At 41.8% G+C, this 129,909-nt stretch overlaps 4 protein-coding genes and 1 long non-coding RNA gene across 7 annotated transcripts; 1 reads left to right on the plus strand and 4 right to left on the minus strand.

Annotated features, from left to right (window-relative positions):
• The first annotated feature begins 14,702 nt into the window (after nucleotides 1–14,702).
• Nucleotides 14,703–69,153, plus strand: LOC308391200 (myosin phosphatase Rho interacting protein). 3 transcript variants are annotated; one of them, XR_013970572.1, is made up of 25 exons: nucleotides 14,704–15,565; nucleotides 17,756–17,833; nucleotides 20,556–20,621; nucleotides 40,710–40,861; nucleotides 42,523–42,607; nucleotides 48,021–48,246; nucleotides 48,504–49,026; nucleotides 50,170–50,305; nucleotides 51,818–51,934; nucleotides 52,846–52,902; nucleotides 52,994–53,062; nucleotides 53,169–53,258; nucleotides 54,933–55,042; nucleotides 57,488–58,223; nucleotides 59,111–59,227; nucleotides 59,978–63,679; nucleotides 65,500–65,647; nucleotides 65,737–65,842; nucleotides 66,054–66,213; nucleotides 66,300–66,407; nucleotides 66,489–66,575; nucleotides 66,645–66,807; nucleotides 67,217–67,302; nucleotides 67,420–67,502; nucleotides 68,809–69,153. XR_013970572.1 is itself a non-coding variant. In XM_080873696.1 (24 exons), the coding sequence occupies exons 1-24, from the start codon at nucleotides 15,446–15,448 to the stop codon at nucleotides 68,878–68,880; spliced, it is 7,314 nt and encodes a 2,437-aa protein (XP_080729822.1). In that variant the 5' UTR covers nucleotides 14,703–15,445; the 3' UTR covers nucleotides 68,881–69,153. The 3 variants fall into 3 exon arrangements, 2 of the variants coding, with proteins under 2 accessions (XP_080729822.1, XP_080729823.1); XM_080873696.1 differs by lacking the exon at nucleotides 67,420–67,502 and having other exon boundaries at nucleotides 14,703–15,565; XM_080873697.1 differs by lacking the exon at nucleotides 67,420–67,502 and having other exon boundaries at nucleotides 48,504–48,675.
• A 5,207-nt stretch (nucleotides 69,154–74,360) lies between these two features.
• On the minus strand, nucleotides 74,361–79,673 carry prr35 (proline rich 35). Its single transcript, XM_080873199.1, has 4 exons — nucleotides 79,579–79,673; nucleotides 79,037–79,083; nucleotides 75,540–77,101; nucleotides 74,361–75,439 (listed from the first exon to the last, which is right to left on the minus strand). Exons 3-4 carry the CDS (start codon nucleotides 76,931–76,933, stop codon nucleotides 74,626–74,628), a joined length of 2,208 nt encoding a protein of 735 aa, XP_080729325.1. The 5' UTR covers nucleotides 76,934–77,101; nucleotides 79,037–79,083; nucleotides 79,579–79,673; the 3' UTR covers nucleotides 74,361–74,625.
• Nucleotides 79,674–98,818: 19,145 nt separating this feature from the next.
• Nucleotides 98,819–102,085, minus strand: LOC308391139 (C-reactive protein-like; the record flags this gene model as incomplete). Its single annotated transcript, XM_080873608.1, has 4 exons — nucleotides 98,819–99,429; nucleotides 101,087–101,162; nucleotides 101,690–101,814; nucleotides 102,082–102,085. 4 exons carry the CDS (start codon nucleotides 102,083–102,085, stop codon nucleotides 98,819–98,821), a joined length of 816 nt encoding a protein of 271 aa, XP_080729734.1.
• Nucleotides 102,086–102,507: 422 nt separating this feature from the next.
• stub1 (STIP1 homology and U-Box containing protein 1) lies at nucleotides 102,508–109,654 on the minus strand. Its single transcript, XM_080872844.1, has 8 exons — nucleotides 109,497–109,654; nucleotides 108,526–108,741; nucleotides 108,180–108,378; nucleotides 106,841–107,006; nucleotides 106,659–106,734; nucleotides 106,467–106,523; nucleotides 105,337–105,453; nucleotides 102,508–104,300 (listed from the first exon to the last, which is right to left on the minus strand). Exons 2-8 carry the CDS (start codon nucleotides 108,637–108,639, stop codon nucleotides 104,175–104,177), a joined length of 855 nt encoding a protein of 284 aa, XP_080728970.1. The 5' UTR covers nucleotides 108,640–108,741; nucleotides 109,497–109,654; the 3' UTR covers nucleotides 102,508–104,174.
• A 3,966-nt stretch (nucleotides 109,655–113,620) lies between these two features.
• Nucleotides 113,621–115,959, minus strand: LOC308390795. Its single transcript, XR_013970498.1, has 3 exons — nucleotides 115,830–115,959; nucleotides 115,451–115,487; nucleotides 113,621–114,026 (listed from the first exon to the last, which is right to left on the minus strand). It is a non-coding gene; the product is annotated as an uncharacterized lncRNA (long non-coding RNA).
• Nucleotides 115,960–129,909: the final 13,950 nt, after the last annotated feature.

Raw genomic sequence — 129,909 nt, forward strand, 5'->3', positions numbered from 1 at the left:
GATGCCACAGTTCTTTCTCCTCTTCTTTCTCTTACTCTGTCATCCTCTTCCAAGCCTCTAACCCTAGCCTTTCCATCTAGTGGGACTTTCTAATTTGTTTTTCCCCACAATAAATTTAGCTTGTATATTGCTGTAAACATTTTTCTTTTTTAAATTCACCTTAAATTCAGCATGGCTTTGATTTGATATTGCATTTTACATTCTGCAAAATGCACTGATTTGAAATCAACAGCTTTTTCGAGAGTTATTGGGTGACATCCTTTAAGGTGCAAACTTGTCGTTAATCTCCGGGGACCTGGCATATGTGGACATCACATTTTGGGTTGTCTAGGCCACAATACTAAATTTTACTCTACAAGGGCCTGATATCCACTTACGAGGACATTATACTGCCACTGTTCTATCGAAATTTAAAACTAATATCCTCTTATGTGGATCTCATTTTTCTCAGAACCAAAAATCAGGTTAAAAAAAATTTCAGGTAATTCTTTGTTTTTACATTTATCAGGTCCCAATCAGCCCAAATAGAAAAGAGAAATTAAAAGTGCATGCAATGAAAGAGTTCAGGTCTTAGGAGGTTAATCACAATCTTAGCTCTTTCCTGTACTTTTTTACCATTTCTTCTCTACCTTGATTTTTCTGCTTTAAAGGCATTTTATTAATAATTTAATAGGGAAAGTTTTTGCAATACTGTCGATTTATAGCTGACCAAGACATTAACATGCTGTAGATTTATAGTTAGAAAGTCGTGGTTATATATTTTTAAATTACATTGAAATGCAATGGATTTATAATGTTAGAGGAAATTATATTGAAATACTGTGGGGCTGTAGTTCAAAATTTTGGATTAGTTCACTCTAAAATTTTATTGAAATATCGTGAATTTATAGTTGTAAATGTATCGATTTATGATAGACTGGGAAAATATATTGATACGCTGTCGATTTACGTTTGAAAAAATGTGAATTTATGGTTGGAAATTATATTGAAACGCTGTGGATTTATGGCAGACCAATTCCATCCTCTCAGGTAAGTGTTGTCATTTTGTCACTCCCAGTTGTGTCTATTATAATGGAGTGCAGATTAATTAAAGCTCAGTTGTTTCAAGGCTGTTCATTTGACTGTCAATTATCTCTAACAAATGTGTTTCACTCAGCTAATGCCAATGCCTTGGTTGAGGTATTCCACTGACCTCATCTGTGACACATGCAGATCAGGTTGCACATTTAATTTGCTGAACCACTGAGGTCGGTGACTGTTCATTTTTAAATCTGTTTGCAGAAACACTGGTTGTAGGAACCTCAGTTGCTTCACTTGTGGGTGAAATAAATGAGGTAAATGGTGCAAGACCGATATTAAGGATGTGTCTGGTGACAAAAACTACTCCTTGGCCCACAGAGTCACGGTCCGCGGATGCAGACTCTGTGGAGGTGAGGTGTGGATTCAAAAGTAGACTCGTGGAACAGAAATTGGTTTTAGCAGAAAGCGAGCTGTTTAATAAGGGCTGGTAGAAAAAATACAAAAAAAGGGCAATGGCTGAACTAAACAAAAACCTAAACTGGGGTAAACTAAGATTAAATATGAAAACACCCCGAACATGAATTTGATTGTGAACGAGAAACCTGGACTTAAGATACATGAACTCATGAAACATAAGACACGGAAAACAGACAATGAACAAAAGGAGACAGGACTTAAATACACAGAAGGGTAACGAGGGAAGTGGAAGAAGACAATACATGACTAAGACACAAAAAGGACGAGGGAGACTTAAACACAAGGGAAACGACACACTGCAGACATGACATAGACAACATAGTGAGGGAAACAAACATGGGAGGAACCTAAACCGATAAGAACTAAACAGAGAAACCGATAAGTGAAAACAGAACTAACAGAATCCTAAACTACTTTTATAAAATTATATAACTTAGAGCATAATACAAAAAGGCACAAAACTCAAAATGCTGGGTCAAAGTGACCCAGAACCATGACACACATACACAACTGGAGCTATAACAAAAAGGAATGAAGAGCTGAAAGATTTGTGTTAACTCTGGTAGCAATAGTTTCTTCTTCGTTTCTTTGAAGACCTCCTTGGACAACATTTTGTTCACTCTCTTCAGATCCATTTAGGGTGTGAGACTGTTCAGGTTCAAAGCAGTTTACAGAAACACTGGTTGTAGGAACCTTGGCTGTTTCACTGGTGGGGAACCGTTCAGTTCCCTGCTGACTTTCAGTTGTCAAATTGAATTTGTGAATACGTTCTTGTTCCCTTGTTGTGCTCGAGGTTGAGCAAGTACTCCCAGCTTGGTGTATTATACTGCTCTTGTTTCTGCAAACCTTTCTGAAGCGATACTAGCTAGAATAGGTTGTTTATTAGTTTCACTCAACCTATAGAGTTCTCTTGGTTGAGGTCTTTCACAGACCTCATCTCTGGAATCATCTGCATCAGACTTTTAGTATCCAAAAAAATTGCACTAATGAAAACCTGTCCATTCTCTCTCTTGCTTCCCCTGCTCTTCTTTCCTCCATTTCCCTCTGCAATCTGATATCCCCCCCTAATCAAATCTAACAATTCATCTCCCCTGTCCTCCTTTCTCTTTTGGCTTCTTTGCTCCAGCTGGCCCTCACCCTCATCTTCCTGCTCTTCTTGAACTTGCTCTTGGAACTGCCGAACTGGGCATTTGAGTGTCCTCCTGGATGGAGGCAATTAGGACTGGAGGCCTGGTAGAAAGCCGTCCTAACTCCTCATCCATAAGGGGCAAACCAGGGCAGTGTAGCACCTGACGTCGGACACATGCAATTCTAAAGGCAGAGGAAATCAAAATTGGCAGTTTACAAAAACAGCAACAGCACAGTTTCACACAAATACACTATAGTACATTTTTTTGTATGTTCAGCAAATAGTTTATATAATCACCACTATTACTTTTTTACATTTAAATTAGAAAATAAAAAATCTGAAGTACTCATTCACTTGTAATGATCCGTTGTGACACACACTAGATGATCCTCACGCAGTCCCCATGACTCGAGAGCTTCCCCAAGGCCTCTGGCTATCATTTCTCCTGTGTGGTCATCAGGAAAATAGCCTGTCTGTAAACATCAGCTGAAGAGTGTCCAGTCTCGAATGAAATGCACCGTCCTGCTCATATAGGGGTGCATTGTGTGCCTTGTCCACATATCCATTGTTGCAGCGTAGTATGCAAAGTTGTGGACTTCCTCCTCTACTTTGGCCCAACACTCGTAATATAAACGAGGCAACTCGTGTGTTTTCGGATGGGCATTGTGTACTTGGAGTCGAGTATTTTTACTAATGCACGAAACCCGTTTCTCAACAGTGTAAAAAGGGATCATATCTTTGCAGATATAAGTTGCAATGGCGGCTGTTATCTCCTTCCATTTTCGTGAGTCTTTGTTATGTGGCGTGCCACGGCACTCTTCTGCATAACAGATTACAAACTGCACACTGTTGCTGTACCTCCACGCCACAGTGGCTGAGTTTTGGGCTCCAGTGAAAAGGTTTTCGTTGTCTCGGCAGAGTTTAATAAACTCCTCCGTCTGCTCCTTGTTACCTAAAATATATAAGAGGCCATTGGAGTAAATTTTGTTTACTACCATCTAACACAACATGGTTACTCAGCAAGCATCCTGTACGTTTTCTGGTTGATGTTTGTACAGCATTTAATATTCAGCTGTGTGAAAACTAATATACAACTTTTATGTTTAAAAAGGAGCGGGACCCTGCATCTACGTAAGTTACATAAGTTTAACGAATGCTAAGAGTTTAACTTAACATTTATAATAATAATAATAATAATAATTAAATGTCACATTTTTATCGCTAAGTCAAAAATACCCTACATTTAAAAATGAATGTTTCCTCTGCCGCTGTCGCTGTCATTTTCACTTTTAGTCTTTGGAATCTGAGCGTCCATCTTTTACATTTTTAAGATAAGTTTTAGCAATTTAATTTCCCATCTTTGTTTTTCCAGCTTCCATCTTTGTAATTTCAGTTTCTGTCTTTGTCTTCTATATATCACCTTATGGAGGTAAACACAGACGACACGGAGCTCTTAGTTCTCACTCCTGCTTTATTCCTCTCTTCACATCAACTGAACACATCGCGCCACAAAACACAGCAACACGCTTCCTCAAAACTGGGTGTGAGAAGCCCTCTAGTGGTCCACCACAACCTCTTCCAATACTCTCTGGAATTCCATTAAATCTCTCCTCTCATTTTCTGTTTCAATATTTGCATTTTTCAGTATTTGCCTCCAGAATTCAGCTTGCAGGTGTGTGATTTCAGTTGCTTTTTGTTTTTCTTGTGGCTTTTCAGTCACTTTCAGTGCCAACTGCATTTTATTCTTCTCTCCCATTGCTCTCTAGACCACCGTCATTTTCATCTTTGCCTTTTTCTGCCAAGAGAACTGATTTTATACATATTTGGATGCATAATGATTAAAACTAATTAAATGAATGAACAATTGAACATATTCTTTAAAAAAATACTTAAGATTGAATGAAATTGTAACAATTCTTATTCTTTATTATTCTTTTGTCAGTGGTATTCTTAAATGTCAGTTTGCATATGTAATATTAGACTTGTTATTAGGCTATTTACATCACTCTTTATGCCTTTTTAGAGCCCGTTAGTAAGTCAGAGTCCCGTCAGCGGGGCTTCCGAATTCGGGGTTATCACTTGGGTCATGAAGACTTCAAATATTTAGTGCTTTGCTAATTTAAAAAAATACTTCTTACTTGTTTCCTATTAGAAAGGCATCTTAAACTTCTATGCTGCTATATCTCTCTGGTGAAGCTAGTCTGCCGGAGTTAACGGAGATGATGGGACTCTTTCATTCATGCCTGAGCATGGACTTTTGTCTATAGCCATAAATAGGCAAGAAGTTTCAAGGCAACAGTGTTTATTCAGTTTATCACCCAGATGTTCAGCATAGACTCACAAGTCTACAACATGTCTCAGAGAAAACAGCACAAAAGAAAGAAAGTTTGCGCCAGCTCTCCTAGCTGGGGTGATCAGCCAAATAACCCAGATCATGTTTTATCAATCTGAACAAGTTGTGAAGAAATGGATTAAACAAACAGAGGAGAAGAGAATTCAACTAGAGGACACATGCAGAGAGATGGAAGCCTAAAATAAACACAAACAAACAGGACATGACAGTTAGGGAATGATCTTTAGTCAAGCATGGCAGTTATTATAAACTTGACTACAGAATAGAATAGAATAGCCTTTATTGTCATTGTACAGAGTACAACGAAATTGGAGTGCCACTCACTTGGTGCAAGATTCAATAATAAATATAAATGTAAAATATAAAAAGTACAATAAAACAATCGCAAGTATTCAAACAATAGTAAGTAAGATATATACAGGATAGCAGCATTAATATAATGACAGTATGAATAGCAGCATAATACAATGGCAGTGACGTATGGTATAGCTAAGCAGGTTCAATTGTTTTTGTGCTTATTTACTACGGTGATAGCTCTGGGAAAGAAGCTATCCCTGAATCTGTTTGTCCTGGTTTTATGTGACCTGTACCGTCGGCCTGACGGTAATAGTTCAAACAGTTGGTTGCTGGGGTGAGAGTGGTCCTTGATGATATTGCCAGCTCTGCTGAGGTACCGAGAGTTTACAATGACCTCCAGGCTGGGCAGAGAGCAGCCAGTGATCTTCTGGGCTGTGTTGATGACCCTCTGCAGTACTTTCCTGTCTGCAGCTGAGCACCCTGCATACCATGTTGTTATGCCGTACGTTAGGATGCTCTCTATGGTGGCTCTGTAAAATGTCACCAGCAGCCTCTCCTCCAGGTTGTTCCTCCTGAGCACTCTCAGAAAGTGGAGACGTTGCTGGGCCTTTTTAACCACCGCCGTGGTATTTGCAGTCCAGGAGAGGTCATCAGATATCTGCACGCCCAGAAACCTCATGGAGTGTACCCTCTTCACACAGCTCCCGTGAATGTAAAGTGGGGCCGGGTCTGCTCTGCCCTTCCTGAAGTCCAAGATAAGTTCTTTAGTTTTCGTGGTGTTCAGTTGGAGGTTGTTAACTGAACACCACTCAGTCAGTCTGTTGACCTCATCCTCTGTAGTCCGACTCATCCCCCCTTGAGATGAGTCCAACCACTGTGGTGTCATCCGCGAACTTTATGGTGGTGTTTGAGAGATGGGTAGGGGAGCAGTCGGATGTGTAGAGCGTAAACAGGAGGGGACTCAAAACACATCCTTGTGGAGACCCGGTGCTGAGTGTGATGGTGCTGGACAGGTGGGGGCCGAGTCTGACAGCCTGTGGTCTATTTGTCAGGAAGTCCTTGATCCAGAGGCAGATGGGGGTGGAGAGTCCCAGGTGAGACAGTTTCTGGACCAGGATCTCCGGGATGATATGATTGAATGCTGAGCTGAAGTCCAGAAAGAGCATTCTCACATAGCTTCCTCGGTGCTCCAGGTGACTCAGCGCAGTGTGGAGCGCTATGGTGATAGCGTCCTCGGTGGAACGATTTGTCCTGTAGGCAAATTGGTGGGGGTCCAGAGTGGGAGGCAGACCGGCCCTGATGTGCTGACAGACCAGTCTCTCAAAGCACTTCATCACTACAGACGTAAGTGCAACAGGCCTGTAGTCATTTGGGCTGACCACAGCTGACTTCTTGGCGATGGGGATGATGGTGGAGGTTTTGAGGCAGGGCGGGACGGTGTTTGATGACAAGGAAAGGTTGAAGATTTTAGTGAAGACTCTGGTCAGTTCGTCAGCACACGCTCTGAGAACCTTTTCATGTATTCCATCAGGACCTGCCGCCTTCCTGGGATTCACTGACCTTAGAACACACCTCACTTGATGCTCCCTGAGTGTTAGTGTGCCAGTGCTGGGGGCGGGTGGAAGTGGTGTGACAGCTGAGGGCCTGGTCGTCTCAAAGCGGGCGAAGAAACGGTTTAGATCCTCAGCCAGCGAGGCATCAGTCCTAGACGTCGCCTGGTTATTGCTTCTGTAGTTGGTAATGTGATTGATCCCCTGCCACATTTTTCTGGGGTCGTTGTCAGCAAAGTGATCTTCAATCCTCCTCCTATAGGCAGCCTTAGCTTTCCTGATGGTGACGGAAAATAAGAAAAACGATGCTCAGTTACAAGAAATGTACAGCTGCAAGAAATGCAATCAATAAATGAGGAGATAAACTGGAAGCTCCAAGACACAAAAAAAATCAGGTTTGCAAGTAATGCTTATGAACCACTGAAGTTCTGTGTCCAGCCGTCGACGGCTCCCATGCCGCCACTTGGAGGCTCAGGAGAGCCTTCCAAGCCGCCTGCTCCATTAGAGGTCCTCATGCCAGCTGGTCCTGCCAAGCTGCCTGAGGAACTTCGCCTGGGCTGCCGCTGTTGGACGTGCAGCCGGCCTCCAGAACGGCTTTTCCTTCGTTGCTGGACGCAGTTGTCTGCCAGGCCTGCCTGTCCGCGCTGCTGGTGCTGCAGCCATCCACCAGACCTGCTTTGCCTTCACCTGCACTACCACGGTCTTCCACATGGCCAGCCTCAGGACCTGCTTTGTCTCCGTCACTGCCACTGGACACGCAGTTATCCGCCAGACCTGCCTCGCCTGCGCTGCTGGTGTTCCAGCCGACCGCTAGACTTGCCTCGTCTGCGCCACTGGTGCAGTCTTCCACACGGTCAGCCTTCAGATCTGCTTCTCTTTCACCACTCGACTATTTTCAATTCAACTCAATTCAATTTAATTTTTATAGCACCAAATCACAACAACAGTCGCCTCAAGGCGCTTTATATTGTAAGGTAGACCCTACAATAATACATACAGAGAAAAAACCCAACAATCATATGACCCCCTATGAGCAAGCACTTTGGCGACAGTGGGAAGGAAAAACTCCCTTTTAACAGGAGGATTCAGGGTCACTTGATCCAGCCCTAACTATATGCTTTAGCAAAAAGGAAAGTTTTAAGCCTAATCTTAAAAGTAGAGATAGTGTCTGTCTCCCAAATCCAAACTGGAAGCTTGTTCGATAGAAGAAGGGCCTGAAAACTGAAGGCTCTGCCTTCCATTCTACTTTTAAATACTCTGGGCACAACAAGTAAGCCTGCAGTGCGAGAGTGAAGTGCTCTAATGAGGTGATATGGTACTATAAGGTCATTAAGATAAGATGGGGCCTGATTATTTAAAATCTTGTTAGGGTTTTGTTTTCCTTGAAATCCATTTAACCATTATTTTAACCATTAAAGCAGGAATAATGAAATCTTCTAAAAGTTTATAGTTCAAATTCAAACATCAGTTTCAGTCAATTAAGCTCAAAATCATTGTTTGCAACTCAGATTTACAAAACGAATTAGTCTAGAATTCAAATTCTGGAGTCATACAATAAAGAACCAGTATTTCCCACACAGATTTTAAGGTTTATGATATAATTAATAACCAAACTTGACAAAGTATGGTGATGTCTGAATTTCTGAATCTCTTACACTTCACTAACACAAATGCAGTGTTTACCTGTACGGAGACTGACAACAACTTCATTTTACTCAACATTTACATTCAGCAATAACTTCCTTGTCAAATGCTTATGCTCATCAGATTAAATAGGCTTGTTAAAAGACATTATATTTAGTTCTTAATGTCAGATTTAGCTAATTAGATTCATTTAAAAAAGATATAGCAGACAAGTTCATATTTTATTGATGAAAACTTTGACAGAGGAGCAACAAATAATTAAAGAAAGGAATGTCAGGACATATCATTTCTAGTGTTTTTACAGCCGAGTCTTTTGCATGTTATGATGTTTTGGTGATTAAAACAAGAAAACTGAAGTGAAGGAAAGCAATGACTCTCTATCTGACCCTGACTATGACCTGAGCAGCACTCTCGTCTCTGCAGTTTAATGAGGTAGACGTGGAGACAGAGTTCTTGAAGAAGTCAGACGCCTCCTGTGATGTTGCTTGTCTCATGTACGACATCAGTGACCCCCATTTATTCAACTATTGTGCCAGCATATACAAGGTCAGTTACAGGACCATTTGAAGGATAAAGTGTCAATTTCTATTCATTTTTAATTTTGAGATCAGTTCTACTTTTACTGTGTGTTTTGCTGCTGTTTACCCACAGTTACCCTATCTGATAATCCAGCACAGCTCACTTTGCAGCCTCTCCAAGTCTTTACCGTTCGTATATGTAATTACAGAAAGATAAGTTTGGAGAGCTGAAGATTGCAGAGGTTAGACGGTCCAACATATTAAATAGACTTGAGACAGACATCCTTCCAGCATCATTATCAGTTTTTTAATATTTGTTTGACTAAAGAAAGATTCAGTCACAATTACTCTGCAGTTACTAAGCAACATGTAAACATGTTCTATGCTGTTGCATGCTGGGGGAGCAGGCTGAGGGTCGCAGATGCCAACAGACTCAATAAACTAATCCATAAGGCCAGCAATGTTGTGGGGATGGAGCTGGACTCCCTCAAGGTGGTGTCGGAGAGGCGGATGCTGTCCAAGATAAAGACAATGTTGGATAACACCTCCCACCCACTCCATGACATGCTGGTCAGTCACAGGAGCTCGTTCAGTGAGAGACTGAGATTACCGAAAAGCACCACTGAACGACACAGGAAATCTTTCCTGCCTGTGGCCATCTCCCTGTACAACGCATCCACTTAACACACTGTTTGCTGCTACAACTACACATGTTTCTTTTTCAGCTATTTATTTATGAGTGACTTATGTATGTATGTATGTATATATATGTATATATTGTACTATTCTTAGTTAGTGTATTGTCTGTCTTGTCTTAATGTTGGTTTATAATGGAGCACTGTAACAAAAAATAATTTCCCCCAGGGATCAATAAAGTATTCTGATTCTGATTCTGAAACATAAACTGTGATTTCATTTTCTTGTATTCGGACCCACTGGCTGTAATTAGTTGACAACCCCATAGTTATGTGTTATCTGAATTACATTAGAACACCCTTTTATATAAATTTACTCTCCCTCAACTCAGCTTTTCAGTGTTTGAATTTTTTCTATTTTTTTATTTAGCAACATTACATGGAAAGCAACATCTCATGTGTGCTGGTCGCCTCCAAGGTGGACCTTCCTGAAGGTCTTCAGGCTGGGGAAGACCCCAGCAGAGTTCTGTTATAAGCACAGACTGCCTTTCTCCATGCTGTCCCTTGACTCCACCAGCAAGAACATCTACACCAGGGTTGCCTGGGCAGCCATGTACCCATATGTTTCAGTTATTTCTACTTATATGTCACACGTTTCCCCCTCAAAGCAAAGGTAAGACCCTTGCTTCTGTGCCACCTTCTTTTAATGCTTCCCTACTCCACTGCAATTTGTATTTCTTATTAACCCATATTATTTAGTGGCTGAAATACACAATCATGACCAATGAACCTTTTGGAACTAGCACACATGGAGAGTTTGGCACTGAGATGTGGTTCACTTTATTCTTTAGACTTCTTCAAATTAGTACTGAAATTCTGCCTGTTTTAATTCATTTGTGTAAAATGGCTGTGATTGATTAGATAAATAAATATTTCAGGGTCTCTTTGCAACTTCACACACAACTTCCTGTGCTGCTGTGGTTATTTATAGAACTGTTGTGCCTTTGGGTGAAGTTTATTGTGCGCGGATGAGATATGACAAACTCTGATCAATCATCATGGGCCTGTGTTTTTGATGCTGAAGATTACAAACTAACAAAAACCTGCAGAGCTTTGAATTTGGCCTGTAGAATAGCTGTGGGGAGAACGATGAAGTGCACCAGAGAGAACTAAAGAAAGCACAGTGAGCACATGCAAACTCGTGACATTGCTTCACAGTGCACATTGTGAAGTCTTTGTTAAACATAAAATCTTTTGAATGACACTCTATTATCATTTGTACTTCACAACGACATGGAATTTAACTGCATGTAGAAAATGATTTTTGCATTTTTTTTGCAAAGTGTTGTTTCTGAAATGTTACCTGAAATTGAAGATATTTTTTCCATTTCAAGCAAGAAGCTAGTGTTAGGTCGTTTAATACTAGCTGTTTAAACACTGTGAATAAAAGAGGAATAGCTTGACAGTCACCTTCCAGAGACATACATTTATACTAATCTAATGTTTCCACTGTGCAGTAGTTAAAAATGAAGTATCTGCTAACACTGCTTTCTTTTCTGAAGCAGATGAAAGCTTCAACATGTATAGAAGGGCCCCAATTTATAAACAGCCATATATAGTATTACAGCTTGATATAAATAATCCTTAAAGCATTGGAAATGGCATTTAAATCTCAGTTGTGTCGATCTAAAGAATGCATTTGTATCTCTTTATATTAAGCTAAACAAACAACTTTTTAGCAACTCCTTAAGATCTTGATAAAACCTTACTTCAGATTAAATCAAATCAGATTAACTGGTTTTCCATTACAATTAAGTACCACCTAATATAGTAATGCAACTGTGCGTCCCTTGACCTAATTAGTATGCAACACGAACGCTATCTACAACAAAGGTGGGCGCTGAGGCGACGATATACCTCCTGCTCATTCTCTGGGTTTTTGTCAGACTCGGGGACCACTGTGTTGTTTTTTTTCGCTTATTGCCAGGTTTTAAAAATGGCAGTTTTGATTTTCGTGAAGGAGACGCTCTCATGACTCACTAATGCCACTGACCAGCTAATTGGTGGCGTGACGTCACATTTTAGTACCAGCTCAGATCGCTTTGGAACACGAACAGGTACTATTTTAGTACCTGGTACCAGGTACTATGACCTAATGGTAATAACTTAACGGTAATAGTGCCCGGCCGTGCCCAAAAACCTAAGGCCTGGCCACTAGGCAATCCCCCTTGGGAACCCTTCCAAGGCCTGGCTCCAGGGCGGTGCTTCAGTAACCCTATCCCAGAGAAAGTGAATTGTTCCCTAGATTTTTCACTCATACGGGTTTTTGAATCACTCTTTGACTGGCTCCTCACCCAAGACCAGGGACCCATTATGCTTCTTTCCAACTCTATATTTTTATTCTTGGAGTCCTCTAGAGTAGCTATTCATGATTCACGCCTTAAAATAATTTTCTTTTCCCTCTCCTTTAAGATAACTCTTTTCTGATTGTCTGATGTCCTCACAAATAGATCTGTATGCCTGAGATGACCATATTAATATGCGCTCCAAGTGACATCATACAGTGCCAAGAGTTGAAAAAACTGTCAGAAACAGTGTTTTTGTCCGCTGCTGTGTTTTCAAACATTTGTGAAAGAATGAGTTCACTGAATTTGAACCTTGCACAGGATGCAACTGTTACAGAAAGCCAGTTTGTAAAAAGTCTTCCCTCCTATATATTCAGTGATCAGCTGTAAGTGGTATTATATCAAAATGGAACCTCAGCAAGTTAGTCATTAAGTCAGGCTTGTCACTTAATGACCAAGTGGCAAGACACATAAAATGACACAGCTGGGTCGCTGAATGCTGAGCCACATAATCTGTAAAAGTCATCAACACTGCTGACTCAGTAACTGCAGAGGTCCAAACCTTCTCTGGCATTACCATCACAACAAAGCAGTTTCTGTAGGTGTAATGTGTACCGGTAGGTAGCCCAGTACTTTTGTTCATATGACAGAAAATAAAGAAGTGAGGAAATAATTAAAGAAAGTTTCCTTTAATTGCAGTAGTAGCTTTGAGTACCTTTAGAGGGTTAGGAACATCAAAAGCAGGCAAAAAAATGGGACACACAAGCAAAGTGTGTCCAGATCACTAAAATAATCAGATGGGGGGCATCCTTCAGAATTTGGGTGCGTGAGGGTCACGTACTTGCTACACAAGATAAAAAGTAACATTATTGGTGGGTTGTTTTGCTTGCCTTCTTATAAATTTAGTGTTTAGAGACTGACCGCCAACCACTTGCGAGAGATAGCTTCCCCCCCCTCCCTAAGCCTGTTTCGGTGGTTTCTTCTTGTTAAAAGGGAGTTTTTCCTTCCCACTGTCACCAAAGTGCTTGCTTGTAGATTGCCATCTGGTTGTTGGGGGTTTCTGATTTTTTTTCCTGTATTATTGTAGGGTCTTTACCTTATATAAAGTGCAATGCAGTAACTGTTGTTATGACTTGGTGCTACATACACACATGAAATGGTCAAGTAGTCAGCAATGTTCATGTCAACCTTTGTGGATCAGTAACACTACTCTTTCTGGATAACAGTCCCAGGATTTCAAATTCTTCACTAAATACTGGATTCATTTTCAAAATAAAATGATGTCATGGTTTTATGACTCATGGGATGCATATTTTTTTTGTTTTCTAGTTACTCAGAAGCATGTTTCAGTTTAAAATGGAGAACATATTTAAAAAATGTATTTCAGTCATTTACTGTAATGACCTAAATGAATAATTACACATATTTTTGCTTTAAATTTCTCCCAGACTTAGCTGTTATATTACCCCACTATATGTGCTCACTTGGCGTTACAATCCCACCACCTCAAGCTGCATAATCGAAATCAAACACTTCTTACAAGCACTGGTTTGTATTAACTAACACTAATTTCTTTCTTTCTCCAAGTTACAAACAACAACAAAAAACATAAAATCGTGCCTCAAAACACAGCATGATGCAATAACTCACATATTTTGTGCCCTGAGTTCACAGTTTTTCCCAATCTGGAGCATCAGCCTGGAATCTGAAAAACATGCTGCACTTCGCTTTCAAGTGCACTTCAAAGAACCTGACGGTGATGACAGACATTCGTGCTTTGGTTTTCTCTTCTCTGCAGAAATATCTGCACAGTTACTATTCTTTCTTTTGTGTGCAAATAACAAACCCATGCCTGTCCTCCTGTTCAGAATGCACTAAGTCATCTTAAATAAATGGCAGCCAGGAGGAACACAAGCAGATCGCAACCCAGGTCCATCATTTTCCACACTCTCTACATATCCTTTAATATATACGTTTCTAAAAATCCCCGTCAGGCCATTTGAAATTCAAGACCAACAGATGGTGCTCTGGAGTCTTAAGATTGCCGTCTATGTTTAAAATAAGAACACCTGCCAGACTTTAACTTGCATTTGTGCTGTAGATTTTAGATTTTTTTTCCTTGATGATGTACGTTTTAAAACACCATAAAGTAGCATTAGCATCAGCCTGAAAGTTGCATTATTACCGCTTGCTGTGCAGCCCACTACACTATATAAGCCACACTTATTAAAAGAATGTATATAATAAAAAAAAAAATTGTAATACACATTCAGGCTTTGCTCCTGTACACCTTTTATAGATTCTTTTCACGTGCAGTTTCCATAACTATTAGTGCATGATGTGTGCTGTGTCCTTTTTTGGCCTGCTGCCATTTATTTTATTAGTAATTCATTAGGAAGCCATTTCTGTGTATACCTTTAGACTTTTCTTTCATATGTAAAAACCAAACCGTATTCCACAAGCTGAATTTAAAAAAATTAATGTTTTTTCATTAGTACAATAATGGAATAATATTGACGTGGATTCACCCTACACAGCAAAATATGAGCACAGGCAATTTCAACAACATCAGAGTTTTTGTACGGAAGTTAAGTGGGCCTTTAAATACCACCTAGCATGAGGGAAAATATTAGCACTTCGGAAGATTTTCTATTGGTCCACGAAAGAAACGGCCTGGATTTTGGGCGTGTCCATCTATTCCGATTGGACGAAGGCGTTGTCTCTCAGCCCCACTCTCTCCCGTTCACCTCTCCACCGACTGAATGTCCGGCCCGAACGAGGATTTGCACGAAAACATCAACCGCAGACTGCGTATCAGTACCAGAGGGGGAGCAGCTCTACGACGAACAGGACCCGACGCTATTCATCCAGCGGCATGACAACCACGTCGATGGCTTTTCCGAAGTTTGATAACGTTCCGGTGGCCCTGAAGCGAGAAAAAGATTTAACGGCAATGACCGCGCTATCACTTGTTTGATAGAAAGACAGAGAGGGGGGCCGAAGTGGACTCCCTCCCCCTCAGTGAAGAGCCGTTCCGCCCGATGGAGACTGTGACGGGACCTCTGCAGCGAGCGAGAGGCCCGGAGCGTCACCTGTGAGACGTCGACACCTCGCCGGAGGACGTAATTAAGAGAGACACGCGAACATCTGTCCGCACTTTCGACGACTTTATTTGACAAGTTCTGCCCAACCCTGCACGCTAAAACTAAAGTTAGCAGCTCAGCTTTAGCTGCAGGAGGCGACCCCGCGCGCAAGATGACCAATATAGATATCACTTAACGAGGGGTTACGCACTGCCTCAGGTAACCTCGGGACAGGTGAACTGCGCACTGTTAAATAGCTTTGTTCTAGAAAGCGTACATCAGCAACTCGCGTCAGTCTTTGCTGTGAGAACTGATTTTTTCCCCCCTCAAACACGGACTTTTAAAATAAGTCTTCTTTTTTTTTTCTCATCGAGTGTCGCTCCCTCAATCAACCATGTCACTCAAAGACAATCCCTGTCGGAAATTTCAAGCCAACATTTTCAACAAAAGTAAATGCCAGAACTGCTTTAAGCCCAGAGAGTCGCATCTGCTCAACGACGAAGACTTAAACCAGGTAAACAAACGCTCCAGCAACTTTCCATTGCGTTTCACTCTTACTATGTGCCGTTTAATGGGAGTGCAAATCCTGTTGCTGTCTTTTCTGTTTGATGTGCTCATTTCAAACGACTTGTCGTGTGCTAATAGACCACGAAGTGCAAAGGTTGGGTTAATTGGACATAATTAGTTTCCAGCCCAAGGGCGCATATTGACCCTAATTCATGCACACGCAGGCTTCCACCCAGCTCCATGCCCTGCAGCACAGGAGCAACGCTATCAGCTGCTTTTACAGGAGCTGTAATTATTTCAGATTATGTTGTCTCCTTTGATCATTTAACTGTAGTTTGAACCATACTATTGCTTAAATTAAGAAACTGTAAAGTTTACTTTAACATGGACTAATATTGGGCGAGGCTGACTTATTATTATTATTATTATTATTATTATTTTTAACATTATTATTATTTTAGTGGAGATATTTCACTGTTTACATTGTCCCCAGCAGGGAGTCTTATGTTGTGAAGGTGGTATGGTGTCATGCTGAACTTTGTTGACCCACATTGTGATCATTCCTCTTGGGATTCTTGTTTAATGGGAAAGATCAAGGCTCATTCTCAGGTCTGTGAGACACATTGTCTACTATCATTGTCCTCCACGATGTTGGTACAGAAATTGGCTTACGTTTGTTGGCCTCACATGGCTATTAAAGATTATTAGATTGTCTGTTGCTGGAGGTTTGAAGTCCTGTAGTCCATATATTAAGTCTTTACACAGACACACGCACAGAAAAAATATGGAAAAGCGGAGCATCTATTTTCAACCAGAACTGTCATTCTGACCTCCCATCTCTCCAATTTCACTTGCCTTAAAGGCCCAGGCTATTGAAGCAATATTAAAATCCTTTATGATGACATGGAATAAGAGGTTGTGAGGTGGGGGGCATTGCGAAATGAAGACACAGGAACACGCTCAGATGAGTACATTTAACCGCTGAACCATTAGAGGCTAAAAAGTGACCTAGATTCATCACGCTTATTTCTCAGTCTCAGGGGGGACTTGCCATTGCTGTCAAGTCTTATAAGGACAGATGAGATGTTTTTCTAAACTGTTTTTTTTTTTCTCCCTACGGGCATTAAAACAACAATACACAACAACAGTGTCCCACTCTCTTATTCTTTCAGTTGCCTTCATCTTGCATTTTTTTCCCCCTCCATTTTTAGTGTCTGAATGTTTCTCTTGCAAGTCTGTTCAAACTCTTGACGGTCCAAGGTTATAATTTGGACTTGTGCTTGGAAATTAATGTTATGTCATTTTGTTTACACAGTCACTCAGCTGGAAAATGTGCTGTGCTGCATGTAATCAAAGCAAAAGAGGATTTTATGGTGGATTATGCTCGGCCGTACATAGGGTGAAGTTATGACTGTAATCAAAACCTCAGATTGAAAGACATGGAAGTGCCAGACAGCTGGATATGTCAAGCTCTTTTGACTCAGATTGGTTGGCTACTGTTTCATAGGCTGGGGGACGAAGCACATGTGCATTTATGTAAGACGCTTAATTTGATAAGCTCTTTAGGCACAGGTAAGATCTTAATGTAAACATCAAGTTCAGCAAGGTCTCCTGCACGCAGTATGCATGCAGTGGTTATGCAGGGCTTCTTGGCTCGGCAGACAAGTGCTGACTACTAGCGTGGCTACAGTTCAAGCATGTACCAGAACAACTTAAACACTGCCAGGCCAACTTGCGTCTCTCAGTACATGTTTGAATTGCAAATCTGTAGCCACAAAAGCTCGGCACTAATTTCTTCTGCTTCTCATCCACTGCTTTTTTTTTTTTTTTTTTTTTTTCCCCCCTCCTAACTTCTGCCTCTTGCTTCCCCCACCACCCACCAGTCCACCCACTTAGAGGATCAGAAGAAAAACTGTGTGTGTGTGTTAGCCTTTCCTTTTTCTTTTTTTTTCAGGGCAGCATGGTGCTCTGGAATAAAGCCAAGTGGCGAGTGTAGCCTAAAGTCAAGGCAGCTAATGTCTATTATAACACTTTCACGGAGTTTAACACATGTTTGTGAGTGTGTGCGTGTGTTTTTAAATAGGTCATAGTATGTGGTCTCAACTTGCAGGATCAACTTCTGTGTCCCATAATTAGACAGTTATTTATTATGCTAATGATTGCTTCCAACACTGTCATTGTGTTTTCCACTCACCAGGCAAAACCTATATATGCAGGATGGCTGCTTCTGGCACCGGAGGGAACAAATTTTGACAATCCCTTACACAGATCTCGGGTAAGTGGTTTCATAAGTGTTTAGCTTTGCTGGTGGTGAGATTGCTTGTGTTTAGAAGAGAGCATTATGTTGTGACTTCACCTCTTCTTGACTTTCTTTTGGAAGTTTTGGCAGAAATTCATGGCAAGAAACTGGCGCTCTTTATAAGAGAAGAGGTCCATTTAACCCCCCTGTGTTTAGCTTCTGCTCGTCTGAATGGTTGATTGGTGTAGTGGTTTTGATTTTTTGTTAAACTGCTTTGAGGAAAAATGAGCAGCCTGTTTGGTTTTGAGCTGACAGATGACGTTATGGCATGGCGAGGCATCCGCTGTCTGCCCGTCTGTCCACTGTTGGCAAGAAATGCTGCTCCTCTTACAGTGTTGGTCACCTAATAGGTTTTCACCCGAGGTGTGAGAAGCTTAGGGGAAACTTGTCATCCTAGTGTACTGATTTTAGTGACACTTGCACACAGTGATCATCTAACAGGTCTTTGCCCAAGTTATGCTCAAGGTCAAGTCAAATTTGGATACTGATGAAAAGTTTTGTTGAGGACCAAGGGAAAAAAAGTGTGAAATCTATGTCCAGTAACACGTATCTATGGATTAAAGGTTGTGCCTTTTTTCACAAACTGCTGTGAGACTGTATTGGAGCCTTTCTGGAGCTTCTTGATGTGCTTGCGTGGTTTCTGTTCAGGTACGCCGCCTTCCTCCCACAGTCCAGACATGATTGTTGGGTAATTGGTGATTCTAAATTGCCCAAAGGAGGGATTGAGAGTGCAGATGGCTGTCTAGTTACCAGGGTGTACCCCGACCATCATCCACTGGCGGAAATCCCAGCATAGCCATTATCCATTTTTCTTGTCTGTGATGATTTTTGTTTTGGTTCTAAGCTTACAGTTGTAGACCCCCCACCCCATTTAGCTAGGCAAAGCTATGTTGTTTACCACCAAAGTTCTAAGCTAAGTTTGTTTTACCAGCTCAGAGTGCTAGTGTGGCTACTCCTCCCTTTAATTTCCTTTATCCATTCTGGCACTCATTTGATAAACAAGAGCTCTTGTTGTTGTGGCTTCAGTGGCTACTTCATGAAATCAGCAGATTCTTATGGGAATCTCGGTCCTCTGTCAGTGAAGCCTCATTGTTAGGAAATAATGAGCCTAATATTGACTTCATTTAATAACTCTTACCACTGCAGTATCGTGTAATCGGAGCCGTCGTTTATCAGCTGCCAGATTATATGCTGTGGTGGTGCATCCCAAAAAAGAGGACTGCGGAGAATGTGGGGGAGGAGAAGAAAGGTCTCAGTTCTCACAGCCTCGCTGATGGCTTCCATATGAGTTTTGGGAAAAGCACCTCTGGATCTACTATCAACAGTCTGCCGCTGCTTTGACATCATCAGTGATGCGTTCTGCCTATTCTCCCAGTCAGCGTTTCACTGCGGGGGTATAATTGCTGGCTTGTACGTAGTGCTGACGTGAGCACATTTGTCAGGTTTACACTGAAACAAATAACAGAGAAACAGAAAACCGCTGATGTCTCAGGTGAGTCACGTTTTAGGGTCACTTTAGTTTAACAGGTTGTGGAGGGGTCTGGCTCTGTTTTGTGACAGTGAGGCTGGAATTCTATAATCAGCCTCTGTAGCCTGTAATATATCGTGTTTGGTTTTTTGTTTGGTTTGGTTTGGTTTGGTTTATTTTAAAAAGCATCTGTGGACTGCAATGTCCCTTTAACATTGCCTGTGAGGCTTCTCGGCCCCCCTATTGAGACCTTCCAGTGGCCTTTTAGGTTAGAGAGCAGCTCTCAATATTTCATGCACCAGGCCCTGTTAGAATAGGAGCCCAGGAAATTTAACACTGAGACTAAGCGGTACATTAAGATATGAGGGCAGTGGAAGAGAACTGATCAAGACAATGAGGATGAATATCAGTGGAAATTGTATTATTGTAACTGACAGGATTCCCATTCAAACCAAGACTTACCCCCCCCCCCCCCCCTCTCAGCTAACCTGGTACATAATGATACTGCGCTTCACAGTTGCATGCCTTTCCATATATATCCTACAGTTTAATCAGCAGTGTAATCTCGTCTTCTCTTATGAACGTCTGTATCCACTTAGCTCTTGTTGTGATAACACCTGCACTTTATATATGAAGGCCTTCTTTCCTCAAATTGTTTTCCTTTTCTTTACAACTATCTGAAATCTTAATGACCGAATGCAGCTGATGCATGCTGATAAAAATGTTGTCCAGCTTGTCACAGCTTGAAAGCCTTGTGATGTCCCGTAAGAGGAAAGTGTGCCAGCATTACTTGCTTACTGCTGTATAGCAACTGTTTCCAAAAACTTGATTGCACTTCCGTGTACGTGTGTGTGTGTGTGTGTGTGTGTGTGTGTGTGTGTGTGCACGCGCGCGTGCGTGCGGTCTTTATACCCCAAGGTGTGTGTTCAAGCTTTTCACTGGAGTTTCTAGATCCAGCAAAATAATCTCAGGCTTTAGAAATTTATTGGCCTTCCACAAGTCTGTGTTTGACTCTCATGCCCAGAGTTATAAAATGTGTAATGATTGATATGATAAATACTGGCACAACTTCTTGTGAGGCTTCTTTTTTTAAATTTTTTTTTATTATATATATATATATATATATATATATATATATATATATAAAATGACTATGGTTTGATATCTTTTGTGTGATCATGTCCGTAATGACAGATTTGTTTGTTGTTGTTTTTTTTTGTCTTGTTACAGAAATGGCAGAGGAGGTTCTTTATCCTCTACGAGCACGGCTTACTTCGCTATGCTCTGGATGAAATGGTGAGCTTCCTTCCTGTCAGCTGATGATTATTTTGTTGCCTGTTTTGTTCATATTCTGAAGCTTGTCTGTGACCGTTAATAGCTGGTGGCACAGTCTAAACAACCAAAGCATGGTTCAAACAAACAGCAGCATACTGTTCAGTGTATCTGTGTTATAATGCACCATGATCTGCTCATTTACACAGCCTTGTTCACCTCATTGCTGCTACTATGACATTGAAAATTTGCAGCATATAAATAAAAGGGAAGTTTTTTCCCCTCTCTTTGACTTCTGAAAACAAACAACTCCATCAGCAGTTTGACGCATAAGGGGAACAGACGTTAAAACTTTCACTTCTTTCTTTTTCCTGCTTCACATCAAAGGACTGCTCTCTTTTCACTTGAGTTAAACCAGAGGCTTTGGCTACTATTTAATAATTTACAGTGGCAATTGTTACTGTAATAAAGTTGTATTTATTGTAAGATGATAATAAAGTGTGATCATTTTTTTCATTGTTAGTTGCAAGTTTAGTTTATCTGACAAGAAATGCTAGTTACATGATTTCTGTGCAAAATTAGTTGTTTTAAAACCAAAGAAAAACTTTGATGCAAGTGCTGAAAATGTGAGATTGATGAGGCAGCCTACACATGGTTAGCACTAGTCCTTTGTTCCATACAACCACGTATTTAGTGAACGTGCTAAACACTAAGCCTGCTTATACAGTAGTGTGAAAAGGAATGAGCGTGTGGTGTTGACATTCAAAGTTATGTACCTAGCTTTGTGTGTTTATTTAGGTGGTTACTACACTGTGCACTTGATGTGCAGGTGTCCCGTGGTTACTTCCTGTTCTTAAAGGAAAGACTGGAAAAACCACTTATTGACTGACATATTAAATCACCGAGTTATATTTAGTCAGTAGACTAAAATCTATGTAGTAATTATAAAATTAGTATGTAGACTTTCTGTCTGAGCTTGAGTTTTGTAGTCGACTTGGTTCAGGAATCTAGTTTGTCGGTTTTATTGGCACTGTAAGATGTAGGCATGCTGAATATTGATTGACCCAAGCAGTGTTCAACAGCCTTTTTTAAGCGTAGGATGTGTTTTGAAATGAGGTGAAAGCAGAAGTAGATGAAACGGTATTTGTTTTATTGACTTTGACCCTTTCACATTGTGGTATTTTAGTAGAAAAGCTAGTGTGAGGTTTGATGTAATAAAGGGAACAGGTGCTGGGGTGCAGTGTGGCATTCTTTTTTTTTTTTTCTCCTCATATTAAGTCCTTTTACAGTTATTGCATTCTCACAGTTGAAGTCTTGCAGACACATGACAATTGCTAGCTTAATGCTGGGTTGTAGGTTGACTGGCATTGACGGACTGGTTTTCCTTGAAAGTAAGAGTTGCACCAATTTAAAAAAACAAAAAAACATTTGGCTAAAGCGAAGCTTCTTCTCACACTTTTTCAAGTTTAACTACCACTCAGCTAGTAGTTAGCAAGTATTTGCAGACAAACGTGAAAAACTGCAGGCAATCTGCTAGCAGCCAAAGGAATCACTAGAAGATTTGTGCACACATTTTTACCCAGCCACCAACCCTCAGGAACTACTATACTATTCCGCCCCCCCCCCCCCCCCCCCCCTTCTAGGTACAGCGATATATCATGTACAATATAGTTGACAACTCTTGAGATACATGCACACGACAGCATGTGAGCAACATTAAATTATGTCTATTTCCACTGTTTTTACTGGAATAAAATAAAACCACTGGCTAACAAAATCTGTCTGAACATAGCTTTTAAATCCTGCAGTGGCCCTAATGTGCTCTTCATATTGAGGCTCGTTTGTGAGGCACTGAATGGAGGAGGAGGATGACATGGAAAGAAACATAGATGATGAGGAAGAGACAAGTGAAGTGGCGGATGTCCTCCCTCCGTTCAGTGTTCTCTCTGGATGTCACTCTTTGTGTTTTCATCCCTCTTCTGAGTGGAGGATCAAAAGTATAGGGACAATAAGGGTCTGGAGCTTGAAATATCAAGTGCCACTAAATATAGAGCCTCGCTTGTCACACGAGGCTAATTAGAATAATTGTTTTCAGTTGAATAAAGAGCTGCACAAACTTGGCTAAATGGTGTACATATCTGACATTGTTATTAGGCTGTTTTCAATTCGATTAGTATTGAGATTAGAAAAAATTAAATATTTGGCATGGAACACATCAAGGAGCCACAATAATCATTACTTTCCAAAGATTAGATTGTATTTATAGCAGTAGTAAGGGCGTTGCATCCATCCATTTGCAAATGTGCATGTGTGATAGGAGGCGAACCTACATTTAAACATATTAATCATTTACATACTTTATGACAACAGATAACAAATTGGTATTCTGCTTTGTTTCCAGTCAGGTCTTCATTCACATGCTCAGAGCAGCTGAATGATATCAGGACTGCTTGAACAGATCAGAAAGCTAGTATGGTAACAAAACACAGGGTAAGTTGGGACTAGCTGTTTAACAGTGACTGAATTTTCAAAATACACTCAACAAAAATATAAACGCAACACCTTTGTTTTTGCTCCCATTCCCCATGGGATGGACGTAGAGACCTAAAATTCATTCCAGATACACAATATAACCATCCCTCCCAAACAGTGGTCACAAATCAGTCCAAATGTGTGGTAGTGGGCACATCTGCTATATTGAGATAATCCATCCCACCTCACAGGTGTGCCACATCAGGATGCTGATCTGACATCATGAGTAGTGCACAGGTGTACCTCAGACTGCCCACAACAAAAGGCCACCCTGGAATGTGCAGTTTTGTCTCACAGCAAAATGCCACAGATGCCACAAGCAATGAGGGAGCGTGCAATTGGCATGCTGACAGCAGGAATGTCAACCAGATCTGTCGCCCGTGCATTGAATGTTCATTTCTCAACCATAAGCCGTCTCCACAGGCGTTTCAGAGAATATGGCAGCACATCCAACCGGCCTCACAACCGCAGACCTCGTGTAACCACACCAGCCCAGGACCTCCACATCCAGCAGGTTCACCTCCAAGATCGTCTGAGACCAGCCACCCAGACAGCTGCTGGAACAATTGGTTTGCACAACCAAACAATTTCTGCACAAACTGTCAGAAACCGTCTCAGGGACGCTCAACTGCATGCCCGTCGTCCTCATCGGGGTCTTGACCTGACTCCAGCTCGTCGCCGTAACAGACTTGTGTGGGCAAATGCTCACATTCGATGGCGTCTGGCACGTTGGAGAGGTGTGCGCTTCACGGATGAATCATGGTTCACATTGTTCAGGGCAGATGGCAGCTGAGAATGTCCCAGTTCTTGCATGGCCAGCATACTCACCGGACATGTCACCCATTGAGCATGTTCGGGATGTGCTTGACCGGCGTATACGACAGCGTGTACCAGTTCCCACGAATATCCAACAACCTCGCACAGCCATTGAAGTGGAGTGGACCAACATTCCACAGGCCACAATTGACAATCTGATAGACTCCATGCGACGATGTGTTGCACTGCATGAGGCAAATGGTGGTCACACCAGATACTGACCGGTTCTGGGTCCCCAGACCCCCAATAGTGCAAAAAACTGCACATTCCAGGGTGGCCTTTTGTTGTGGGCAGTCTGAGGTACACCTGTGCACTACTCATGATGTCAGATCAGCATCCTGATGTGGCACACCTGTGAGGTGGGATGGATTATCTCAATATAGCAGATGTGCCCACTACCACACATTTGGACTGATTTGTGACCACTGTTTGGGAGGGATGGTTATATTGTGTATCTGGAATGAATTTTAGGTCTCTACGTCCATCCCATGGGGAATGGGAGCAGTAACAAAGGTGTTGCGTTTATATTTTTGTTGAGTGTAAGAGCTAGAGGATGTCCATAAATGTTAAAGAGGGGGAAAAATGGTAAAATATGTCGCAAAATATTCTTGATTTATTGTAGTCTGTATGGCAAACATTGGTCAACATTAAGATCAGATGAACTAAATTGATTTTTAAAGTTTGCCAGCTTTCGCCAGTATAACGTTCCTCTAAACCACATCAAAACCCAATTTTGGGAGCACTCGTTATGATTGTAAATGAGGAGGTTCCCCTCTGTTTTGCTCTTAGCCTGGTTTTTTTTTTTTATGGCTCTTCTGTCTTGGCTTAACCAAACCCAGATGGGTTGAGGTTCCAACCTGCAGGATGTGGCATGGCTCTGTGGGAAAGGAATGGACTAGCAAAAACCTGGGAGGGAGCACAGTACTTGAAGTCATTGATTTGGGGTTGCCCACCTACAGTGAACAGCTAACATGACACACCACTGCCACGATTTTCTGCTAAGAGCAGCAGTGGCTCTGGAGAGCTGTTATGTGCACAAGACAAGTGGTAAAGAGAGGGGTAAAATGTAGCTGCAGTAAAAACGATAAAGAGAACTGTGATAAAGAGAACTGTTTACTGTTGCTGTTTGAGTGTGAATAGCTGAAAATGTGCCACTAGTTCACAGAATACGTGTTGTTTTATTTGGTATTTGCAAATATGGAGAGAAGACATAATTATTTAGCAAGCTCACTTGCAGTTCAGTCCCCAGTATTTGCTGAATGCACCAGCTGGATTGTTCTAAAAGCAGACTAACACAGTTTTGTCCAGGCAGCGTTGCTGAGGCAACACGATTTGTCCCTTTTGTCCACCGGCAGTTTACCATGGTATTTGATGCATGGGGCAGATTCTCAGTTTTGTTGAGAGCTCTAGAGGTCTCTGACCTGACTGATATAGGACAGAACAGACTGGAAGCAAAGCACGGATTTGAGCGCTGAAGTTGTCTCTAGGCTCTGTCGAGCAAGCCTTTCTGCTGTGGCTGTGGACAAAAACATCAGATACAGCATCAGAACAAATGTGCAAGGCTGAATTGAAGAGTGTGTGTGTGTGTGTGTGTGTGTGTGTGTGAAAGAGGGTACTAGAGAGCAGAGGACACGTCTGGAACAGGTGTTGCAAGTTCTGAGTAAGCTCTTTATTAAAGTGTTCCTTGTTTGCAGAGAACAGATGCAGAAGGTGGGTTTTACGATAAGTTTGAGTTAAACATAAAAACAAATAAGACAAATTACATAATTGTGTGTTGAAGTTGTCCAAGTGTGGTGAGAGAAACAGCCTCTCACACCAGATCCATTATCACGTCAGAGTGAGGGCAGGTATGTAGATGAGAAAAACTGTCAGGAAAGCTGCTTTAATGACAGCGAGAGTCAGAAAGATCAACACCCATACTCTAATAACCTTCACTGTGCAGTCAAATGCCCTACACATCACCTCGCACCCAGTGAACGTCCTTTGACCGATAGATAACCTATTCTAACTGAAACATGCTCTTCATTATGTGATCTAAACTTTCCTCTTTGGGAATTTATCACTCTTGTGTTGTGGTGTCTGAGGTCACACTGAATCATCAGGCTTGTGCATTGCTAATCTCTTATTAACGTTGAGGGTGGTTTGTGTGCAGTATTTCTTCATTGTATTTCGAGACCTTTGCGGGAACACAGTGCAGGTTGTGTTATCACGCTGTTCGCTTAATGTATTTTATCCCAGGCTGAACAAGCACAGTATACCTGCGAATGAAGTGAGGCTCCCTATTGAGTTGCAGTACACAAAAGACCCTTTCAGATACACTTGGATTGCGTTTGCCTTTAGACTGTATTGACTGCAGTCTGTATTGCAGCCGTATTCAACGAGAACATGATGTTCTCATGATGTTTTAGCTGTTTAAGTCATTCACATTTCATCTTGGCTCGATTAATTTGCTGTGTTTACTGGAATTCAAATAGTGGACTTCTGCCCCATAGCTTTGTCCAAGAACTGAGAGGTTGTTTTTTTTTTTTTCTTTTTTCTTTTTTCTTTTAGACAAACTTCCTTCCATTTCCCACACATTTGTGCATTCTTTTAACTTGAGATACGCACAGGTCCGGCTGCATCTCTGCTTAATCTCTGACATGAACCCATAGAGCCCCGGCCTGTATTTGCCTTCAAGCCTTGTAAAACCTTTTCACATGCTGAAACATGCGTAAATTCTCTCTTTTTTTGCACCTGAGAAACATGAATCTAAACGTTTCGCAGTGAGTGTCTGTTTGGGGTGAGAGCTCGGGGATGGATGAGTGGGCACGGCTTTTGAGCTGTGTTTCTTGCCTCCAGGCCACTCTATGTGGGGGAATAAGTAGAGTTTTACCACCCCACCCCATCAAATTAGGAATACTTAGAGGTGCTCTAGTCTTCCACTCACAGCAAGCGATGAGAAAATGAGTGGAGAAAGAAGTGTGAACCACATGAAGTACATTTGTTTGCGTTATAGCACAAAGGGACAAGAATAAACGTTCGTTGCAGCTCTGGTGGATAGAAGTGGTATAATCTCTCCATATTAGAGCACTGAATATGGTTTCTGGGTTAGGCATATGTTGGTTTTGTAGAGATATGGTGCGTGAGAGTCTTATTTAACCCCTGCCCTTCCTTCCCCATGGTTCCAGTAGGAACTGATCTGCTGGAATGTAAACAGTAATGGATTACAGTTGGGTCACTATACCCAGTGCACAAAGCCACAAAACCATGGGAAGAGCAATTCATACAGCTTGTAATAATCAGGATCTGCAGCACTGTAACTGACATTCAGCTGAATAGCAACCCCCAGTCATAAAGCTTTCACCCAGTGTGGTACATTTATAACAAGAATTCCCTTGTTTTTGTTTCTGTGTGCAGAAATGGGGACTTTGTGGGGATTTTTTCTTTTTTGTCCCTGTTGTGTCCTAGTTAAATTCCCAATTTTGCACTGAAGATCTTATCATTGCTCTGACTTGTTGGCTGATAAAGTTTCACTACAGTAAGAGGGCCAACTTCGGTAAGCATTGTTGCTCTGGCACAACCAACCAAAAATGACAACACAGGCCTGCCTGATTTGAAATTTCATAGCTTGATGATGGAATTGGATGAGTATATGCTAAAGTCATTAAAACACAAACAACAGGCTCAACAGCTAGCTTACAATAAAAACAGTCACACAGGTCTGAAGGCTGGTTGGTGGTCGCATAGCAACCACCAGTCATTAAGGTACAATTTTTGTTCTCGCGACTGGTTGGCTGTGCGTGAAACTGATTCCTAAGGCCCCAGACACACAGGTTTGGAGTCCTGTAAGTGATGCTAGGTTTCAGTACACCTGGGAAGTGGTGAGTGTTTGCAAACTTCCATGCAAATGCTGGGAGACAAAGTTTTTAGTGCAGCACTGTCTTTGTGAATGATTTCGCCTGACGATAGCCAGCATGATGAAGTAAGGTCATGCTTCAGGCCAGCTCACAAGCACAAAGTGCTATGTGAATAAGTGTGTTAATGAGAGCATGGGGTTTTTAAATAACACACCACTCCTGTGCTCTGGTTCAAAGTACTGTTTTTCCATGAAAACATTGTTCTGTAGAAGCATCATCATCCTAAGACAACAGTGATTTGTCATTTGTAGCTTTATGACCTAAGACACAACTTTTTTTTTTTTCTGTTGATGTCTCTTATTGACTAAACAAGCGTGATGCATGTCAGCCTCTCTCTCTTGCTCTCGCTCTCTAAGATCCAGTTAGTTTCAGCTCATTAAAGGCAGTTAATCCAAGTGAACACACACATACACTCGAGTACCACATCTAGTTGATGTGGATAGAGTATTTCTTTCTTGAATATCTCTATGTACCTATTGGCCACTTCAGTAGGTCCACCTTGCCTCGATCAGGCTGAACCATCTTTTTTGGGCCTTCAGAAATGCCTTCATACCTCACAGCATAGATTCAGCAATATGCTGGCTTTGATATATGTTTGTAGCTCACTCGTTCTCTCCACCTTTGTCTCTCTGTCCATGGGAGATAATCGCAGAAGTGTTGTGTGTGAAAATATGTTTTTGTCATTTGAAGACAATGGGTCCTATTGTTTAAAATCTTTTTGTCACTTCTTCACTTCACAACTCTGAAATGCTTCTATGAACATCGAGTGAAAACAGTGGTGATTAAGGCATGACTCACAACAGAAGACTGTCAGTAACCACACTGGTTTCTTTAGGGAGGCTTTAATCTATGACCCAGTCTTCCAACCTCGTAGAACACCTGACTCGCTTGCTTATTCCAGCCTGTGTTGTGATTGCTCAGTGTGTTCAGTAAAGATACGAAAAGATGCATGAGCACTCTCCAACTAAGTGCTGACATGCAAGTTTGCTATTACCAAGAGAGTATGACTCAACTAAACTAAACACGGTGAAGGGTCTTAGGAAAGATGGGCTAGGCTGCATATTCAGTTAATATATTACCAGTCTTGCTCTGTGTTATGCTTTTGGCCTGAATTTCTCCATCTGTATTCTTATCTTTGCTCCTTAGTTTTTGTCTCTGTCTTAGTGACCACATTGTTCTGGATATGGCGGATATAAATACTCTGAGACATTTCCTTTTCTTCAGTCAGCAGTATCCTGTAACTGGCTCAGGACCAAGTCTGTCCTCTAAATATTAAACTCGTGGGCTTAGCCTATCTGTGAGCTGCTATCAGTTACTTTTATTTGTGTTTAGTTGTTTCATTGACTAATATTAGTTGTTTTCTCTTAAATATAAAATGTAATTTAAAGTTTTATATTTTCATATCTTCTCACTAGCTTCCCTTTGTTCATAGTGATTGTGTGTTCCACAGCCAGATGGTTTAATATGCCTGCAAATAATGGCGCTGAAATTACTGTAGCGACAAAAGATGGACTTACAATTATGCCAAAATATATGTCACTCACATCCCCTTCACAATTGCTAGAGGGGTAGGTTATGTGTAAGCTATTATGTAAAGTAGCAAACACATACTTTTATCTTTGCAAATTCTGAAGTGAAACACTTTTTGTTTTTTTGGTTTTTTTTTAAAGACACTTTGCTGTTGTAGTTGTGAACACATTTTGTGCCACTGTGTCCATATTGGTACTGGTAACCTTAGTGCATCGCATGGTATTCACGGTTAAATGCCTTTGTGTGAGAATAGATTATAATAATTAAGGTTATGCAGGGTGTTGGACTACTGTTTGTTATTTCATGGACTGTGTGGGATTTTGGGCATCAACAGCAATGATGGTGTTCGAATACTGATTTAGAACCTCGCTTACCATGGCAGCGACCTGAACTTCGAGTTCAGGGCATACCATAGTGATTATATTGGCGTTCTGTGTGTGTGTGTGTGTGTGTGTGTGTGTGTGTGTGTGTGTGTGTGTGTGTGTGTGTGTGTGTGTGTGTGTGTGTGTGTGTGTGTGTGTGTGTGTGTGTGTGTGTGTGTGTGTGTGTGTGTGTGTGTGTGTGTGTGTGTGTGTGTGTGTGTGTGTGTGAGACTGTTGACAGGATCATTAAAAGTGTGCCAGGTCTCCATTTTGTGTTTATGTGGGACTTTAGCTGACTGTGACTTTGCACTTTCTTTCTTGTGTCATATTTCTCTTGGCGAATGTGAAGGAGGTTTAGTTGAATTCTGGTTGACTGTGGACGAGTACTGTGCCGTGGTGAAAAGTTTTCAGAATATCCTTTTACCATCCTTCGTTTCAACCCTCCCTCAGTCACTCTCTTGTACTTTTTAATGATTTCCAGCCATTCATTAACCAGAAAAAGGCTTATTCCTGGAGGATTTGGCTAAACAAGAACTTCACTTATACATTACTCAGTCCAATTTACTTTCCCGTCCTTTTACCGCTCACTTATCCTGCCACTGTCTTGTATCTCTCTCTTCCATTCCAGCTCTGTCTGGCAAATAAACTGTTTGTGCTGGGGGAGAGCAACCACCAGTATTGTGTAACTTCTTTTCCCCCCCTAAACCCCTCCCTGCTCTATAAAGCCAAACGGGGCCTGGCAGACTGCTCGCTCAGTTTGTTCTAAACACCAGACCAGGACACTGACAAAAGATTTCATTTAAAGTATCAGGGTGAGAGGTTAGCTAGCTCCAAGACGGGTGCTAATAAAACAGTGGGAAGGTCTGCATGTTCAGTGGTGGTGGCGCAGGGACACTGGCAGGCAAAGTGAAAGTAAAAAACATACATTTAAAACCAAACCAAAAAATGCTTCCCAATATATTTAGATTACTTTTTTTGGGCTAGATACATTTTGGACACACGTTTTAAAATAAACCTCCTGTAACTGTAATTTTTGATTTGGTTAGCACCTCAGTTGGAAGTTCAGTTGTAGGCTAGCCTTAGATTTGAAGCCATTGCCTTGGGATAGCCTGTAGTGGCCACAGCTGCAGTTGAATGTCTTTCAGAGACATGACAGGTGCAGCTGTATTAGGTGACCTTTGACCTTTTGCCTCAACATGGTGACCCAGCAATCCTGTCACCTGTTAATGTCAGGGCTTTGCAGCAAAGGTATCTTTAAAAAGTGCAGCCTCAGAGCTGCGTCTGGTCACTGCTTACAATTACAGGATAAGAATAGGATTCATATGTGATGGTGCACACTTTCAGCTTCAAGTATGTTTGATATACAGGTGAAAATGTCTCCCAGTAGAAGTTTTTACTTATGTGGGCCTCTTTTAATGAGTAGCTCAAGCTTATAAAACCTACATTACGTGGAGTTGAAGATTTTGGCTTGCTGCTAATTGTTGTTGGGTGAGCGACTCTCTCTTTAATAACCTGCTCCAGCTTCCTCAGGAGCTGGCCCAAAATTCCCTTTTCCAACAGCCGTGTTCTGGCTTGCTTCCAGCGATTGCACCCTCAGTGTGGTCCTCTCTCTTCTGTGCTTTCTCTCAGCTTTAAGGCAACAAGCACATACCTTCTTTGTAACTTTAGCTATCAAAAATGACTCATGGATGCAATTTTTAAAAAGTTCTTGTAATACAGTACTTATAGCTTTGTGGAAAAAACATGTTGCCTTCATCATCAGTGAGCAGTTTTTTTTTTGTTTGTTTGTTTGTTTGTTTGTTTGTTTGTTTTTTTTAATTTTTTTTTTTAAATTATGGCTGACTGTTTTGGCCTGTCACAATGACCAGATGGTGCTTTAGTTTTAATGGTGTCTGGTCCTAGAACGCATAAAGAAATCTGGAAAGTTTTGTTACCTGATGAATCCTCGCTTCGTTGCTTGAAATTGTTGTCACTGCTGTTTTGATTACGCTGCTTTTCATCCTTGTAGGGGAAAAAAGCTAGCTCCACAGTTGATGTATTAACTTAATTAAGTGAAGAAACATTTTCCTGTGCCGCCTCCATTTTCCCTTCCATTCCTTTTGGCTTGATGGGCAAATTCTGCCTCGACTGGACTGAAGAATTATTTGGTATCTCCCTGCATGTCTTCTGTAATTTCTTCATAGAGCTGACTAAGGTGCAGAAACTAGCTGTTTAATTGAGTTATTTGTATTTATGAACCTTTTCTGTGACTATAGAAGTTTTTATTATAGACTGCAACAGCATCAGAAGACCAAGCATAGAACGGGTACCTTTTCACTTTGGCCTACTTTCCAAAGTGCTGTGTCAGTGCACTGAATGGCGTGCAGCAGCATTTCAGACAGTTGTGTTTGGAGGCAACTTGTAATCTTATAACAAGTGCTGTGTTTTTGCATTGGAGCCAAAAGCTGACCACAGAACTGTGGCTTTAGGGTTTACTGTGCTAGAAGTTAGTGATTAAGATCATTAACATTTAAGACTAACAATGGATAATAGCAGTGTTGCAAAACAGTCTTAATGCGCTGGGCTTCCAGCATTCATTTGGGAGAGTAGCTGTTGGAATGAATTTAGGCTGGTGGACTGCTTGATGAATGTGTTTTAGGATCTAACTGCGGCACTGATGTGACATGCATTTGTGCATTCAGCTCCCAGCCACCCAAGATTTTACATAAGGTCAGTTTCCTGTCTCTGTGATCCACTTTGCTGACAGGAGCATGTGGCACAACAAAAAAAGCTTCTTTACAGTCTTTGCATTCTTTGTTTGTCATCCTATTACTCAGACAAACAGAGGTATCTTTTAGATGATTTTGTCTCAATGTCAGTGGGAGTATGCAAAAGGTGCAAAGTCAAATTTAATAAAATTTGGTGGAGATTTTGTTATAAAGTTGGATCACTTTCATTGAAGGTATGACATGAGACAGTGGACTTGGCAGAGAAAGCCCTTCTCGGTTAGAGATTGGTATCGTAGAAACCAATGCAGTCCCTTCACACATAGGGTAATTATTTGGCACCGTCTCTACAACCTCAAGTGAAGGGTATAAACTGAACAGATAAGCAGTGAGTAGACATAACAGGCTCCATTCATAAGTCAGGAGAAGGAGTGAAGACGGCAAGGAGCAGATGAGAAATTATTAAATAATGATTTTTGACACTGAGATGATTCAGAGAAGAAAGGGGCAGCTTTCACAAAGATTATTGGGATAAGTGCATATGAGAGCATGAGGGTGGGAATGGATGTTTGTATCTGTGTGTGCCTGTATGTCTGTGTCTATATGTCAGGTTGGGTGTCAGGCGCCACCTCTCTGGGGACATCTCAGGCCCTCCAAGGTTTGGAGGCCTATCTCCCCCTACCACCACTTCCCCTGCCAGTGGCGGACCCCCTCAGACATCGGTGCGTTGGTGGTTCTTTGTGTCCGGGGATGGGCGTCCAGGTACACACCGGCTCACTCCTTGGCGGCCGCTTATCGGGGCCTGGAGCCTGGGGCTCGCTCGGGCCACTTCGGAGGTGGGGTGCCCCCGGCCTCTCGGCCTGGGGCTCGGTCACTCAGGCGCAGCTGGCTGCCGGCGGAGCTCACGGGCGCGTCACTGCAACTCCCCCTGGCTTCTGCTCCGCGGCTGCTGAGTGAGCCCTCATCTGGGACTCTCCTCAGCTCTTTCCGGGACAGTGGCGCAGCTGCCCCTCTGTTGGTCTTCCTTGGTCTCTTGTGTTCTGGGGGCCTCTGGATGTCTGGAGTTTTGATCTCCTCCATACCTGCTTCACGCCCTGGAGGACGGGGCTGTGGCCCCCCCACACCCTCTAGCAGATTATTACATGAAGGAACCTTTTAAAAAAAAAACAACAACAAGCGCGTCCATGCTCACAGGTGTACACACGGGTGATCACACCCACAAACTACACCCTTTTTGGCTCCTACCTCAAAGCACACTGTGTTCTGTTGATCTTATGTGCTGCACAATAATGTTTAACATTTAGTATTTACTGTCATATTCCCATATATCATTGTGATGTTGTTTATTCTATTACTCTTGTTCTCTTCTGCTTGCTTTCTTTTTTCTTTCTCAGCAGGTGATCCAGGTGATTGATATATGCATTTTTTTTTTCTCTGCCCGTTCTGTTGGTTTTTGTCTTTTGCCCTTCTCCCCCGTCCCTCTTCTCAGCTGTTTCTCTTTCCCTCTTTCTTTCTCCCCTTCTTTCCCCCAGTCAAGTCTGTCCCGTATTCAGTAAGTGAAAATAAAATAAACAATAAAAGGTGAATCAAATGGACCATTACGGCAAGGCTGGGATGGTCAGTTTGGTAAAGTAAATCCGTTGGGCATCTTTCTTTGCCTTTAGACAACAATTCTGATGGCAAAAGAGCCAAACGGGACAGGCCAAAAAAAAAAAAAAAAAAAAAAAAAGAGATTATTGGGAGAAAAAGAAAAGGTGTTATCTGTGGGTAAACACACACACACCCTAACAACAACTTTTTAGATCTTACAGCCAAGGCAACATGACACAACTCGACTGTAGCACCTGTTTCTGCTGCCAGCCCATCAACTCTGTCACCACTTCAACATAGGCTGACAGATTTCTCACACTCTACATAATAAAAAGCAGCAAAAGGCAGTCATTATTACAGGCGTCACACCAACAGCTCCTGGCTGAGTGATACTGCGTTACCGTAAATGCCTTGTTTGACTTTTGTGTGACTACATGTGTTTTTATTATTCTATTGTTGGCTTGCCACCATAACGGGCAGCCGGAGATCAGGTTCACATAGTTGTAGTTTACTGCACTTGATTGACCGATTGCAATCATAGCCTGCATTTGAAGAGAATCCTGCTGTACTAAGCAGCGGCAAAAAAAGAAAGGTCTTCATCATCACTTACTCACCCTCATCTTCCTCCGCCTCTGCATTCGTCGGCTGCTGGCCTCCTAACACAGCATTAAACCACCCACATTCTCTCACCACTCTCCATAAGAAGAGAAGCGCTGCTGCCACCCACAACCCTCTCTGAAATATCTTCTACAAATATGTGTGAAATGTGTGCTGTGGTTTTTCCTTTGCTCTTGTTCATTTTTTTTTTCACATAATATTGTGTGTTAGCGCTGTGTTCTTCCAGCCTCCGCTGTAGCTCTGTTGCTTCGTTACCGTCTGAAAGTCCAGAATGCATACCAGTGGGATGAGGTGTATCTGAGAATGCCTGACAGGACTGCACTTTATAACACATGGTTTATTTTGATTATTGTTATTGTTTTAATCCATCTATATGTTTAGCTGGAGTACAGACCTATAGTGGATATAGTAGTGTTACAGAGGGGGCTGTTACTGTGCCTGCTGAAAGCAGTCTTAATACGGAGGTAAAATGACCTAACCGAGAGGCTGTTGGACTTGATGATTGTAGTGTTGCCTGTGACACATCTCTCAACTCTATTTCCTAGCCTGATCACAATGTATATCTGTTGTTGTATGATGATTATGTGCTTGGGAAGGAGGTGGTTTGATGGTCCTCTGCAGCACAGCTAAAGGTGACTCCCATCCATATAGCACCTGAGGATATTTCCCTGCAGCTGGTTGTTGGCTCGATTACTGGTATCAAAAAATGTGTGTTTGCTCCTGTTGTTCTCAGTTGCTATGGAAAAATTTATCGCATAATTGCTGTTATTTGTAGCAAGCAGAGGATGGACCCTGAAGAGACCTGATTTCAAGCTTTTGCACGTGAATCAGGATGAAACGGCGCCAGTTCATCGGCTTTTCTTTTGGCTCCAGTGTCTGAAATGATCAAACTAGAATAGCTTTGGATGCAGAATAAAGAAGCCTGCTGGTACATGTCTAAAGACGAGTAATGTAACTCAAGAAGTGAAGTCATAGCATTTGAATTTGTCACCACACAGGATGGCAGACAGAGTGGCACCTAGTAACCAATAACAGATGTTTCTAATTAACGGACAGGTGTTCGTAGCTAACCTTGGCAGCATATTTAGTTGCAATTATGCTGATTGTGAGAACTTGACTGAATGTATTGGAAAATGTATTGCAACTTGTGACTCACACAGTATAATGCAATTTACCTCACAATCTTCGTGAGTCATTTTCAAACGGCCTCTCGCTTTCCACGAACAGAAACGAGTCAATCGAACCCAAAAATGTTGATGGCAGAGGACGAGAATTTGCTTCGCAATGGAAAAAAAGAAAGCGGACCATCAGTGAGCTGCCAAAAGAAGCAAATATTTCTCCCACTGTGTCATAAGGGAGAATGGGCTGTTTTGCTTAGCTGCAGAATTGCAGTGAGCAAAGGAAGCCCAGGCACAAAGATATGTATGGAACTCACTGATTACCATTATATAAACAGATGTGGTTTCTAATGAATACCACCATATTGCCACACAGCATCTGAGCAGAATAGTGCATCCTGGCTGCGATATTGTCAGTGGTTTTAATGATTAGCACCCCCTGTTCTTTCCGACTGTACAACTTGAAATAGTTGCTGTTGTCTTTAATTGTTTTCCTCAATAACCTCACTTGCTGTTTTTGACTGCGTAAGCACTTTCACGCTGATGAAGTTATCTACAGTTACTTGGATGCTGTACTAGTATTGCTCACAAAGTCAGTTGTGGAAATCTGCACATATCTCACACTCCCAAATTAACTGGGCACAAAGGGAGGACCACCAACCAATTTTCAGCCATTAGTAGGAGGATGTGTCATTGGCACTTTCTTCAGTGCCAGCTAACAGACGATTATTTTGAGGTATTGATTGTGTTGTAGAATTATTTAGTGCTCCGGCATATAACGGTAGAAGTTTCATATTATCTTTGCTTGGAGGCTTGGCAAGTTTCAAATGTTCACACAAATGGTGCAGTCATTTCCAATAAGTGGACAACTTGCCATGTTTGAAGTTCACATCCTGCATAAATAAGCTTAAATGTTAGGTTATCAGAACAAATTGTTCCTTGGATACTAATCAGTACTCAACATTACTGTTGTGTTGAATATTAATTATCATCACTACTGATATGAACAGAGCTGTCTTCACACAACCCCTCCAGCCACTAGCAGCTGAACACACGAGCAGTGTTTGAACAATAAGAAAACTGAACAGAATATTTTGAGGAATTTCAAGATTTCAGTAGACCATTCTGTGAAAGTGCTAAATCGCTTTGATAACCTGGCCAACAAACATGTTAGCCTTTTAACTATTAGTGATTATCCAATAGGCACAAACCCAGCCTCAGGGGCTCCCAAGCTTATGTGCTATCTTGTGAGCTAGTGCTAGTCCAAAGCCTGCATAAATAGGAAGGTTGCATAAGGAATTACATCCTGTGTAAAGTCATCCGGCTGTGGTCACCCCTTGGGATATTAGGGAGCAGCTGAAAACATATATGTAAAGTGTATATCGCCCTACAGTTACACTTTGTAGGTATTTCTTTGCCTCTTTTTTTTTTTTTTTTTTTTTTTTTTTTTTGTGCTACATCCGAAATCTTGAAATAGTATTGTCTGATATTATAGTTGTAATTTTTTGCCCCCATGGTATCTTCAATGGTATTTTCCTGGGTATCTGTATCGAGTTTGAAATTCTAGTATCCAACCTAACACATGCACATATTATACTACATGAAAATGTACTACCTGAAGTATCCAAAGTAAAAAAATGCTTCTGTCTCTTGCTTTTGCATGACATGAGCAGTTTAAGAAGGGAGTCTATTTTCATAACCTGTTAATTTTAAAAATTGAGCCAAACCTGAATTGCCTGTGAGTAAAACAAAATCCTAAAATTGGGAAATTAACTGAATTAAATGAATCATACATTTTCCAGTACAGTAGCCTTGCATGTATCTAATCCCACAGTTTACAGTGTTTATAAATGATGCGACTGCATAGTTTTCATGTAAAGATTGTTATGACAGCTTAAAATTTTTACCTGCAGCTGCTGATTCAGTATTCACATGCTAGACTGGAGAAATTGGATCTCTCCCTGATTTGTCCAGCCTCCCTTTGGGACTCTGTTCAACGACTCCCATGGAGTATTTCCACTATTGTCTAAGAAACCTCAGAGACAAGAATAAGTTTATGCTGGCTTCATAATTTTCATGCTGTGACCACAAAAGGACATTTGTTTGGGCCTCTTGTCTCCCGGTCATTTCCTTATTGAGGGTTAACGGGAGGAGTTGCTCTGTGGACTGTTGCGACTGACAATCCTACATTATGTGAACTAGTGCTGATTCACAAAGGATTCATTGTGAAGAGCGGTGGCCCTGGGAGAGTGGAATGGGTCTAGGTTAGGTGACAGAGGTGTGGGTCTAGGGGCTAGAGGCACTATGGCTGGACCAAAGTGGGGGAGTGTATGGTGCTCAGCTGACACAGTGCTGGAGCTGGGAGGGGGCACATGTGTGAGAGGAACCCCGTGCTGGTCGCCACACAGCTCCAGCAAACATTTACTGTACTCCTACTGCGCTGCCTCCTACTACAGTCAAAGCACTGAAATCCCTCTCAGAGGTGAGCTGCTCTATGAAAATAGGTTCCTAATCGAAGCTGCTGTCAGTCTGATTTATTTTCTGTGTTTATGAGAATCCAATGCAGTGCTTATTAAACCAGGGCCTTAAGCTGCTTGTACAACTGTTCCCAGAATCAGACATTTTTTGCCGTTTATCCTCTTCTGACTCCAGCTCAAGGACAAGCCCACATGTGTGGTGTACTCTAGATTTGTTTACACAGACAGATGGCCGAGCAGTCCAAAGTCAAAGTCCACAAAAGCCCTTTTTATTTTATTTTTTTTCCTGCTGCACTGCTGTTCTGCTTGACCACTAGCTCAAGACCTTAATCTCCCTCCTCTCACCCTCTACTGGTCCTCCTCTCTGTCTTTTAAATCTTCAACGTCTCTGTGAGGGTGAGACCAGGGCTTTCAGGTCAAGCTGACTCCAGCCTCTCTGGCTAGCCACTATGGACCAGGACTCAGTCCTTGCCCAGCTGTCCCAAGGGTTGTTTACATGGCTCTGTGTCAAGTCCGGCTGTTGCCCTGGCCTCTCTACTGTCAAAAGCCCTTCGGTTACAGGCCATTTTAAAGTTGTTGAACCAAAACAATGTCCAATCGCCATTTTTATTGCATGCATACACCGCATAGATGTTAGTCTTGTTAGACTAACCTACTGTCCTCCTGCTCCTATTTTTCAGTGCCAAAATTTTGACTCTTACAAAATAGAAAGTGGTAAAAAAGTGACAATTAATAGCAACAAAGTAAACGGGGCCTCTCATCTTCCCTCAGGGTGGCGTTACCACAACTGTGGATTTCTCTGTCCACATTAGAGGCCATAAATGGGCCTCAATTGCTCTCTTACTGATAGGTTACAGTTAAGCTGCACTATTTGGGTCCTTGATTCAGATCTATTGGATCACTACGTGGCCTTTTAATTTTCTCTCCCTTTCCAGCTCTCTCGTAATGAGTGCAGATTTGCTGAGGGCTGTAATTTATCATCTTTGGTCTGCTACGTTAAAGCTTGCGGATCCCTGCATGTGGGGTTGTTTTAGTGAAGCTAGAGCAGTTGATAGAATTTTAGTGTAAACTTTGTCAGTTTGCTGTATTTTGTTTTGCTAGAATGCTGTTTGTTTTATTGTATTATAAATCCCTTTACATTAGTATGCTTTGTCTGTCCTTTTTAATCCCTTATTTAAAAAAAAAAAAAGAGAGAACTTTTGCATTTGTTGTTCAGTTGACTTGAAATTAAAGTTCATGGGGCTCCACCAAGACCATTTAAGCTCAATAAATGTATGATATTTCTAAAGCCAGCGAGCAAAACGATTTAATAATCGTGATCTGTTTTTTCCAGAAAAGAAAATTGTAGATATTTTTGTCCTAAGCTAGTAGAACAGATTAGATACGCAGTGCTCACTTACTTGATTGAACAAATTTAAATCCCTCAGTCAACATAGGATAGGATTATTCTAGCTTTTTTTTTTTTTTTTTTTTTTTTTTTTTTTCAGGGCTCGTGGAAGTCATTTGGAGGTCAGACTGAATTAAAGTCAGGTGTCAGAGCTTTGTAATATTTCTGGTTGCTTTTGTGCAGTTGTTTGCCTTCTTTACTGTCTTCATAAGAAAGCAACTGCACAAGTCTTTTTACTCCTTGGTGCTCTTAGAAAGCCATGATTTTTACAACACTGTAGATGAGTAATGCAGTGCCATTGACTGGTATAACTAGATTATATGATCTTAGTCTGTATTCATTGTAAATAAGCCGTGGTGCATTTAAAAAGCTGTTGTGTACTTACACAAACTTCCATTGAAACCCTAAGTCATTGTACACAAAGTGGTATTATTCAGAAAGTCCTGTGGTCATGGTATTTATTGCTGACAGATGGCATCCGTGTCAGTCTGCATAGCTGTGTTTGCAGATCGCGGCGAGGCATCAGACAGCGAACCACGTAATGAACCTATGAACTTGTACTGTAACAGGCACTTCTTTCACAGGGCCATTCATGCGGTTTTAGTGCAGTCAGTTGAGTTCATTTGAGAAATTTGTCATTCATTTTTATCTTATTTTTGGGTACATGTGCTTATTTAACTTATCCTACAAATAAAATTGCACCTTCACTAAAAATGTAATACAGGCTTGATTATTGACTTCATAACAGTTTCATGCTGATAACATCAAAGCTGCAAAGAACTGCAGTTTTTCCTCTTGTAAAATCATGTTTTTCCTAGAGCAGTGCTGCATATGTAAGGCAATTATGGAATTAACGCAATTTAAATGCTTCGACGCATATCTCAAATCACAAAATACTGAAAGTGAGCCGTGACAAGAACATTTGCGTTTGCACAGACTGTTATATCAGTGTGCGGCATGGCAAGCTTGGCATGAAATTTCATGCTGGGGCGGATTGTGTGAGAAGGCAGACCATGTGGAGGGATTTGCAAGCACGTCTGTTAACCTTCCCACTTACCACTTTCTCCCTGTGCCTCTTCAGCCCAGCACGCTTCCCCAGGGTACAATCAATATGAACCAGTGTTCTGACGTCATCGACGGCGAGTCCAGGACAGGTCAGAAGAACTCGCTGTGCATCCTGACCCCTGAGAAGGAGTACTTCATACGGGCCGAGTGTAAAGAAATCATCAATGGGTAAGACGTAAAAACCTGCTATCATAGTACTCATAATCATCTACTATATTAGGATTCGCAAATGCACATCCTGCCATTATTTGGATACATATATAGAAAGAAATGACTTCAGGTGGGCAGTGTGGTTTGTGTTGCTCTGTCTTCTGGGTTGCATGGACAGTGGTGACAGAAATAAAGTGGTATGGCTGTGTGTAGCTGCTGTGGCAGCCAAACTGCTCTGCCCCCTGCTGTCTCCTTTGTGCTGTGCTCTTCAGATAGTTGTAATTTACGCTGCAGTGACAGTGCACATTCTTGAACTGTTGGCTCTGCCTGCTTTTCTAACCCTCTCCCTGTCTTAACAAAGTCTTCTACAGCAGGACCTAGATTACAGTACTAAAATGTAATCTTCATACTTCAGGCTTCATTTGAGCCTGCAGTTTAAAGCGTGTTTCTGCACTGCGCTCTCCCTGGCCGGCTGATGCACATTATAGCTATTCTTAGGGAACTGTGACTCACAGCACCCACTCCTCATCATGCTACCTGCTCTGTCGCTATTCACCTCCCACTCTCCTATCATCATCTGGCATGCATGTGTTTGTTCTAGGCCATCACAGAACCATATTAGCTTTTCAAGTTTGTCATTTCCTGACAGTGGAATTTATTTTTCACTATGTTATTCTCCTCTAAGATGTCTTTTGACTTTTATTAGAGTTTGAACACAGTGCCATGTGTTGGTGTTCTGTCCTAAAAATGTTGATCACTAGATTTGCTAACCCTGTCCGTGTCAGCACTTCATTCAGATGATGTAAGGATCTAGATTCGCTGTTACCTGTATAAATATTTCTGGTGTTAAAGCACCGTGGTTTACCATATCCAACAAAATGCATTATCCCCATCTTTTTAACTAAAGCATAACTTCAAAAGAATGAATATGCAAACAGAAATTAAGATCTGTTATGTTCTATGATTTTTGTTCTCTACCATTTTCTTATTTTCTGTCATAAATATGCTCTTAGTTTTTGGTGGATTCTCAGATTAAACATGGACACAGAATCACAAAATGAAGTAAGCATATGTATGTGCCACCCCAAAAGCTCAGACTTCAGATACTCCTAAATGCTTTGACACAGCCAGGGTTTCTTTCTAGTTTTACCTGTATTTACTGTCAGAGTAGATCTTGCTAATGTGGTCATCTCGGACACAGCTCAGGCTATGAGCTCAGACGCCCCACTCACCTGCTGTGTAAACCTTCTGTTTGTGAGAGGCAGCCAAACTGAACAAAGTAGTTCCAAAGAGAGGGAGGCCTTAAAGGGAAGCTGCTTGTTTCAGGCAGAGGATGAAATAGGAGGCTAAACAAACGCTCAGTATGATGCATATTAGAATTCAATGAGATGTACTTTGAACTGTGAATTTGTAAAAGCTACTTTACTAGAGTCCAAGACTACAAATATGGAGCTGGAATAGGCTACCTTTTAAGAAATGAAACTGTGCTGACTTTGCTGCTTTAGCCTTTAGTGTTGTAAATGTGTTATTAACATATCGCTTTGTCGGGGCATGCTTCGTAGTTTATTCTTTGCTGCAGAAAACTTTGTCCCTTTGTATATGAATCCATTAAGCATGCAGAGTTTATGCAGTCAGAATTTAAGACTAGAAGAGCACTTACACTGTTTCATTATTTGCAGGTGGCAGGAGGCTCTGACTGTGTACCCCAGGACAAACAAACAGAACCAGAAGAAAAAACGCAAAGTCGATCCACCCACTCACCAGGTAATGAACTTATTCTTTCTTTGCCCAGTGAACAACAGCCAAATTTAAATTGTTATATTATATGTCATGAAGTGTATAGTTTTCTTTTCTTTTTTCAGTTTAATATTGGTGGTTTAAAACAAATCAAAAGCTTGGGACTTGCATGTATAAATGTCAAAGAACATTTATGTTGTATTCTTTCAACGTGTTTTGTATGAGGGAGAACTATGTTTAATAACTCACAATGAAGCATCTTTATGTTTCTGTGCTTATGACAGCTCTGACAACAGGATTTATGTGCTTGAGTTCATGTGGCTGTCCACAGCCCCAGTCAACCCCACATTCATGAATGGGTTTTCTCTTAGATGTCTGGGGGGAAATATGAACTCACAAATGAGCTGATTAATTAAAGCTCAGAGGTGGTTTTTGACTGTAGCGCAATGATTATGACACAGTTTTACCCAAATATGTGCAGTAATAGGATTAAATGATGACGGGATCACAGGCTGTATTCAGGAGGTTTGTCTGTGTCGACATAGAGCTGCAGCTTGACCCTTATGTTTTAGATATTATGAACATTATAAATTATCCACATGTGGCAATTGCTTCATTCCTTGTCAACAACAAAGAGAGCATATATTTAAGGATGACCTCTGCCATGGAAATATGCAGAACGGATGCCTCTCATTCCTCTCCAACTACAACAGCTTTTTTCCCCCCTTTGAGAGGGAGACGGATGTAGTTTTTCTGCCAGTGACATGCTCAACAGTTTAAACCGCCTATATTTACATTCCTGTGTCACATGATATGTCAGTTTCGATAGACAACACGCCTCACACTTGTCTAATTTAACTCCAGCTATCAGTGAAGCACACATCGTGTTACATATTGTTTCTTGGGTGTTGTAAATCGCATGTGGTATTGTTTTCCACAATTAATACCTGCTTTATGCTTCCAGCAGTGCATAATTGCATAGATATGGAACAGTATCACAAGGTTGGCAGGCAGCAAACATTAGTCAGCTATCAAAATATTCCTGAACAAACAGTGAAGGGAAATGTTGACAACTGCATGTGTGCTGTAACAACATTCAGCAGCAACTTTGATCCTGTTGCACATGAATTTGCTGGTGCGCTCAGTTTCATTGTCATGTCCAGCAGCTGCCATCACACCTGTCAGGCTTTTTCAGTCCGTGTGGTGATTAAGCATTTGGTGCTTATCAAAGCATTCCCATTCAGGACTTATCGAGGATTTAAATCCTTAAATATTTGTGGCAACCCAATAAAGGTTTTGTCATTTCACACTGAGCTCCTGAACTCTTAACAAGATGCATGTTTAAGTCTGTGAGCCGGAAAAGGTGCACTTTGGGTTTTGAACTCCAGTAGTCCTGCCTATTAAACAATCTTTGCAGAGTACATTTAACGGTCTAAAAAGGGTCAAGGTCACTAATGTGTCTTTCAAGCCTGTCTTGCAACGCCTTTCAGAACCACCATGGGAGCAAAAAGCAGTTTTTGCGTCAGAGCAAGTTTTGTATTCCCTGGCAGGTAGGAATAAAAGAATAATGGTCCAGAGTGAAGATGAAATATAAGAGTATGATATAATAAAATTGCACAGACCACCCACCATGGCATACCAGTTTGTGCCCCCCGCCCCCCTCCTGTGTGAGGCCTGGCCAAGTTTGTGGTGCATACAAACAAACGTACAAACTGAACTTCATTGTCTGGTTCCTCTAATGACGGCGCCCCGAATCAGACTGTGACCTTGCTCGGCTTATGCAGACTGGCTCATTTACAGAGAGAGCGGCGACACAGACATGACCTTGACTGTGTCTCGCTGTGACCACCAGTTACGTCTGTTTTCATTGGTCTTGTTTCTTTTCTTTGCTGCGTACAGTAACTGTTCGTGTAGGTAACCAAACCTGAAGCTCCTCTTCTGTTCACATATAATTTCCTCTGAAAGGTTATTCTTGGATTGCTATTCATTTTTGTTCTTTACTTGTTCATTTTGTTGGTAAAATCCACAATTAATTGGTTATTTAATATTATGGTACCTATAGAGTTAAACACTATAGGGAGGCATGGAGTCAGGCCTACAGCTCTAAATCTACATTGTAAACACTTCACTGGCGAATGTGATCAAATTTATATTGTGCCAATGTGACAAATAATTGGGCTACAGCAGTTCTAGTGACTCAATGGTGAAATGCATATCAGCCTATAAAACATTCAAGGAAGAATAAGAAATATGGAGAATGGCAGAATTCAAATTTTTAAAAATGAACCGTTACTGTCGCCTAAAGCAGACCCTCAGTTGTCATGCCATATCCTGACCAGCAGTTGTATTCTATTGTGAATCATGAAGAACTTCTTGTTTTATATTTGTATTAAATATATGTGGGAAAATGAATAAAACCAATAAATATAATTAAATAAGAAAGTAAATTGGGGGATTAATGCAAAGGTAAATAAAGAAGAAAAGGCAAGAAAAGTCAATTCATGTAATATTTTAAAGCCAGTCACTCTTACAGCAATTTATAATAGTTCTGGTGTGTTTAATGGTATGTAACCAACCAATGAGCTAATGTGGTGGGGAGGTATGCATCTGTCCATCCGTCCAGTTTCCAGGAATCACTCCTCCTCGACTATTGGTCACTTTTTAGCGAAACAAAATTAATTTGTCTTTACGTATGACTGTTGTGAACTGTAGTACAGAAAACAAACTTACCGCTCTCTTTCTGTACTTCACACATTACAATAAACTGTGAATTCTGATGGAGCCGATGAGCTACTAAGGCTACGTTCACACTGCAGGTCTTAATGCTCAATTCCGATTATTATTATTTATTTTTTTTGTCTGCTTATTCACACTACAAATAAAATGCGACAGAAAACGTGCTCTAGTGTGAACGCTCAAAGCGGCCCGCACGCGCAAAAGAAGACGTCACACACAACGCGCTCTGTTTAGACCCAGAACAAACAGTATTGTTTGACTGATGGCCCTTAATATAAAGACTTCAGACTTTACGTTTCCCAATTTTTGCTTTAAGTTATTTTGCTATTTACATAATAATGTAAATAACCTAATAATTACCTTTTATTGCTGTTTTTAGAGGAGCGGTGCTTCAAAGGATAGTTGCAGATTTCTGTCAGAATCTGCAGATTATACAGTACAAATAAAATGTTCACGTTTCTCCAACGTTGTCTTCCCAACAGTTTCACTGACATCTACACTGGATGGCCAGGAAGCGTTCACGATGTCTTCTCGGGCGCTTCTCTGGCGCTGATAATTGGCGTCTGTCTTGTGTCGGTGACGTAAAAGACGGATTTAATGCGACATGACCGTTCAAACAGCAGTCGCTTTCTAAAACATCGGATATGTATCGCATTCAGTACCACATACGAAAGTGACCCAGATCAGATTTGAAAATATCGGATTTGTGCCGTTCACACTGTCATACCATGATCGGATATGGGTCGCATAGGGTCAAAAGAATCGGATTTGATGCGCTTTCGCCTGCAGTGTGAACGTAGCCTATGTGACTGATCTGGTTAGTTCATCCAGCCAAAGGACTGATGAGCTCTCACCATCCATTCACAAGACTCTACTCCTCTTACAATGTTGGTGAGAATTTAATTGGTCTGAATCCAAGGTCTTATTGCTCAAGGTCATGTTTGTCGTTTTAATTAGATTTTAATTCAGTAACAATACAGGGGATGTTTTGTACAGTAATTTTGGTGGGCTAATCAGCTTCTACATCATTGACCTTATGGTTATTGATTCAGTCTTTTATTTATTTATTTTTGGCAGTTTACCATTAACAAGGAGCAGTTTGCTTCATGGTCATTTTACAAGCACAATGCGCATGTTTATGGTTTTTAAATAGCTGTGATAACCCTTTAAGATAGCACAAACATCTGCAGTCATATTTCATTGGGTCCAAACATATCTGATGTGTGCCTGTGGGCTTCACTTTTAAATACCGCTGTAGTGGTCAAGGCCACCGCATAATTAGGCTCGGTAATATGTGAGCATGGTCATGCTTTCGCTGCTTGTTTGCTGGCAGGTCCTATCAGTATCTCTTAGGTTATTCGAGTGGATAAATACCCAGCGTTATGTCGAGGCTTGAATTTTCCACACCGCACTGTGTCAGCTCCATACTTCCACCTGAAAGCTCCCCTCCCACTTGTGCATACTTTACTGGAGACATACCTGTGCACAGTCGTATTTGTCTTGTGGGTAGCGCCCTTTAAGACAAGTACATTGAGTACAAAAAAATGATGTCATGTGACGCGTGTGTGTCATTGTAACTGAAAGTTGTCTGCATTTTTAGTTCTTCTCCAGTAAAGCCCTTGACATCTCGTAGTCATGTTTTGTTTTGTATTTATTTTTTTGTTTTGTTTTTGTTTTTTGACTTTAAATAGAAGTCGCAATAAAAAGAGCGGTCCATGAAAATGTTATGTATTGATCATAATGAGCACTAAATAGTAAGCATTAACATCAAGGGTATTCTGTGATTGGCAGGGTGGAGTAACTCCAAGACAGTGTTTTTCCACTGAGGACATGAATGGGCACCCAGTGAGTTCAGCTTGGCCAAACTTCTTATCCTGCTTCACCTTCAAAAAACCCCTAAATTTTAAAACTCGCGTCGCTCTGTCCCTCTAAATTAATTTCAGCATATTTTCAATCACTCCAGGTGAAGGGGGAATGAAACGGACATGCTTTTAGCCTACCTTTGCGATGCCTAAAGAGCAATTCTTTGCACAGCATCAGCATGTTTGTGGTGATTTGAATAGGCTGGATGAAAGTGGGCTGTTTGAGGGTCGCTTTCTTTAAAAATCTTCCTCTTTCTTGTTATCTCAGTGATTTTGTGCATCTTCTGATCACTGATTTGGTGAAATCAGATCTTTGAACAGCTTTAATTTTGTTTGCATTTGTTAATCAAATCAAGACGTTCTCGGCACTTTTAGCCAAGGAAATCTGTTCCGACATCATCCACCTCTGCACACTGTCCTCGTGGGGTGTTTTAGTTTGCTCTCGCTATTCCTCATAAGTACGTGTGTTTGTCTAGCTGTCAGTCCCTTTCTCCATTTTACTGTTCCAGCTTCACTCTTCCAGTAATTTACTAGAAATAAAACTTTTTTTTTATTGCCTTAATGTTTGATTCATATAAAAAAACAAAGCAAAACATCTTAAAGAGGACAATGATTTATCTCTACAAATGCTTACTAATGTGATCAGAACATGGAGTACAATAATCAGGATTTGAGTAACATACATATTCCAATATTTGATTTCTCATTACATTTACATCATAAATGTTCTTTAATCTCTTTCCTCCTCATATTCCTTTGTCCTGTAGTCTTTCTGTGACCTTACCTGCCAATATATCCTTTCCTCTCCCCACCCACTCCTTCCAACCCCAACCATTACACAGGAGCCCGGCCCAGCTAAGGTAACAGTGACCAGCAGCAGCAGCAGGGGCAGCATCCCATGCCTGCCCAGCAGTATTGCCAGCGCTGAGCGGGTGCCAATGAGCCGCGCCACTCTGTGGCAGGAAGAGCCCCGCTGGAGCAGGGCCACCATCCCCTGCAGCCGCAGTGCCTCCTGTCTCAGCCAGCTGGGCCACAGTCAGCCAGACTCCAGTATCACTACTCAAGATGGTGAGAACTTTAACAAAACTCTATGAAACTCACAGCAACTGTATTTACAAGGATAGAAAAATAATCTAAATTGAATATGACACGATTGAGCATAAACGTTTGTGCTTTTAATCACGTTCTTCTATAAACAAACTGAATTTGCAGTGCAGCTGGGGAAAAACCCCCAACTTTCCCAGCAGTAAAATGACAGGAATGTTTTTTTTTTTTTTGGTCTCATAAAGTCTGCAGTGAGCTGGGCTTTTTTTTTTCTCCCCCAGATGGTGGCACTGTGAGCAGTGGACGTAAGGTACGAGTTGAGAGTGGGTACTTCTCCCTGGAGAAGACCAAGTCGGAGCCTTCTCCACAGTCTGCACATCACTCACAGCCACCCCAGCATCTGCCCCTCTCCTCTTCAGCATCTTCCTCCTCTTTAGGAGCTCCCAGTTCCAGGTACAACTCTGAATCAGAACCCCAGACTTCCCCTCATCAACCCTCCCAAGACCCTCTCCCCTCTCCAGGTTCACTTGTCTCCCCAAGCTACTCCACCATCAGCTCTTCTCAGAGCTCTCTGGACTCTGATCCCAGTGGAGCTACATCCACTTGGGAGGGGCACAATGGTGGCGGGGGCGGCCGAGTCGGCTGTTCCGGCAGGGAGTACGCAGCACTGGCAGATGTGCCCCGGGCCCGCAGACTGAGCTACCGAGAAGCTTTCCGCTCAGAGAAGAAGCGCCAAGACCTGAGGGCGCGGACACGGAGCCCCGGGAGAGAGGAGGTGGCTCGGCTGTTTGGGGAGGAGCGCAGGTGAGGATGACAGTTCAGAGCCGTTTTAAGTTTCCCGCTCTTCCTCGTGATAGACCCAATCAGTGCTGAACAAACACCATAACAAATAAGGCAGATGAACTTGTAGTAATGATGGCAACATGATTAATAGTCATTAATGAGACACCGATTGTTAGCTAGAATAGAGCATGCTCAGTGTTTATGTGAAGTTCATCCATTGCTGAGGATACCCCACACAGTATTATAGCACCACCCTGTGGCTGCTCTCTCCAAGCATCTGTTGCTGTTGCTGCCTACCCTAGCTTATCAGTGGTTTGCCATTAATGATTACAGGGATTTAAATGCATGTGATGTTTTGGTTTTGTACTGCTCTCTACCTCTTTTGCTCTCGGCTACCTTGCTAGTTTTTGTTGTTTCAATCTTTTCCAGGGGCTTCTGAACAGAGCTTCTCAGAGCTAATGCTCAACCAACCCTTCCACCCTGCCCCAATGCTGTTCCCTGCTGGTCACCGCTGACTCCTGCTTTCTATCATTTCATCCCTGCACTGCCTCGGAGCACACACATGCATAATAAATACTTAATTTCCTGTACATACCATGCATACAACATACTGACAGGTTGGGTTATAGATACGGTTTTGTTTTCTCCAACTTCAATCACTACTTATTTTTCAAATACATATACATTAACAAGTGCAGTGCCTTAAGGTAATGCTGACTGTTGCTGCTTCTCTTTGCAATTTGTTTAATCCTCCATTCCATTCATTTTCCATCTCTCCTAAATTTGATCTACCGGTAATTATATAACACCATTTTTTATTTTTTATTTTTTCCTAGAAATGCCTCTGGGTGGTTCTATTTGGTAGTATTTGTTATTTTGCATATATTTATGTTGTATTTTCTGTGGAGAAGACTTTGTGTGTTTCTAAAATGATGATTTATTTGTGCTTACTGTAAACCAAAGCCTCTTCTTTCCTTTAACTCATGGATTTTGACTTTGATTTGTTCATGTTTGGTGTCTTTTTTATGCTCTCTGTGACACGACCATGATGTGCCATACCATTATTTTTTCTGTATTGTTTAAAAAAAAAAGCAAAAAATTGTTTTTGCTGTTTTTTCTTTTTTTCAAACTTGAATTTTTGAATGTGATTTTTGTGTCTCCTAGGCGATCTCAAATCATTGAGCGGTTCGAGGATGGTCAGCATGTTGAGCGCATGGAGACAAACGGCTCTGATCCTTCTAACTCCGTGCTGATCCAGAGACAGGGACGCAGCGAGAGACGTTATTTGGCTAATAAACATGTATGCTCTCCTCTGATTAATCCTGAGTAAATCAAACCAGAAAGGTCATGCAATATTTACGGCGGCCCTGAGAGGTCAAACACACTCCAGCTTTAGAAAACACCAGCAAGTAGAAAAACACTGGAAAAGCCCCCCAAAAACCCAAAACAAAAGAAATGAAAAAAAAAGACCACAAAAGCTCTCTCACACTCTCACACACACACACACACACACACACACACACACACACACACACACACACACACACACACACACACACACACACACACACCCTAAAAAAAAAAAAATAACAGAAGTGTTTTGGGAGACAATAGCGTGACAGAATAGCTGCGGAAGTGACAAGCTAACCTTCCAGCTGACCCAATCCTTAATCTTGAGAAAAAGTGATGCATTTCGTCAAAACCTTTATTTAAAAAAAAACATAACCCAAATTGCTAATGTTACCCAGTCATATGCAAAGGCTAATGTATGACCCACCTGGCACTGGGACACAAACCACAGTAAGAGCAGTAAATTTAGGTCTGATAAATGAGTAATATCACAAACTAACCACCTCCTATTACCAGCTTTGTCACTTGTGCATATAACTAAATAAATATGTAACAAATCAAATCAAATCACTTTTATTGTCACATCACATGTGCAGGCACACTGGCACAGCACATGCGAGTGAAATTCTTGTGTGCGAGCCCCACAAGCAACAGAGATGTGCAAACACAACAACACAAACGAGCAAAATACAAGAATGGCCAACCTGAAACTAATAAATATATGTACAATATATAATAGTGTATGCATTCCTGGATGTGTATACTAAATATTATCCTGTGTGTGTGTGTGTGTGTGTGTGTGTGTACATTTTTACAAATTAAATAGTAAAAATAAATAAATAAAATAAAATATATAAAAATATACAGAGTTGAATATGTGCAAAACAAGTGGCATTTATATACAGTGTGGAGTGCATAGTGTTGAAGTTCCAGTAGTGAAGCTGAGGTGTCTATGACGTGTTCAGCAGTCTGATGGCCTGATGGAAGAAGCTGTCTCTCAGTCTGCTGGTACGGGACCGGATGCTGCAGAACCTCCTTCCTGATGGAAGCAGTCTGAATAGTTTATGGCTGGGGTGACTGAAGTCCTTGATGATCCTTCCTGTAGATGTCTTGGAGGGAGGGAAGCTCACCTCCAATTATCCGTTCAGAGCACCGCACTACTCGCTGGAGAGCTTTGCAGTTGTATATAGTTGTAACTATATATATGTTACAATTTCAAACTGAGTAATTTCAAACTGAATTTCTGTAACTACAGCAGCTCATCTGCAGTATCGTCATGGCTCATCTGGAGCCCCAGCCCACACTTTGGGAATCACGGATGGATTTGTGTGCTTTTGCTGTGTTTTTTCTGTTTGTTGGTGTTTTCTTAAGTTGCATTGCATTTATTCTCTCAGGGCAAGTGTACATACTCTAGAATTAAAATGAACTTCTTGTAATTTTTTATACATTTTTTTATTTGTAGGAGATGTCACTAGATTCAGCAAAGGACCGTTCAGTTCCTGATGTATCCAGTTCCACTTTGGCCAACTTAAGAAGGGCCAAATCATTGGACCGCAGAGCAACTGAGTCCTCGATGACTGTGAGTGTTGAGAGTGCTGCCAAACTGTAAAGCATGATATGTGAAAAAAAAAAATATAGAAATGTATATTTTTAGGAGATTTGTCAGAGAAAATATTTTCCCACTCCTAAAGGTGTCTCTGTTCAGCAGAGCATCAAGCTTGACTTTTTTTGTTTTCTTTATATCTTTGCACACAAGTTGCACAAATTGCCACACGTGCAGTTGTTAGACTTGATCTCTTCAGTTTTCAGCTACAAAATTAAAGCGTTCAAGTTACTTAAGCTTGCAGTGGTATCATCTTGAGCGCTGACTCCTACCAGTCTGATCTGCGGTCACTTCAGGGAGGGTAGCAGGGGTGATCCCACTCGGTGTGTGACTTGTCTTTCTAGCCAAGCTGCAGCTGCCCAAACCCACCCCCCTCCACTCACTCAAACACACACTCACGTACACAGCACTGCCGCCACTGCTACTGGCGATTATAAATAGCCTCCACAGAAGCAGTTGCGTGTGTGTCCCTGAGACAGAGGGAGAGAAAGAGATTGTCAACATATGAACTGAAGGCAGTTAGCCATCATAATGACTCTGTGCCAGACTGTGACACCACACCTGATGAAGCTCAACAAAAACAAGGTATTGTTGAGTTAGCGGTGGCCAGGTTTTGGAGGAACAACTTACTTTAGGGTCTATAAACAGCCTTGAGTTTGTGTTTCACGGGAAAGTCTTGCTCCCGCCAGTCAGTCTCTGTAGCTGGAGCCGCTTATTCTTTTTTGAGCTGAGGTGTGGATATGAATGTAAATAAACATAATTATATTGTTATTGCCATGTGATATCCAGTTAAAGGTGTCGTCATGTTTATTCATTTTTAATTTCTTTTCATTGATTAAATGATATTCATTACTTAATGATCCATTTCTGATCTGTCTTAATTGCAGCCCGATCTGCTGAACTTTAAAAAAGGATGGATGACAAAGCTATATGAAGATGGAGTGGTAATTTGCTTTCAGTATTATCTGCTTCTCTGCAATATTGAATAAATAACTTGTACATGTACATTGTTAATGGGGTTTTTTGGCATTTCAGTGGAAGAAGCACTGGTTTGTCCTGACAGATCAGACTTTGAGGTACTATAAGGATTCAATAGCTGAGGAGGTAAGGCTTGTTATTCACTTAATAAAAAAAATAGTTTTAAACTTGATGAAAAATGACATATTTGTACTTATCGTTGGGTTTTTGTTTTTGTTTTCTTCCCCCTCAGGCTTCAGAAATGGACGGTGAGATTGACCTTTCTACGTGCTACGATGTCAAAGAGTTTCCCGTTCAAAGGAATTACGGTTTCCAAATCCTGGTGAGTGTCGAATCTTCGTGTCAGTGTTTATCCCACGTCATTAATCATCAGTAAAGAAGAAGCTTATTGTCCACGCGGTTTAGATCCGGTGTCTCCTGCCAGTCTATAAACAGCTTTAGACACCATGCGGTGCAACTTTTGGGTATCAGGTTTTGTCATTTCTCTTCCTGAAACAATTCTTTGTTTGTCATGAAGGATGTCACTTGACTTGTCATCTCTCTGTGAAAGGCTGACATCATAGCGGACTAAATCTGCCACAGGCGTTGCCAGCCCTGCCGGTGTTCTTGAACCAATGTGGCTTCCATCTGCACAATTAAAAGCCCCGTCCTTGTGAATAATGTCTCATTAGCACTGACTCAAATACGAGTCTATGTGCAGTAGCGTGGACCCTCCTTTAAATGGTGCAGTGCTTTATTCATATAATCTTTTGGGCGTTAAACATTTGTAGTGCTTGTTGTTGTTGGCGAAATGCTTAGTGGAGGTGTATAGTTGGTTGGGGTAGAGTGGTGCCAGTGGGGCTTTTGTTCCTGCTGCATGATTTAAGCTCGCCGCTCTAAAGCTGTATCTGAACAGCAGCTACAAGGTCATTTCTTTTGTTTGCATTTGCTTGAAGTAGCTTCCACAGTAAGTTTCTGGAGGAAGTCGGAAATAGATTGCTCAAGAGGATTGTGCATTCTTTGGCTGAAAACATCATTGATCTGGTGTTGTGTGCACCGCAGGTTAAGGTAGATGGAGCTATGGTCAGTAGTGTTTTTGATTTCAAATCTCACTACTTCACATCATCAGGAGTTTTATTCATAATGTTTTGTAGACGTTCCTTAGCTTCCACTAGAGGTCTCTGTAAATGGGGTTAGTGCTTATAGAGTGCTGCTGTTTCTGTTGTTAGATGAAGGAGGCAAGTCTCATCACAGCGTGTAATTATAGAGGTTTAGATCTAGGTAGCACCTAAATGGATGTCTTGTTTGGTATAAGATTTAATATAACGAGTAATTAGTTACATTTTTATGATCAATTAAAATATGTTTTCATTATGTGGATTGTATGTCCTATGTGTATCCTACCTTCAGTTCATCTGCAGTTTTGTCTTTGCTACTTCAGAAAAAATGCGCATTGCATTTAGTGTAGCAGGTTTGTCTTTGCCTCCACCCTCTCCCAACATCCCCAGCCACCAGTTTCCATAGTTCATAAAAGTAACTCACAATGAACTCACATTTATTACAAAACAACAGCCAGAGAACAGCTTTTGCATTTGTGGCAAAAAGGGGCAGCTGTCATTACTGTAGAGTTCTAACTATACGTTAAGTCGAATGTGTTGCACATTCAGCACAAAGCACCTCTGTTACTTGTTTTATCAGTGCAGATGGTGTTAAAAGCTATGGCTAAATGACTAAAGCCAGGACAATGTCGTAGTTTGACAGCATGAGGTGTTAGTTTTGTTTGAAGTAACTTTCCTGTCAAGAAAAACAGAAGTGAGGCTGAGAATCTACTCCTGTCAAAAGTGTTTCTCTGACACTTTTGAAGTGGACATAAGCATCTGTTAAATTGAAAAAATGAGTAATGAAATAAAAAGTGGTTAACAGCAGTTAACTTTTATTAAAAGTACTTTTAGAGCATAATTCTTTGAAATGTGTGGCTTCTGAGTGAGTCAGTTAAATGCTCTGCCTCTGTTTTCAGTGTAAAGAAGGAGCGTGCACCCTGTCAGCGATGACCTCTGGAATCCGTCGTAACTGGATTCAGGCGATCATGAAGAACGTGCGACCCACTATCGCCCCCGATGTCACCCGGTAATACCCACTGAGGATTAACCCTCACCACTGGCAGATATAACAGCTGCTTTTTTTGTTTTATTTATCTGAATTCCTATTTCCTCCTCACCTTCTGTTTCCTTCTTTTTCTTCCTCTTCAACCTGTATTTTCAACCTGCTTTCCAGGAAAAACATCCCTCTGAAACTATCGGTTCTGAAGCCCAGGTTGGAGTGCTTGTGTGTAAAATATCTCCCCCACCCCCCCAATGTTGATGTTCTTGCTCAGCAATGTCAGCCCCACCGTTTTTGTCATCCAACCATGTGTCATGTGATTATTGAGTAATGTCTCCCAGTTAGTTGTGCTTCTGTAGAGACCCACACTGCAATCACATCTACATACTTGAATAATCTGCCCAACACCACAGGCCAGTGTCAGTCATGCCTGTAATGTGATGGTCCACTAACTGTTGGAAATGGTGCCACAACAACACCAAAAGCTCAAAATAACTAAGCTTTGGGCTGAGTATAAATGTCCACCTCAAAACAAGAGCTCTGTAACTACGTAAGCATTTATTTTTGTACTTTTCATAGCAAAGCTGGAGATTATCTTTCACATATCAAATGCTGAAGTTGCACATATGACATGTTATATGTTCTTGAGCTCTTTCCCTCCTTGAGGACGCCACACAACACGGTTAAAAAGGATTGTTCCATCAGGTCACCCTGCCCTTTAAAGCAGTGCACATTAGTGAGCAGTTTACTGCACATATTCATATTAAGCCACTGTTAAAGAGCTAAAGGCAGGAACCCGTCATCAGGCTTACATCAGATCAAGTTGCTTTTAGCCCCACTGTGTGTCTTTATAAATGTTTTTGGTGTTTAATGCTTTGACATGCATTTTATTGTTTAAAATGGGGTATCTGCTGGTCTTTAAAGTTAAAGCAACTTCCTTTGTCACTAACAAGACCTAATAATTTTTCACAAAGAAAACCAGACTATTGTTAGTTGGCATTTCTGCTTTCATTTTTGCTAATCGGATGTCAGTAAATGTTGCAAACCAACAGACTCAGTATTTACTGCATTCCCTCTTCTGTTACTCTTTATTTTATTCACTTATCTAGCCGATGGACTGATTGGCTTATGCCATGACAAGGTGTCAGTTATCCCTCTATCCAGAATTCACAAGAATAGCTGCTACTTTTAAAATATTGGTCAGATTTTAGTCTAAATCACGCACATGATCACCTGCTGAGATTTACCCAAACTTTGCTCAAAGTCAGGATTATATTTGTCATTTTACAAACTGTAGTCAATAAACTTTGGTGCTACCACATCGCTGACTTTCTGGTTTAGTTTTTTCCTGTTAAAATTATTTATGACACAATGAATTTACAATTGAGGTTAGTTTAACAGAAACTGGATTGTTGTGGCTTTTAGTCCACGACTCATTTCAGTTGTGGTTATATAGCACCAAAACACAACAACAGTTGCCTCAAGGTGCTTTATATTTTAGGGTAAAGACACTACAATAATACAGAGAAAACCCCACAACTAGACAAACTCCTATGAGTAAGCACTTGGCAACAGCAGGAAGGAAAAACTCACTTTTAACAGGAAGAAACCTACAGCAGAAATGGGGTCAGTCAATGTAATTGGGTTTAGGGTGTTTTAACACCTGCTGTGTCCATTTAAATTGAACTCAGGTGTGAATACAGTAGTCTCGGGTGCAGACCAAAACAACTGCAAAAAGACCCAGTTGGAGGAGGTGGTCTCGGTACGATTCCAAACAAACTCCAGATCAGTTCATTTATGGTGTGAACGTGTTCCCACCCCGATCCAAGCCAACTACAAGGTGTACGTTACAAGGTTGAGCTAACAAAACAATGTCCCGTACCAACGTATGCTAATGCAGGAAGGTACTGTAGATGTGCGAAGGTCTGTACGGGCTAACGTAAATTCTCAGTTTTCTGACACAGGACCTCTTTTGTGTATTTAGTTTTGTTGTTCCTGCCCCAGATACATTTGGCCAGTGAGCAGACTGAACATTCTCACGACGTTTGTAGTGACACATTTTGGTTTGCTTAGAGTTCACTTAGATTTTTTTTTTTTCTGCGTGAAAACAAACCCAGTGTTTCATGTGGAAAAGCTACACGTTTACAAATTCAGATCACAGTAAAAGAACCATAGGTGGGAAGACGCCCTCAGACTTGGATTTAGATCAAATTTTTAAACATGTTTTTATATTTTTGGTGGTTTGTTTGTGAATCGGGTAGTTAAATGTCACGGTTTACCTCATTGGGCCCTGCAGAAACCCTGGAATGCACAGTTAATCGAAGCTAGAAAACCTGAAATCTTATGTTGTTGTTTCGTCCAGCAAAGCTTTATGTAACAGCAGCTTGAGCAAATTCGAATGCAGAAGTTCATCCAGTTATCTTTGAATTGACTTTATATATGTTTTGTTTTTTTGTGCTTTGGTTTGTTCAGATCACTCCCTGATGAGAAGATAAAATCTCAGGTGATGTTGGACCCTGATCCAAGCCATAATCCAGAAATCCCTAAGTCTGATGGGCAGAGGCAGCCATCTGGTAACAATGCCTCTGCCCCTGCCTCTGAGCCACGCAAAAGCAGAGTTCGTGAGCGCAGACGAGAGGGCCGCTCAAAAACTTTCGACTGGACTGAGTTCAAAATGGAACGGAAGGAAAAGCCCGTAAAAGAACAAGCAGACACAGTTGACCTCAGCTCATCGTTCTCCACAACCTCCTCCTACTGTTCTGCCTCCTCTTCTCCCTCCTCCTTGGCGTCATCTCCGGTCTCTTCTTCCTCCCTCCAAACCTCATCTGCATCAGCTGCTCACCCACCTTCAATTACAGAAGAAGCAGAAAAGGAGAACGTTAATGGGGGAACTAGCAGTACAGCTCGCACACCAAATACTGTTACTGTAACGGTGATTTCAACGCTAAATGCTACATCACCAGTACAGCAACCAACACCTGGAATCCAAGAGCAAGGAAAGATGGAAGTGGATCACCCTGCTGCCATTAGTCCAGCCAGTGAAGACAAAGACAGCAGAAGCTCAGATGTTCAGGATGAGATTGAGCAGCGATGGCATCAAGTGGAGACAACACCATTAAGGGAAGAGAAGCAAGTACCGATCACCACTGCCTTAGGAAACTCTGAGAGACTGCCAGCGCATGAGCTTGCTGCTCTGCTAGACAAAGAGGTGAGCGTAACCAGCGTGGGTTATATCATTAAGATTTCTCCTCACCCTGAACCTGTTTTTTCCTTCACACTGTCAACAGCTGCTTGCTCATGTCGGGGTTGTCTCATTGTTGGGGCTTTCTCTGTATTATTGCAGGGTCAATTTAAAGTGCTTTGAGGTGACAGTTGTGATTTGATGCCATATAAATAAAATTAAATAGTTTGTTTTTGGACAATTAGGCATGTCTAGTTCTTGAGATTTTTTTCATTTTCAGATTCAATAGGAAGTTTCATACTGGACACAACATTAAAGTCTCAGCTTTAATTTGACATCAGTACTATATAGTACTATCTTACCCTACACTTGAAATGTATCCACAGTTTTAGAAGGCTTCAGAAATGACATTTTTAATATTTTTCTATCTTTTCTGAGATCTTTGCACTCGTAGACCATCAAAGATGATTAATGGATCATGCTGCAGTTGCTGTTGTGCAACATTTTATGGTTTGCTGTCACAGAAATGAGCAGCTACATCAAAACAAGAAGTTTTTTCCTGCCTCCATCCATTTGTTAAGCTGTTCCTACTGTGTGTTTTTTATCATTCATTTTTAAGCAAATTTGTTTGGTGTGATCAGGCTAATTGAAGGAATTCATTCCAGCCTTGCATGTTGTTTTACGTGTTGCACTTGGTAAGCCACCTGGTGATGAGAAATGCTATACTGTATATGATCTCCTTTATTCCATTAAAAAAGTATTATAATACTTTTATTAAAAAGAATTGTCAACCTAAAAAGGTAAAAAATGCTGAACTGTCCAAATGTTTTCAGTTATATATATTTTTTGGTTATATTTATTTTATAACAACACCCTGTGCTATTTGTTCATTACCTCTTTGCCTCTCTTGACAGTTGGGACAGAAGCAGAAGGAGCTGGACCAACTGCAGAAGCAGAACAACCTCTTAAAGGAGCAACTAGAAAATGCGCTAGTGAGAGAGCAAAGTGCCAGGGAGGGCTATGTACTGCAGGTAGCTGCACTCTTTATATATCCCGCAACCTTATTTTTCTTTTAAATTGATACCACAACATGAATTAACTTAAAGAAATGTTGTGGTAGAGCGGTGTTAAGAATTGCAAAGTGAAAGTATGTACTGTACTAACAGGTGTGTGGGTGCTTATTCTCTGATATTGCTATGCGTGGTTGTGGTTTTCTTAGCATGAGATTTTCACTAACTGTTTTTTGATGGAGTTTCACATCTCATGGGAAAGTAACTGATTTGATCTGATGTGCTCAAGGTAAGAAAGAGGATCAATAAGCCTCACGCTGTGCTTTTTCCCTCTGCATGTGTCCTTTCGCAGCTTGATTTCTGCATGTTTTGTGTTTCTGAATAAGTGTGTGATTAATGCCTCTTTTCTTTTTTTCTTTCTTTCTTTTTTTTTTTTTTACACTAAACACTTTTAGGTCATACCATGAAATCACATTATGTTTGGTCATGTTGTATTCTTTTAAATCACCATATTGATCACCCATTTTTTGGTTAATTGTTTTTTTTTTTGGGGGGGGGGGGGGAGGTGTTTGAAGGTGACTTCATCTAAACCTTTCTGTTTTCAAGTCACCTCTGAAAAAGCACAGTAGAAGCTTGAGGGGAAATTTACTTTCCTAAAAAAAAGAGAAGTTATTTTCTTCCTGGTTATCCCCGAGATGTGGCTCTCTGTATTTAGTAGAGGGGAAAGTAACGTGATGATATTAATGAAACTATCTCATCAATCTTTTCAAGAGCGCAACACCTCCTACGTCTTCACCGCACAGAGTGCCATGGCAACACTTGCACAGGCTTAATCAAGATTTACAGGGTGAACTGGAGTCCCAGAAGCGCAAGCAGGACCTTGCACAGCAACAGATCCGGACATTGAAGAGAAGCTACACCGAAGCCCAGGATGCCGTAGAGCGCCACGAGTCCGATATTCAGGCTTTGCAGTCTAAACTTGCATCTGCAATGGCGGAAATTTTAGCAAGTGAACAGGCTGTGGCCCGGATGCGGAATGAGCTCAGGCTAGAGCAGGAGCGCTCAAAAGAACACGAAGAAGAATACAGTCATAGTGAGGCTACCCTACGAGCCCAGCTGAAGGACAGTGAAGACAGACTCCGTGAAGTAGAAGCTAACCTCCTGGAGAGAAACCAGGCCCTCAGGCAGCTGGAGCGCCAGCAGGCACTGCAGCGAGACCACGTGAGGGAGATACAGAGGTTGCAGGAGAAGCTGCAAGAAGTGACTGCTCGACTAACTGCTACAGAAGAGGGTCAGGCGCTGAAAGACGAGCGCCTTAAGCAGGAACAGCATAGCATGCAAGAGAGTCATGAAAGAGAGAGACAGAATCTGTGCAAAAGATTAGCTGAAGCTGAAACTGCACACAAGAAAGTAGAGGACAGGCTGTTCGAGGCTGAGCAGCAGGTAGAGGCCTTGTTAAGGGGTAGGCGGGCCTCAGGAGGTACAGAATGCAAGCAGGAAATGCTGAAGTTGCAAGAAGAGCTGGCTCAAAAGGCTGACATGGTTGAGTCACTGAAGGAAAGTGTCCGTAGACTGGAAGAAGAAAAAGGACATCTTACGTGTCGTTGTCAGGAACTCATCAACCAGATTGCTGAAGCAGACCGTGAAGTGAACAAGCTTCGCTCTCGCCTGGAAACAGAAGAAGCAGATTACTACACCTTGGAGCATTCATATGAGAGGGCTACCCAAGAGTTTCAGAAAATGAGCCAGTTCCTTAGAGAAAAAGAGGAGGAGGTCCGGCAGACTAAGGAGATGTACGAGAGACTGATGGAACGCAAGGAGGAGGACCTAAAAGAAGCACTTATTAAAATGACTGCACTTGGCAACAGCTTAGAGGAAACTGAGCTGAAGCTGCAAGCCAAGGAGGAGCTTCTCTGTCAAATGACTCAAAGCCTCTTGGACAAAGTTGAGCCTTGTAATGCTGAGAAGGATCTGCAAGCCAAGCTTGTGGTTGCAGAGGACCGCATTGCAGAGCTGGAGCAGCACCTCAATGCCCTACAGCTGGGGTATGCTAATCTACACATGGAAAGGCAGCAAATCCCAGAACAGAGTGAGGAGGAAAGAACATCACCCTCCTCGTTATCAAACGCAGAGCTTTCTTTAGACAATACATCCACAACAGAGAGCTCCCCAGACGATAAGGAGTCTCAAGCTAAGAGACCAAGGATACGTTTTTCGAGTATTCAGTGTCAAAAATATGTCAATTTCGAGGTCCTGGACACTAGTCAAAAAATGAATCAGGATGTAGCTGAAGACATTGAGTTAACTGAAGGAACAGCTACTCCTGACTTCACAGCCCCACATGCTAATGACCCAGAGAAGTTTATCTCTATCATACATGCTCTTGAAACAAAACTGCTCGCCACAGAAGATAAGCTAAGAAACCTAACACAGAATCTGGATAGGCAACGATCCACCCAAGCAGAGGACTTGTCCGATATAGATTTAAAGATCGGCGAAAAGGATTCTTGCCCAGAGAAAGAGACTAGTGATGCAAGTGGTATACAGAGTAGTGCTGGCATTAAGCATTGTACCAATGCCCTTGTATGTGTGGAAAATGGTCGAGAAAAAGTTAGGGCTATTCTCAGTGGCTCACATGAAACAGATACACAGCTGCACTCATTGTGTGAGATAGAGAAGGATTTGTTCAATGCATCGCTGTACCTTCAACGGGGACAAAAGATGTTGGAAGAGCAATCACCAGCTTTCCATCCAAATCAAACCCCAGAGACTGTAGATAAAGAGGCAATGCACCTTTTTGCCAAAACTTTGTCCTTTGAGGCGATGGTTTTGAACAAGATGGCTTTGTTAATACAAACGTCAAAGTCTGACCTCCTGCAGGCTCTTACTGAGATCTGGGAGGACATTGAGCACATTAAAAGGAGTGACAAAGATTGCTTGGCTGTAGTTTATGCCGATGTCTTGACCAGGAAGCTGATTTTAGAAAGTGGGTTCTGGAAAGAACTTGAGAAAGCAGAGACGGATGTTGCTAAATCCAAAGAGGGTGGTGTATTAGATGATGTAGATGTTGATGCCAAAGTTGCCTTCAACAACTTCATTAAAGCAGAATTGGCCTACTCAATTCAAAATCTTAAGCTTTGCTATGAGGAGAAATTCAAAATACTTAAAAGGGAGCTAGCTGTAGCTCATAAAAACCTCTATGAAAGGGAAATGGCTTTGAAAGCAATTATTGAAGCCTCTAAAAGGCCTGATTTGAAAACTGTCATAAAAGAAGTCAAAAACAACTTTGGATTCAACAAACAAAAGCTGGCGGACATTCACCCTCCCGAGCTTGCTCCGTACATGGAGCAGATCGAAATAGAAGAAGCTAGAGACTTGGCTGAGGAAATCGTAGACAGACACTTGGCTGGTGAAATGCCCTCTTGTGGCATTGACTCTGTTGAATCACTGCAAAATGCTCATGAAAGCCTGGCTAATGAACTTCAAAGACAAGCAGCGATCCTCCACAAGTATGCCCAAGAACTAGAAAGTGGCGAAAGCAATCCTGGACTGTCTAAAATGATCCGATCTCTTCTAGGACACCAAACTTCACATATTTTCACAAGTACCTCTCTTTGTATGCGTGAAGCCCTCACCCAGGCTCAAGTGGCATATGTGGCATGTAGGTTACGGGCCATGCATGAACAAGATTTAGGCTATTGTAAACAGACCAGTCAAACTATGGATGATCTCGTGCAGCAGCATGCACGCAGTGTCACAGCAATCCAAGAAAAATATGAAGAGTCTTTACAAGAGGAGCGCCGGAACTTCAAGCAAATGGTGGAATCTCTCCAGAAGGAAAATCAGACACTTAAGAGTGAGATTAGCAAACGTGTGAATCAGCTCTCGCAGCAGCAAGTGGTCTTCTTAGAGAAAGAGTTTCAGAAAGAGACGGAAGACCTGAAGCAGAAGCATCAAAGGGAGCTGAGCCGAGCAGAACAAGGCTGTGCCTCAACAGAGCTGGCCCTCATGGAAGCAGCAGCTGACAGTCAACAAAAGTTAGAGGTTCTGCTAGCAGACATGGACACAATGGAGGAGAGGCACGAGAGTCATGTGAGGAAGCTCGAGGAGCAGTTTGAAATGAGGGTTTGCGAGCTCCAGCATATCCACAAGGACAACATCGAAAAGTTACGTTCAGAGTATGTGGAGAACATTCAGAGTCTCAAAGATCACCGATCTTACAATCAAAACCCTGAGGTCTCACAGCCACCTCCTTATGAGGAGGCCGCTACGCCAATGGAAGAGGAAGAGCAGGGAAAAGGAGACGATGTACAGCACATATCAGAGGTCGACTCCATGGTGGTTCTGAAAGACCGCATTCAAGAACTGGAGACTCAGATGAATAATATGAGGGACGAACTGGAGAACAAACACCTTGAAGGAGATGTGGCCAGCCTGAGAGAGAAATACCAGAGAGACTTTGAAAGCCTCAAGGTTTTTGCTCTTTCATTTTACCATTTTAGTGAATAAACCCTTTTTAAGGGAGAGAGATCAGTAGTTATTATAGCCAAAGAAGAATTAACTTTGATTCTTTGATTTCTAATCCTCAGTAACTGGTGATTCGAGTAACTGAGGATTAGGAATTGGGAAATGGTGTGATTTGAGACGAGTGAAACATGTTTAAATTGAACAGTTACATCATCTGTGGGCTGTAGCATGATTGTAACTGGAGCTTTAAAGGATGTCCTGAACTCCTAGGTGATAAATCATAACCACCGTGGTAACTGTAGACTGTATATAAAGCATGGAAATAGGCTCTAGGCCAAACCCCTTAGATCTCTAACGAACTGGACCAATGAAACTTCCCTTTATGTCAGTGTAAAGAAGTTTAACTACACATTTAATATCCCTGAGATATCTTTATATAAGTAAAATAAGCATGTTTTCCACAATTTGTCTGTTCTTTTACATCATATAGAAAAGCTGCTGTGTTAAAAGAAAAATCTTTCAGCACAACTCTTTGGGCTGAAGTTGTAAGAAATAAATGTGTAAAATGACACAAAGTTCTGGTAGCTCATTACCCAGACTCCCCTGTAATTGTAAAGCAGAAAGTTTTTAATGGTACGGAAAATTGTGTCTTTATAAAATAGTTGCTTCAGTGTAAAAAAATAAAAAATACAACAAAAAACAAACATAAATGTCTATAGTAGATGGAGGAGGGAGAATTTTTTCTGTCATTTAATTCTTTGGCTATTACTTAATTACTTTGGTATGGTATGAATGGCCAAAGGCAGGCTTTTATCACTGATGAGCTGTGACACTTATGAATATGCAGCTAAAAGTCCAAAATGTATGTACTCTTTCATATTTTCCAAAGCCATCCAGTGAGGCAGATTGCTGGGCCAATTCTGGCCTTTGGGCCTTATGTTTGACGCTGCTGCTTTAGGTTTTAAAACTGATGAAGTGTCTTAAATGTGCAATATTTCCAATGAACAGCAGGAGGCGACGACTTTGGTTTACATATAGAAGTCCTCAGGAAACACATTCGTAATGAGTTAATGGCCTCAGCATATTGAATACAACAGGACCTTATTGTATTTTTTATGTAAGTTAAAAATCTTGTTGGCCATCTGAGTCGGAGCTTCAAAAGCTTGCTCGATGAATGACATCAGTAGGTCGTCCATCTTTTATATACAGTCTCTGCTAATGAAAGTGTTGCTAATAGAACTAGTCTGTTAATTAGACTAATAGCCTATACAAGACTGTTAAATTGATAAAATTTTAGAATTATGTTTCTAAAATGTTTTTATATCTATCTCAATCTATACAGACATATAGATATAAACTATGGGTTTGTTGTCTCAGGAAGGTTCTGATCTTTCGGTATTCTTCAAATCCTGCTGATCAGCTGGGGACATCCTTTTTTGTTTCAAACAAAGAAGCAAAGCAACCAATAGCAGGTTGTCTTGAGTCCTTTCTGACACAAATTGTATTTCAGTTTACTTTAAATACTCATTTGGGCATCAGTAATCACACCATTTCCCACTTTCAGAATAAAGTAGCCTATCAGAGTAAGAGTCTATCAGTATAAACTGCAGCTTGGCTGGCCTAGAATCTCTGCTTTACTCGCTCTGTTACTAACATAGACAATTTCTACTTCTAAAAGTCTTGCATGGCCTCTATCACTGATTTTTGCATGTAGTCGAGTGAGTTATAGATAATTTACTAAATCTGTAGTCAAAAATAAAAATGTAGCTGCAGTGAATGCATAATTCTTTTCGCAACGACAGATTGTTGACTTTTTCTTCCACTAGGCCACATGTGAGCGTGGCTTTGCCGCAATGGAGGAGACACACCAGAAGGTGATCGAAGACCTCCAGAGGCAGCATCAGAGGGAGATTTCCAAGCTCATGGAAGAGCGAGAGAGGCTATTGGCTGAGGAGACGGCTGCCACGATTGCTGGTAAAGAAAGGGTCTCATCGCTCGTAGCTGCTGTGCTTTGATGACTGTCATACAGTGACTTGATATATGTGCTCTGTTTTTTAATGTAGCTATTGAAGCTATGAAGAATGCGCACAAGGAGGAACTGGAAAAAACCCAGCGCTCCCAAATAAGCGGACTGAACTCTGACATTGATGAACTACGCTTACAATACGAGTATGTTTTACAAGGGGAAACCTAAACTTTGCATCCAGTGTATTTACTATATCAGTTGGGTGTCAACATTTAATCTTGACTGGGGCCTAAAAACTGTACTGATGTCTTGCAGTTGCTTTTGGGGGAAAAACAGTTTTATTATATGATGAAAGAAGCTTCTGCGCTGTGAAAAACACAAATGCATGTTGACACTGATTATCTGACTGTGTAGGGAGGAGCTGCAGTCCATCCAGAGAGAACTGGAGGTGCTGTCAGAGCAGTACTCTCAGAAATGTCTAGAGAACGCTCACCTGGCTCAGGCGCTGGAGGCCGAGAGGCAGGCCCTCAGGCAGTGTCAGAGAGAGAACCAGGAACTAAATGCACACAACCAGGTCAGACTCCGCAATCCTGCACACGTACTGTGAATACAAACCTGTTTTTGTCCACAGGTTTGAATACGTCTCCATTTTTCTAACAGGAATTAAATAACCGGCTGACTGTAGAGATCTCTCGGATGCGCTCCTGTTTTAGTGGGGAAACCGCTCACTCATCACTTTCCCAGGGCAAAGATGTGTATGAACTGGAGGTATGTTTAAACGAACACACACACACACAGACGCTCAACTCATGTTGCTCTACACCCTAAGTGCCTCTCCCTGTCTTGTAGGTATTGTTACGAATAAAGGAGTCGGAGATCCAGTATCTCAAACAAGAAATCCACTCTCTGAAAGACGAGCTACAGTCTGCTTTAAGGGTAAGCACATCTCCCTGAGAGTGATTTAAAAATCTGAGGCCGTATATTCATCCCCGATCATTTTACCAGGACAAGAAATATGCCACAGACAAATATAAGGACATCTACACAGAACTCAGCATTGTAAAAGCAAAAGCAGACTGCGACATCAGCAAACTGAAGGAGAAGTTGCTCATTGCCACAGAAGCTTTAGGTGAGAGGACTGTCGATGGAACAGTTACATCTGGATATGGTGAGTAGAAAATGCTCAATTTGACTTTAATCTTTGTTCTTTTTAGTTCCCATTTATATCCAGATATCCGTGAAGTCTACTAACATGGCAACAACCAAAGGCTGAGCAAAGCTGTGTTTATTATAAATATGTTACAACTATCCAACCAGCCACCTTTAGTGCCACCCGGGGATTGTCTCTTTTTGGATTGCTGTTGGTTTGAACTGGGAAAAAATGCCTTCAATCCTCGAAATGTTTTTAACATTGTTTTGCTATCTTTATCCTTCCTGAGAAAGATGCGTCTTCCTCTTGGTAAAGTTAGGGAAAAAATTTTAAGATTACCACTTAAATGCGAACAGATGCTGTCGGTTATATATTTTTTGAAGAAGCATCACCACTGTTAATAATAGGGTCTTTATTGTGTTTTTAGATATCATGAAGTCCAAAAGTAACCCAGATTTCATGAAAAAAGAACAGTCGGCGAGCTCCAGGCATTCACGAGGTTTAAGGTCAAAGGTGAGTGTTTGCCGTGTCGTTTGTTGCTTCTGTGGTAGAAACGTGTTCAGAGTCGGTCAGAGGTCATGTTTTACTGGAAGTGCTTCAAGTGTTTCATCTGTCTGTTTTATCCGTCAGTCTGTCACCGAGCAGGTCTCATGGGATAGCTGACACTCCCATTGTGGGGTGATCCCCTCCCAACCCCCGCCCCAACATATGCTGTAGGTATAATGTGATAGACAAACAGCATGCCCTCCATGCCTACCTACCTAACTATGCATGATTTCATCTCCCCTCTGACCCCAAACGCTTTCTTTTGGCTCCACCGTGAGCAATCGAAATATGATATTTCAGCTGAATATCAGAGGTGTGAGGGTGTTACTCATCAAAAGATTTTTAGTTAGAGTCCTCTCCTCCTGCGACTGCAGAAACGGTTAAAAGATGAAAAGAAACTGTAGCGCTTTCACATCAATGAAGTACTGAGCTGTGCTGGGTACTCACTGTGAGGACTCCCAACTGTCTTTTGTTTTTGTTCTGTGTCGTTTTTCTTTATTTAAAAATGTTTTTTACATTAACAGTTTTTTGTTTGTGGCTGTTTGAATCCTCTGTTTTGGTGTTGTGCATACTCTTACGGTACTGTGCAAAAGTCTTGAGTCACCTCCTCATGTCTTCATTTTGCTTCCGAGGAGCCAGATGTTCAGTTGTTTAATTATATTGTGGTCTTGACCAATAATTTTTCAGGCTTTCTGGGTCCTTGTCCCCAGTTCCTGACTATTTTCAGATGAGTGTTTTCCTGTTTTTAAGCCACTCAACACTGACTTGAATCATTAAAGTACAAAAGAAGGCACCTAACTCAAGGATTTAACCAGTTTGGTTTACACATAACTTGAAAAAAATGTGTTTTTGCTATTTCTTTAGTTAAAAGCCCAACAAATGCCAAGATAACATAGTTGGACAGGCATAACAAATATTCTTACGTCAATAAGAGAAACTGTCTCAGCTTGGTGTGCAGCGAGTCCTTAAATGTGATTGAAATGGATAGAGAACAAAAAAAGGACAAAATCCAGCCGAGACCTGACACAGATGAGATATATTTGAAGGTTCATAAGAACTTTGCTTTCATGAAGCCATTGTTAACTGAGAACTTTACCTGAAGACTAGTTAAAGAAAACAGAGGAAAGCTTGGCTAAAAGTTTGAGCTGTGTTGCAGAGTAAAGGTGGTGATATCATTTTTCCAAGCAGAATATAAATAAATAAGGGCCGGCTCAAGACTTTTTCTCTGTACTGCATTTATGTGGCATGACCATATCCATTTATATTTTTCCTGTACGTCGTGTGTTTTAACCTTTTAAATTAAAGTGTGTCGAGCAGAACACATCTGGGATTAGAAGCTGTGACTGTTTTGTTGTTTCTGACTTTGTGGGGTTTTTTTCCTTTGCGTCTGTGTGTATTTGTGTGTTCGCTCTTTTCTGCCCACATGCGCATTATTGCCTCATAACAGTAAATGACTTTGTTTGTCTTTAACAGAGCCTGAAAGAGGGACTCACCGTGCAGGAGCGCATGAAGCTTTTTGAGGCAAAAGATTCCAGAAAGATTTAACCTGAAAAGTTTTTTGCTTTTTTTTTTTTTTTTCTTCTCTATTGTTCTTTTTTTTTTTTTTTTTTTACGCTTGCCGTGCCATCATGGGCTGAAGATGTTGGGGTGGCATCTGAGATCAAGGACTTTAATCTATCTGTTCTAAGCCTCTTTCATGTTTTAGCTTGATCTTGTCTCTTATTTTAATTCTTAAAGTACATACACTTACGATCAGGCCAAGTTGGAGTCGTGTCAAACGCGCTGTGAGAGAGATTCGATTACAGCTTTTCTGTTGATCCTCCAAAATGCCAAAACTGACAGCAATACATAATATGAATAATATATAAATATAAATATATCCCAATATTGAATTAAGTATCTGCTGTATTTTATTATTGTAATAGTGTCTATATCTAATAATTTTTAACGTGCTTAATGTTGCACCAGTTCTCCTGTACACATGTTGGGGCATCTGCTGTACTATTTGATTGATATTGGAAAACAATGTGATGCTTACCTTGGTATGATGTATGAGTGTTTTATAAAACGGTGTGTCTGTGTGTGGAAGTGGGGGGGGGGTGAGATTGCACTTACCTTTTGACTACTTGAGGAGGCTTGTTTTTATTCGTCTCAGAATCGGTGTAGTGACTTCCAGTCGATTTATTGCAGTGCAACCAAACATGCTGACTCGCATCGCATTAGGTGACCAGCCGTGATTTGTTAGCGATACAGGAATTTATTTCAAATATCTTAAATTCTGACTTTGTGTTTGCTTCAGTGTGAGAATTATCATCTCCTTAAACCTGAACCTGTTTTTTGGATTTGCATGATCACGTTGCCTCCTTTTCCTACTCTTTGCTTTAGTGTGGCGCTCTAGACAATTATAAGCTTTGCTTTGCAAGTCCTACTGTTGAGATGCTGAGATTGAGATGTTTTACTGTAAGCGGCAGTCTTGAAGCACTTGGCCCAGTCCCTGACCTCTTACTGAAATCTAGTCGTGCCTCAAACTGAGTGAAGAATATAGACATCCATGAAACCTGTGCAGCTATGGATACACACTGTATAGTATTCAAACCACGCCTTGTGTATATAAATATATGCCACACGGAAGACTTCTGTGTTTTGTTTTAAACTTGTACCTTGCTCTCTAGCTCTATAAGAAATATATATGAATATTTTTTATTTTAATTTGAATGTATAACGTCAAATAAATGAAGTGTTTAAAAAATCTGTGGCTTGTATTTTTCTTTTTACAGACTTGGGATTCAGCAGTTTGTGCACCCATTCCTTACACAATTCTTCGTTAATTTATTATTTAGCTGTAAGGTGTGAGTCTGTTGTAAAGGCTCACCTTCTAGCACATTCACTTCACCAGATGCACCTTGTTTCTTTTCCTCACCTTTGATTGGGTGTGGTGCTTGGCCTTAATTGCACTCACCTGTCACACATTATATGTCACACAGTATATAAGGACTGCACTCACCTACCCCTCACTCTTTCTTCACTCCCACATGGGGCGGCAGCTGAGGTGAGTTTCTCTTTGAGTCTCCTGAGTTCATGTATCATTTTGAGTTACTTAAATCATACTTTATGTCCTTTTTAGAGAGAGCAGTCCATGTGTGTCTTTCTTTCCTTCCTTCTTTGCCTTATTGATTTGAGTTGAGAATAAAAGGAGAACCCTGTGAATAATTCTGAATCAGATGGCTGCTTTTTCTTATTCTAACCAGATGAGCCCATGATGCTGATTGCTTCAGCCCTGAACCTTCCTTCCTTCAAAACAGAGTCTGTGGTGGAAGGACCTACTCACTGGACACTTGAATAAGTCCACCTTTCCAGTACCAGGTTGGACTCACTGATTGCCTTCAGAGCTGCCTTTAATTCTTTTGTAGATTCAACAATGTGCTGGAAATGTTCCTCTGAGATTTTGGTCCATATTAACATGAAGGCTTCACACAGTTTCCATGGTGACATCCCAAAGGTGCTCTATTAGATTGACATCTGCTGACTGGAGGCCTTTTGAGTACAGAACACTTTGAGCTTTGTGCCATAGTGCGTTACTCAGATAGGTACACTGTGGTCATAAAGGGATGGACATGGTCAGTAACGGTACTCGGGTAAGCTGTGTTGCTTAAATGATGCTCAGTTGGTTCTAAGGAGTCCCACATTTCCTGAGAAAATATTGCTTTCCAGTCTTCAGTATTACCATTCTGATATTTGGCATCAAGAAGGTATTTTTACTCAGAGCTCACTGATAGTTTCTCGTTTTCAGTCTCTGAAGAGATGTTTGTTGGGAACCTCAGCCTGTCTGCCACCAACAGCCATGCCACATTCAGAGTCACTTAAATCACTTCTTTTTCCCACTCTGATGCTCACGAGGTTTTCTTGACCATGTCTACGTCCCTAAATGCCCAGAGTCAGTATCACAACAGTCAGGATGTTCTGTGCTACCAGTGCCTGGAGGCGGCTGCTGTACAGAACAAAGCTGGTCAGATGTCTAAACTCAGACCCACTTCAGTCTAGGTATGTAGTGGGTAAACTGATTTATTTGTTGAATGAGTAGTGAGCAAAGGTGAACAGAAAAGCAGAGAATATTGACTACCTTAGATTTTCTAGGTCCTGGAAGGAGCCTTGTTCAATAAAGTCGAGGATGTTTAATCGGAGGCTGAGCTCTGTTATCTTCAACAGTTTACTGAGAGACCTCTTGGTTGCTTGGTTCAGCAGGCTGAGCTGGGTGAGGGCACTGAATGCTTTTGACTCATCTGCAACTTGAAAAATAAACTGGCACCAGTCTCTTCAGAGGGATGAACCACTTATGGTCAGTGTTGTGGATTTTGTTCTTATCAAAGCTAAATAAAACCGGGAGGTTATGCAGGCCTTTGAATATGTCCTGATGAGCGGTGAGATTATTTCGATTCAGGGTTTTGAGAACCCTCAAACATAGTACTGGTGGGATTTAGCCTGAGTGTGTTCCCCTTACCCAGTGACAACTGAGCCACATCTCCAAGATTTGCATCCAGAATAATAACCACTTCCAGGGATTACGTTCCACGAACCTGGAGTTGGGTTCAGATAACTTGGATCCTTTTCAAGTTAACCGGTTTCAAATTAGATTCAGACAAAACTTAAAGTGCAAGAGATGCTACAAAAACAAAGAAATGCAACATTGCATGAGCTACACATACATATACTTATTATTTTACAGAGATTTCTTCATAAACAAAGAAAAAAGCCCCAGGAGAACTTCTGGATGTTATTTACTAAGAGATTGAGATACCTAAGAGTTGAAGAACCTCTTCACAGCTGAATGACTTGAGCATGTTGAGAGACAAATCAAGTTTCTGAACCACAGGAAGGATCAGAAGGAGGGTTCATAGGTGAGCACTTGCATCGTGGTGGATGTGTGAGATGTTGTTGGTTTAGAACATCCAGGATGTCCAGGTCTCTGAATTCTCCACCTTTTAGAGAAACTAACTGGTTCTAGCTCTGCTCCAGGTGTTTCAGCCTAAGCGATTCACCTGGGATCTCTGATCTTGTTCTTCTACAAGTTGATTGTAGTTTGTTATCAGGGAGGATGCTAACAAGATCACAGAGGTTAACAGAGTCACGGTTTGGCCACCACAGGACTTCTGTCTGGGCATTTAAAGCCAAGAGTACAGCAGGCTGAGGTGCTGAGCAGAAGCACAACAGCTCACAGCATCTTGACATCACAGCTGCTTCAAGACTGCAGTGAGGTCAGGCCTGAGAAATCTGAAGGTGCAGCAAGCTTTATTGGCTCCAACAGCTAAACACGAACGGATGTTCATCACTATGAGAGAGCTTTTCTTTGCATTCTTGTTGTCACGTACAAACTAGTCAGTGATGTAGTCAGTGGCTGATCTGTGATGATGGTAACGCACTTTTATCTTGTGGCTGATGTCTGAGGAAATATAACCCACGTCGTGCAAAAGATCACCCCGGTGAGTTTCTGCCGTTTCTGTCATTCGTGTTGTTTTCCTTTGTATTGTCAGCACTAACCCCAGGGATGCTCATCTGGCTTTTTCCACTTGAGGGCGCTATCATCTTGGCTCTTACTGTTCCCGAAACAAGAAAGAAAAAACACCCAAACAGGCCACAGACGCATGTTTTTCTAAGAAGCATCCAGATTATTTAATTTCACAGGGGTGGATTTTTTTCTGGATGCTTTTGCAGAAATTTTCTGTAAATTAAAGGGATTTTTTTTCCAGCCAAGGAGAAAATCTACAAATCAAAGATTTATATTATTCTTTCATTTTCTCCTTCTACTACTCTTAGTAATACAAACTACCTTGCACTGATAAAGACTTTCAGCACCTTCATTCGACCCTATATAATCATTGCCTCTGGTTTAATAATCTATTCATTATTATTATTATTATTATTATTATTATTATTATGTATTTATGGGGATTTCTTTAACTATTTGTTTTTTTTCTGATGTTCATAGGAGAGATATAAATCTAGTCTAAATTTCTTTATATGTATAACAACAATAAAAAACTATTCTATTCTAAGAATAAGACCTAAAATAGATAGAAGAAGAGGACTGTTGTTTTTCATCTTGTTAGTTAGTGCAATGACAAATCATACAGTTTCCATGCACCCATCGCCTTCTGCTTATCCACTTCAGCCACCTTTCCCAGCTGCCATAGGGTGAAGGCCGGGCGGGTCGGCTGTCTGTTGCAGAAAACGAAAACATAAATTCAAAGCTTATTGTTCTTTCTTTAGCAGGAAAAAAAACGTGTGATATTGCAGGGACTAAATGTTGAATTTGCTGTTAAAATGAGCGGACAGTCATTTTTGGCCTGACCTCTTGAGGTCGAACATCCAGCGGTGGCTCTTCTGGTCGTGGCAGCTGACCTTTGCTGCTGCGTCTGGAGTGTGATGGTGGTGACGGGGCTAAAAGACGTGGGGCAGCCCTGCTCTCTGCGTCAGTCCTCGGGGGAGACAGGTCTCAAGTTTAGTTTATGTGGAGGTCGGCCCCGCAGCCAACCTTAGTAGTCGCACAGGTAACCCAGCCGATGGGCTTTGGCTTTAGGATCTGCTTCACCTTTAGGACAACGTAGGCAAATTCAGGTCACGGTGCCTCTTTGGATCTATTTGTCTTTTTTTTTCTCCCCTGTTTTTCTTTCTATCGATAAAGACTACAATGATAGCATTTGGCTTTGTGATTGCTCACCGTGCAGCAAAATGTTCAAATTAGTACCTTTTCTTTGCAAATATTGATTAAAATCTTCCCATTTTTCATTATTTTATGTGTCTTAACCCCTATTTTGCTCTGTTTTTGAAAAGAATGGATGTTTGTGTGTGTAATCCATTTTATTTTCAGCCCAACACGACATCATCCATATAAAAACATTAGCCTTTAAAACATTTTACATTAATTACATTTATTTTCAGTACAATATTTACAAATCAGCTCAGAGGATTATCTCTTGTCATGATCATTAATGTGCACAATTGTTTAAATTCGCCTGTTTAAAAAAAAAAAAAAAAAAAAAAAATGCTGATGTAACATTTTTAAAATGTCTAAACGTCCTTTAGTGTATCAGAAAAAAAATCCTCCAGATTTTTCAGTCATTCTCTGTTTACTTTATACGGTGCAAAATGTTTCTGTGAACAACTGAGAAACACAGCGACTTTTTTTTTTTCCAGCTGATGAAAGTCTGAGGCATGCCAGTAACCAAAAACAAAACTACACGTGAACCGCTGGATGGGTTCTGTTATATTACAGCCAGAGGAACAAGCAGAGTTTCAGTTGTCGGTAGCTGTTAAAGGGCTTGGAGGACAGTGGGTTTCGAGTCGCTGTATGGATGGGGGTCTCTTTGGGGGTTTGGCAGAGGAGGAGATGTCGGTGAACACTACTGATCGGCCGTCGGGGCAGAGCAGGACGCTGGAGTCGGCCTCACACTTGGTGGTTCTGCTTGCCCACAGAGCCTCAGCAGGACTGGGCCTCAGGCCAAGGCCACCAGGAGACAGGACCTCTGTGTTCACCACTGACGCCTGACTCATCTTGATCAGCATGTCCAGCGACTGTTTACGACTCTCAAGTGAAGCCCTTATCACCTTCCTCGCGCTCTCGTCCTCCTCGTCCTCTCTTCTCTCTATGAGCTCCTCGTCCTCCTCCTCTGTCTCAGTTGCGTTTTCCTTAAGACCCCCATCTTCCCTCCTGCTCTGATCGCCAATCGACTCCGTCGAGTCCCTCTTTACTGACAGGTCGAGAGGCCCATCGCTCTGCCGAGCTGTTCGCTCCAAAGCCTGGTGAATGTGAGAAAGCTCGCTGCGGATTTTGTTAAGGTGCTCCCAGAGATGTCTCTGGGCAGGAAGGTCTTCCTTCTCTAGGTGGGAGATTTTGCGCTCGGCCTCGTGGTACTCCTGCAGCGCCTTGGAGAGGTCACCGAGCAGAGCAGCGACTGACTCAGACGCCCCGATTGTCCTGGCGGCAGCTGAGTCCTGGCTGTTGGGTCTTCCACAGGTTGAGAGAGAAGATGTTTCGCTGGTGGGGCTGGTGAGAGGATCGTTGTACCACAGCTCAGTGGGCCGACCTTGAACATGAGCATCCTGCAAACTAAGAAAGAGTGAAAGAAAAGAGTTAAATAAATACTCCTAAGAGGTCTACACCACAACTACTACCAATTTTATTACAAAAACAGTTCTGAGCTGTTTACCTGTCCGAAGAGAAGAGAAGTTTGTCTGTCCCCACATTAAGAGTCGATGCAGTTTGAATATTTTTCAGAAGGTCTAAAGTCAAGCCCAAGTTTGGCTTCTTCTCCGCAGGGGCCTCTTGGTTTCTTAAAGGAGCTCCTGCCCTCTTCAGACCCCAGCTTGCTCTGCCTTCCTTGGCTGCAGCCTGCAGTTTATCCCCCAGCCTGTAGCCCTGATCAGGGGAGTCTCTCTGAGGTGACACCCAGCCAGCGGGAGTGATGGTAGATCCCGGCCTCACAGCAGGCACTTTCCACAGATTGACTTTGGGCTGGAAACTGGACAGAGGACTTGCTTCTAGAGTGTTTGTTGATGTCTTGAGAGGCTTGCTGGTGTCGGTCTGACTGGATGCCTGTCCGAATGTGTGCTCGCACAGGAAGGGGTAGTATAGTCGAGGGGGAATGAGAGTTCGATCTGCGTGTGCGCTGGAGGCTGGGTGTATCAGCTGAGCGGCCGAGGCCAGGAAGGGGAGCTGGGCGAGCTGTGCGTGGGTCTGGGCTGTGACACCAGAGGCTGCGGTGGGAATAGCTGAGTTCATGTAGGAGAAAAGGCCAGGGCTGATAGGATAACCTACCCCAAGCACTGAAAGGTTAAGCCCAGTGGGGTCCTGGTAATCCACCAGGTTTGGTGGTGGGGGGTAACAGGGGATTGAATTATTTACTCGAGGCTGAGGACCTTCAGCTTTGGCTTTAGTGTGGCTGGATGCCAGCAGCCGCCACTGCTCCGACAGTAACCCGGGAGCTGTTAGGCATGTCTTTGATAGCTTATAATGTCTCAGTTGGGCCTCTACCTCCACAGAGCGGGCTCGTAAAAACTGATCTTCGAGAGAGAGCATGTCATCGAGCTCTGAATCTGGCTGTTTTGTTTTCTTCCTAGTGCTTTCTGCTGCTTCACCTCTGTCGCTATCACCGGAGCTTTCTTTGATCAGCCCAGCGATCTCTACCCCCTCTCCTCGTCCCTCTTCATCTTCTGGTCCCTGGCTGTCTCTGCCCTCGCCATCCTCCTCTGCAGACCTCCTCTGACCCTGCCTTTCCTCAGTGCGAATCACCTGCTCTAGCTCATCCTTTCCGGGAGCGTGCAGGCCATGGGCCTGCTGAAAGGGCCGGAGCTGCTCTGGGTGCAGGATGTTGCCCTTTTTATACGGCCAATCTGACTCTATAAGCAGGGACAGAGAGTTCTTGCACAGGCTGTACTTCATATGGTTGTACAGGTGAGACTTCTCCATGCAGGTGAAGGGGCACTGGAAGCACTTGTAGTTGTAGGGTTTGCCCCACGGTCGGGGGATGTAGTGAGGCTTCTTCGGCTTGCGCTCCTTGTGTTTGCTGGCTGACGTGACTTTGCAGGTGTCATCCTTGGACATGGTTGAGTCTTGATATTTCTAAAGAGCGTGTGATTTAAATTTTGACAATTCAAGCTAGACTTTGAGATATTTCTTCAGAGTACATTTCATTTGTTGTGAGGTTTTCCTTAATTTTGCGAGTAGGTGGCGATGAAGAAGAGCATCATCTTGGTCAAATTGCAGCTGTACCTGTGAAATAAACAAGAGAGTGGATCGTGAATGAAAGCACAGACTGTATATATGATGTTTTGTTCTCTGCGAGTCAGAAGGAGGGATGCGGTTTTCATTTCTGTAAGAAAACAAACTATGAGAGGTAAAGTTCTGCGTGCACTGAAGGGTGATTTATGCCATTATGCACATATGTGTATTATGAGAGAACATTTGTTTTCTGCCCAAGCCGAGGGTTGCCACTAACCTAACTGCAGGGAGGCCCACGCTGCTCTGTTCTCACTGTACCTGCCACTACTCATTAGTTCCAGTGCAGTACCAGGCACTAGCAGGGCCCAGGGCTGGGGGCAAAGAGGGCTGTCACGGGGGACTCTGCACCTGTGCAGTGGGGTCTCACAGCATTCACAGCCCTGCTTGAGTTCTGGGGCCAGGCCCTCGAAGGCCGGCTACAGGCACCGCACGGCCATGCCTGGGATTGCACAGTGCTGGTACGCGAAGGAGAGAAGTTGGGGGTTTGAGGCCCGATTCCTAATGAGAGCCTGGCATCATGCCTATAGGGCGTCATTAGTGCCAGGACTGGGATCTGGGTCAGGTACGGTGCATAGGTTCCACTGCCTCGACTTACCAGCTCTACATTTAGACTGGGGTCATACTTGTTAGGCAATATTAGCAGGGATTATAATAGGTAGCATTTAATTGAATTGAATTTCCTTCTGATTGGAAAATATCAAAATATACATATATTTATTTACAGTTAGACATGTCTTACAAAAGAAGCCAACAAAACCTTTAAACCTGAGCACCTTTAAATATTATTACTGAGCTTTTACACTACTTTTAAACATTATGCTTTGTTTTATGAATAAACAGGCAGATTTATTGATTAATTTTATTTTTAATTTTCTTCTGCATGTGTTAAGCAGGCTTGTCTTTTGGATTTAAGAACAAATAGTCCCTGTAGAATTTTTTTTTTCCCCTTATTCCACTCTCTCTTTTTTTGCTCCTCTTCATCTTTTGTTATTTCATTAGTTCAAAATTTAGTTTAATTAACACCACTTCATTCCAATCCTTTCAGATAAATTCAAAAACATTTTTTCCCCATCTGTGAAATTGCAGAAACTTTGTGATCTCTTTGTACTGCGAGCGAAGCCATTGGGTGAAGCCTGCAGTGAAAAAGAAGATGCAAGCAGGCTAGTGCTCAGTTTAAAACACTCTGCTTTGGGGGCTTTTATTTTGCCGTTTTTTCCTCGGGACTCTCAAAGATGAAAGTCTACGTAAAGTTCAGGGTCCATGCTGAGGAAAAAAGAAACTTCACCAACTCTTTTTTTCTTTAATGCACGGATCTCTTCCAAGACTAGAAACAAAGGAGAGCCAAGCAAACACAGGTGACGGCGTGGATCATCATCTGTGAGACCATGAGACGAAGGCTAACAAAGGATGGCTGCTGCTCACCACTTTCCCAACTGGACCCCCAGAACTGGCCCGTTAGTGGATGACCATTTGACTGGCTCACTTGTCCGCCCCGGGGGTCTGACCTGAGCTTTGGGCTCATAATGGAGTCTAACAGCTGCTGCTGCGAGCCAATCAATAAAAATCATTTTTACAGTAGATTTTTTTTTTCCCCCCCCTCTTCTGGTCACCGCTATCCGCTCTCCTCTCACTGACTGCGCTCTTTGGCCCCCCCGCTGCCCATATCTGAACCCTGTGGTCTTGTTTTAAGCTTTTAGGGACTATGATCAAACAAGCTTAACAGCTTGAACATCTATTGTTGCAATTAAGGAGGCTCACCACACTAAAAGCTTTGACAAGTTACATGCTACAGCAACCACACCGCTGACAGCAGAAAGGGACTTGGTTATTTTTTTAATGCACAGGAAGTCGATGCACGCAAAGACTGCAGGGGAAATTATTTTTAAGCTCTCGTGTTTAATAAATTCATTAAGTTTAATACTTTACCTAAGATGATAGCCCGGGGGGGCTGTCACTCCCTCTGAGAAAAAGTTCTAAAAAAAAAAAAAAAGAAGACAAGAAAATTTTTATGTTGACTTTCTTCTATGATTTAAAAAAAAACATGAATTTCTGTAAATTTACAAATCAAGTAATATTGATATATTTGCATTTAATTTTTTAACCAAATTTAATAGAAATTAAAATGATGATGAATTAAAATAAGCTGACAATAATTCATTATAACACCACAGAAATGTATCTATCCAGTAATATTAAAATACATACATATATAAAAGATTCTCATTTTAAATCAAAATAGTAATGTAGTTTAATTAAATCTATAAATAATGACATCAAAGCTCACTTTTTTCAAAATTAAAAAAAACAAAGGCATGCAGCAGGACATAAAACAGCATCAAACATTTCTGCCCTGCAAACAAAAGCAGCATTTAAACAGGCCTCTGCTTAACTTCCCTCTAAAATATCGCTCAGCCTTCACAAACAAACCTTGCTTCTTAAAGGAAAGGAGGAAACGTATTCATTCATACCTAAAGTGAGGTCCCGGTGTGGCTGTCTGTCACTCCTCTGCAGCGGCAGGGCAGCGCGTCCCGCTCAAATGGGAGCGCAGGAGCGAGTGTGGAGATATATATTGACTGGGAGCATTACCCCGAGGCGCTACAATACAGCAGCTTCCCCCCCCCCCCCCCTCCACCCTGTTTGCTTCCCCCCTCTCCACCTCTCTGGATTGTCAAGTGTGGTCTCCACCTTGCAGTCAGAATGCAATATAACAATTTACACAATGCTGGCAAAGGTTAGGTTAGTGATGGCTTCTTGTTACAACATAACAGAGGACAGAGGGGGTTAAATCCTCCATAACTGATACGTAATACTAAGAAGACTGACTTCTAAGGCTGACTCTGGATATTCAGTATTTTATTATGTTGGATTATGAGAAAAAGCTCTTATGAATGAACTATTTTTAGGCTTTTTACTTAAACATTGTTTAAGCTTCCTTGATTCTAATATCTGTGGTTTTAATTATAAGCCTTTAATTTTTAATAATCAAAAGTTACCAGAAAATATTCCTTCTTTTCATCTTATCTTGTGTATACTAAGCATTAAAGTCCACAGTGGAGGTAAAGGTGTGTATTGTGGAGTGGTTAGTGGCTGTTTCCGCATCACCCGTCTTTACCTCCATCACCAGCTTCTTTTAAGGAACCTGTGCTGAGGATGATCAGTGCAGCGTGTCGGGGAACGGGTGGTGTGAGCTACAGCATCTCATCCACAAACAGTGACTTAGACATGACGCTTGCGTGCACATATTCCCAGTTTAATAAAAGCCGTGTACACAGTGTACTCCTTTTATGTATTCCAGAGTAGGATGTTTGCAGTATTTTCCAGGTGAGAGATATGCTGACATGATTTGGGTTTTCAGAGCAGCCTCTGGGCATGTATACAGTACATTTAGATTTGCCTGTTTTGGGTCAGGTTTGTCCACCAGTTTGCATTCTCACCTCAAAAGTCTCCACTTCTACAGGAGCTGGTTATCAACAGGTTTTTGGATATGCAAAAATACTGCCGGCTCAAACCTTTTCAAGAGCTTTTACAGCTTCGAATTCATGTCTGTGCATGTAAACGCGGACATTCTCACTCCTCTCCTAAATCTAATCCCAGTTTCTCAGTCTCCTCTCTTCACCCCTTTTTCATTCTCCCTCCTCCATCCATCCCTGACTCTCGTAGCCTGTGGCGGGCTTTGGGTCGACTTCAGGTTCTTCATTTCTCTCTTCGGGCTGGGTGGGAAGCATGCACGCAAGCCCCTTTGAGAAATGTCAGTGTCCGTGTGCCGGGAAAGTCGGGGGCCCTTCACGAGCCATCGGGCCTGCTGTCACACAGAGACGGCCAAATGGAGACTGACAGGCCACTCCATAGAGCCTAACCATCTGTACCAAATGTGACAGCAGGGGAAAGAGGATGTCTGGTAAATCAGGAGGAACGACAGGAGTGCACTGTGACACGAGGAGGAACTAGAGAAGGAAGAGAAGCAGGAGAAACAAAGATCCCTCACTTCTTAGTGTGGCCACGTGGGAGCAGATGTCAGGGTTTTTTCTTGTTTTTTTCCCAGAGAGTAAGGAAGCATTTCACTCCAACTGCAGGAACACTTCGGACAAAGTGTCAGTTTCTCCTGTTAAGTTCAAATGTGCAGAACGAGAATTGTCTCCTTCCTCTTCATTTCACTCAGTGTCTTATTAGCATCTCACTGACTTTCTTTTTTTAAAAGAGGTTTAAATGCTTCACCTTTGCATGAGTGTATAATAAATGTTGCATGCAAAATTACTCAGAATAAAGGTAACAGGACAGAAAAGGGGATTTTTTTATTTACCAAAGGGTCTAAACTTTCAGTGTTTTACTAGTGTGATATAAGAGTAAGAATAATTAAATCGAGGCGATTGTAATACTCTATTGTTAATAAATTCATCAATACTTGTGCAGTAGAGTCATAAACACTCCTAAACTTGTGAAAATCCTTCCTAGAAGAGTTGAAGCAGTTTTTGGACATCATATTAAACCTAATGGATTAAGAATCAGATGTCACTCAAGTTTATATGTATGTAAAAGCAGACAGATGAGCACTTTTGGGAGTGTAGTGTCTGTGTCGTCACTGCTGCTCTGTTCTCTTGTGATGTCCATGCATGCTTGTGGAAGAGAGTGAAGGCCCCATGACAGAACCACACAGCTAAATATAAATCATCACAGATGGAAAAAACAACTTTTTTTGGACTACAGTGACAAAACTGCAGTTAACATTAGACCAAATATCAAAAACAAAGACACTGTTATCCTGTTTGGCACCACAGTAAGTGCACCAGGGTTGAGTTTGCATGTTTTCCCAGAAGATCATGTTTCAAAGTGTTAGATTGGCTGCAGGTTAACAGTTCACAGAGAAGTATCACTCATCTGAAGAGATGTTACAAGTATAAATGTTCTCACGTAAAGCTGTGGATAACTCAGTTAGCAATCTAAACTTGCAGCAGCAGAATCACCAATCAATGGGAACATTTTGTCACCGCACTCTGTCGTCTGTTATTTCCAAGTATTAGACTTCCAATAATAAATTATTGTGCTGCATTTTGAACTTACTGAGCCACAGTTTGATATGAATTTAAAATGGCTCATGGCCTTGTCTTGTGCTGCTCAGAAATATAGTACTGAGTATGGCACTGCATTTGATTGTTAGTCTGAAGATTGCAAATGATTCAGAGGCTGTAACGTCTGAAATTAATTCTTTTAGTTGTTTTGTTCTTGCTTTTTGTTTTCTTAAGTGTAAGTATTTATATTCTAGACTCTGTTTTTTTTAATTAAACTTGCTGCACATGCTCCTAAATTACCAGAAAAGTTGACATATGTACAGCTCATTTACAAACTTCCTTCAAGTCTGACTGTAAACTGCAGCGTTTTATCTTCAGAGAAAATAGAAACGTGCAGAAGCCGATACTCGAAGTGTGAACACGAAAGTCTCCTGGCGAGTTGAGGGTCCTTATGGAGCAGCATCTGGGGAGGCTGACAGCAGCACTCTATTACCACTCAGAGAAAGGAACCAGAGGGCTGCAACAACACCGCTACCAGCCAGATCCAGCTGTGCAGATGCCTCCAAACGTACGCACACTTAGACCCATGCAAATTAAGAGAAACACACAGAACGCACATACGCCCGCTGTCCCACATGATGGACTGTGTGCTCTAAAAAGAAATATATAAAGATGGAAAGATGAAAAAGTGACCGCTTACCCAGGATAAAGCTGAAGCTTTTTCCACTGCCTGGGTTTTTAGGCCTGAGGTGAAATCGCTAACAGCTCCTCTCTTAGCCTGCGCTGCTGGGCACATTAACTAAACTCATATCGCTCTCAGCCACTATCAATTATTCACCACCCCTCCCCTCTTTCCCCTCATTTTCAAAGGAGAAACGCTCCAAGAGCCACTTCCAGCTGCACTGACACACAGCCACAGTGACAAAACAACCCCCTGCCTTTGGTGCCTTACTTTATCCTGGATGTTTTGATTTTAAAATCCTCATTATGATTTTAACAGTATTCTTTAACATGCTAATAATGATCTTACATCATTGTTGCAATAATATACTTCTTTAAAACTGAGCTTAAGCTATCAAAGGGAGAAGTTGGAGAAGTTGTAAATATCGGGATATTTGAATTGCAGCCTGACTGTGGGATGATGTGCACCATCACCAAACCAGAAACCTGGCAAACTGAGAAAGACCACACCCATTCAGCTGGTTATATCACCAATCATAGGAGGACTTTTTCATTAAAAACCTCAAATTAAAATGATCTCTACAGTCTGAAGAAAAATTAGACAAAATTATTATTCCATATACAACACTTAACAAATTTATTAGACCACCATCCATGCAAGGTTTGTGCCACAACTGCTGTAAATTAACAGTATTTGTAATTTTCTATGTTTTTGTAATTGTTAATAATTAATGTTAAGCTCGCTCTGTTTAACCCAAATCATATTTGTAATGCTAAAATAAAACTAATGTCTCTAAGCATGAAATTTCAAATTTACTGTTTTACAAAAAAGCTGAAAATATTAGTGGTCGAATGTTACGCTTGATTCGTTCCTGACTTTTCAGAGAAGTTCAGTGTGCCGGCTTTAAAATTGAGTATGTGAACTCTATTTACTATTTGCCATATATATAGCAATATCAGTTTTTAGTCTAAACATGCTTTTGACAGATTTCGAGAAATGTAACAAATGAATTAAACCCTTAAAATATTTCAAGGTCAATCTAAAACTAAAACGCGCCTACCTGAGCATGTGGCTCAAATGTAGTGTGCCTAATAAGACGAGTGTTTCTTAGCAACCTATAAATAAAAAGTACATGAACAAAACAACAGGGCTGATAACTGCGAGGCAAAGCTCCATTTGTCTCTACACAATCCCAGCGGATTTAAAGTCAAACAGTGAAGATGTGATCAGAGCTATGACCTTTTTCAGCTTTAATCCAGTGATTTAACAAAAGCATTACAATAACTATTTAGCAATTTCAGCCATTAAGTTATAGAGTCCCCAATTTTCATAGGCTCAAAAGCAGTTTCCACAGTGGATGACTACAGATATGTTTGCATGGTTACAACATCTAACCAAGTCAAAAACATTTACTGGGTGGTAGCTGTATCATCAGATGCGTTCATGGATGGAGAGGCGGTTGCAAAACATTGGAAACTACTGAAGAACAAGAAGGGCAGAAAACATCTAAAAGAGCCTGCACAGCTCTGAAAACAATGTTTTGGATGACGAACTTGAACCAGAATAATGGGAAGACAGCTTATGATCCAAAGGATATCACATCATCTGTGTGTGGGCATGTATGGCTAACACCAGAGCCTTGTGTTTAATGATGATGCGATTGCTGATAGAAGTATTGCAGTATCATTTTTTTTTTAAATTTAATTCTGCTTTAGATGGCTGCTGTTTATTAACCACAGTCCAGATCCAAAGTGTTGACAACATGACAGACAAGTGTCCTTTTCAGAGGTGAATCGCCCCCACAGTAGGTCAGGGATCGGTGCTGGGAGCACACAATGAGACATTTTCAGCTTGATTATACACAGGGGCGCTAGACGAACGCTGGCCACTTTCCAAATTACAAACGGAGCCTTGAATGTGAGCTGGGTTAATATCTGAAAAGTGCAGATGTCAAGGTTCAGTCATGACTCTCTGGATTTTTTCCTCTGCAGATATCTGTGCCCTTCTCTGAGCCTTAACGTCAGACGGAGACATCTCAGAATCAGCGAGCGCGACGGGCGTGTTGGGGGGCATTCATTTGGAACGAGATGCAGCTGACGCCTGATATTCTCTGTTTATCATTCATATATCTCTGAGTGTGACGAGAGGTGGAGTTCACACCGCCGGGAAGCAGCTGGTGCCTCAATCCTCACTCGTCGTCTCTGTCGTCCCCCCCACCCCAACCGAACACGCCCGCAGGAGGCCGGGTCTCGCTCGCCAAGGCACCTGTGGGTGTCACCTGACGGGGGAAAAGCAAGTGGAAATGAAAGGAAGCAGCCGATTCTGTCAGAGCACATCAGGACTGCTGTCCATCACTGCGCCGACCTCCGGGGGTGTGTGCGCGAGTGTGCGTGCGTGTCTATCAAACAGCAGTGGGTTCGAGTGTGTGCAAGAATGTGCATATTAAGTCACTGACCCACAGGGAGTGTATGTGTGTGCATATGCTCGATCATCAATGCAGGGTGTGTGAGACCATGTGTGTATATTAGCGCCTTTATCCCGGCAAGTGAGTGTGTCCGTAAACACATAGACCTCGAGGGTGTGTGTATGAGTGTGTGTGACTGTCTATATCAGTGCAGTGATCTGTATAAGAAGCTGCAGTAGCTGGTAGGTCACTGACAACCGTAGACTCCCAAAACCGAAGCTCCTGAGCACGCTCAGTCGACTCGCTCTCCTTCCACTTCAGACAAATTCCCAGGGCGTCCGTTACCTGATGCACAGTGAACATCATTATATATGCTGAGGACCCCAAAACCACCAGCGTGTCCTCATGCAAGGACCAGCACTTGTAGTCCCTCAGCAACAGGCCTCAGATCAGCACCACACTCGGGGACCAGGGACAAGAGGATGGTGTCAGGCAGTTTCTCAGCTGCAACCAGGGCCCCAAAGCCAGTGGCCCCTCACTTCCCCCACTTCACCATCTTTGACTGGGTTTGACTGAGGGTGGGTGTAGGGGTGTGAGCAGCAGCGGCAGCAGAGAGAGAGAGTGCTGCTGACTCCTGGAGGACGGCTGTTCAGCTCTGGCTGTCCAAGCGGGAGAAATTGAGGGAGACAGGGACCAAAGCCCGTCAGCTCCATCCCTTAGGGTGCCTTGGCCTCCCGACTACAAGTCCATGTTTTAGCAAACCATATGTTCACCCTCTCCCCCAAACCCCCACCCACCCAGTTAGCAAATAAACAAGTCAGGAAGCCATAGCTAGAGGGAAGTCTTGTTTCCCTCTCACTGGCTTTGGTTCCTGCATAGTCTCACTGCAGCTTCCAGGCTCAGTCCTCTCACATCCAATGGTGTCAGAGTTGCGATGCACGGTGCATGGACGATAGACTCTTCTCGTGTTTTTATGAAGTGTTTTATACATGAAGTCTCTTATTTTCTTTTCATTTTTAAATGTAAAATGCGAGTGAGTTTGGTATAAAAATAAAAGCACTAATGTAGTCAGCACACGTCTGCATCTCAGGGTTTACATCTGTTGCCGATAAATGAATTAGCACCCCCTTTATTTAACAAGAAGGTGCTGAGGAAAGGGTGGAGGTTCTGAGTTTTGAGTTTATTTTGAGTTATAACAGTAACACTGACTTTTAACTAACTTATCTTTCTCACACCTTAAGTGCATGTTTATTACTGCAGATTCAAACTAAACATTGGCATGAACTTCATTTGAAATTGTGCAAAATCATCCAAAGGTTGGTTCTGCAAAATTCAGTCGAGCAACACTTACAGTAGTTTGAGTTCAATATAATAATCATGACAGTATTAGCTCTTTCCGACTAGTACCAATCTCAGCCCGCACATCATTTGTATGCGGCACAAACACAACACAAGAATGGCTGACGTAGAGGCAATGGTATACCTGCTATATGATGTATGTTTTTTTGTCAAACTCAGGTACCATGGTGTTAGTTTCTGTGCAGCCATTTCCTTCCGTGACTTTAGACCAGATCCACCCTGTTGTTTATCTCAGCTGTCGATGCTAGGTGAGAAGCATCCACATCTGTTTACTCTGGAAGAGGCTGTAAAACTCTGTGAAAAGATTAGGATACATGTCGATGAGTCAGTGAAGCGCAGTTCTTTCTGATGACCGTGATACTGAGGTGACTTGTTGAGGATATTCTGAACGTTTCTGTCAGTAAGTTTTGCTGTTAGCTGCTGCTAGCTTCTGTTAGCCTCTGTTAGCTGTTGTTAGCCAGAGTGAGTGAAACTTTCTTTAAAGTGGATCTAACATTGTTGGATTTGGAAAATCAGTAAATAAACTCTCATTCAATGTTTATCGAAAAAGTTATCAGGAAAGTGATCTTTAGGACACTTGAGCCTAACATTAGCTAGCATAACATTAGCTCATAACCAGCTGTTGTCAGCTGTCTGGAGAGGCATCTGTTGACAAAAGGTAACAATGACAATATGAGGGAAAAGAAAGCATTTCGTGTTCTTTTTGTGTCCTAGACTTGAGTTCAGGATATGAGAGTTGAGGTAAGACGGAAAGGGGGAGGTTTTATACAGATACTGGTCACGTTTTCTCTTTAAATCTTTGATACAGTTCTTCTTTATCTTGAGTCTGAAGGTGCAGCACGTGAATGCCTACGAGTTCTCGTCTCCACCGCCTTTAACGTATTAATTAAAGTAATTTGCACTTATCCTCTCTGCACTGGAATATATGTACAAATAAATATAACCAATGTAATGTAATGTAACCTCTGTACATGTGACGCTATACTACATTACCCCTTTTTTAAACTTCCAGTTAAAAAAAATCTGCTGATTTAAGAAGTGTATCATTACTCTCTCCATTCAATAAATCTTCACAGGCTAAATCAGCATGTATAATTCAAAATCAACCAAAGTTGTCTGATTCTGAAAGCCCCAAACAGACGGGCAGCATGTGTATACAAGGTCCACTGAGCCAGTCGGCTGCCCCTTTGGGCAGAGAAATTGTCCAGAGATGGACAGCTGTGCCCAGGGCAGGGCATACAGGAAGTGAAATCACACACAGTATTTATGGCCCCCTCAGGGTCTGGGGACTCACTGACCTGGGTATCCAGCAGCAGACAGGCAGACAGTTGGCAGTCCAAAGTTTTTCACAAGGTCAGCCACCATCCATCACAGTTAGTTCAGTGAGGTTAAAGGATGAGTTTGTCCGAACTTTACTTCTCTTTCCTCATTTTCTATTGATTCATGTTGATACCTGTAATAGTTGAGGTTCATTATTTATTTTTATTTTTGGAGAGTTTGCTTTAAAAAGAGATTTGAGGCTCTCGGGTCAACATGTCTATTGAGATATACGTATAGCAAAATTTCATTCAAATGTAGCTCAGAGTGCTTTACAGGGTCATAAAACATTCAAACAGACGAGTGTACAGGAGTGGGAAAGATGACAGATGGGAGAAAAAAGTGACCAGAAATAAAAGCAGCAAAAAATGAGTACAGTTTAATGTTGGTCACAGCGCTGTGATCTTTCTATGTGAAGTTACACATAATCTCTGATCCCACCTGATCTAATGCAGGATTTCAAGTGTGTGATTTTGTGTTAGAAGAACCCTGAGGGATTTTCAGCACTGTGATCACGGCGTTATAGATTTCCATTTTTCTTTTTGGCCATTGATTTTGTCGAGGGCCTTGACAACCCTTGTAAACACACAAATACACATGTGTATACGCACACACACACACACACACACACACAAATATAGATACACTGTTAGTGACATGACAGCCTGCTTCACTGACTGGTCCATTGAGTCATCACTGACCTTACGTGGGATTGGAGTTGCCAGGCCAATTGACCAAAATCACTGATCTTTAAAAGCAGCTCTGTGGGTAGGAAGGAGGGGGTCGAGTAGCACTGAATACACACACACACACACACACAAACTCACTCCATCCACCTCACTCTCTAATCAAGGAGCAGGCAGGCAGGACTCTGGGTCGGCACAGCGACACTAACGAGAGGCGACAGCTCCTCAGTGCTCGGGGCAACGACCAGCTCGGCTGTCGAGACTGCGGAGAGAGTCCGCCAGGCACGCACTGAGGCAAGGTTTGCTGTTTTGGGAGGAGGAGGAGGAGGAGGAGGAGGAAGAGATGGAGGAGGGGAGGGAATGAACTGGTGGTGTAGATGCGTGGACCTGTGAAGTGATACACACCGACTCGTTCTATTGATCCACCCAGTCGCTCGGCTGTCCTTAGGTCCACTTTCACACATTTACCCATATTTTAAGAGGAGAGACGCACAAAGCAACACCAAATATACAAGCAGCAGCACACACAAGCACATAATCCGAGCCCACGCGCACCCTCACCAAGCCATCCAGCCCTGGGGCTTCCTTGCAGAGTGCTGTTGCCCCCTCCTTGCTTCCCCACCTCCAACCCCCGCCCCCCCCATCACCACCCTCACCCCCATCTCCTCTGGAACACAGTTTAACTTCTGTCATTTAGATGAAGCAAGTGAGTCAGTCTAGCAGCGGCGAGAGGATGTGACAGGCCGGTAATGGACAGGACAAAGAGGGGATTTATGAAGTATTAGTAAACCTTAATAATTCACTAAACGAAAGACCCCAGGAGTCCCCCCCCAACCGACCCCATGACTCTGGCTCTCATCCCAGCCATGACATCCTCTGGATCTCTCTCTATCACAGGATGTTACCAGATAAAATCAAGGACAAGGAGAATTCAAAGAGATCTGACTGAAGTGACTGAAGAAATCATTTTATTTATTTTTTAAAAATGTTGACACCAATGACAAACCTTTAAAATATTAAACACTACACAAGTGATTCTGAAATCACATGATCAACCATATCATTCTGTTATATATGTAAAGATTATATTATCAACATGCCATACTACAAGAATTCATTCGCTCATAAGTAGATGAATACAGAGGTCCATACAGATGTGCGAAATAGACGCTACACCCTTTCTGTGTTGTAATGGTTTCCTGGCATTCGTTCCAAATGAGCCACACTGCTAACTGAGGCCTGTAGCTCTTGTTTTGTTTTTTGGGTTTTTTTGCAGTTTATCTGAGCGTTGCAAGGTCTGACCTTGGGGAGAATTTGCTGGGATGTCCACTCTTGGTAAGACTGGCAACTGTCTTGAACGCGTAAATGTGAAATAACTCTTCCCAGATTGATGAGCAGTAGCGATTACTTCTGTAAGATCATTACTGATGTCTTACCTCCTCGCCTGAATGCTCCAGACCTGCAAACTGCTAAACCTTCTGCCTTTAAAGAGATGCTCACACCTTCTTAATACTTCCTCTTTTAATTCCTATGAAAGCAGTAAGGATGTACTTAGTTTTTTCACACACTGCTTCTGCATTTTGGCTTAATTTTGGTTAGATAAATAGTGACATGCTGTGATATGTCATACGTTGTTGTTGATTTGATTGAGGTATTTGTACTTACCTCATTTTGAGACCTACTAAGAACTAAATTATTTTGATTATGTCCTGGTAAGCCACTGTAACTTCTTTTTTACTATAATTGTAGGTGCTTAGATGTCACATTTACTATAACAACACTCACATACTAATGTTAAACGAGCACAACGATGAAAATGATCCATGTCTTAGAGTTAGCATGGAGATATTTACTAATGAGGGCTAAACAAAGCATCAGCTTCAGGGATGAAATATGAAGCCAACATGGAAAAGCAAAACACTGCAGTTATTTTAATGTTGAATGCCACTGGCTCCAAAAGAGTTTAAAATTGGCATGGTCAGTTTGAATCGTAGGCTCACAGAACTGGATTTCTCTGTTGATATTACTTGGTAATTAATATGCTCGGCTGGTTGGCTGAACTGATAGACTGTCAAAAAGTTTCTATTCGTGTTCATGTTTCCACTTTAACAATCGAGGTGATAATTAGCTGATTACTTAGCGCTCAACCTTCTCGTCCATATCATTTCTGGCTTTAAGAATCTGAGACGGCAAAATGGGACTTAACAAAACAATGTCGCGGAGGGCATTGTGGGTAACATGTCCATCTTTTGTATACGGTCTATGGACAAAACAAGTACTGAGCCATAAAACTAGGTGTGAACATTTGAAGCTGTCACTATCAAACCAAAAGGCATTAATTATTGAGTTCATCTAAAATTTTCACTGGAGAAAAGTCAGGGAATTACCAAGTGATAGTATCATCAAGAAATTCTTCCTCTTTTTTGTGGAAACATATCTGCTGTATACAAACGTATGGCTGTATACGTAGCTGTTACATAAACAGAGCAGACTGATACAAAAACAGGCCAAAAATCTCTGTGGAATTCTCATAATTCCTCTTCGAGATTAGTTTGGCTAAAAAAAAAATCCATTTTGAGCCTAATGGGAGCAGAAAGCCTCGTGCATATCTGACGACTAAAGAGAATTAGGTCAGTATCAAGTCATACCTTCAGTGGCACCTGTATGGGAAGAGAACAAAAGACAAACAATAGCCACGGTCTCAAATTTAGGGTACTACCTCTCAGCACTACTGGCCACCAATTAACTGTGATCAGAGTTCAGCGGGTTACAATCAGTCAGACAGGTGGCCTAAAGGGAAACACACACAAACATCTCTGTCGCAGCTGCTCCTCAGTGGGTCCATCACTAAAACAAGCAGAGCAACCATCTCTGTGACGACTGCAGCCATGGCTGTGAGTGGCAGGTGCAATCATTAGATCCCTGGATACCCCCATTGGCTGCTCTTTTTACCCTCTTATGTGTGTGCACGGTGGTGGGGGCTACAGAGGAGCAGTGATGGGTGTCAGTACTCGTGCCTAGACCAGTCTGCTGTGGACTTGTGTGACAGCACCGCTGCTTGACCATCCCAGCCATGACCCCCTCGTCCCCTTCCTCCCTCCTGCCTGGATCGCCCCGAGAGACATAGAGGGTGATGGGGACTGGCACCGCAGGGGCCGCCCTGGCTGGTGCCTTTGCTGGTGGTCTCTGTGGCCTATTAGTGTCTTGCTATGGGCCTGTCAGACTGACAAAACAGGGGCCTGTCAAATTAAGTAGGGGCTGAGTATCGGAGATATGTATTCAAACGCACCAAGGGGAGATGGTGGCAGGGAGGGGTGAAGGATGAGGAAAGCACCGGTGCTAATGTCGACGCTAAGTGAGAGTGACAGGTTGCGAGCCGATCGGAGGGAAAGGATGGAGAGAGAGAAGAAGAGGGAGAGAAGCAGTAGCGGTAGTTGATAATGGCGGTTTGGTTGTCCTGAGGAGACTTGTTAAGGGTCAGTCCAGACTGAACCAGACAGCCACCGCTCCTGTGTGAACGCAGGTAAACCGCTCCAAGTTTGACCTAAACAGCTGGGAGTTACAGTACTCCCACTTAATGAGATCAGACTGATGAGCCCCGTGTTCAGGTGTGCGCAGGTGTGTGCGCGCCTGTATGCAACAATCCCAAAGCACAAGAGTACTTACTGCAACAATAGATATTTCCTCTGTTTTCTAACTCGTGTACCCAAGGCTCTGCTGACTTTTCCTGCTGGTATGCACATGAAAAAAAAAACCCAAGCATTTATCTGGGTACCAAAGGCACGTTGCACCATCGTTTCATATCGCTTAAACTTTTTCGTCTCTCCACTGTGTGTGACTTCACCTCTAGAGACACGTCGATTCCTCCTGCTTCAGGCCAGGCCATTACAGTGTACCTGCACTAAATCCTCAAAATGTCAGAGTGTTACAAAACAACTCGGTCCAGCCACTAAACGTGGAGGTATCCCTCTCGGATATCCAACTTGACTGTGTTATATAGGATGGCTTCAGAAGAGGACAGCAAGAGTAGGGAGCAGGCGGAAGATCAGCAGCTCGATCAGGTCTTTGTGGCAGTTTGACAAAGCCCCGTGTGAGCATGCATGCACGTATGTTACCAGAGGAGCTGTGGCAGTGTGTTTGGAAGAGGGCTGCGACTCTTCCTCTCATGTCGCTGTGCGTTGCTGAGACTGAGAGGCTGATGCACAGTGGCAGCTCCCCCCTCGCAGCCACAGGCCTGCCCAGAGCCACTGCAGATGATAGTTTTAATTGCTTTCAATCTTTCAGGCTAGTCCCTGCCCAGTGGCGCAGGGTGCTCGCGCATGTGTGTGTGGGTTTGTGCGCGTGTGACATGGTGTTTCTGTGTGCGTGTGCACATGTGGAGTGTTTACATCCAACAGTCATTGTCTGTGGATGCTGTACACATATGTGGAGTCTGATGAATGTGTTTGCCCAATACGAGAGGAAAATTAAGAGAGAATTAAGGCCTTGGAGTGATACATCTGATGCACACTTCTGCAGAAGAAAACTGGGAAGAACATATGTTTATCTGACAGTGTTTGTGAGAGCACGCACAATAAAGGCGACAAGACCGGGCTGACGGCTTTTTCCATAAAGCATACATGCGCGTTTATAAATAATACAATTCCGGGTTTACATGCAAAGACCTCAAAACATGTACTCACATCCTTAAAAGCACTTTGAACACGGTGAACTACAAAACCAAGTGATCAATAATTCACAGCGAATGTTGAGATGGCATAACAGATCACAGAGAACAGACCGCAATTAAGATGACAGTAATTTATTCCATACGTGTGAATAAATTGCTCTGACTGATATCTGCACTCAAACAGAGTGACTGTGGATGCCGGGGTGTGAACTCTTTTGTGGAGGGAGGACACGACTGCCAAAACCCTGAGCCCGTGTTGGCTATTCTGTTAGAAATGGACTATGGTATAACTGAAAGCGTGTTTTTTACACTACATGTCCTAATGTGAAGCCAGGCTGCAAAATGCGTCAGTACATGGAATAAATAAGTAAAAACATGCAGGGTAGAAGACTTGTCATAAAAGGCCCTCTAAGGCCAGATTAGGGGTGTCATATCTTTAGTATCGGCTGCATTTGTTGTGAAAACCAGAAAGAATCAGACAAACATATGATGGTTTTTTTCTTTCTTTCATCTATGTGTGTTTCTCACCAAGTTTCATACATTTTGGACATAAAGCTATTGGAATCTTATTCAAATTACATCAGCTAAACAAATTAGAGTAACAAACATAATATTTTTCTTAATGTATGTTTTTTGCCCAGGTTTATTATCTTGTTTTATAGTTGTGCAGCCTCAGCCTCATGAGACAAAATTTATCTATTTATTTTTTAATTAATTAAAAAAAAAACCCAATAATTTCTGCCTTTGGCGGATGTGTGGTTGTGGCTCAGGAAGTTGTCGAGCACGTTGTCTACTAATAGTTTGGTGGTTTGGTCCCTGGCTGCTCAAGTCTCAGGGAAGATACTGAACCCCAAATTTCTTCAAGGGCTTGGCTGTAGAAAAAAGTGCTTGTGTGAATGAGACGTGCTGTATGTGGCACTTTAAGTGGATGAGTATAACACTATATGAGAACTGTCCCATTTAACCAGATCCTGTGTGGTGGTACGCTTCTCTCATGACTAGAAGGGAGGAAAAAATATATATTTTCATAGCTTAAAAAGCAGAACTGCAAATTACATAAAACCTTAAAGTTGATTAAACTTGTTTATCCTGTTAAGCTGCTCACTGTGAAACCACAGAACATCCTCCAGTGACCTACCGACACGTTACACTGGGGCACACGAACAACAGCCCGTATCCTCTCTGCCTTTTACATCTACAAAGGCACACACACACAACTGGCCCGGGGGTAAATTAAGCCCTAACATTCCCACAGAGGCTAATCTCCATCCATTTAGACGGCTGTAATATTTAATCAGGAGGCTCTGGACCATCTCCCAGCACCACACGCTGTGGCATGGCTCATATGTTCACAGCAGAGGCCAGCCCAGAGGCGACGGAGGGGAATTCACAGCTAAAAGCCGCAACGCATTCAACCGCAGAGCCTCTCGCGCTCCTCTCGCGCTCCTCTCGACCTCCTCTCCTCCTCTGATGCTGCTTTCCTTTGGGGTGGAGCAGACAGGAACAGTTAAATATGTTGTGGTGGACGGATTCAGAGGAATGCTTTAAATGTCTGGCCGAATATTGCTTGTTTTGTTAAATATATTGATAAAGTGGGCTATTTAGTGGCATTGAGAACAGTAACATCCCTGTCATATGACTGATAACTGTGCTGCTCTCTTATGAATTTAACACAGGTAGACAAATTCTCACATTTCAGAAACTGAAATAGTGAATATTTGGCTATTTTTGCAATAAATCCAATAAATAGTTTAAGGGTTGTTTTTTTTTTTTTTTTTTTTTTTTTTAAAGGACAAAATTTAAGGGGGACTTCACTGAATTGGCTTCTAATAAAAGCATATTTAACAACCGGCTTATGTTCAAATACATAAGCTGTGGCTATGAGTGACCCTCCAAAGATTCCCAAATGCGTCACATAATACAGATAACACAAAGGTAAGCTGAGCCCAGAGGAGCAGCTGATCTGAGCCTCTTTCAGATCAAAACTGTGTATTTATTGAAACTATAATGAGCATGAATGTTCGTCTTTTTCTGCATTTGACAGTTAATTTTTGTTTATAGAAGAAAGACTTAAAAAACCCCTCCAGAATATATCACATACTCTAGTCCCCATTAGTGTGTAAAACAGACTTTACATTTAAATTTAGTGCAATTTCCCTTTAATTCTAAAAGGTTTACCCCTAAATGTAACACAGTGACACTGATACTTATGGCCTTTGCAGGGGACCGACCCCTCTGAAACAGTGTCGGAACATATTATATATTATATATATTAAAGGGCTATTGTCAGGTACGCCCCCACCCCTATTCACCCCCACCTCCACCTTAAACACAGCGACATAGGACACGAGCTGCACTCAGAGGTAGACGGTACGGTGTTAGGTGTCCCGCCTGGAGGTATCACAGCGGACACCAACTGCTCTCACACACTCACTCCTGGAAAAGGTCAGGTCTTGCACCATCAGTGTGAAAATCCTGCACCGGGACTCTAACGCATCACTCCACCGCTGATCACACAGAAGACGCTCGGCTCAACTGAAGAAACGACCTCTGCTGTGGTTTTGTGTTTTTATAAACGTAACATCTGCGTCGCTAAATGCCGAGTGATAAAAGTGTCATGCGAGTGGCCGCTGTAACGCCTGCTCCCTGATTCAGACTGACTCTAATGGGAAGGCCTGGTGAATTTTTCATACAGCCCAGAGGGTGAGGACTTAACGCCCATTCTGGCAGATCACAACCTCTAAGAGAGAGAGGGAGAGAGAAAGAAAGAGCGACCTGACAATCAGGTCACATCTTCAGCCCCCACATCAGGATTTTGGTCATAGATTTGAAAATCATACGATTGTATAAAAACCCGGTTGTGCACATGCTTATTTGGTTTATTGTGGCCAAGTGCACTTTTTTCCCCCAAGCTTTTTTTTCAGTTTTGTAAAGTTTGTAGTGACAGACGTCTTTGCAGAAGTGACAGTTTTCTCCGCCCTCTGCTAGACTTTCATATATGTCATATGCTTTTGTCAGTGAATGAATTCCCAAGCTTATGTTGAGAATCTGTAGATTTCATGTCATATTTTTGATTCATACGTCATGCACTAAATCTGTCAAACAAAGCGGGATAATTCTTTCTGCGCCTTATGAAAAGGAAGAGAAAAAAAAGCAGGCTGAATAATGCCCAAGATCCTCAATTTAATGGGCTGAAATTTCTGCAAGAAAGCTCTAAAAAAATTACCCATCTGTTCAGTGCACACATGCCACAGCTCACTCGGATAGCTCGTAGCACTGTCTTGCGTATGCAGATATGTTTTGCCTGGAAATCTATTTGGAGTTGCTTGAAGGAAGCCAGAACGGCCCTCCTTCTGTCTCCCCCTCGCCGGCTCGCACGGGGCTCCCTCTTGCCGTCTATCTCCTCTCGCGTGGAAAACATCTTCACCAGCTCCGTGCACACAAACATGCGCTCAGTGGCATCGCCTCGCCTCCGACAGCTTCCCCAGCACCGTGGGCCAATATGCAGATCTCGTGGGCCCGAGCTGGCAGTGCTGTCCGCAAGCGGGACGAGGGGCCCCTCAACTGTTTGTACAGTTGGATTGTACATGCAACGCACGGGGACACAGGGAATAATTATCCTCTCTGTGGGGAGGCCACTGATTTTGTCCTCATGTCAAGTCCTCCTTTGCTGCAGAAATGCGAGGGTGCGGTCCCTACGTGTCATCTCATCTGCAAAGCAAACAAATGTGCTGAATTGGAGATAAATTAGGAGAAATGAACACTTACTAACTGAAGACCTGTTTGTCTGTCTTTGTTAGGGGTCATATCACTGCCACTATGTAACCTCTTGTAAGTTTTGAAACTGGAATTTCTATCAATATAAACTATATTAGTAGAAATTTATAAGTATCTATAAAAGAAGAAGTATCCCTCTTGGGTAGAGATGCAAAAAGAAGGAAAAATCAGGCTCTTTTTATGTGTGTGTGTGTGTGTGTGTGTGTGTGTGTGTGTGTGTGTGTGTGTGTGTGTGTGTGTACACACGTACCAGAGGGCTAAGAAGCCAGGCATGGGCAGATGGTCTACAAAGGTGTTACCACACAGTGAGTGGGCACTGCGATTGATGCATTGCAACATCCAAGAAGGTGGAACATTTGGCTGCTGACCCGCAGTCAGAACTCATTGGCCCTGCCTTCTCCTTATTTAGCTGCTGCGAGAGAGCCGACGGCTGGTTTGGTCAAAATAAACACACACACACACACACACACACACACACACACACACACACACACACACACACAAGAACGCAGCACTTTCCCACCCTCAAGGAAGCCTGCATGGGCTTGAGTGCTGGAAACTTCTCCGCCGTCTCTGCAAGGAGGTCAGGGCGGTGGTGTAGGCAGGCAGGGCCAGCACGCGCTGGAACTCAGGGTTACTGTGTTACACTTGGATGGAGGAGATCTGACCCCGAGCTCATTCTGAGGCGTCTTTGTGAGTGAAGCAACTCCATACGACTCGATTTTTGCAAGTAACACTTAGGTTTGTTCGCCGTGCTGTAAATTTCCATTGTTAAAAATGTCAACTTTAAACGCCACGTGAGAAGCTGTCACTTAAGCTTAAAAGTGAGATTTTACTCCTGGGGTACAGGAGAATGGTAACACACTGATTTGAGAGGCACATATGTCATTTCTATAAAAATGTGATTCTTTTTGCCCTACTATCAGGAGCTGAACCATATCGTCATATATGAGCTGAGCAAAAACTCTTTGTGTGGAAAAAGAAGCAGACGATTATGAAGAGGAAGCTGCCAGAGTTCAAAGATGGAGCACTCTCTTTAATAACAAACATTATTAGTTATGCACACGGCACGCCTTTTATTTCAGACCCAAAAGCGCTCTTACATCAGCTGAAACATGGAAAATTCATGAGTGAGTGCGCTAACCAAAGGCAACGTAACGGATTTCAAACACAGTGATTGCTGTTTGTCTCTCGGTGTGCTTTAAATCATTTGGTCTCCTGCAGAAATAATACCTGCCTCTGCTCGCTGTTCCAGTATCTCCTCCTCCACGGTTTTAACCTCAACGTTACAGACTGACAAATGTGTTTTTCTTACGGCGTGTTTAATTCTGCAGATACATATCTTTATTTGTAAATAATTGTCTTAACTTGAAGTTGCATTGCAGCTTTGAGTTTAAATTCTATATTATTAACGGCTGCTGAAAGCATTATGGTGTAAGGCGTTGTCTTGGTCATTTGGCACTTCTCTTTGAAATATGCAAACAAAACTAAGATTGACACATTTAAATAAATCTGGATTTTATTAATTAAAAAAAATGATGATATATAGCTGATGCTTAATTTTAGACAGCTTGCTGTAATGGTGTGAACTGGCATAGAGTGCCCCCTTATGGACATATCTGGCAACATCAACTCTTGAGTTTGAGATTTACCTTGTTTTTAATGTAATGTTAATGTGAAGAACTTCACGTCAGAATAGTTAAATGGTCACAAAATAAAACACTAAATCTAAGAAGGAAAAGAAGACACGCAAGTCCCACACCGACCTCCAAAGCCTCATCCGTCTCTGCTCTGGACTTCAAATTGAGTCAGTCATCATCCACCACCATCACGTTCCCGGTCACCTCGTACTCCATGGTGGCCCAGTCGAAGATATTCCCTTTGGGGACTTTGTGTCCGTAGTGCCAGCCCTGGATCATGCTCCTGGAGAGCACATAGTCCCACATATTCAGGTCCGTCATTTCCCCCACAAAGCTCTGCGTGGCCTCCAAGCCTCCCAGGTGTTTGTCTGGATCTTGCCCCAGGAGGACGGTGCCCTTCGGACGGATGGTGTGGCCGGGTTTGTAGACCTGGTAGGTGCTACGCTTCCCGTCCACCCAAAAGGCGGCGAGGCCGGTGCGCGACTCCCAGGTGAGGCAGAGGCTGGTGCGGAAGGTGGTAAGTGGGGGCAGGTGAAAGAAGACGCCGTCGCCGCTCAGGTAAAAGGAGATGCGGCCGTCCTTCTCGCGCCACACGTTGAGTTCATCGTAGTCGGCTGTGCGGTAGGCGAACAGGATGATCTGGCGCTCCTCCGGCAGCTCGGTGGCCACACGCATGCAGAGGGTGAAGGCCTTCAGCCCCATCTCCTTCTGCGGGATCAAGGCCACGTAGCTGAAGTCCGTCTCATAGGGGAAGACCAGGACTTTGTCGCTCAGACCCACTGCGGTTAACAAGACGATAAATCTGTGAGTTTATTTTGACATACAGGTACGATTATGCAAAGCTTTTCTAATTGTTCCAATGAAGGTGAGATAATAAAAGTAATTTTTTAAGCTGTTTTTAATCTATTGCTGTTTTTAAATTGCCTATCAGTACACAAGGCTACCAGATTCTCAAGCTTTAAAACAACCGCGAATTAGTTCAAATAAATGCAACATATACACTCATCGGCCACTTCATTAGGTTCACCTGTTACCTGCTACTTGATGCAAATACATCAACCAACCACAAAGTTGCAACTCATTTCATTTAGGTATGTGCACATGGTCATGGTGAATTTCAAACTGAGCATTGGAAAGGATAAGAAAGGTGACTTTGAACGTGTTTGTTGGTCTAAGTGTTTATACAAACTGCTGAGCTGCTGGGATTTTCCCACAAAACCATCTCCAGGGTTTATAGAGAGTGGTCTGATTTTATGCCCGAGAGTGAGAGAGAATATGCAGCAAGCGGCGATTCTCTGGGTGACAATGCCTTGTTGTTGTCAGGCATCAGATCAGAATGTCCAAACAGCTTAGAGCTGATAAGAAGAGAGTCAAATAACCACTTGTCATAACTAAAGTATGCAGAAGAGCATCTTAATGACCAACATGTTGAATCTTAAAGCAGAGGGCGCATTTTCTTGGCACATTTTGGGCCTCTTAGTATTGACTGAGCATCATTTAAACACCACAGCCTACCTAAGTATTGTTCCTGACTAAATCCATCCCTTTATGTCCACAGTGTACGCGTCTTCTGATGGCTGCTTCCAGCAAGAATACGCTCTATGTCACAAAGCACAAATCATCTGCAACTGGTTTTTTTGAACATGACCACAAGTTGACTAAATACAGTCAGATCTCAGTCCAAAACTGTGCCTTTGGGATGTGGTGGAACTGAAGATTAGCATCATGGATCTGCAGCATGATGCTGTCATGTCTGTAAGGACCAAAACGTTTTCAGCTTAAGGCAGTAAGGATGAAAGTGAGTCCGACCTGGAACTAACAGGATGTACCTAATAAAGTGGCAAGTGAGTTCATCAAAAAACTTTTTTTTTGTAAACCTGGACTAAATGAGCAATAGTTTTTAAAAGATAGCAGGTGTACCCGATTCAAACAAATTTGATCATTAAAGGCTGAAAACGACTGAAACAAAATGTTCTACTGTTGGAGATTTGAAGGAAGAAAAAACTCACTTTAATTTTAGAGCACAGACATTAATTTAAAGATGCAACGTGAAACGAGATATGTCTGTGGACATCTGGCAGTCAGTTGTATGGAAAGACAAAACCAGTCTGTGACTGTCTGGACTCACAGCATTTCTTATGTTAAGGCCTGCACACCAAAGCTCGGTCATCACTACGCTTTCCAGCAAATCAGTAATCCTGTTCTTATTCCTTCAGTTTGAAGTATAAGAAACGAGCTGGGAATATTGGAAGCTTATGAGAAACTACCAAAAACCTTTGTTTATTTTATTCAAAACTGACTTTGTTTATGGAAAATTTAGGTATGATTAAAAGGAATAAATAGCTTGATCAATCTCTAGCGATGGGTTTTGTTCACAAACTTTGGTAAAATGACTTTTTTTTTTTTGCCTATAAAACGTCGTTTTTAAATCCATACCTTGTGTGGATGAGGAGAAAGTCACAAGCAATAAAACACCCAGCAGAGCCTCACCAAACTTCACAGCGTTGTCGCTCTGCAACACACGAACAAGCATCTGACAGCAGCTCCGGACTGATATCAATTACTGAACTATATTAAAAAAAATGTAAGTATGTGCAAAATTACCGAGAAAAACTGATTTTCTTACCATTTTAATGTTGTGTTGTTGATGTTCTCTGCTGCCAACTCTTTCCCACTCAACAGTGACCCGTGCCTGGTCCTCTTCCCTCCTTGCACAGCCCCTGACGTCAGCTCTTTCAACGATGCTCTGACAATAGGCCTGGTGTGTGAGGGCTGAGTGACACCGTCTGTACATGTGACTGAGCCACGCTCACATCGTTTCATCTATTTCTGTCTGCATCACCATCAACCAGCATGAAGTGTTTACATCAGAGCCTCTAGCATGAACGCATGAAAATTACAGCAGCTCTTGCATCAGACAAACCTTAAAGGTTTTCAGCTGGTGGTCCATTCGTTGTTACACGGGCTTTAGACTGTGAAATACTTGGTTATTTGTTGATTTTTCATAACAATTTGTAACTCCTTCCTTTCCTCCCTCACCAGGTCGGGGTTGCAGTTGGGCACCCCTGGATAGGTTGCCGGTGTGTTGCAACACTGCAATTTAGTTTCTTCCAGGATGCACCCCACCTCTCCTCTTACGACAGCTGGAATAGTTTTCCCTTTGACTGGAAGAAAAAAGATGGATAAACAGGTTTTTCAAGAACTGTGACAGAGCAGTGGATGTTAGTTACTGCCCCTCAGCCTCCTGGCAGTACACTCGTTGCGTGGCACAAACCTGCTGGAAGTACAAGTCAACAGCACATAGATAGATGTTAATGCGCATGACACTTTGTATGAGTAGACTTGAGTTAAAAATGGCACAAAAAAAGTTTTCAGTAGCACACACAAGTTTCCAAAAGTAACTAACAAAGTACTTTAAATAAATACTTTACCCATGTGATCTGGACCAAGATAAGCAGTAGAAAATGGATAAATTATCAGCCTCAGCTTTAAAACTATGAAGGTTTTAATGCAGATTTCACAATTTTAAAGAGACACTGAAAGCTGCTATCTGAAATTCAAAAACAGGGAAATTGCGCAATGCAGCAGGAAGAAAATCTAAACATCTTTCATTCTCATGTAAAAAAAAAACCAAAAAAAAAAAACCCCCCAAAAAACCACCACTATCGAATCAAACTACAGCCTACTACAGACGCAAACGCACAGTGATGCCTTAAAGAATAAAAACCAAATATAAGATTCACCAAATCAGCATTTATTGCAGGATTAAAATCACGAGCTGTAAAGCTGAAGTTTGTGTGGTGTTGTTTAATGAATTTTGTTTGTTTAAATAAACAGAAACACCAGAACAAACGACCTCGTAGTTCACGGTTTAATGGGGACAAACAAAAACTGAATCAGGTGTTTATGTTATCAACATATCTACATTTAATACAGTTTCTCAAGCTCTAAGAGTTCAAGAAAAAAAAAAGAACATGACAAAAAAAATGAATATCAAGAAACAAAACCTGAAATACACCAACAAATTATGTACACCACCTGCAGCCCAATACAATCCACTAGCAGGCCTAATTCAACACAGACACATTCAGCTGAAAAAGCCTGTAAACTAACAGCACTCGACTAAAAATGCAGTTTACAGAGAGAGACTGAGGTACAGATGAGATACGGTTTTGTAACTCTTCCAGCATTTCTGTGAAACGGGTCGGGGGGCCACGATGCTGGGGAACTTTAACTTTCTTAAACTTTAAAGTTAGGTTCACACAGGCGATTGGTTTCCGCAAGCTTCTGCGGCCGATTTCTTCGAAACTGTGAGGAGAAGGTGCATAAAAATCAACAGCGAGAAGGTGGAAAAACAAAAAAACCCCAGAAACACAGCTTATCTTTGTATTTTGATACAAAGGAGAACAAAATTCACTTCATGCTTGATGCGAGCGTCCACTGTCATACCAGGTAAACAGCACGAGACACAGACAGCACGGACCAGTCCTCAAAGCAGCTGATGTAATCGGTCCAATCCAAACATTTAACGGTTTTAAATTATTATCCAGCAAAAAGAACACATTTATTGGGTTTTTTTTGTAATACAGCATTTTGTTTTCTGCTTCCAGTTTAAAGGCCTTTCAGTTCAAGGCTCGTCATGAAAACCTTAACATTGTCCTGATACTTAAAAAAAAGCATCTTGAATTACTGAAGGTTAAGTCCAAACCTAAGGAATATATAATGAATACATTCAGTTCATCTCAATTGTCTGTAATGGGGTGTGATTGATATGTGAATAAAACTAAACAAACTAATAAAAACGTACACTGTGGTGAGGTGGCCGTATGAGAAAGGGACTCGTTTCCCTTTCCGATTATCGATTATTTTAAAACTTGCATACAAACAACCCTCGTTTGCGACAGGTTTTTGGCATTTTAGTTACCACTTCGATAAATGTACATTAAGAAGTGGATGAATGCTAAATTACTTAATGGAAAAAGATGACTAGAAAATACTAGAGTAAACATCAAATAAGCCAATGTTTTCATCAATTCTGCCACCAAAAGTGTGGATTTTTTTTTCTTCTTCTTTTTTTAAAATAATTGATGGTTTGTGTGAAACACTGGAGTGCAATGGTGATGCTTTCCGACGACTGTGGCACTCAGAGAAAGAGAGAAGAAGAGGGAGGACCTGAGAGAGAGGCCCATATTTGAGTAAAGAAAGGAGTCGGGCTTGAAAAGACCAGAAACATCGTGACAGAGAGGAAGTCAGAGAGAAAGACTAGAAGGAGCAGAATGAAAGGAGGTTTTAAAGGGAGCGGCAGGCCATGGATGCCTCAGACGGTGAAGATAAGGGAGGAGAAAATGGGAGAGAGAGGAGGCAGACCAAGATACGTGGCTCCCGTTTGGTAGTCCTTAGTGTGGCTTTTCCTGCTTGTGTAAAGCACATATCCAGGCAAGGGGTGATCTGTTCTCTATAGTCTTGTGTTATCCAGGCTTTGAGTTGGGTTTGGGGGCATGAAGGAGAAATGGGAGCTCTCTCCTCAGTAGTCCTCCACCCAGCCGTTCTCCTGGATAAAGGCGTCTATCACTTCCTTCATAGCCAGGTTGGGGATCAGCTGATCCTGGGTCAGGGGACTCCTGGTGACTGGGTCAAAATGACCAACTCGCTGCACAGGGAACACGTTAAGACACAGTGTTAGCGTCAATGGATGATTTTATGAAAATAAGAAAAAAAGAAGCACACCTGCGCTATGAAATGCTACTCTGGCAGAATGAAAACGTGCTGCTGGACATTATACATTAATTATAAATGTGCAGCATACGTTGAAATACAGGACAGAAGGCCAAAGAGAGTTTGTACAATTCTAGGGAGCTCGAACTTCAATATTTGGCATGACCATCTTTATTTTTCAGCACAGTCTGAACACAGTCTCAGCTTTTGTCGTTTCTTTAAGTAGCCGTCAAGACGCACTGATGACAATCTGAACCAGAAAAATTTGGAAATTTGGATTAACTTGTGGGGATAGGTTAATTGGATAATCCAAATTGCCACTAGGTATGAATGTGAGTGTGAATGGTTGTCTGTCCCTGTGTGTTAGCCCTGCGACAGACTGGCGACCTGTCCAGGGTGTACCCCGCCTTTGACAGCTGGGATAGGCTCCAGCGCCCCCCGCGACCCTGAAAAGGATAAGCGGAAGCGAATGGATGGGATGGATGGATGGATTAATTCACCATGTTTCATAGGTTCAACCACAGGAATTTGAACAAATGATGTGTTTATGAGACAGGCTGCTAGTGAAAAAGAGCTTAAAGATACAATTTAAATAGTGTTTTTTCCCAGGGTGGGGCGCACTGTGTGTGTGAATGGGTGGATGACTGGTTGTGTAAAGCGCTTTGGGGTCCTTAGGGACTAGTAAAGCGCTATACAAATACAGGCCATTTACCATTTAGACACAGCACTGGTTCGTCCTTTGAGTTAGGTGCTTTTTCTATGCTTTATGTTGCTTAAACAAAAAAAGAAAACAAAACAAAAAAGGCATTCATATGAATACTGAGTGAAAAAGCAGCAGGTCCCCATAGACAAAAGTTGAAAGAGCTTCAGGAAGCCTAAAGAACTATTGCTTAAGACGGCTTAAAAAATAAAAAAGTCAAGAAGCGGGGCTCAAGACTTTTGCACAGCACTGTAAGCAACAATCATTTCACCTGTAGGTGCTCTTCAATGTCCTTGCGATCATAGGTGATCCCACTGGGTGTGATGCAGGGCTCCCTCATCAGCTCAAAACTGATCTTCCCACAAAGATAATCAGGAATCTCTCGCTTCTGACGGGAACAAACAAAATACAAAGAAGCATCACTCTGACCTAATACTGAGAGATCCTGTTCATGGCTCCATCCCCTAAAATCAGGGGTGTCAAACACAAGCCCCGGGGGCCAGAATTGGCCCGGCAAAGACTCTGAGCCGTCCAATGGATGGCATCAGAAAATGTAAATATTGGACTTTTAACTGTATTATCACAAGTTTTATAACATTTATAACATTTCCTAAACATGGCCATTCATATTACACTAAAGTAACTGAGTAAGAAATAAGCAATTAGATGAGAAAAAAAGTTCCAGTTTTTTCACTTTCTACAATAGAAATTTCTGGGATTTTTTTGTAATTTTCAGTTTAACTTCTTAGACTGATGGAGAGAGAGTTCGTATGGTTGGGCCCACTTAATATGAAAGTGGGTTTATGTGGCCCACGGTGTAAACTCTCATAGAGCCTAGAGTCACAGCTTAAACTGTTAATTTTTTCTTGCTATAAAATGGTAACAAATTATAGCCACAGTAATCCGTTTTCCTTTCTCACCCTTTTCAGCTTTTTTCTATACCAATTATATATTAAAGACTGTCGACAGAAGTGCCACAAACCCGAAGCTACTGAAGTTGAAACTCTTTGAGTCAACTTTTCTCTAAGCAGAACACCTTCTGAGCCAGACGGGAGAGAAACACTCGGCAGACGCGACGGTGTCGTTTCAATTACATGACAATTGCCACAGCCGACAACTATCTATAGCGAGAGCCTTGGCACACAAGCAGTGACCGTTACCATAGGAACAGCAGCAGTCGAAAACAAAAAGTAGCTGTTTATCTGAAGTCCAAGTGGATTTTTAAAGAGATCACAAGCCTTATGTCAACATGTAGCCTGACTGCAGACAGAAACAAATGTGTGTATTTACAGTAGGTATGCGTGTACTGTTAGCATCTGTCTGTGTTAGCCAAGCTGTAGGCTAATCACGGATTTGTCAGCGTTGCACGAGTACGAAGCATTAGTTAAAAATCGTACTCACTTTTCTTTTCTCGTCCACTTGAGAGAAGAGCTCATCCATATCCATTAGATACTTGTCCTTTCCACGTCAGGGTTTCAGAACAACCGGACATATGAATGAATATTCAATTTCATTTTAAAAAACACACCAGTTTAATATTTGTTCATTAGAGTGACACTAATTACAAAGAGTAAACAAAATGCAAAAACATACATGTTTTGAGGAGATCTTGGCAGCGTCGCCTCCATTTTGATTGTCATCTTGTTTTTCTTTGTATTCTTCTAGTTCTCTGCAAAAATAAGGAGCTAATTTAAATTTATCCATGCAAGACAAAATGACACCTACATGCCAAATTATCAAAATAAAAATGAGATTGTGGTGCTTCAAAGCCTCACCTTTCCTTCTCAGCCAGTATAAGTTTGGTCAGATAGGCGTGTAACTCGTTCTCCTGGTTGATGCGCTTCTCCTCAATACTGTTCCAGCGTTTTTTCTTGGCAATGCGCAAAGCACTGGGGATGTCATCTCCGAAATTCAGCCTTTGTTCTTTTGCCAAGTTATAAGCTGTAAAAGAAAAACACAGCTACAGCAACGTGGCTTTACAGTTAAAATGCTGCCTTCAAAATATCTAAACAAGGTAGATTCAAAGATGTTAATTAGGAGTGCGACAGTTCTGAATCCACAATACAAACATCCAGCAGTGTTCCCACTAACCCTCTGACTTGCAGCTCTATTACTAATCAGCGTACTGATGTTACAGACAGGCCAGACGTATCATGTTATTGTAAAGAGCAGGTATGTAAATACATATGGGAAATAGCACTGGCAATAGCCATGTGTAATAATAATGTAATTAGCCATGTGTAACCATTAAAGAATGCCAGTTTGCTAAAAGCTGATATTAAAAAAAAAAGTTCCTCCAAAGAACAAACTGAGTTTCTCTTTTGTTCATGATTAAACTGTAGCCACCTAAGATTCACTATCAGTGTTTGCATTAACAGTGAGTAACCATGACCTGCACTTATCTAACATATTTTGTGTACTTTTCTTCTTAATCGATCAGCTGCAGCCCACAACAAAGCCACGGGCTGACTTGGAAGTCAGCAGCTGCACGAAGCACTGCGATAAAGCGCTCAGGGAGTCTGCAGAGAGTTCGACCTGTAGAAATATCTGCAAGCCAAACTTGCCAAAGATACAGGCTCTCCATGCAGGGAGGAGCATCCCAAAACAAGTTTGCTAAACTGGTGAAAGGCTCTCCTATACTGTGAGTTATTCCACTTTTGAAAAGTGATTTATTTCTCATTAAGTTGTGGAATTACTTTGGTCCATTTTTCACGACTGAGTAATAGGCGGGCTTCCAGTTTTTTATAAACTAAGCGAAACTAGTAGTCACAAATCATGGTTAGCGTTAGATTGGCGTTTCAATTATCACTGAATTACTTTCTGTAAAGTCTCATAACCATACATTCATACATCATTTCATATAGTGAAGCTTCATCCAAGAGAAGCAACCATAACACTGAGTGGAGACAAAATTACAGCTTTCCTTCCTTCTAACATATCATTACACTGACAACAGCTCATGCAAACATATGCTGTGCCTCAGAGAAGAGCTCCCAACCCTGTGAGGCCTCACTGATCTTAACAATTAACTTTCACATGAATGAGGAACTGCACGAGTAAATTTGTGCAATGCACCAGCAGCATTTTCACCATCATTCTGGAGTTTTTTCTGACCTTTCTGTAGGTTCCCGATGGCCTCATCGTAGTTCTCCAGCTCCAGGTGACACTGACCCAAGAAGAAGTGTGCCTTAACTGATTGACTGTCCAGCTCCAGCGCATGCTTACAATCTGCCAGGGCTTTGTCATGCTGCTGCAGCTTCACATAGCAGAGAGCTCGGTTGGTGTAGTATACTGCCACGGATGGATTACGGTTCTGTAGAGAATCAGAGGACAATAAACGTGCATTGTAACCTCATTTTTCATCCAGAGGGAATCTGCATCCACTTCGTTTCACTTAGCTTTAATAAAAGAAGAAGAAAACAAAGACATCACTGCAGCATTTGTGTCAGAAATTACTCACAATAGCTTTACTGTAACACGTAGCAGCCTCCTGGTACTTGCGGCAGAGGAACAGCCGGTTTCCCTGCTCCTTCAGCTCCTGCGCGGTGGAACTCTTCTCCGGGCTGCCGGCCATCTTCTCCACCGGCTCCGCGGGGCCCGCCTCGCCCTGCTTCCCTATCCTGTTCCCCGTCTCTTCGGCTGGCTAAACGACAGGTTTAAGAATGCCCCGTCCTTCCTGAGGTCACACACACACAACAACAACAAGAACAGAGACACCGTTTCAGTGAACATTCACTGCAATGCACCTGCAATGCGCGTCTTGAGCGAATTAGGTGCAGTGGGTTGATGCCACCCAAAAGGCATCCGTTTAATTTGCTGACTGCGCTCACAGCTGAAAACTACAGCGAGGTGGCTGCACCGCCGGCGAGTTAACTATTCATGTGACGGATATCAGAGGCGAGTCAATGAGCAGCACAGCTGGCTATCACCAAACATCACATAGCCGCGGTCCTTAGCATTGCATTTAAGCGCAGTGTTACACTGAAAGCTGTAGACGAACAGTATTAACAAACTATTGTTTGTTAATACTGTTAACCTCGCTATTGTTTTACTCACTAAAACTGAAATACAGCCGTTACACAAGCACACACACGGACAATGCTGCCAACTCTGGTCACCAGCAGACAAGAGATCGCTGCTATGCTAGCATGGCTAAGCTAGCTCAGTAAGCGATGTTGTCGCTTAATGCCGGGTGGCTGGCTAGTTTGAAGACAGTAAAGCTCACTCACTCGATATAACCAGCAGCTAGTTAGTAGGTTAGTTCTGTAACAATTGTGGGACTGAAAGAGTCGTCTCGACATTTGTTAACCACAGAAAAGAAAAACCAGCTAACGCTACGTTAGCTTATTTTCCACACAGCTCACTGAGGTTTAGTTTACCTTCTGTCCCGTACAGGGTTTGTTTCGCGGTTATACGGTTTTCAACTCTTACCTTTCAGCAGGAATCCCACATCCAAGAGAAACCAGTTTTATGTAACTCAAGATCAAATCTTTAATCGATTAATTTTTCCCCCATACGAGCTGTCATGACAGGTTGTTGTTATGCTGACGTCAAGCGCTTTGACGCGAACTCGACGGAAGCCGGGAGTATGACCAGTCCAGCTTCATGTCTATACAGCGCATACCCTTAAATTCACCCAGTTCACACCACATCAATATGAACTTCCGATTAAATAGACAATTAAATACGACCATCTAACTGTATAAACAGTTTCTATAAGCATAATTACGAGCTGCATACATGCAATCGGTCTTCTAAGGTGTGCATTCTTCTTCTTCTTCCGCTTGCTCCCTTTAGGCTCCTAATGGAAATCTGACCATCTCTTGTGCTATTCTAGTTCCTATTGTTGGTTCCTGTCTCTTTCACTTCTTAACTAGCCTACTTCAGAGGAGACACGCTTAATTTTAACAATCTACATTCATTTGAATACATTTCCTTTTAAAAAATATTATATGTGAAAATTAATCATCAAAATCTACAGTTAACAAAAAGGGACCAAACCTTTGAGCATCTCAAAATTGCATCTGTGATGATATGAAAGAGGTAATATATCCACCCATTCTGTCTCCAGTGTGCTCTTAAATGACTGCTACAGCCTTCTGAACTTCCACTGTGGGAAAAATAAAGAAAGCTAATAACTGAGAAGAGAAGAATGACTGCTTTTGCGCAGAGCAAATTAAAGATTAAAAAGTAGAAATTTCACACTGATTATCTTGGATGACTTATATTAATTCATAAAGTTCATACATAAAAATCAACGCTGTCACAGTGATAAGGTCACAAGTTCTTTTCCAGAAAACAAAACCATGAAACATTTTGCACTTAAATGCCAAAGAAATTGGTTTAGTTCAACTTCAAATACAAGAATAAAAGCGCTTCTCCGAGTCAGCTGACACTGAGAGGAGGGCTGATGAAGACTAACCCATCCTTGATAAAATATGTATTATATTAAATCTGCAGTGTAGAGGCTTTGCAGACCTGAAAGCTGGAGGTTCAACCGGCTGCACAGTTTCTGTCTCCCTATAGAGTCAAACTGTGTGCATGCACCTCAGCAGGCAAATACATAAGACCTGTGTGTGCTTATGAAAGAAACAGAAAAGATGAAAGACTTATGGAGCTGGCACAGGAATAAGAAGTGCTCCGGGGACTGGAGGGTGGAGAAGGATGCTGTTTGTGTGGCCCAGCATGGACATCAGCAGCTTCCTCTGTGTCCAGCCTTTTCCAGATCCTTCCTCCACCTCCTCTCTACTCTCGCTCCATTACCTTGTCACTTTCTATCTGTTTTTATTGCCGGTCCACCTTTTCTCTTTCTATCACTCCCTCGCCCTATCTTCCTACCCACTTCTTTCACATTATGTTATTCGTCTTTCTTTCTCTTTCCTCCTTCTTTCACGCTTTTACCCCCTCTGTTTTTCTGTATTTCACCACTCTATCTTTCTCCTGTTATTCCTGTGCTGTTTCTTTACCTCTCTCTCTCTCTCAAAAAATCTCCTCCCCACACCTCCACCTGTGAGTGTTTGTACTTGGAGTTGAGTTCTCCTCATCTTTATGTGTGTTCTCCCTGGGATGCACATACAGATACAGTGTACAGTTTGGTTCATATAAACTGAACATGTTGTGAATCAGTGAGCCAGCAAGAAACAGACACAGAAAAAGGAAGTCTATTATTTCCTAGTCAGCTGCTCCAGCCTCTGTAAGAGTTAGATCATTATCCTGAAGAAATCCTGCAAGCATATCATATCAATTCAACAGAGAACTGTTAAGATTATGTTTTTCCATAAACTTCAGGAAGGCACCTACACTCACTGACCCCTATTTTGCCTTCAGAACTGCCTTAATTCTTCATGGCACAGATTCAACAAGGTGCTGGAAACATTCCTGGAAACATTAGTGCATACTGAGATGAACGCATCGCACATTTCATGCAGATTTGTCAGCTGCATATCCATGATGGCAATCTCCTGTTCCACAACATCCCAAAGGTGCTGTGTGGGTTTGAGATCTGGAACCATGTTTCCATCTGTGACCCTACCATCTGGATGTTGCCACAGAACCCGAGACTCATCAGACCAGGCAACATTTCTCCAATCTTCTGTTGACCTGGTGTGGTCTTCTGCTGCTGTAGATCATCTGCTTAGAGGTTTGACATGTTATACATTCAGAGATGCTCTTCTGCATTCATCTGCTGTAACAACTAGTTAAATTAGACTCAAAGCAGTCTGTCCATTCTCCTCTGACATCACCCAGAGAACTGCAGCTGATTGGATAGTCTCTCTTTTTCAGACCATTCTCTGTAAAATGTAGAAATGGTTGTGTGGCAAAATCACTTTTCCTCCCCATTCAGACGCTCAGTTTAAACTTCAGCAGGGCGTCTTGACCACGTCTACATCCCTAAATGCATTGAGATGCTGTCATGTGATTGGCTAATGAGATATCAGTGCATCAAAATATCATCTCAATCTCAGACGTACTTTCCACTCATTCTTTTCTGGTTATTATTAAAATATATATAATTTAATTCCTCAATGATCCCTCAGTTTTTTCCCCCTATTATTTTTGCACTCTTTACTGCACTACTCTTCTCTGCCTACTGTACAGCCTACATGCATCATGTGGCTGAAGAAGAGAAGCACAACCTCAAATCACCAGCAGGAGGCGCTGGATGATAAAACTTCTTCCAAACATCTTTTCTTTTTAATGGTTAAAAAAGTTTCTTTGGTATTGGAGAAAATTAAAATAAAAGTGAACGAAGTAAAATTGTACTAACATTAAAGTAATACGTGATGTGCAAAAATATTCAAAACCTTTCATCACAGTTGTGGTTTAATATGCTCAAGGAGGGGTCCGATTAGGGAAATAAATTCGGCATATATGCGAGTTGACATCCCACCCACAGAGAGGGCTATAGATGACCTTTATGGGCCTTTATCATATGCACAACATTCAAGTTTAGCAGTGGAGGAATTAGCAAGATGCGATTGAGGACAGGGTCACTTTCATCCTAGCCTGCTGGGCCTCTGTAAAGACTCCACACAGAGATCAGTGTGTGAAGATTAAGCCACATCTCCTGAGCAAACACACTGATAAATGTGTGAAGGGGGCCTCTACAACACAGGACCACCAAGCCCTGTGTGTCCCCCAGCTGTGTTTACCTATCTCCACCGGCCTGGTCCCCCGATCCTTCAGAACACCCACCTATCTAACTAATCTGTAGGTCACAAGAACACAAAAGTCTTCCCTCCTGATTTTAATTGAAATGGACACAATATCAGAAAAACTTTCACAGTTTACTGCGGGAAAAAAACTTTAATAAACTCAACGTAATAGTTTTTTTGTTTGTTTTTTTAACAAGTGAGAGTCTATTTAAAATGTTAATGAATTGCACTTACATCTTAACTGTGTGATTTTTCCACAATAAAATAGGTGTTACATGTCAGCAATAATTTTATGTAAGAAAATCTGTTGTATGCACTGTTACAGGTTTGTGAGGAATCAGTATTACCTTCTTTCACATGTATTTTCTTATTTACTTAGATTCCTTCTTTATTTGCACCCAGTCCAGTTTTCTCAATGCACATCAGAATTCTGTCTTTTAAGAAAAGATGATAATTATACTCTTATAATATATCTGTAGTGTTTGTCTGTACAGCAGGGATGGCTCGTTACTTTACCCTGGAGCAAAATGATGAGGGACAGTAACACTTTCTAATACGGCCCATATTAGAGCCCAATATGGCACAGGCCATAATCTTCCCTTTTTACATCTCTATTTTTATATTCATTGTGTTGATGTGCATGATGGATGTTTTATTGTTCAGTTGTCTTTTTATTAATTGTCCTTACCAGCATACTTATCAAATAAGCAAAAATAAACATTGGAAAATTAGGCCTACACTGCAAATAAATCATATCTGGGACTGCATTCCCAGAAATGTAAGTGCATTTGATTTGCAAATGCTTTGGTCATTGTTGAGTTTTTGCAAGAATAAACATAAACACACCCTCTTCAGACAATTTTATTAAGGAAATTTGAAAGGGATTGGCCGTAAGAAAGTACTCGATCAGTTTTCTGTGCATTTCCCAGGTGTAAAAATCTATGTAAACAAAGTTGCATGCTAAAAAGGTGGGAGAAAGTGAATAGATTTGGTGCTTATCAATTAAAATGGTCCGCTGTGTTTAAAGTATTCATTGCTTACATTTAAACTCCCTCCATCACAGCTTTTCACCAACTCCTCCCATCCAATATACCAACCGTCGTCAACCCCCCCATCAAACCCAACGGCTGCCCACTGCACCAGCTGGCCGCGCTTCCAGTCACCTTGGCAACGAGACCAGGAAGTTGCCCGGCTCCTCTGGCACAGCTGAAAAGCTGCCACTTCCTGATTGAGTCTGGTCTTTCTTTCTCTGTGTGTAGTCGTTTTCCCATTTGGCAGTGGTCTCCACTATTTAGCGCCAAAAAGCCTGAAAAGACAAAAAGAAGAAAAAAAAGGGGGGTGAACACACTCTCCTTAGGACTGAGCGAAACCCCAGGTTCAAAACGGGAGACACAAAAGCAGCATTTATCCACAGTGGTGGCTCTTAGGTGGATTTGCTCATTTTGAACAGACAAACGTTTTATAGACTTATGGCAGTTTCTTCAAGTGGGTCTGAATGCAACGTGTACAAAACAGTAGAGAAATAAATGCACAAAAAGTAGTTCTACTTTGTTTTCTATAAGAAGATCAACACAGGAAAAGAGTAAATTATTCATGTTCTCAGATATATGTCTAAAAATGTTTGCAAACACGCTGCAATCTGACTGCTTATTCATGCATAAATGAACACACATCAAGCTCTCTGTTAGAATTTTCCTCTTCATGTCCATTGAATTAGCCTGCTCCTTTGGTCAAATGCATAAACTTGAAGATCCATCAGGTATTTAACGTCACTTCCTGTTTCACCCAGCTGGATCTTTCTGACCTGAGACACATTTGATCAATTTGTAAGAAGTTTATATTCCCACAATAACACAGATGATTTTTATTTTTTGCCTTTTTTCACAAATTTGGTACGAGTGGCCCTCTGTGTGCAGGACGTATCTTCATTTGACAAACAATTAAATGAAGTGGTTAAGATCAGATTCTTCCTTAGACTGGGACAAAAAAAGAGAGATCACATTACTCCACTGTTAGCAAGCTTGCACCGGCTCCCTGTGGATTACAGAATCCAAGTCCACTGTTTGTGTTTAAAGCCTTAAATGGTCTTCCACCTGCATGTGTTGGATATACAGCATGCATATACTCCCATATGGTCTATGGCCTTCAGCTCAGTTAATCCTGATCATCATAATTCTTGCATAGTCCCACACGTATTTTAGTGAAAAGTAATTTAGGCGTTACTGATACTGTAACAACCAAAAAATATAGATTAGTTATATGTGCCAATAACTTATAAAATAGGGTCATTGTTGAGTGTGATCCTAATAACAAAATACAAAATAAAATGAGCTGCATTAGCGCTTGCCACCAAAATTATTTTTGATACCAGTGAAGCACCATATTTTTTTATGTTATTTGAATAGGATTAAATGTGGGTTGCATTGGGTTTCCTCTGGTATTTTCCTCTGGCCTTGTCAATAGTTTTGTAATCATTAAAAAAAAAAAAAAAAAGACCAGCTGGCTTTGTAAACGTGCCTTTAATGCATCTTAACTCTAAACATGCTAAAGTTGCTAAATTTGCCTCCTCAGGTTAAGAGTTAAATGAGGGATATCCTACTGCTGCCCCACAGGCAAGTAAGAGAAAAGCCAGAGATACCAGAGGAGTCAAAGGTCATCCACACACCTCTGCAGCCCTGATTAAACTTTCTGACAAAGGGAGGGGGGGGTGAAACAGCTCATCAACTTTACCTCCTAAAAAGATGGATCCTGTGTCTGGATCCGGGTCCTGCACAAACACAAACAGGGAACAGAATGTGCGTTATTAACGAGCATTGAATCAATCATTGCAAAGTTTAAAAAAATAACCAAAAAACTCTTTTAAACTCTTAATAAACCAAATACTAAAACTCTAAATAGCACATGTTTTTCATGTTGTCAGACTAGTTGCAACTATCTCCATATATTCAACGTTTTTCTCATCATTTTACTCAACTACGCTGAAATCAAAGAGTTTGTTTTGGAAATCTGCAGTGTTAGTCCAACAATCTTTCACACCCTGGGGGGTTAACAGCTGACTAGCTGAAATACCCTCACTTAAAAAAACAACAAAAAAACACACACACACTACCGTGGATTGATGTGTGATGGCTGGGGATGGAGGCAGCTGCTCAGTGGTCTGTATAATAGGACCGAGATTTTGGAGGGAAATCAAACCTGCTGTCTCAGACTACTGCGGGGATGCACTGGGAAATTCATCCACTCTTAATTTAGCACCGCTTTAACTATCAGCATTGCTGGCATCTAATTAGGAATAACATTTTATTTTCTCTTTTCTGATTACAGGCTGTACAGGGACAGACTGACTTTGTTTTAATTATAATTAACTTTTCACAGTTGTAGGCTAATTCATTACATTATCAACTGAAAAGCAGTTGTTCTGGTAAAGCTTGTGCAGGTTACCAGTGATGACTAATCACTGTATTTTCTAACTTTGAAAACCAATGGGGATCTCCACAGGAGAGAAGGACCCAGCAGGGGTACCCAAAAAGTGACTTTCCCTCCCTGTGTGGTGGTTGTCTCTGCCTTTGTGCAGCTTCTCCCTTAACTCTTCAAATATCCCCTCAGGTCAGGCACTCCGGGGTCACTGGTCTCCACCCTGTCCCCACCCCCACAGCCCTATCCAAAACAATCCAAAGGAGCTAAAGCAGCCATAATGAGCCAGGGGCTACGCATGTGCTGCATGTGTGTGTGTTCGGGCTTGTTTTAGTATATGAGTGGGGTCCCAAACTGGGCACTCACTGGGGTTAGAATTGTGTTAAAATCAGGGTTATACATTTAGTTATGATAGTCTTATAGTAGGGGGCTGGAAAACGCATTGTATATACGTAAAGTGACAATAAAGATAGAAATGGAGATGCCTTTCAGAGGAGTCAGACACAGAAATTCAGACACAGAAATGGAAACCATTGCTTTCCATTTGTTTATTCTGGAACTATATACAAAGACAAGTACATGCACGGAGAATCATATTTGTTTATTTATACATAGCTCTTAAGCAGCTTTTAAAAAGCTCCAGTTTCATTTTTTCTTTTCTGTGGATTTGATTAGAAATTTCACAACCTAGATTTAACCCACTGACCTCTGCAAAGCTACAGTGAATGTGAGAGAATAGTTAGGAGCTAACAGCTAACGTTGTTAGCTAAGATTACTCTTCAATAACTTTTACTAGATTAAATAAAATAAAGAAAGGACAAAATTAGACTGAATATTTCTTTCTCGTGTAATGAAACTGTTCCTGAAATTAAATGATATAAACAGCCATAAACAGCCAGAGCCAAGAACAAGAACTTGACTGACTAGTGTTTATTTTTAGCTAGCATGTTAGTTATTAGCTTGTTAGCAACATAATATTAGCTCACCCTGAAAGTATACACGATTGCTTTTATGCTGTTGTAGGCATTAAGATGGATAAATTAGTTTCTCCTATGGAAAACTGATATATACATGTTGAAAAAATTTGGAAAGTATATAAGTATATTTTAATGTTTTTGATTTAAATCATATGAACACACTGAAGTCACACACTATAACTAAAAATGGTAAAAGGGAGCATTACTCGCATTACTTACTGGTTTGCATTGCTGCCCATTTGAACCTCAGAAATGCAGCTTATGATCATGCTGTGTTTTTCATTCTGCATTTTCACCACTACAGAAAAAAACACCTCATCTTTAGACTGAAGCCTATCAGCTTATTAGTGGCAAGCTACATAATGCTTACTGGGTACAAAAATGAAACTATTTAGTGTTGGTATCCTGTGAGAGACTTGCACATTAGAATAAGAGGCCTGAAAAAAAAATCTGTTTCTTTAAATGGACATCTGAGACAAAGTGGTTGAGGAGCCAAACAATGCAGCAACCCAAGCCAACATATCTGATTGTTAGAGAAATGATGTCCAAAATGAACACCAACACACTTGGGAGGAAGCTCAGAGTTTAGGATTGTAACCACAATGAGTCACAGAGAAAAATTTTGAAGCCAAAGTATGGTTTACAGTGATTGGCTTTAGCCTCAGTGACACACCTTAAAAACACACGTTTAATGATGTATTCTTTCAGCCATTACACATTGTCCCCAGGCTTTCATTATTGTTTTTTTCATGCACCTGATGATTTGTTTTCCTGCCCTGAAACGTACCACAGTCGTACCAAGTCTCCCTTGCAAAATAACCAACCACCATGAGAGTTACATACTTAAATAAAGATTGAGTAAAAAAGAATTCAACAATAATTAGCCAGCTTTTAACCGAAAGTGGATATCACAAAGAAAGGAATGTTGCTGTGATAGAGGAAAGTTTGGATGACACCATAAAATAAATACATTTCAGACACTCAGGAAATGCTGGGAGTCATTTCAGAACTGCTCGAGTGTAAAATTAACTGTGCTGGTGTGGACTAATATAAACACCAGCATAGCTGAATGATGAACACACAACATGTTCCTGTGTCAGCTGTTAATTATTAGATTTGGATGGAATCAGTGTGAGAAACTCTGGATTATTCTTTAAGTGGCTGATTTGTTTTCCCCCTCTATCTTTTACATAATCCATCTTTTCTCTGTTAACCTGTGGTAACAATACTTTCCATTCTTAACCAGGTTAATACAAACTGCCTATCAGTTCTTCATTAGATGAAGAATGCATGGCCATTAGCAGACACCGAGTTTGGCCTCTATCTAAAGTTTTCTGTGTGAATAGAACAAATACTCGTCTCTTTAGTCTTCCCATAACAATCCAGCTATTTGTTGTCATGTAAAGTTGCTGAAAAGCAGCTTGTCTTGATCCTAGAAGTGTGTAGTCGGCAGATCCTAAATTGGACGGTAATCAGATCAGTGCGAGGAGTTTGACAAATGACCGATGACAAGCACTGGACCCTGGAGGATGGGCGGAGATGCTGGGGGTTAAGGCTGGGTAGGGTCAGAGGTTACCTTTTCAGAACTGCTCAATCGAAGGGCCATTAAATCCCATCTTTGTGAAATTTCTCAGCCTTAGACTGGTCGTCCCCAATCAATGCACCATCTATACCGAGCGAAGGCGAGACGTGGCCTGTATGTGAAGGAATGAGCAGGCCAACATCGTAGCTTCGGCACAGATCCTGGAGTCAGCAAAGTTTGTGGCAATTACTGTGACAACCTGGGGAGCAACTAACCTGGTTTCATAGTCATATATTGAGCCGTGGAGGCCACACCAAAATTGTCCGTGTGGATTCCAATGTAAGATATTTATAACCCGATGAGATGCTTTGCAGTCAATGATTGACTGATAAGCGCCACTGCAGCGATGCTTATCAGTAGAATGAATGAAAAAGCCTTTGTGATCGTATTTTAAGGGAAGATTTGGGTTTTTTTTGTAACTTCTCACTGTGTGTTATCTCATGTGTAAAGTATGTCGTCTCTGGGGCGTCTTGTCTCTAGCTTTGTTTTCCTACGCCTGCCGTCCAAATTTCCATCACAAACACCTCACCCCGAGTGACCCTTTGCTTTCTGTCTGTTAAGAGCCCCTGATTAACCCGCATACATGTGCAGATAGGGCCCAAATCCTTCAGTTGGGACCAAGTATGAATGTGTGTTTTAGTGCGTATATAAGTGTGCGTGTTTGTGTGTGTGGGTGCGTTCGTGGCATAAAGAGGAATAGTATGAGTGAGTGTGTGAGCTCATGCATATGCGTGCACGCATGAATGTGTCAGGCAGTTCAGGACCATACTTCACGCTTCTAATTATTCAGCAAGTTCCCGCTTCCTCTTCTCGATCCCTTCTTTGCTTTCTCACTTATCTGCCCTGCACAGTTGACTGCAGAAAGAAACCATGTCTATTGAGGAGTCACTCAGTGAGAGGACAGACTCAGTTTTGTCTTCGGTCGTTCCCCTCCCCTCCATCAGCTTCCACTGTTCATCAGTGGCGGGTCAGGCAAATAACCACTTGGAGCTGTGAGATAAATATTTATCGCCTTAGCTATGCTTTGTGGAATTCATAATATCCTGCAAAGATCCCATCTTCTTGTATGAAGTGTAAACATATTGTTCATTATGTCCAATATTTGACATAAAAATAGACTTTTTAAAAAAATAAAACCAAGAAAAAACTGTGTTAAAGCTAAAAAACTGAACCCTTCTGCCACCTGTTGTATACATTCAAATACACCTGTTACCACGAGAACATCCGAGGCCTGCGCACAGCTATACCCCGAGGGGCTGGTGATATGATACCCCTGAAGTAAGAGGTGTGCGTGTATGTGAGAGAGACGTGGAGGGGGGATGTCGGGGTTTACTGGAGCCGGGGAGACACCAAACTTTGTTTTTGGCGGTTCCCTCAAGGGCTTCCTCCCCTCAACAAAGGCAAGCTCATTTGCAACAGATGTATACATCGTTGAAAGGCAGGTTCATTGATGAGTTGGAGGACACTGTAGTGCAGGTGCTGAGAGAGCAAAGGGGAGGGCAGGGCCATGTGCAATGGCATTTTTAAAAAATTAGATCAAAAGGGACTCGGGGGACGAGCTGCAGGTCACCGAGGAGTCTGAATGGAGTTGATGAAAGATGGTGAGAGATAAAGGAAACTCTGGATGCTGATTCGGTGCACAGTTATGCCCCTACTGAGGCTCTTTTCAGAGATTTTAATTGTCACCTGGGGGCTGAAATGCGAAGATTCTCAAGTTACTTCTAAGGCTGGACGACTGATCCGTAAATCACTTAATTTCATTCTTTTAGAATTACGGTTACTTGATGCGGTCACTTTTACTGTCACCTGCCATCCTCTGATGTTTTTCTCAGAGTGAATAATCACATTTTAATGCACAATAAAACCACAGCATGTCACAGTGCGTGCAGCGGGATTTCGATAACACTGGGGAAAAGCAGACAGCAGCGACCTCAGATCATTATAATCAGTGCTGATTGAACGTAAAGCTCAATAAACAATCTTTGGGTGCAAACTTCACAGCATCCCAGCTTTGAAACCGTGACACCTAATCAACTTTATCACTTGAAACTTAAGACATCGAGGTGATGGCAACATTTCACAGCTGAGATTTAGCACCTGTTAAATTCTTCATTATTTTTAGTGCTACAAGGTCAAATGTGATAGACGAAAATGTAATCTTGTCACATCTCTTTGCCTTTTTCTGCCGAGCACTGATGGTGGAGGGTTTTTTAGGGTAACCGTGGCGTTTTTGTGCACGGAGAGATAGCCGAGGGGGTTGTGGTACTGGCATGTGTCTATTGTCTGAGAGGGCCATTGTAAGAGGGGGTTTAAAGTTTAAAGTCTGTATGTGTCTCTGTATGCGTGCAGGCAGACTAATTATAATCTGCCCAGCCAAGGATGACCCGGGCTGACCGAACTCAATTCAGAAGTGGACGGAGTGCAGGGGAGGAGGAAGAGGAGGAGGAGGTGCTGAAGTACAGCCAAGCAGCAGAAAGAAAAAAAACCTGACCATTCAGTTCTTTTGTTTGGACGTTTTCAGCCTTTTACACGTGTTTCTGATCTGCTCAAATATCCTGAGACCTTGTGATTGTGTAAAAGTGAGCTGAGAGTGATACAGCGGGGACTTTTGATGCGTAATATCGCATAAAACTGAAGCAGAGTGAGATATTCTGGGGTGTAAAGACAATATTTGTTGCCATTTCTTTGTTGGTGACGCACATATAGTCTGTGAGTTCCATTAAAGGAACAGTTCGACTATGCTTAATTGCTTCAGAGGCAAGAGTTTGAAAAGAAGAATGACCCTCCCCTAATTATACTGGAGCCAGCAGCCAATTAGCTTAGCTTAGCCTACAGTCTAGAAACTCCTGCTGAATTAATCATTTTTTATACTTTGATCTTTATACAGATTATGGTAGGTTTAAAAAGATTCAGAGGTACTGAGTGTTAGTTTCATGTCTTTAAAAAGAGTAGACTTTCCTTTTTTTTCTGGAATTTATGCTAGGCTAACTAAGGTAAGCTAACTAACTACTTAACTACTGAGCTAACTACTTATAGAAACTTTAAAACATATTATTTCCTTAATATTAAATATTAATATTAATATAAAGGTAAAGGTAAAGTAGTTTATAAAGTGTATTTCCATGACTTTCCTTAATGTAAGGACACAAAAATACATGTCTTATGTTGGAATATAGCCCATTTTCAAAATTAGGAACTTGTCCTGCGATCTACTGACAACGTTGTATCTATGTAATACCTGGTGGTGAAAAATCTGAAAATCTAAAAGTGCATATTTCCTGTGAAAGCAATCCCCACCACTCGGAGCGTGGACTCTTCTCGACTGCTATGCATCTGCCTTGACCGCCAAAACATAGCCCCTTTGTATATTCCCCCCATTGTATCCAAATAAAGGTATTCAAATGTGGATGTGGCCAAGTGGGACAACATCTGTCTTTCCCGTGGACATATGTAAAACACTACACGTATTGTGAATTTTGGAGGGATCCTGCTTCTTCCTAAGTTTTCCCTCCAAACTTATTCGGCCAATTAGAAGAAGTGTGGGGGGTAGAGAATCGGCACGCTAACACCGACAGCGGGGTTGCCCTGTCTGACCCCCAGCTGGGCTCCAGCAAACACACTGCCCATCAAACACATCCTGGCCTGATGCGCTATTATAGCGCCACTGGGCCGCTGATAACAATACTGTCATCTGGACTACAAAGAATGGGATTGGGAGATGCACTGGTAATTGCAGCTAATGAGAGTCATAAACGTAAAGTGAAAGAGGCTGAAGATGCTGTGCTCTAAAAGCTAACAACTAACGTGGGTTTCCCTCCAAAAAACAGGCAAAGCAAACCATTTGCAGACCTGATTTGGCCAATAAATGCCAAACAATCAAGACGAGCTCACCCACCCACACACTGTGATCTAATGAAGGAATGTAGTATTTGTAAAGGAGTTCGCTTTAATCTGGCTACAATCAAAAGCTGTGGCGCTGTCTCCAAAAGCTTTGTAGTCTAAAATTACCACCAAACCTCACGTACCACAGGAAACTTCCTGTTGGATTCCTCGGTGGCTACGATGTGTTTTTATTTGGCCCTTTTTCTTCCCTCCCTGCTGCTTACAATCAAAAGAGTAAAAAGAAAGAAGAAAAGAGTTAACAGCGGCGACGTTGTGTTAAAAACCACTTTAAAGAGGAATCTGTTTACCCCCAAGCTCAGCTATTCCCTCGTGTTCGTTTGAGCACTAAAGAATGTGAGAATCTACACAAAGGCCATCGAGGCTGGCCGCAGCAGTGACGCTCTGCCTGTTTAAATCACTCTCAGTCCAATGACACTATCGTCATGTATTTACACTAAGATAAGCAGCTGGATCTGACCTGCTTGGAAGGATAGAGGTGGAATCTTTATCAGGCTTTAAGGATAATCACTCTTTATCACCCTGACACTTTTACAGGTTAACACTTTGAAGGAGCTGGGAGGGACAAGACACTAAAAACCACTTTCAGCTATTCCCTCATTCACAATAACTCACCACAGCAGGTCCACATATTTATAGCTGGCATATGTTGTTTCCATCCCCTTGAAATGAAACCAGGCAAATCTGCAAACTGCTACACCATGGAGCCACTACACGTGTCATTTCATTTAAATGAATAAAATAAATTAATGATAGGCTGGTGGTTTTGTCCCAGCGGTGCACAAAGGCTATCTAATAGCAGTGAAACCGAATGTCTGGAAACATTTATGATGGTTATGGAAAACAAAGTTATTATTAGATAACACCGGATGGTACTGGTATCATTATGAGGCCTTTACTGCTTTAATCAGCACTCTAGACCAGTATCTGGATCCATTTAAGAACATGGAAATACAGGTGGAGGCGGAAAAATTCCCATAATGACCATCTCACACAATTTAAAGCCCACAGGTCGCAACAGTAGTAACTTTAGATGTCCAGTGTAGCACAAAGAAGAATATTTCCTCTAGAAATGTAAGAGATGAGAAGGATTAAGTAGCAAAAAATGGTAACATGTAATTCAAGTACTATAAAATTATAGCAAAGGACCCATTTATTTTTTTATGACTCAAACTTTATTAGATTTTAATATACACAAAAAAAAAACCCAGACCCCCCCCCCCAAAAAAAAACCACCCAAAAAATAGCAGAATGGACATTCCCAGTAACAACAACAGAACAAATTGAGCATCAATGCATATTTCCATCCCCCCCCCCCCCCCCCAAAAAAAAAGCTATATAATGGTGTAAATGGCGAGGAAGCAGTACTTTCAATGGAAAACCAAGGAGGCGCTTTCTCAGGGGGTAAGAACCAATGTGCCAAATGCCGAAGAGAAAAAGCATAATGATATAAAAGTAGATTAGGCATCCCTAACCCACCTCTGTCCACTGGTTTCTGCAGTTTTCTCAGATTCAATCTAGGCTTTTTATTATTCCATATAAATGACTTACAGAGCTGGTCAAACTGTTTGGTGTATTTCAAAGGAACATGGATTGGTAGAGCCTGCAACAAATAATTGAACTTAGGTGTACATACCATTTTGATTACGTTTACCTTTCCCCACATTGAGAGATACATCTGAGACCAACGATCAATATTAATTTTCATATCGCTGAGTAAAGGTTCAAAATTTATCTTTATCAGGTCTGACAAATGAGGCGGGAAGGTGATGCCTAAATACTTAATGCCCTTCTGTGGCCAGGAAAACATACCGGTTTGAAAAAGTGACCTAGGACAATAACTAGTTAACGGAAGGGCCTTTGATTTGGTCCAATTCACCTTATAACCAGAAATAGCTGAAAACGTATTTATTATTGCCTGCAAGGAGTTTAAAGACTTTTCTGGGTCTGATATAAAAAGCAAAATGTCATCGGCGTACAACATCAGTTTATGACAGTCTCTCCCTATACTGACACCTGGAAAATTGGGCTCTCTACGAATAGCCACTGCCAACGGCTCAAGGGCCAGAGCAAAAAGAAGTGGAGAGAGGGGATCCCCCTGCCTGGTTCCTCTATCTAGTTCAAAAGAAGGCCCTATTATTCCATTTGTGAGTACTGATGCCTTGGGGTGTACATATATAAGCTGAATCCAATTAATAAAGCTTTTGGTAAAACCGAAACACTCTAAAGTAGCGAATAAATATCTCCATTCGACTCTGTCGAATGCCTTTTCGGCATCCAGCGAAATCGCAGCTATGGGAGAATGGCTGTCCTGAACCGCCCACATAATATCAATTAACCTCCTAATATTATCAGCTGAAGAGCGTGAGCTTATGAAACCAACTTGATCTACATGTACGAGAGAGGTTATTACCCAGTTTAATCGATTAGCCAGAATTTTAGATAAAATCTTACTATCATAGGAGGTCAGACTTATCGGTCTGTAGCTTTTACAGTCAGTGGGGTCCTTATCCTTCTTTAGGATAAGTGTAATGATGGCTTCAGATAGTGAAGGTGGGAGCCTACCCTCTTGAAAAGATTCGTTATAAGTGTTTAAAAGCAGTGGCGCAAGATCTTCTGGAAAGGATTTATAAAATTCAGCCGTATATCCATCCAGGCCTGGTGCTTTATCAAGAGGGCAAGTGTTTAATAACTCCCACTATTTCTTCAACGGTAATAGGAGCGTCCAAATATTTCAGTTGATCCATTGTCACCCTAGGAAGATTTAAAGATAACAAAAATTTCTTTATATCACTCTCTGAAATGCTTGATTCCGAGCTATAAAGATCTTTATAAAAGTTACTAAATATTGTATTAATTTCTTTAGGTTTAAAGAAAAGACGTCCATTATTATCTTTAACAGCTGAGATCATAGCCATAGTCTCTCTCTGTTTAATATATCTCGCTAAGAGCCTTCCGGCCTTATCCCCTTCCTCGAAGTGTTTTTGTCTAGCACGAAATAGAGAAAATTCAGCTTTTTGTGACAGTATTGCATTAAATTCATATTTTAACTTGGTCAATTCATTCAAATTCAATGAAGAACGATCATTTTTAAATTTTAAATCAGCAAGTTTAATTTGACGTTCTAGATTTTGAAGTTTAGTAATATTTTCCCTCTTTTTAAATGAGGCATGCTGTATTATATAGCCTCTCAGGAAAGCTTTTAGTGCTTCCCATGCTACTCCTGCTGAAGGGGCAGTAGGGACATTCGTCTCTATATACAGATTGATTTGTAATCGAAGAGACTCTCTGAATGCTGCATCTAATAGAAGGGTCGAATTAAGTCTCCATCTAGGCGTCCTAGCTGTATCATTAGATAGTAGCATGAGGAGATAAACAGGGCTATGATCTGAGAGGATTATGGTACCAATATTACTCGATACAACAGCAGGCATTAGTGATTGGGATACCAAAAAAAAATCTATCCTTGAGAAGGAGTGGTGAGGGGGGGAGAAAAAAGTATAGTCCCTTCCAGAGGGGTTTTGTAACCTCCACACATCTATGAGGCCACATGCTTCAGTCAGCCCTTTTAGGGCCCTATGAGCCCTAGAAGCATAGACTGATCTGGAACTCCGATCCAGTACTGGGTCCATAACCTCATTAAAATCCCCTCCCATAATAATAGGGTAATCCCCCATGTCAGATATTTTTTTCTCTAATTGTCCAAAAAAGGATGGATCATCTACATTAGGAGCATATACATTAGCTAAGATGACCGCCTTCCCTTGAACTTCACACAACATTAACATCCTTCTCCCAGCGTCATCCTTACTCTTTTGGATACATTTAAACTGTAAATGTTTACCAATCAAAGTGGCCACTCCTCTGCTTTTACTAGTACCACTGGCTGCCCCTACATATCCCACCCAACCCACGCATAGCGTCTGAGAATCTTGAGGCAACAGGTGGGTCTCTTGAACAAATGCAATGTAACACTTCTTAGATTTTATAAAGGACAATATTTTGTTTTTCTTAATGGGATTATTGAGGCCCTTGACGTTCCAGCTCATGATACTCAGATTATTTCTACTTATAGATAATTTTAAGGTACATATAAAGCGGGATGTTCAGAAACCTGTAATAATGACTAGCAAATTTGGCATCAAAAATTAATAAAAGAAAAAAAAAGAAAAAAAAAAAAAAGAACCCATTTAAATGCATTTATTTGTAAGTGTTTACTCATTGCTTAAAAAAATACTCATTTGAAAAAAAGGAAACAAAAGCTAAAATTCAAATTTCGGCACAATAGAGGGAGACGTCCCTTTTAGACAGCAGCAGCTTCTTCCCTCCATTTTGCTAATGAAATGTCCCCCAGGGGCCCCAGCTGTGACCTTTGACCTCAGACACTATAATTAGGTTATATTTGGAGTTGCTGAAAAAAAGGAAACATCTTAAAAGCACTTAAAAAATGAATTTGCAGAAAGTGCCTTAAAGAGACACAAACATGGATGACAGTGATACATCTGATTTTTTAAAAAGCGTATTTAAGCTAAAATAAAAGCATGGGGGTCGGGTGCGTTGGTCACAAAAGAAAGAGGGAATCAAAAGGAGTTCTTAGGTGAGAGCTTTCTGCGGAGAGGGAAAATCATATTTCTGAAACATTACGTGTTTCAGTATTAAATGATATCAATACTTATCTTAATGTAAACGTTATGTGAGATCCCAACAGAGAACGTTAAAGCACACAGAGTACGAGAGGATTGTGACAGTGGAGCTAAGTGATCTATTACATGTTTAGGGAAGCATTAGAGAGCGTTCTCAGGGCGCCTCTGTGCGTTTCCAGCTGCGTTTGCTATCAGCCCTGCCTGACTTTGTTTATGTGGTGTAGGATCCTCTTGTATTCTGTTTCCCACTGGGCTTTACACTAACACACAAGCACGCACACACACTATGCAACCAACATGAGAGGCACAATGAGAAATTTACTGTCATACAAACAAACACACACACAATCAGGACCCTGAGAAAGTGCAATGAGAGAGCAGGTGTCAGTTTTCACATGCGGCTCTCATGAGGGCCCGGACGGTTAAAAAATCAGCACGAGTTTTTTCTGAGCTCCGAGCGACGGCTTTTCTCACAGCCTCGGGCCGCAATTCGACTCCGACTCCAGAACAGGAGCCCGTCACCTGCATAGAGAAGTGGGGAAACGCCACTATAATGAGTCCTCTCACTGAGTCATGTCACGTCCTGATGGAAACATCATTGCAGAAACGTTCGGTCAGATTTTGTGTTTGATTAGTAACAGCTTCATTTTTCAGCATGACAGTGATGGATAGAAAAACACACAGTGGAGCACTATCAGTCATGGATTGGCATCCCCAGATTCCAGAACTGTGTGGGATCATCTTGACAGAAAGCAGATCAAAAGGCAGCAAACATCCTAAGAAGAGCTTTAAATGTCCTTCAAAAAGACTGTAGAACTACAAGAAAAGAAGCAAATTGAGGCTGTAAAGAAAAGTAAAGGTGTTCATACTAAATATTGACATTCAAGCTCCATAGATTTGGTTTTTTGGGGGTTTTTTGGCTTCCTACCCACACCTTAATCAAAGAAAATCTCCACACCTGCTCACACTGCATAAAGACGGGAGGTGTGGGCAGTCATGGAAGAGGAGTCACAGAACATGTACACAAGTGTTGCAAGCACCAGGATGGAGAAGATAGACAGATACCAAAGAGATTGGCCCTGGACTTGTCCGTGGGACTGGTGTCAAATATGGTGGAGGAGTTCCTCAGCGAGACACAACCAGTGAAAAGAGTGATTTCTGTGATGGTTGGTGCTAGAGCATCTATTTCAATACTGTGCTTATAATATATCAGTGGGACTAGCTTGGGACTAGCTCGGGACAAGCTCGCTTTATTATAAATTGATTCTTGTACTCTTTGGCTACCATGACCCCACTTTTTTTTAGCTGCTCTTCACCTCTTCCTTCTCCTTTTCCCTCATTACAATGTAACCTTGACGTTTCCATCCACCATCCATTTGGACATTTGGCGTCTCAAGGTTTTTCTCAGCGTGTGTCCCAGACTATAAGTTATGTTAAAACCGTTTCCCATGACTAACCTAACAAATTTTCCAGGCAAAACACAGCACACAGCACAATCCTGTGGAGAGAGGGGCATATTTGTACTGCCTCCCTTAGCGTAGGCTTATTATCAGAGCATCCTGACAAGGTCTTAGATCTCATTACCAGCAGGCGCTGTGCAGGAAAACAAACAGCAATGATTTCAGATCAACCAGATTAGAACCAAGGTGCCATGGGAAGCTGCAGAATAGTCTGGGAACAAGGACGCTTTAACTTTTCGACTCATATCAAGTCTTTTTCAGAGACTACTGCCGCTACGCCAAACTTGAACAACGTTATTGTGATCACTCTCTTTTACCACCAACGTCCAAAGCTCAGGGTTCTTGTGGTGCTCCAATATGATCAAAGTCATCAAAACGAGTTGAAAGTGGTGATAAAGCTGTATAAATTTGTAAGATGTCGATTAAGCTGTGTGTCTTTCTGCTTTTATACAGGCTTTATCCATACTTTACACTCACTTTCCTCCTATTGTAAATCTGTAGGCCCCTTTTTTCACACTAGAATCCCAATATGACATCATCTACGTGGTTCTTGCTCACTTCTTCTTTTTTAAACCCCTGTCATTATGTCCGTAGCAGCGAGAAGAGACAGTGAGAGAAAGTTACAGAATGTCAAGGCCCCGTAAATACCACTAACACCACACTGCCACTACATCCTCTCTGTGTTTGGGAAGTCCCCCCTTACAGAGGAGTACAGGATTACCAAGCAAACAGACACAGGACTAACACATGCACGCAAAGTCTCGTATCTATACAACAGCACTGTTTGAAGACATTCACATTGGCATGCTGGTGAGAACGCAGCAGCAGAAGCACAGAGAGAGGGAGAGAAGGGAGAGGAACCATTGCGGGAATCTGGTTCAGTGATTAAAGTATGAGGACAAACAGGCAGTGTTTCATTACAGTCAAAGATGGCATTGTTCTGGATGCAGGACGGAAGCAACCAGGTCAGTCGGTTCACGTACACAACGTGACCTTTAATCGTAACTCGCTCACACGGTTTGATTGCAGCTTATGTAATTTGTTGTTCTTTCGCTGTGTGCGTCAAACACAAGGGTCCTGTGAAATCGGCGTGCCGAGTAATGCCACATCTTTGCCGCACAGGTTAAGTGCTTACTTTAAAAATATGTGATGGAGACAGAATGAAAATCAAAAGGCCAAAATCTTAGCTTTGGACACAGCTCGAGTTATTTCA

Source organism: Rhamphochromis sp. 'chilingali', assembly GCF_963969265.1.
Source record: "Rhamphochromis sp. 'chilingali' genome assembly, chromosome: 22".
Taxonomy (NCBI): domain Eukaryota; kingdom Metazoa; phylum Chordata; class Actinopteri; order Cichliformes; family Cichlidae; genus Rhamphochromis; species Rhamphochromis sp. 'chilingali'.

What these genes read in the sequence shown, in the direction of transcription:
- LOC308391200 (XM_080873696.1), top strand. Translation starts at nt 15,446, where the DNA reads ATGTCACTCAAAGACAATCCCTGTCGGAAATTTCAAGCCAACATTTTC. An exon ending in ATTACGGTTTCCAAATCCTG is followed by an intron (nt 53,259 to 54,932) that starts GTGAGTGTCGAA and finishes CTCTGTTTTCAG; the next exon opens with TGTAAAGAAGGAGCGTGCAC. An exon ending in CTGCTCTGCTAGACAAAGAG is followed by an intron (nt 58,224 to 59,110) that starts GTGAGCGTAACC and finishes CTCTCTTGACAG; the next exon opens with TTGGGACAGAAGCAGAAGGA.
- prr35 (XM_080873199.1), bottom strand. Translation starts at nt 76,933, where the DNA reads ATGTCCAAGGATGACACCTGCAAAGTCACGTCAGCCAGCAAACACAAG. An exon ending in CTTCTCTTCTCTTCGGACAG is followed by an intron (nt 75,440 to 75,539) that starts GTAAACAGCTCA and finishes ACTCTTTCTTAG; the next exon opens with TTTGCAGGATGCTCATGTTC.
- stub1 (XM_080872844.1), bottom strand. Translation starts at nt 108,639, where the DNA reads ATGGCCGGCAGCCCGGAGAAGAGTTCCACCGCGCAGGAGCTGAAGGAG. An exon ending in ATACTGGCTGAGAAGGAAAG is followed by an intron (nt 106,735 to 106,840) that starts GTGAGGCTTTGA and finishes TTATTTTTGCAG; the next exon opens with AGAACTAGAAGAATACAAAG. An exon ending in CCAAGATCTCCTCAAAACAT is followed by an intron (nt 106,524 to 106,658) that starts GTATGTTTTTGC and finishes TGACGTGGAAAG; the next exon opens with GACAAGTATCTAATGGATAT.